Source organism: Diadema antillarum, unplaced genomic scaffold (genome assembly GCF_040938485.1).
Source record: "Diadema antillarum isolate AM-2024a unplaced genomic scaffold, OU_Dant_1.0 seq00000103_RagTag, whole genome shotgun sequence".
NCBI classification, from domain to species: Eukaryota; Metazoa; Echinodermata; class Echinoidea; order Diadematoida; family Diadematidae; genus Diadema; species Diadema antillarum.
In genome coordinates this window covers 191,189-335,367 of record NW_027271190.1, presented here as the reverse complement: position 1 = coordinate 335,367, position 144,179 = coordinate 191,189, and the positions used below count along the sequence as shown (strand labels likewise).

The 144,179-nt window shown below is 38.8% G+C and overlaps 2 protein-coding genes across 2 annotated transcripts; one reads left to right on the top strand and one right to left on the bottom strand.

The window, feature by feature from the left end:
- Positions 1 to 47,498: 47,498 nt before the first annotated feature.
- Positions 47,499 to 128,968, top strand: LOC139726891 (uncharacterized). The gene is made up of 9 exons (XM_071637885.1): positions 47,499 to 47,673; positions 116,952 to 117,031; positions 117,863 to 117,952; positions 122,689 to 122,797; positions 123,748 to 123,833; positions 124,513 to 124,712; positions 125,313 to 125,419; positions 126,324 to 126,471; positions 127,483 to 128,968. The coding sequence occupies exons 1-9, from the start codon at positions 47,499 to 47,501 to the stop codon at positions 128,966 to 128,968; spliced, it is 2,481 nt and encodes an 826-aa protein (XP_071493986.1).
- A 7,179-nt stretch (positions 128,969 to 136,147) lies between these two features.
- LOC139726868 (meiosis-specific protein MEI4-like) lies at positions 136,148 to 138,806 on the bottom strand. The gene is made up of 3 exons (XM_071637861.1): positions 138,575 to 138,806; positions 137,285 to 137,706; positions 136,148 to 136,651 (listed from the first exon to the last, which is right to left on the bottom strand). Exons 1-3 carry the CDS (start codon positions 138,804 to 138,806, stop codon positions 136,148 to 136,150), a joined length of 1,158 nt encoding a protein of 385 aa, XP_071493962.1.
- Between the last annotated feature and the right edge of the window lie 5,373 nt (positions 138,807 to 144,179).

Genomic DNA, 144,179 nt, shown 5'->3' with positions numbered 1-144,179 from the left:
AAGAAGTCAACATACAAGGGGAACTGAAACTTGGACAAATAAATTACTTTTAAAGTTCTTAAGAATAAGAGGACAAATTTCGACAGGTCTGTAAGTGTTTGTCACGGTTTGTTTGTTGGTGAAATGCTGAACAGAGGATGCTACCCGACGTATTACCTTGCCTTTACATTGCTTAATTTTATGCAGGTCTACGTTTGATTTTAGTTCTTCACATTATTCCGTAAGACCTATACATAGCTGTTGCTTTGAAAAAAAAAATAGATGAAAGAAGCAAATCATTAAGATTTTCACTGACCAAGAACAACCGTCATTGTAAGTACTTTTGTCTTTAGTTCTTCATATTATTCTGTAAGACCTAATATACATAGCTGTTGCTTAAAAAAAAAGAAATCACAACATTTTTAGATGTCAGAAAGATTGACACTTACTAAGAACAGCCATCATTATAAGTACGGTCGAGAGACTGAATGTCGGTGCATGTTGTCATGGGTTGGTTTGTCGAGCTCGGTGGTGCTCGATTTCGTAAACATTAATGATTTCGTACAAGCTATATGCATTATTCATAAATGCAGGTTATGTTTCGAGTGGACTTTTCCTTTAGAGGGTTTATTGGCAGGAGTGATTCTTTAACATATTGGTGCACATACAGTAGTAACAAGCAAACCCTAAACAGCACTAAAGATGGACGGGGCTGTACAGACTTGTCGCTTGGTTACATTTCTTATTGACATTTTGGGCAATACTTGGGCAACATTACTCGATCATCTCTACACGGGGCGCCCTCCCTTAGGAGATGGGGGTGGGGAGGAGTTTTTGACTACTTACGCGCGAACGTCGAGCGGCCATTTCATACAAATTATCGCCTCTGCCTATTAAACCATGCGTGCAGAAAATTTCTGCGTTTCCCCCATCGCGGCTTTCTCTCCCCAATCTTATTCTAGTTATTTTTTGGTGATAGCTGTTTGATTCGATTTCCCTTCGATTCACCTTCCGCCAAGAAAACACAGAGGTGTAACTTGGAAAGGGATCTCCGACGTTTGGCACAGTGGGTGAACCATTATAAACTAATTAATTTTCCCTTTTATGCCCACGCTTGATGAAAATTCTTGCCATGCGGGCACGCATGCTTTGACGTTCTAGCGGCGCGTGCCGCGGCCGGAGTTTCTTTTCAAGCGGAGCCCGGAGTTCCGACTAGGCCGACAGTGTCGGGGATAATAACCGTGCATGATCGCTGAACATGTTGGGCGAATTTAAAACGACTGGTATTGAGCGAGCACAAAGCAGGAAAATTAATTTACCCTTGTCGCACGGAAGAACCAAAAGAACAAGAATGCCAAGGAGTTGAACAAGATGGAGGAAGTGTGTAAGAATTAGTGAAAGGGTCCTAGACAATATGAACGGAATAAAATGTTTCAAAAAGATTCAAAACGCAAAGTTGAAGGCGGAAATGGGACCGTCTATCAAGTATAATTGTATTTGTTGAGACAAGACGCTTTTAACTAAGGTCATTGTACTAGCACGATCCTTTTTACTTTTTGGTGACCATAGTTGTTACGTAATAGGCCCTATTTTTTTCTTTCAAGATCATTTTTTTTTTCTTGTCATTGCATTTCTCCCAATATTTTTTGTTTAAATCTTTATCTACTTATTGACTAAAGTCTGGGCAATGCAAACTGATATAGAGTATGATTGAAACGCTTTTCCCCATTCCCCTTACGTTCTAGGTTTTATCTTTTTCTTGTTTGTAGTGTTTGAATAGCCCTCCTGAATACGAAATGTGATACAATTTCATTGAACTTGGAATCATAAGACAATGTGAAATCATCTATAGCTTGAATGGGAGGTCATTTGCTATTTTCAGTGAACTTCTATAGGAAGAAAAGAATATAAAGAAGAAAAAAATATTATATAAAATTACAGAACCAAGCTACGTTTTATCTGTTTCGTAAATGAATTGATTTTTTTTTCACACAACAATATTCTCTTGTACTGAATACTCAGTGATGGGAAACATGAAAACGTGCTAAAGAATGCCCGCTTTATGAAAGAGAGAGATGGAGAGAGAGAGAGAGAGAGAGGGAGAGAGAGAGTGAGAGAGAGAGAATATAGCATGATATTATATAGATGTGAGTTAAGACCTAATGTGATATATATGTATTGTCATTGCGCACACACACACACACACACAATGATAATAGATGTGGTTTACTTCTTCCACTTCCTTCATACATGTTTTTTCTTTTAATCCAATACTGCACAAAATGGAATGATGTGTCTTTTGAGTGAATGATTGTGAAAAAAAAAGTTCTGTCACATTTTACAAGTGATTTATTAATCCGTGCTTGGTCTTCAACATTCAGTTAGGAGCACAGGTTGATATAGGCCTATTATACCATAATTTGCATACACGTCTAGCAAGAAATGTGTGCGAAACAAGTTACTTTTGGACAATGAGCCCCAGAGAAGTCGGCAAGGGGAACGGAGCAACATGTGGCCATCGCAAGGTCCATGTACGCTGCGCTGGAATAAGACGAGGCGCCTTCTGAAACCGAGCTTTAGCCGAATTCAGTTCTATCAGGGAGGTGAGAAAATCATAGGGGCAACTGTTAAAAACTCCATACAGCCTGTTGGATGTTCATATGGCGCAGGTTCTTGATGAATAGCAGAAGAACAACTTCGACGCGTGTGTACTCTAGCGCTCTGCACAGAAGTGACCCAGAGTAGTTCAGCTCTACGTAGGTGTGCGTATGACTCCATAGCGTTAAAATGACTCCCCCCTTCCACACATATACCGTCAATTCTCTTTTCTGGTTTTACCTCATTTTCTCACCCTTCATACCTCCCATCCCCTTCTTCACCCCCATTTTTTAATCTCTCCGTCTCAGTTTGACCCTGTCGTGTGTCTGTTTCTCTTTCTCTGAATCGGGTGCTCCCAACATAAATATATGATGTGGAATCCCGCAAATATTGGATGAATATTGTTGCCAAGTTTACCGAGCATGACAAGAAACGCCTAGTGTGGGATTAAGCAAAAGGGAGTGTTTTCTGGATTTCGTATATATAGCACTAGTTTCTCTAAATATTTCTTTTCTCTCTCCTTCACTCAGGGGGAGAAGAGTACAAAAGTCACACGCTTGAAGATCGGACAAGCCCTGTATTCTTTGCCGAGTCGGAAATCGACCAAACTATAGCCAAAATTTAAGCAGTGGTATAATCGGATTATAGCAAGAAACCGGCTGCGAAAATGACAATTTTGAGAAAACTAATGGTTTACTTTCTCCACAAAGGCAATCATTCAGACCCTTGTACTTGCCGAGGCTTGGTGTTTGAGGGACGTGGCAGAAACATGAGTGTTTGGTGGTATACTTTATCACAATAAGAAAATGATGAATCAATATTGAGATTCATTGATCATTGTTAACACAGGGTGTAAAAAGGGAAATTTACAAGCTTTTCAGCGCCAAAAGATTGCTGTATTTTGCCATTAGGTCAATCGATACGTCCATCGACTGGTTGTTTTTTGGGGGTTTTTTTGGTTTTGTTTTGTTTATTTTTTTTTTTGCTGTTGGCGTTTGTTTTTGTTTTGTTTGTTCGTTTTCTTTTTCAGTTCTAACCACGTTCAAACTATATTTTCTGCTCAGGTTTGAATTGATCGTATATGTGAATATTACGATTCAAATATTGCTGCACAACGTATGCAAAATATCATCTGAATACATTCACTATAATTTATATACAATCTAAACCACACTTGGTATGAACTAACCAAGTATGAACATACCAAGGTGGTTTAAATTGTATATATTGTAAATGTATTCAGATGATATTTTGCATACGTTGTGCAGCAATATTTGAATCGTAATATTCACATATACAATCAATTCAAACCAGAGGCCGTTGTCCAAGTCAAGCGTTTTGCTTATTGATAACGGTCTCCTCCACCTGTACACTTAGAGATCTGAAATGATATCTAAATATATAATTTCACATGATCATATATTTGTAATGCGACATTTTGTTAATATTTTCATGACTTGTGAATAATATGTTCGATATTGTCACACTTATCTTCTGTTATGTACAAGTGGAGAAATAAAGCTTACTGAAACTGAAACTGAAACTATACATATTCACGTTCAATTGACCTTTTATTTCTTATCCTAAACTATCATACATTCATGTATAACGTTGAATCTTATCACTTACCAAAATAGACACTCGTTCTACGCGATAATGTCTTCAAAGAAAAAAAACAGAGAGCATATAATAATCGTGGCCTGACCCAATCATGAGAATCAAATACAATCTTTCATTCTTCATATTTTCTGCCTATGATTGGGGATATTACAATGCTGACAATCATTATATTCTTGAAGTGATGTCGACAGGCAGTGACAGGGTTAGATGAGATTTCAGTTTGCTCAATTTGATTTGCTCTTTAGGGTGTTAGTGAAAGTAGTAAATTGTGTAAATGCCTTCATGTAACACAAAACGGGAAGGGATGCTATTCAGCCTAAAATACACTCTTGTTTAATTCCAAATTTCCAAGCAGACGTGAAAAAACGGTCAATGGAATAATCCTAAGCCACAATGGTACTCATGACTCTTGGGTGTTATCAACCGTACATCATCAGCAAAAATGCAAACTTGATGTATGTGTAACGATGTACATGACCAAAATGATACACTGCCTTTCGCCAGTGCAAAAAACTTTGTTGAAGCTGAAGGTGCTCCGGATAAGAGCAGGATAAAACAGCTGTGTGGTGAAGTGTCAGACGTCAGAGATTTTGCGCGCCAAATTCATATGGCCACAACAATGTCCCGTGGTTTACGGAACAGATGGATACCCGTTTTGTTGATTTAGCTTTTCTGTGCAAGTGAGTCTTGGTGCTCATATTTCGCACACACCCCTACATGTACAAGAAATTAATGTGGCACGCGGAGAGTTAATACGCTTTTTATTAAAAAGTATATTTCATCACTCTATCTGATCGGATAAGTTCGATAGATAACATTCGAAGTTGACTTTGAAGACAGTGTGCACTGTTTCGATTCAAAATCTGGAATGCATGGTCCTATATACGTGGTACCGGAATCTTCGATTTATTATTGTGTATCAAATCAAGCTATAAAGCGTTGGGGTTGAAAATACTTCAAAAACTAAAATCTGTGATTGACGGATTATATACCATCCTTAAAGTTTTCACCAAAAATTTCCCTCTATTTCCCCTGTATAGTGTTAAATCGTTTAGTAAATGGTTAATAACCATAGTGACATTTGTTCATGGACCTCTTAAGAGTGACAGCATAATTCTCAAGAATGTTATATGCTTGAGTATTTTTGCCCCATACGCTTGAACATCGTTACGCAGCTCAGTAAGCACAGTTTGACAGTAAAATGTCATAAAATATATGAAGCAAAAAGAGGGATGTTTACTATAAATATCGCTATCATTATCATCATCATCGTCGTCGTCATCATCATCATCATCATCATCGACATCGTCATTGTCATCATCATTCATTCATCATTTTCCTTGAAGGTCACCGGTTACCTCTGAGTCTGTCTTACAGCATGATCAGACAACAGTAGCCGACTGACTGCGTTAGATGTTGAAAGGGTAATCATGGTAATGGTTGCAGTATATAATTGTGTGCGTTATACTAGCGTTTCTTATCGGAGATCAACAGTATAATATGACTATTCTGATAAAGGAAATTTTTCCTCCTGCATTTTTTAAAAGAAATGTATATTAGGTATTTCAGCTCTTCTCTGTACGAATTACAAAGTCTCATAATGTACATCAGGTTAATAAGAACTCCTCTTCTTTTTATGATGCATGTGATGTTCTAAATATCTCTTCATTAATGCTTAAAGGGATTGTACAGTTATGGTTGAGACCTAATTTCAGGTTTGTAACATTTTTTGGTGAGATAATGAGAAATCTCTTATAAAATGTGAAAGAGCATGTAATTCTATGACGAATTCAACGTTTATTTGATGAAAATTGGTTTTGAAATGGCTGAGATATCAAAAAAGAGCGATTCTAATAAAGTGTGGGACCCACACTTTATTACGATCGCTTTGTTTTACTTTGTTTTTTGATGTTTCAGTCATTCCAAACCCGATCTTCGTCAAATAAACTTTGAATTCCTCTTAAAATGGTATGTTCTGTACTATATCATAAGTGTTTTCTTGGTATCTCGCAAAAAGTTAAAAACCCAATTCTCATCTCCACCAAAACTGTACTATCCCTTTAACCTCTTCTATGCTTACTGCATTTAACTTCGATTTGATTCTCAACTTCAATTTGCTCAAAACTGTGTTTTGCTTGTGGCTTGCTTTTTTATTTCTTGTTTGTTTGCTTGTTTTTCTGCATATGATTATTTCTTGTTTATACATTTGTTTAAGACATTAGCCACGTACAAGAACTCCGACATTATGTTTTGATTCTTTTGCCCTGTGAAAGAAACAGCACATGCCGATAGCACGATGCATCAGAAATCAATACGCGCTTATTGGCTTTCCATGATTACATTAATTGTCATATGACTTCACCATGGATTGTAATGCATATCATTATAATACTGTTCATTCAAACCAGAATCTTTTTATTTGACCCGTTTAGAATTGGTGAGAGTATGTATGTGTAAATGTATAGCATCGTGTTCTGTTTACTGCTCTGGATTATTACCCCATGTCCCGGAGAAGCTTACAATAATCAAATCATCATGATATGTAGAACGAAAAAAATCATTCTTCTGATATTTTGACTGCATTCTCATCAAAATATCTTTCTCTCTGAGTCAAGCACCGTGAAAATCGTTATGAGTAAGTGATTTGATGAAGATTATACCCAAAAAGAATTTATATAAATCAGAAAATTATATCAGCGACATGGCTCTTTGACATATTACTCTTACTTATACATGAAGATCAAATGAGAGGCTAATGTTACACCTCACATTTAAAGTCAGTGCACAACCTTATATCAGTGTCGATCATTAATTTTTCTCCTTCCTTTTTCTTTCCCCAACTCGAGTGATTTCCGTACCCCATCCCATGTTGTCTAGCATCAGGCAACGATCTTAACCATTTGCGCTGTCTTCGACCTTTGTTTGTCCGACGTCAAGAAAATGATATAATCATATTAGGTGTAACCGATGGCAGGACCAAGTTCTGGCGAGTAAGTCATCATTCATCATCCGCCTGTAAGCCATGTCGCTACACATCTAGGACTTTTCCTCTCACCGTTTTGCCGCTTTCTCTTCTGTCTTTTTTTTCTCCCCCTTTCCACTTTTCCCCCTTCGCCCTCCTCTAACAACGAATTGCTTATTCGTGTTTTTACCTCGCATCAAGTTTGACTTGTATTAATAATTTCTTTCCAATTTGTAGCGACCGTCTGCCGGAGCTCGCAGCGTTCATTAACTTGAGCAAACAGTGGTCTTTCATGCGAATCTCCGTGGTTCGAGCGTAAACGCGTTCCACGGCGCTGTAAACAGTGGAGTCGCGCATGCAAATACGGTGGCGGACTGGGGAGGCGTTTGCTTCATACTACGTTGCAGCAAATCCTAGGTGTGGGACTAATGTATTTATGCTCTGAGTGCACACTGTATGTTACATTGACTTTTATAGTACCATACATTACATGGTACATACGATTTAGAAACTATTTCGACTGTAATGTTGTTTTTCTCAATTTTGTCACGTACAGGAAACCCCCAAACGAGGCGTTTTGAAAATTGTGTAGGTTGATGAACATGTTATGAGATGTCATGCCTATACCTACGAAATGCAGGAGGACCCAAGGGCAACATATCAGCCAATTCATGAAGATGACTTCTTGTTCGGTGGGAAAACTTAGTTTGGTCCACGACGTCTTTTATTTGATTCACACAAGACAATTGAAGTTTACTGGAACAATCCTCCCATGACTATAAATCCTTGGCAACAATGTAGTTGTCCATGCAGCAAGTTGTGCGGATGCATGTACAATCAATGTATATGGAAACTGTCTAAGTTTGCAAAATTAATGCACGTCAGTACATCTTTAGATCAAGATGACGAATTGGGACTCATCTCTATTTAACAATCATTTGTCCTACTGTATTGTCATTTGTTCTTTTTAACATCCTCGATTTCTCCTGCTGCCAGTGTCCTCCTTTCTTCCTCATCAAACCATTTTCGACATCCCTGCCCTCTGTCTTGCCGCGCTGTACATTTCTGCACCAATTCTTCATGTTTCTCCATCCCCCTTTGCATCAGTTTCCCATATTCTTTCGGCATATCTCCCTCTTTGTTTTTCACATTTTAAACCCACGGCTTCGTATATACCTTCGAGATGTATGTATGTATGTATGTATGTACGTATGTATGTAAGTATGTATTTGTGTGTTTGTGTATATGTATGTGTGTATACATTTTATGTATGTGTGTGGGTGTGCATGTATGTGTGTGTTTATATGTATGTATGTATGTACGTATGTATGTATGTATATATGTATGTGTATGTATGTATGTACGTATGTATGTATGTATGTATGTATGTGTATGTATGTATGTACGTATGTATGTATGTAGATGTATGTATGTATGTATGTATGTATGTATGTATGTTATTTTCCCTGCTTTGCACCTTTTCATTTCACGTGATCATCCCCAGCGACTCAGCATCCTCCTCCTTCCTGCTCATTCTCCTCACCTCCTCCTTCACCAAATCCTCCCCTTCTTCTCCTCCCCCTTGTACTCCCCCCTCTTCCTCCTTCATCTCCTCCTCCCTCCTACTCCTCCTCCTCGCCCCTCCTTAATCCTCGTCTTCTTTCTACCGTGTTTTAGTCCTCCTCATTCACCACCACATTTTCTTGCTCCTGAATTTTCCTTCCCCTCCTCCTTCGTACCCCTATAATTCCTCCTCCGTCATTTTCTCCTTCTTCTTGCCCTTCCTCCTCTTTCAACTCCTCTTCTCTCCTAGAACTCCATCCACCTTCACCTCCTCCTCCTCTTATTTCTCCTCCTCGCCCCTCCTCACCCTTCCTCAATCCTCCTTCTCCTTTTTCTACCATGTCTCTCCTATCCCTCCTCATCCACCACCACATTTTCTTGCTCCTCACTTCTGCTTCCCCTCCTTCTTCCTATCCCTAATTCCTCCCCCTTCATATTCTCCTCCTTCTTGCCCTTTCTCATCTTTCATCTCCTCCTCTTGCCTATAGAGCACCATCCTCCTTTACCTCCTCCTCTTCCTCCGTCCCTGTCTTCCCTCCATCCTCTTCGTTTCTATTCATCCTCCATCTCCCTCATCTTCTCCTCCGCATCCATCCTTACTCATCTTCCTGCTCATCTTCCTGTTCCTCCTCCTCCTTCACCTTGACCTCTTCCTTCGTCACTTCCACATCCTTCTCATTATCAACCTTTTTTCATTATCCCCTTCATTCTCCATACTCCCTCTCCCCACTCACTATCCCCCTTTCATATCCCTTTCTTTGATGCCATCCTCCACTATCCCTAAAGGCATTATTTACCATTTGAAGATGAAACAAAAACCCAGTTTTAGCGTTTCAAAATAGTTCTTAAAAGTGAATTAGGGGATAGAAACAACCAATGTAAAAAAAAAAAATGAATCAGTATAATCATTTAAGTATTGTTGGGATCGTATAGTTTTGGTTGATGCCTAACTTCAGGTTTCTAACGTTTTTGGGTGAGATAATGAGAAATCTTTTTATGAAATATGAAGGGACATGTAATTCCAAGAGGAAATCAACGTGTATTTGATGAAAAATAGTTTTGAAATGGCTGAGATACCCAAAACAGAACAATACTAATAAAATGTGGGACCAACCTTTTATTCCGACCGCTTTGTTTTACTTTGTTTTTGGATGTCTCTGCCATTCCAAAACCAATTTTCATCAAATAAACTTTGAATTCCTTTTAAAATGGTATGCTCTGTACTATTTCACAAGTGTTTTTTTTTTTGTATCTCGCAACAAGTTAAAAGCCCATTTCTCATCTCCACCAATACTATACCATCCCTTTGAATAAACAAAATGCAAGCAACAGTTATAATAAAAATGTTTCTAGACTAAACCGTCTACAGTTATAGTTTAGTGGGAAACATAGTGATATCTTTTTATATTTTAGGCTTTATTACAAAATTTTTATAAGGTAGGATGTTTTGTGATACAACTGACCTACATAATATGTATGAAAATTTGATATCTCGAATATTTTTGAAATCACTGCTCCCATTTGTAAACAGTACCTTTAACTCCTTCCACTCTTTCCCTAGTCTCTAACCTCTTCCTCTTCTTCTACCCCTTGTCTTAGCCATCATACACGAACTCATCTTTCTACATTTTCCTTACTCTGATCTCAAAGGTCCTCTGATCTTTCTTTCCCAAGCTCCGATCCTGCTTGCACGCCCTCATCTCGGGGTCATCCCACTAGACGGACAGCCACGAGTCATACAGCCCACGAGTTCGACATTGAAAACAGGTCCATGAATCATACAGCTCACGAGTCATACAGCCCACGAGTTCGACACTATATAGGCAAATAAAGCCCATGAGTTCGACACTAGGTAAAAACAGCCCACGAGTTCGACAGATACAACACGGGGCTTAATGTGTCGGTCTCGTGGGCCTTGTTAGCTTAGTGTCGAACTCATGAGCTGTATGACTCGTGAGCTGTATAACTCGTGGGCTGTATGACTTGTGAGCTGTATGACTCGTGGGCTGTATAACTCGTGGATGTCGGTCTCGTGACGTGCACTCCTCGTCTCATCTTTCGTCCATTTTTCCTCCTCTCTCTGCAGTTTTATCAATCTCCATTTCACTCCCGATCTCCCTTTTCTTCCTCTTTCTGTCTATTATAATTCATTTTTTTTTTGCATCTTCCTTCTGTGCCCTTTATTTTTGTCTTCTTCCATTTGGTCCTCCTCGTCCTCATCTTCATTTTCCTTTCATTTACTATCAATGAATTATGATCATCAGCCATTCTCTTCCGCTGCTTGTGGTCAGTGTGTTTGTCCTGGTAGTTAACATGTCATCTTTCAGGTGTGCTCCTGCTCGGTGAGATCATAAAAAAGATCAGAAGCCCTCTATCAACAAACGATGTTTATAGGTGTAAACGATTCTCACTATTTGCTTCATCACGGAACCAACTCCTCGTCAGAAAAACCCACAAGGTCCCCATGTGGGTCATATAGGTTTGTTACAGGGGAAAACAAACAAATGCGATAAATCTTTAGAGGACACATACAGACAAGAAGGTTAGCCGCAGGTGTAAGAAGAATATTATTTCTTTACATTAGTTTGTGTGTATGTATGTGTGTGTATACTAGATATGATCCTTCTTAAGAAAGCAAATACGGAGCTTCAACATTGAAATACAAGTACGGACAAATTTTATGTTGGGTTACAAGTATTTTATGTCCAAACCTGTCGCGCCTGTGCGCACTCGACTAATTTCGAAATGATCTCCGGCTTACCGTAAAAATGTCACTTCAACTATATTGTTCTCAGACATAGGGTGAATGGGTCCAAAGACTCAAGGTGTGTTGAAAATCAGTCCAGGCGCAAGCTACAATATTTTGACACCTGTAGAGATATTGAGAGACCCCTCTTTGAGCTAATTGACCCCTTTACGTAACTAATTCATTTCATATTTCATAATGCTACTGGGAAGAGAAGTAGATATTATTTGACACATTATTCGACAAAAGATTGGGTTTAACAAAGTCAGAATATCTTTGGCTTGCGGTAAGGCCAGGAGGAAGGCGTGTGTGTAATGTGACAAAATTTGTCATCTACTTTAGATCGGCTTATCGTCCAGCAGCGCAAGGTTACTGTTACAACGGTTATGGTTTCTGGACGAAAGGCTGGTTTAAAATGGCAGCGAGTGTCATTGTGACGTAACATTATGGCCATGAAGTACTTAGTAAAGTGTTGTGTCACACGTACTTGCGATGTAAGACTTCATTTCTGCCTATAAGTAACAGCATCCTTTTCAGGACTGATAGGGGGGGGGGTATTTGCTGCGTCCTTTAAATCTCAAATATCAGTCGTATTTGACTAGATTCCTCTGGATTTACACGCTTGCATAATTATTGTAGAGAGACTATGTACTTTTACATGAAACTGTAATTGGAAGTGACAGTATAGTGCGCGTATGATAATGAAAGCAATGAGCCAAAAATACCATTTTCGACTATTTTTCGCCCAAGGAAGTGGTTAGATTTCGAGTGCGTATTCCGGTGTCTGACAAGATCGTGCTACTGTATATCATCATTGGCGATCGATTGGTGTAAGTACGTTGAAAGCTCTGGTTGAAGTGACGCGATCTGATATTAGATGGGGCTTTTACAATAACGGCCTAAAACGACTGTGGGTAAGGCTGGATGCTACTGGTCTTGTGAGGATGTTACCATTATCGTCACCCCCTCCTGAGTGACGGAGTTGTTGAGGTATGGGTACGAGAAGAGGAGGCGAGAGATATGGACGACGCACCAGTGCTTGGATGACTTTTAGTGCCGCCCCGCAGTCGTCTGCAAGGATTGATGGCTTGCTCTCAACAAGCCAATGTCTTACACGTGGTAATTGCCGCATGACAAGCAATTTATAAACTCGTCGTAAAAGTGGGGGAACTTCATCTTTTTTTTCCTTTTCGCTGGCGAATCATAGCCGTACATGAGCGTCAGTGATTCAGAACTGAAGACTTTCTATCTAAAGGTATATAGACACCCAATTGTGAAGCTTGTTTTGGGAGAAAGTTATCTTTGCTACCTTCCGCGTGACGGAAGGGGAAGGGATGAGGAAGGCTGGTAGTGACTTTACGTACCGTCAACCCTCTTCGGATTGGCACTTTAGAAAACCAATGACAATCTAGAAGGCATTTCAGTTACCATTGACTATGACACCTTAAAGGGATAGTATAGTTTTGGATGAGATGGGGCTTCAGGTTTCCAACTTTTTTTGTGAGATACTGAGAAACTTCAAATTCATGAAATTCTTCCGTCGAGATGTTTTCATTGCAACTGATTGACAAATTGCCCTACATCGACGTAAATAAGCCCTGAATTGATCAGTGTTTTAGTAGTAGCCAAGATAAAAAAAGTGTAATTGCACTGCAATTTGTCAATCAGTTGCAATGAGAAACTTCTTATGAAATTAGAAGACCATATAATTCTAAGAGGAATTCAAAGCTTATTTGATGAAAATTGAATTTGAAATGGCTGAATGGCTGAGATATCCCAACACAAAGAGGTCCTAATAAAAGGGAGGACCCACCTTTATCAGGACCACTTTGTTTTATTTTGTGTTTGGATATCTCAGCCTTTTCAAAACCAATTTTCATCAAATGAAGAGCTTGCTTCCAAAAGGCGCTAAATCCATTGAAAAAATGATGGATTTAGCCCCTTTTGGAAGCAAGCTCTTCAAATAATCCCCCACCTCAGCCAGCACGTTGCATCAATGCTCTCCCTTTACCCCCTCCCCCCCCCCCCCATCGCTCCTCTCCCTCTCACCAGTCCACTACTCCCTGTCTACCAGTTTGGGGGGGGGGGGGGGGGGATATCATCTCCTTTTTAAAGAGCTTCATCACTTCCCATGCCCGATACTATACTGGTATTTCGTTCTCAGTCAAATCCTTCCCATCGTGAGATGGCGGGTGTCGGTTTCTTGACTCCGGGTCAAAGGGCGCCAGGAATGTTTATTTGGAGTGGCCAAAGTTTCAGAGGTTTTGGGATTCATAGCTGTATCATTTGAGTCTATTATGGAATCCCAGTTACTGATAACCCGAAGAGAATGCATACGACATCTTGCTAAGATTGCTGCTCCACATCTATTTTTAAATCACATGCAGTTTTAGGAGGGACAATAGTTTGACGTGTTTCATTTTCCCTTCAACTCTGATGATTAAGTTAGACCCATTATCTAGAGGAATGGATTATCGTATTCTTATCACTTCACTGTGTAGACAAGTGAATGCGTTTGATAGTTGACAAATTAAACGTAGAGTAAATCATATATTGTGAGCTAATTACTTGTACTTATTTGTATTTGCTTCATGGAAATTAAAGTGGTAATTGAGTTCATCCATTTCCTCTAAATGATAGATGTAATAAGATGAAATCAAGTTCCTCACGGAGCATTATGGATTATAAATTTAATATGAAAGAAACTTATCATTGTTGCAGTTTTTCCGTACATACGGTTTTCTGTGCTATCATCGAGTAATTACTAAACGAAGTCGCGCATCAAACTTACTAGTATATGATGACGTTAGATGACGTAGTTGAAACAAAGACCATTAATATTAATGAAGTACGTGACGTAGGCGACATCATCGACACGCCTGCAGACAGGAGCTGAAATGTTAACGTTTGATTTACTAGAAGTAGGTTTTCTACTTTTCAGATGCTCGATAACAGAGACTTATATTTGCCCCTCAATAAAAAATCATATTCATGATTTTTTTTTTGTTCACTTTTAAAGTTCAGTCCTACGGAGGTATGTCACGTGCGATATTTCAATGGAAGGTATACTTCGTATTTGCATATCATGACCTAGGTATAACGAAACTGCATCATAATGGCATTTATGAGAAATCACTGCCAAACATTTCACTACACCAATGTTAAACCATTTGAAATTGTACGATTATGAAAGCAGTAATGACAACAAAGTTATTGATGAAAATTATGATTATGCTATTATTTTATTTGTCGACAATATTTTTAAAAAAAAAAGTTTCTTCAGCTATTCATATAACCTGCCGTATAGTATGTGTTGTATGTACGACAATCAACAACACATTCATCTCATCAGATTTGGAGCACTTTGCCTGACATCCAGCAAAGAGTGACGCATGAACCCGATGAATTATTGTTCAGCAAAATTCCTTTTTTTTTTTGATTAATCAAAATGAATAGAATAAACACACGATTATCAGGGGCGGATCCAGAAATTCGGTAAGGGAAGGCACCTTTCCAAAATTAAAGGGGGCGCACTCGCCCCTCTCATTTTTTCTTTTTATTTCTTTTGTTTTAACCAAAAATAAAGAGGAGGTGCGCGCCCAGTGGCCCCCCCCCCCCCACTGGATCCGTCACTGATTATATAATAGCTGTTTGATGCTTAAGCACTCTAAAAAAGACTTGAGTATACAAGTTGGACGCTTTTGATTCAAAGTCTACTTCTGCCAGTAGTCCTTTAATAGCCAAACGATGTTATACAGTTTACATCATTTTGATCCTCTTAGAACCATTACGACAAAATGCCGATGACGCCGTACCGAGCACTGTAAGTAGTGACAGGGTTAATAATGTGTAAAGTGGAAAAGGGTAGAAGGGAACAAAAAAGTATTCTAAAACGAGATCTTGGTGGGAGATACCCATCTTACAACTTGTGCGATCAAGTCATATTCACATTATGACAGCCAGGAGTGCACATTCTCTGATGTTTATTACAGTAATATATAAGCAGAGAAGTTCGACCGGGTCACATCGAACTCCGTGTTTATTTACGCAAATCTTTAGCAGTACGACATGTGCCCATATCACAACAATCTGTGGGACAATAATGTTTTGAGAACTGATAGCCATCTCTCCCCTCACCCCGCTCTCCACTCCTCCCGGTCATCCCTCTTCACATACTCAATTCTCTAGGAGCAGTCATGATGAGATTTAAGTGATGATAATGTGCAATGATGTTGATCTCTCCTTCTCTCCCGTTCTGATTTGTTTATAAGCCGTTTCGCTGATGACACAAAGATTATGACGCCTCGCGAATGATGCTCGCATTTCAGCGCGCGGGGGCCCAGCTCGTAAATGTCGACGCTGGAGCAGAAATGATTTGTTTAGCCTAATCGTCGACCGTACATCTCAATTATCAATTGACACAGGGCGACATCGTAAAAGTCACCACCGCCGAGTACGTCACCTGCACACCGAGGAGGTGGGGGACGAGTCCCGATCGCAGTGCTGGTTGGGGAGGGGCTCGGGTGTGGTGAGGTGATGTGGGTATGGAGAAACATTTTGAAAGATGTACTAATCCCAATCATGGTGGACTTATCGTCAAGTAGGGCGTTGATTGGAGAATGCTTCCGCATAAGAATGATATCAAACATTTGGGGTGAACAATGAGACACGCTCCTTGGTATGGCGCACCTGCAATAAGAGAAAAGACCTTATACCTCTATTGCCTTTATTCCTTTTCTGGTTTCTGGTATTCAAATGTTGTATCTTTTTTTTTTAGGTCTCTCATCTCTTCGTAGGTGAAACCATGTAGTGACGAAATGAAAACCGAATCCTTTGGTTATACATTCATGAATCTTCTCTGTATTTGACAGTTTTGAAAATCATGACGTGCGTCGGTATATTCATACTATGGCACACATAAGTTACCGGTGATCGAAGGCCATGGGAGGGTTATCCCTTATTCACAACACATCGTTCTTTAGCTTGGAGTGTGCCCATTCTTTTAGTTTGAATTGACCGCAATGCCATTACGACCAGGTTATGGACTAAACGTATAGAGCGGCTTTCCAAATCTGATCAGCCATTCAGACGACTGCAAGATGCAGCATCTGATATAGATATTGAAAAAAAAAGATGCATTTAAAAGATAAAAGAGATTTTTTTTTCTGCATACAGTCACAGAGATTGTTGCTCTGAGCTGCCATTCTCGTATTAAGCTGAAAATCTTTTGCAGTTTGGTGGAAATCATTTTGGATTAAAATCAAAAGATACTGTTTCAGTGCGTGAATTCTTTCAATCTTCCGCCGCCATTTCTTTTGATTCTCTTGCAAAGTGCGAATACAAATGTGATATAATGACAAACAGAACAAAGCGTATACCTTTTCTCTCTCATGCATACATGGATCGAGAGAGAAAAAGAAGAAGAAAGAGAGAGAAATACTGTACTGCACAGACCATACCTTAATAAAGAAATACAACACTGAAACAGACGATCAACGGGGGAAAAGAGTGTAACACACATTGTGGGAGCCGAGGTAAATCTGGAATTGACGGAAAGAAGATTAACATTTCTATACGTCAAAAAGCGTCGTGCAAATCTTTGGTGTGTGTATGTGTGCGTCTGTGTACGTATGTGTTCGTCTATGTGTGTGTATGTGTAAGTGCATGTATGTATAAAGCCCTTCATAAGCTCTCAACGTTTTCTGCAGGGTTCTGTCCTGTGGGTCTGTCCGCCTTTTGCTGCCACCACGCGATTATCGAATAACGTTGTCGAATTGACTCCCCGAGAAAGGACTCCTCGGGCTAAATTCCCAAACGACCCCAATGAACGCTTAATTATAGCTGATGTTACGCGCCTGCGCCGATCTAGGGAGATAAGATCCCGTCAAAACCTCTTTACATCTTTGGTGGCGAGTCATCTCTGTCATGAATGTGGACGAATTCTCTCTGGTTATGTCCCTTTCTGCTTCTCCTCCCGTTCCTTTTCCATCTTGTCGTTGAAATACTATCGCAGAATTCAAGTTTCTAATCCTGATAATTCCTTGTAACTCCTTTCCTCAGTGACAACGGAGCCCGGGTTTGTTCTGCGGTGTCCGGTTTCCGCGTTAAATCCGCCAAATTGATTACGAAATATCGCGACAGGAGAGGTGGGGGCCCCCTGTAACTTCATCACTTTTCATTACTTCTCGCCCAATTTGCGTAATTGCTGAGAAACTCCGTGTGTCCGCGCCCGCTTACCTTTGGGTTCCTTGGAAGACCAACGCAGCTGTGCCTGTACTTGTAGCGTTTTCTTTTTGTGAGAGCAGTTTTTTTCTTCTGAATCTAGGAATCCGAATGATCAGTCATTTCAAATGTCCAGTTTTAACCATTTTATATTCTTTGAACTTATTCACCCTTTAGGGGACAGATTATTACGCTACAAAGGGGTATCGCTTGCCATTATTGCTACCATGTTAGATTAGAATTTATCCATAAGTTATTCTCTCATAACTTCTCTAACTTAAACGTGCACTTGTGAATGACCTAATCCCCGATGTCATAGGAAATGGTGTTAAGAATGATACGTTGATATTTGCAAGACTCCCGCATGCTCGATTATGGGTAGATTGGTTTTATACCTCAGATATTATAACGCCCAATATGAATATGCACAGGGAGTATGAGGGCTCCTACATCTTGTCACCATGGCAACTATAATGCCACTCAAGGCAGGTGAATTTCCTATACAAGTTGGAGTAATGTGGGAGAAGAAAGAAAAAAGAAAAGAAAAGATATGACGAGGGTTTGGGTAGAAGGCCTCATTTAATAACCAAAAAGAAAAAAGAAAAAAAGAATGACCTCAAGAAAGGTAGGTCCTGCACCTATACCTTTGTCGTTATCGTCAGTGCCACATCATTGTCTTTGCCATGAAGAAAATATCCAAATAAATGTACTTTATCTTAATGATGCTTGTTTTCGACTCCACAACAAATGCCATGTTTAGAGTTAACGCTGTGCCTTTATTACCTCCTCACGAGCATGTTCCCCTCCCCTCCCCGCCACCCCCCCCCCCACTCATCTCTTCTCAGTGGCCCTTGTGATATTTCTCCGTCGTTTTTCCGTTTCTCTTTGCAAGTTATATTTGATGCGTATCATACTTTACATACTTTGCTCTGTTTCTGTATAAAATCATATATAACCATAATATATATTTGTATCTTTCTCTCCGTCTATCCCCACCACTCCCTCCCCTCTCCCTCTCTCTCCATTCTTTAAAATGCAGTCTGCCTAAACTCTACAACTTGTTTCCGATTCTTCCGACAAGATGCCGAACACTCTTGTTCAAGAGAGAAAAAGGAAAACGCGAAGACACTTTTGAAGGGGGATAAAAACGGAAAATTTTCCGTCGGATGACGACAACATGAGTGACAAGCGACCTAGAAACCTAAACCGAACTGTAATAACTGGGGGCCCTCCGCACTCTCCGAGAATTCAGAGGAAGAAGGAGACGAAACAAGAAGTTCGAGGAGAAAGAAGACGAAGGAGATGAAAAATGGGGGGGGGGGTGGAGAGAGAGCGAGAATGGGAGAGAGGTAACTGAGAGAGAGGGGGAGAGAATGAAATATTTACAAATTCATTGCATCTTCCCAGAAGAGATTCGTCTTACCTCTGCTCGACGCATTTCAACTAAACGAAATTGTATCCCGTCATACCCTGCTCGCCAGATTAAGTCCCAACGAACAACTCTCATGACCACAATTGCACTTTTTCTGCCAACTGCGCGACATCCTACTTCATCCTCCATCATTGGTCATACTAGGATATTTGTTCGTTATCTTTTTTTGTCTATTTTTTTTCCGGGGTGGGTGGGGTGGGAGATATAAGGTGCCTCTCTCCTTAGGAGCTATCTAGAAGTCAGTACGTGCACATTCTCTGACAATGTTGAAGTTTGTTTTTGTTTGTTTGTTTGTAATAAGAAGTAAATGTTAAGAATTTAGCAAATCTTAAGAAGTAAATGTTAAGAATATCGAAGATACCATTTTAGGTTATATGTTCACTTTAAAACATGTACGTTGACGTGTATTCGCGTTTCTGTGAAACAAACACCAGTTTGAATGCTGTGGTGCGGAGCCTTCAAGATATAACGGACACACGGAAATATGAAGGTATTTCCGTGAAGTGTAAATTAAATTTCATACACACAACACTTACGCACAACACGACACACGTCTACCAATGCCCACCTTTCCTTATTGAAATGCCGACACGTCACAGTTAATTGTGCAGAATTACCACAAAAAAACAACCTTTCACCACACATTGCAATTAGTAGTACTCGCTTGCCGTAGTTTAGATAAACCGAATTGTCTCAGTACCGTGAGCCAGTCATTGAGTTTCGAGTGATTCTGATCATAACATAATGAAATGAGCTCAATGATATGAAGAGTTAAGAATGATTGTATTACAGTCATTTTTAACTCTTAATATCAAGGAGCTCAAGTGTGGCTTAAATTCTTTGCTCTGTATGATTGCGAGTTTAATTATTCTTACAAAGGGTAACATTATACCGCTGCAGCTTCACAAGCAACTATATTAAGTTTTATTTTTGTTTTCAGTATCCACGTATCTCTATGTACAATTTCATAATTATACGGTCTGTTTCGTTTGAAGCCATTTATCCGTCCATCAATCCACACCTACTACATCTAGTCCATCAGTTCACTCACCCTCCTGCCTTCCCAGGTATAGTCATCCCTGTATCTACATGAGTGTCTAGCTCTTTTTTTTTTCTCTAGTTTTGTTCATTTCCTTTTCATTCTCCTTTCCCTTTCTCGCAATCTTTGGCTCACTTACCCGTTAACGGAGTGTGGATTACCTCCCCCCCCCCCCCAAACCCACCCCCTCCCCTTTCCTCCATCACCGTACGCCCCATTTCACAGCCCATCTAGCGTCGGACTCCAGGTATATACGCCATGGAAGTCAGTGTGCACCAGCCGGTCGCAATCACAGAAATGAAAATCTTCCTTGAGGGTGAAAAGAGTGACAGGGGTGGATCCCGGCGAATGAAGACACACTACCCTCGGCAATCAACCAGCTTTCCTCCGCCCTTGCTCATTTCGTGTGCTCGTTTCATTTTCATATTTCTCTTCTATTCCCTGCCCCCCCCCCCCCATCCCACCCCACCCCACCACCCGTCCACTTTCTTTCCAGAAAGAGGGAGTGAAAGCGCTGATCAATAGCCCTAGTTCTAATAACCCACTTACATATTTATTCACGGGTGGGACTATCACCTGTCCTACTCTTCGATGCCGCTGATTTCCGCCGGGGCGATTAATATTGGTAATATTAATTCACGGACAGCAAACTAATCAATGACACACTTTTCTTGTATGTCGCTCTGCTCCTTGTCTTTCGGTCAAAAAGCCACCTCTTAAAAACCATGGGAAGTGCAGGTATTTTTTTTTTTCTCTCCAATATCTTCTTGCTTTTATGGACCGTGAAACTGAACGGACAATCGGAAATTGGAAAGTGCAGCTCACCATTATTGCCGTTAATGATCTGCTTTTCGTCCTTATTTCATTCCAATCATGACCCGACCGGTGTGAGAAATCCATATTTTAGTTCTACTCTTCATGGACGGATCTTTAATTGTCTTTCTTAAGAGAAACGAGTGCATTACATCTTAAATCTGGAGATCATTTACTTGGTTTCTATATAGTCAACATGGAGGGCATTTTTGGGTCCATAACATGCTATTCAGTAGCAGGGTATACTTTCTTTATCATAATTTTTGGTGTGTTTATTAACATTATGCAACAAATATACGTTGTTGTTTTTTTTTTGCGCAATTTCGGACTCATTTCATTTCATTTCATATCCTTTCTATTTCCTTTCACACTTAAAAGAATTCATAGAGACGAAGAAATTTTAAGCTTGCTATACCTTCTATGTTATTGTAAGTTTCAGAAAATGAGATCAGTTTCAAGTTCAGCTCACTCCTGTAGCGTTAGTCTTCTAGAAAATGAGTTCAGTTGCGTTAACAGTGGTAAAATTGTAACTGATTCCAGACATTCAAGCATACATGGCGATTAATTAATTGATTCATTCATCCATTCGTCCATTCACTCAACATTCATTTAGCCATTCGTTCATTCATTCATTCGTTCATTCATTCGTTCGTTCATTCATTCATTCATTCAATCATTCATTCATTTAATTTATCATTCATTCGTTCTTTCATTTATTTATTTTTCCATTTCATGCAGAAACATTAGCATTTTACAGAAGTTGAATGCATGAATATCATTGCAATATACAACAAAAGAAATGTACAAGTTTGCAAAATATTGAAAGTATAGGCCTACATGGAAATGCTGGAAATGTAGAGGAATGCTAAAAAGCAATGCTTGTAGGGTGCCTTCTCCCAGGGAAGAGTGTGGGCTGGGGGATGAGGAATTTGGGGCGGGGCGAACAAATCTTATGTAATGTGGAGTAAAGAAGAATAGAAATAATAGAATATAAATAAAATAAAAACGAAAGTGCACACAACCCAGAGAACTGTTCATAATGTAAGATCTGACCAAGCCCATGTCATCAAGGCAGTAGTACGATTGTAGCGATAGTGCCAGTTCTAGTGAGTGCATATATCTCTGTATCGGTAACACACTCACAAGTTCTTCTGTGCTTGGTAGAGCCGGCGAAGTTACCGGAATTATTGGGCCATTTAGTGAAGCCCTCAATTTTACCATCGTGATTATGAACTTGTGATATAATTTGTGATTTATCTGTCTTTTTCTTTCTTTCTTTCTTTCTTCTTTTATTTTATTTCATTTATTTTTTTTTTTTTTGGGGGGGGGCTTAATTTCAATTCATGAAAAGAATACTGTGTTTCGTTTATTTGTTTTTTGTTTTTTTTTTTGTTCTGCTGAATATCGTTTTGTTATGTAATTGCTTGCAGAAAGGGTTATTTTTTTCTATATTGTTATTGGAAAGGAAATAGATTCAGCAATAATATACGTATGTCTGCATGTTTCTGTCTGCCTGCCTGTCTGTCTGTCTGTCCATCTTTCTTTTTACCGCAGATGGTTAACATTATATGAGATGGTATGCTCTTTTGATAAAATCACAAATATTAAACAAATTAACTTTACTATTCTATGCTTTCAAGACAAAGAACAGAAAGAAAACGAGAGCATAAAGAATGATATAAAGCTTGATTTTAGTTTTGCGGCCCCTATCTGAAAATATCTGTCTTGCTCTTTCACATTTTTCATAACTATTATTTACAAAGTTTATTTTCTGGTTTATCTGACTATCTGCTCTTGTTCCCTTAAACAAACTAATTTATAAAGCATTCTATGTTTGCATGCTTTTCGTTGACATATCTGAGGATATAGTCACATAAAATATGTTTTCATATAGTCACGTAAAGATAACGAAGGAAGATAAGGCATTTTATGGAATATCTACATATTACGAACATACAAATAGACATCGGACAGACAAGAGGACGGACTGACTGATATATAGAAGGGAAGAGATGGTATTGGAGCCAGGGATTATGAAGAATCCTGGAGAAACGGCCAAAATTCCTGCGTGCCGTCAATCATTGTTTACATCGGGGTCAAGTCGAAAACCCGCCGTGTCTGAGTGTTTTACGAGTGTTTTATAGAGCGCGTGTCATTATCAACGTGTACCTCTCACTCGTTAAGTTCCCCCCACCCCAGTCGGAGCAGATTCTGAAACCATCGATTTACCGTCCCTCTCCCGTGCAAGAACATTGAATGTTTGAATTTGGGCCGGTCTTTACATCCATTTTTAATCCTGTTCAATCTTGATTTTCTAAGCTATTGGGAAGAAATCGCTGACGGTATCGTAGTCGTTCGCTTAGAAAAAAAAAAAAATCCAATTTCCATTTTCTTTCCCTTAAATTATTTTTCAATCTATTTCTGGTAGTTACATTGTCTCGATTCGCCATGATGTCACTTGATACATTTTTTGAGGTTGACTCGTTGCACCAATCGAAATGATTAGAAACGTTATATATTATCATCAAGACATCAATTTCAGAACTTCAGGAGTTCAAAATGCAAATTTACTTCTTTTCCCATTTGCTCTAATCCTACTATCAAATGTGTTTCATACTTGTTCTTTTTTCTATGCCGCCGCCTCCAGTTTTATTACCGATATGGAAACTGATGTCTGCTGGTGTTTGGAAAATGTTACAATTTTTCCCAGCAAAATGCTTTTGAAAGAATCATTCATGAATAATACCATCAACGGAGCAATACTACAAATTACCATCCGTTATTCAAAAAGTGCTTCTGATCACTTTTAAGACTCTTCAAGTTAACAGAAAACATGAACTTTTTTCTGCTCATATTTTCATCTCTTCTGGTTACAGGATAAAAGGGAAGAGGAACAAATCACAAAACCTAGAATCTTACACAAACATACATATTTTGTAATGGTAGCAGTAAAGGTTGGGAAAAGTAAAGTGAAAATCCTCTAAAAATGTGTCTCTTACACTTATTTGTTGTCATTGAATGTATTGATATCAGAACATAAGGGAAGCACAAAGAATCCAGCAGGTAGGACACTCTATCGGGCATGGACGCTATGTCAGGATGCGAATGGACTGGACGCTTCTACCTACCGCCGTGCCGACTTTAGAACACCGAGAAGTCTTGTTAGTTTTTCCTCGTTGGTATCTTCCCCTAATTGAAAGAAGTTTGATTGTTTACAGAAGTTCAAGCACAGGCAATTACCAATGCACAGATGTCATGCTTTTTGGTTGTCTTTTTTTTTGTTCTTTCTTTTCTATTTTTTTTTCTTGTTCTTTCTTGTCTATTTTTTTTCCTGGCATAGGGTCGTGAGGGACTTCTTAAAATCGCCATGTAAAAATTCCTTAACATCCACTTCTTTCTAGAAAAATTTTACGTTTATTGTAATAGAAATCTTCATTATAATAATTTTACTCAGAAATCTACATCAGGTTCTTCATGTGACTGGTGTAAATTTATCTATTGAAAACAGATATGCACACTTTAACATCATAAGAAGTACTTGGACTTTGTTTGAATACATGTACATATTCTACATCAGTAATCATATACTGCACATTGATTTTTTTTCTTGTGTATGTTTATACTTTTGTACAAATATCCGTATCAATATTATCATAGCAAATGTCTGCGATACATTCATCATGCACGTTTATACGACAAACATGTTTCTCCCGTGATTTTCATAATATATAACACATACGAACACCTCACGTCTGATTGGATAGAAATAATGTCTATATAAACTTAGTCTTAATCCTAGTTTATAAGTAAACAATACATTAGTTTCAATGCTCAGAATAACCAACATATTGAAATCAATTTGGCAGTCCGTTGTCTGTCACATTTCAGTCCCTTTTGACAGATGAAAAGACAAAGCGCGCGTTTTCGTAAGACATTGCAGAGGCGGTATAGCAAACATTAAACGCCTTAAAGAAATAGAAAAGAGGGTACGATAGAAAGAAAAATACAAACTGTATCCAATTACTCCTGGGTCTAACTTTAACAGCATTCAGCTTATGTCTTGATATTACAAGAGACATGTGTCATAAAGCGACTCTAGAGGCTGTTCAAACAATCACTTATAGGGCGAGCTAAAATTTGACATGATCTTTTCTGATAAACAATCCCATCATTGCGTTCAACGAAATCGATAGAATGATATAGGATGTCCGGATAGGAGTGCTCAGTTCATGTTGCATAAATCATTTCAAAAATGTTAGTATATCAATGTAATAGATAATTGATAAAATGTTTCATCACAGACATTCAGCTTAAGATCATCAATCTGTCAAAAAACTTTGATCGGTTCTTATTTATACGCTATTCTTATCTAATTCAAAGGTGCCTTAATGTGCATAGGGACAGAGCTTTTTGTTCAATACCTCTCCCACATCACTCATTATTTGATATATCCAACTTTGCCTCGTCAATATTCAAACATTACCTCGCCCCTGTCACAATGCAATCTGAGCATGATCCTAGGGCGAAGAGAAATAGATGACGACAATAAAAAAGGAAGGGAAAGAGGAAAGGAAGAGGAAATACGTCACTAAAAGATAGAACCCTACATCCCCCTCCCCCTCCCCCTCACCCTCCCCTCCCCTCCCATGCCCCATTTTCAATCCATGATACCAACCCCCATCATGACATCGCCCCGCCAGAAAACTAGAATCGCAAATCTCGTGACCCAAATTTCGTCAGGATCTAAAAAAGCGCATAAATCTACATTCCGATGATTCATGGCTCTTTCCGGTAGTTTTTAGGGGGTCAGAGATGCGCGCTGGGTCGGGGTCACGACGCATGCGTAAAGACATCCAATCCGCTGATAGTGAGTTTGTGAGAAAATTTTGTGGTCCTTTTACGTATAATCTTTACTGACTATTGCACAAGTAATTGCACTTATAGCATAATTTTTCGTTAACATCATGAAATTAAAAAGGAAAATAATAATTTTCAGGTGTTCAATGTCATTTCTGAACAGCAGGAAAGTCCCTTCTCGATATAGGTGTTGTTGAAATGCTTTTAACGGAATTGATGAGCTGTGCTCGATCGACCACTTCGCAAAATATGCTTCAAAGTGTATTCTTCTTTATCCCCGCTCATGATAACTCAGAACATGTTTTGACCCCTGGATGAAATTGATGTAATAATAATAATAATAATAATAATAATAATGATAATAATAATAATGATAATAATAATAATATTGATAATAATAATAATAATGATAATGATAATACATTTATTAGGCGGATGTTTCTAAGCTCACAGTTTACCGGAAAATTAATTCAATCCAAAATGATACAAAAATACAAAAACGCTAAAGCATGTTATTAAAACAATAGATATACTAGCATAGTTATTATACTCCCTCACGAGCATCCAGACGTGAGACTTGTGATGGTGATCAACGCATTTCTATAAGGCCAGAGCAAGTCATCAAAAACTATTTTTTGGAAGTAGTTAACTTTTTGTGGTGTAGTGAATATCTGCAATATATATGAAACATTAAAGAAAAATCGCCACAATACTTGTGTCTTCGCTATAAGCACCACCTCCCAACCGGCTCACACACTTACATACACACACAAATTCTCTCTCTCTCTCTCTCTCTCTCTCTCTCACACACACACACACACACACACACGCACACAACCAACACACACCGTCTGGATACATAGTCCATAATGTTATGATTGTGTACAATGTAGTTTTACTGTATGTATTTCTTTTTATGATTATTTCTCTCGTTTTGCTAATATGTTTATCAATTATCGACAATATTGTTTGCTTGTAATTACCGTTACTTCCAGTTGAATAGAAAAAACACTTTTTTTCTTCTCTGTATTAAGCAGCAAGCTGTTTTGCGTATTCTGCAATTACCATGATATAACATTTTAAGCCTGAAAGAGATGATGCTCATGCAACATGGAAGGTAAATTTTAATCATAGTGCCCGAGACAAATAAATTGAAACCAACTCTCCATGGACATAATTTGTCTAATAGATGATATTTGATAAATTTATAAATAAATCAACCCATCAAATCCGAGGAGAATTTTACTGCAGAATTAAACCATCACCTTAACATCATTAATTTAGCATCTCTGAATTCCAGACTGTTAGGTTAGATGGAACTGGCTATAGATTCATGAAATTTGCACAAGCTCAAAAAGAAATATGCCAAGATATGCGTACTTGAAAAAGATAACCAGGAACTTCGTTGATTGAATGTGCACTCAAATAAAAGAAAGAAAAAAAAAACTTTTAAGTTTACCAATCGAGATGTCTTTTAAAGTCCCGGAACTGAAATAAACAAATTTGCTTGAACGCAAAGGGGGCTCAATTATCAAATAGAGAATACTGTTACCTCTGATTTTATAAATGATACAAACCAGGAAAGAAAGATGTAGCACAAAATCACAGAAATACGGCAATTGACTTGGAAGACTCTCTGTTTCCGAATAAATGTCCACCGATAGCAAACTTTTCACTTAATCTTTGCTTTGCAGAAGTATTGAGTGATGGGAAGGTTTTCAAGCATCAAATGGAATCCTTGATTTTTTTTTAACTCCATGTTTTTGGAGATCATTGTAATGATGTTGTTGCATTCACCATTTCATCGAAATCGACATCGAAAAGTGTGGGTTTAACTTCTTCTATTACTAAATCGGTAGAAACATCAATCACATGTGATTAAAAACAAAGAAATCAAGAAAGTGACCAGGACATATTTGATGACCCTACAGTGACGGAAGAGATGCGAGCGTGCATCCTAATCATCGGTTAAAGCTCTCTGCCCTTATCTAACTCTCTCTGAGCTGCCTAGTCAGTCGGTGAAACTCCCTTTATTGAAATAAGATGAAATGGGTGAAAAACAAGAGAGTAAAAGCTCGAAATACAAAAGTTCATAGAAAGAGAAAGAGAGAAAGGGTAAAGAGAGGGAAGGAGGTGGAGAGGAAGGGAGAGAAATCGAGATTAAAGCCAGTATGAAACTAACTTTTGATGCGTGGGGCCCTAACGGATGGACGCACCCTGCCAGCGCTGGCAGCCCTACGTGCCCAGGCATACGGGGGACGGAGTAAGGAACAAGGACGTACCGGCGTAGCGGCTGATACCTGTCAGTGTTAACTTCGTCGTCGTCTGTTAGGAAAGAAAGTTCAATATTGCCGGGATGGCTGCGGGGAATGGGGTGTCGGGATCGCTGGCTTTGTATTCAGGATATAGATTATTAAAGATTTGAGAAGGTGATGTGAGGGGGGGGGGGGGCTGAGTGGGGGTATTGGTAGACATGACGGGAAAGAGAAATGAACGTCAGCATGTTATTGACGATGACTACCAGCTAGTAGTGTCCTCCTGTTTATTAGGATCTGGATGATGCGCCACTGAAGTCTAACCTGCGCGCTGTCGGGGAAAAAAAAGGATCCCTTGTATTATTAGTACCGGGTATGCGTCACAGAATTATATTTCCGAGTAGTAAACTCTTTCAGGGCCGTACAGGTTCATTGTACCATTGGGAATGGTTTGTTGTAAAGCTGACGATGACTATAACAAAATCACACTTCTTCAGCTACCATCATCGGTAGATCAGTTTGACCAATCGTCTCTTTGAGAACGCGAGTGTGCGCGCTCATCCTTTCTGAATGGTGGACGGGGAGGGGGGGGGGGGGGTATATTGACCTGTCCTTTAAAGCTTTATGCATACTTTGTAGTCACTGTGATATCATGCACACTGATATTTGTGGCGAGTGATTCATCCTTACATCTTCAGCATTTAACAAGCGAACTATATGAATACAAATATGAATACATTTGTTATTTCACCAACTTGAATATTCTGGGGATGGGGAGGAGTAAATAACATTTATTGCTTCGGAGGTGTATATCAAAGGGATCGTATAGTTTTGGTTGAGACCTAATTTCAGCTTTCTAACATTTTTGGGTAAGATAATGAGAAACCTCTTATGAAATATGAAAGAGCATGTAATTCCATGAGGAATTCAACGTTTATTTGATGAAAATTGGTTTTTAAATGGCTGAGATATCCAAAACAGAGCAATTCTAATAAGTGTGGGACCCACACTTTATTACGATCGCTTTGTTTTACTTTGTTTTGGACATTTCAGTCATTCCAAACCCGATTTTCATCAAATAAACTTTGAATTCCTCTGAAAATGGTATGCTCTGTACTATTTCATAAGTGTTTTCTTGGTATCTCGCAAAAAGTTAAATGCCCAATTCTCATCTCCACCATCCATTCCTTTAACGTCCATTTCTCGTAGGAAATGTTCTGTGCGCAAACCACAATAAAAAACAAAAACAAAAACATGGTGCATGCAGAACTTAGCTTCAAGTCCTGTGTAAGGTCTGAATTAGTTTGCAGAGAAAGAAAATTAAACCAAACAATGTGGAATATCGCCAAAAAATTAATTTCTTCTGTTGTTCATCCAATCCTATGGAAAATCAGCGGGATTTAAATTTGGTTTCAGTTGCTTTTATAGTGACTATGATTTACGTTGATAACTTTTTACCCATTTTAAAAATGAGTCAGGAATTTCTACTGTGTTTTCAAAGAAAGTAACATAATATGATATGATATGATATAACAATATGACCCCAACGCTATGTGACTATATCTTTGTCAGAGGAGTAGTATCAGTGATCGAAATTTGATTTAAAGTCATTCTAAAGAAAACAAAATCCCAATATTTTTGAATTCCTTAAAATGGCGAGCGATGCAAGTCAATGCTAATCGATTTAATTTGCGTCTTTCCTCCCTCCCTCTCTCTCTCTCCCCCCCCCCCCCCCCCCCCGTTGAAATGTTGCTTGTAAAATACAGGCGATTCTCTCTTCGCACATGTTTAGGGACAGAGAGAACGGGAAAAAAAAATAGTACGATTTGCGCAAAATGAAGTGCCGTCATTAATCATAAACCAAAATGCTGATCGTGCAGGTTGTTCATCAAAAAAATATTAATAAAAAAAGATCAGCAACTGCAATTCAAACAACGCTGACAAAACCCTGCTTGCTTGTCTGAACTCCAGATGTCAAAAAACAAACTGGAATTTGAGAAAAATTAAACAACAAAACATGAACACGTGCGTCTGCAAGAGAATAAAAATGAATTCCAGCTTGCTCTAAAATGGTAGTCATCTTCTTGACTAATTTCCATTGTTCAAGAAAGACGATTTCATGTATTACAGACATGCAGTGCGCAGAAAGAGAGAGAGAGAAAAAAAATAGCGTAGGTCTTTATGAGTAGAATTGACCGTAGATTACGCGTAGTGGAACATGCACCCACTAGATTATGACTTGGTAATGCCAGTTAATACCACGTTATTATGAAATCCGTAGCAAGGAAACATATTCCAGCGACACATCTGACCAGTCATTCGCTGGCAGGATCGCTGGGGGAGTGAGCGGACATGATAGATGGACCCGGCTAGCTCTAAAACAAAAGCCCTGGCTGGCTGTGATGGATGATGAGCGAGGCGAGATGGGGTGAAGGGTGGTCCAAATTGGCGCCGCGAACTGAAAATCACGTTTTTACATTTTTCTTCTTCTCTCTGTCTGCCCCCCCCCCCCCTCTCTCTCTCTCTCAAACGCTATTTCACTCTGTCTCTTACGGTGGTATATGATGGCGGGTGAAGTAGATGCTCTCTTCAAAGATGACATTAGGTTGAATGTTTTATGAAATGCACGAGAAGGTACCCGGAAGTACAGTGGGTAGGACAGAGAAAAAGATGAGGAGTCACAAGAGATCAGTGTGTGGTATATAAGAAAAGAGAGATAAGAACATATTATAATGTGGTATGTATTAAATACATATCTTAAGAAAGAGAGAGAAATACATATATAATACAACATAATCTACTTATACCAAAATATTATATATCCAGAATATATGAATATAAAGCATTCTATCAAATATATGTTAAATATAAATGTATATGTATAACTATATATACATATAGAATTATATGTGTGTGTGTGTATAACTGCATCAGAAAATGATTAGTTTAATAGCAATAAGCAATGTAGCATCTTGGTCCGTGAAGAATGTGATACTTAACCTGTTTTGAGTGTTTTTGTTTTTGTTTTTGTTTTTTGTATTAAATATGTGTGTGTGTGTGTGTGTGTGTGTACAGAGAGTAACAGAGAGAGAGAGAGAGAGAGAGAGAGAGAGAGAGAGAGAGAGAGAGATGATTTTCTATATCTTATCCACAATAGAAGATGTCACTGGAGACTATAATTATCAAGTTAACCTAAGACAGGTAAAGGTGGTTTGAATCGTTGTACTTGATTATGAAAACCATTTTTGTGAGATAATGAGCAACCTCTTATGAAATATGAAAGAGCGTGTAATTCTAAGAGGAATTCGAAGTTTCTTTGATGGAAATTGGCTGAGATATTGAATAAAAATGGATTCTAATGAAAGGAGAGACCCACCTTTTATTAGAATCGGTTTGTTTTACTTCGATATATCTACATGGATTTTTCTTTTTGTTTTGTTTTTAAAGTTCATGCTGTGGCCAAGAATTGGAACAAAGAGATACCTTCCCTAGTATGAAGCAGACCGTGGGTAGGGCTGTCTATTCTATTAAAGAAATGATAGGTCTTGATATTGACTTACAGAATACCACCCGTCTTGTATTTGACTTATATCCGCAAACATATGTACTTTGCACGTGTGGGCTATTTCTTTGTATTCCAGATAATGTCCACGCTTTCTTAGTCCTCCGGTTGGCAATGCATTATAAAGATTGTCTTGAAGCACCAGACCGCCACCTCTGTACGTGAGTGCTAAAACCGCATAGATTGTGATGCATTTTTCCACATATCATTGGAAAACACGAGAGGAGACCCTACAAGTAGGCCTAATTACTATAGATAATATGGGAGTAATATTCGCAATGGACATATTATGCAACATGAACAGAATCGAATGACTTTTCTTCTCATTCCCCTCAAACAATTGCGATGAAGCACATCCGCCACACACACAAAAAGAGAAAGTCAATAGTACATCCATCATAAATGGACGCCTTTGCGCGAATGATTTTCATACATTCGGACGTGCTGCCAGTTGCCTTAACAAATAATTGAGACAATAAGGACGGGCGTCTGGACAGGAGAATATCACATAAACGGGCGCCACAATGCCGACGTCATAATTCCGTGATTGACAGCTTGAGAAGAGGGAGAGAAAGAGACAGCAGTGTGCTTCTTATACCATATTTATTTGCTTTAACAGCCCATCGTAAAATGACGAGCTGAGGAATTTCGAAGGTAGCTTATATTCTCAGACCCAACCATATTTACCGATGGAAAGTATGATCTGTTGAAGCTCCAACTGTCACCTTTGTTTGTGTTAACAAAGATGAATCCGTCATGCACAAATATTCATGCAACGTGTTGTCCACTTCGAAAAAAATAAGAGTAAAATGACAATGTTACGCCCCATGTTCGATGTTCTTCTCTCCTAAATCAATGTCTCCAGAAGGCGCCGATGAATTACATATTTTTCCACGAGACTAGTCTTCATGTTCACGTGTCTGAAGTCACATAGCCGCAAGATGGCGATATTCACCGGGTCATGACCCCTGAGTGTGACCCCGTGACCCCCCGGGAGAGCCGGTCGCGGTAGCTTCAAAGCCGAGCATGTTGTCACGGTGACGAGCGGGGAGCCGTGTGTCGTAACTTCAGAAGAGCGAGGCGCCCCGAGCTGCATTTAAATATGAATCAGATTTATTTTTACTCCGAGATACCCATATCACTCACATTGTGGATGAAGAAGTTCGTGAACCTACTCGCTCTGGAACAAAAAAAAAAAAAAAGAAAAAAGAAAAAAAAGGGGGGTAGGTGAGAAAAAAAGTTTTACAAAAGGTTGAATCTGTCTTAAAGGCATTGTTTACCATGTGCAGATGAAACAAAAACCCCAGCTTTAGTTCTTCAAAATAAGCCAGTTTACAGTTAGCACTAGTCTACAATGACCTATCCAACCACAGACTTTGCAAAACATGGAAGAGTCTTCAAGAAGAGCAGTTCAAGCAGCCATGCAGCAAGTGGTAATATACATGCCAGTGCTGCATTAAAAGCTTTTATTAATGATGCTGAAAAAAAAATGCACTTTCACCTGTAAATACCAATCTGCACCTGGTTCATTTATAACGCAGTTGTCATGAAGCCCTATCTAGGTTTTGAATGCCTCAGTTGCAAATCCATTTCAAGAGAAGGTCTGCAATGACTTTTATCTGCACATACTAAGATTGGAACTGTGAACTGGCTTATAGTTTTAAAATGTGAGCTAGGGATAGAAGCAACCAGTGTAAAAAAGTTAATCAGTAAAATCAACGTCAAGTATTGTTAGATATACAGAATGTGAACAATAGTTATAATAAAATTGCTTCTAAACTAAACCGTCTACAGTTATGGTTTATTGAGAAAATGGTGATATCTCCTTATATTTTTACCCTTATTAAATTATTTTATGCTTTATTGCCAGATTTCTATATAGTATCAACACGATGTTTTGTGATGCAACTGACCTACACATATGCATCAAATGTGAAAGCTCGAACATTTTTTTTAAATCACTGCTCCCAATGGTAAACAGTACCTTTAAAGGGATACAGTATGCTGGTTACATTTTATTGTATCATCATCTCTTAGCAGTAAGCTTAATCATAATCATAATGAGATGTGTTTTTATCCATTTTTTTCCATTTTGTATCGAAAGAAAATATAATGACAAAATACCAGGTAAAATGTTACGAAAAGTTCATAATAGGAGTGCCCAACTATGCTCAAACAAGTCTAGTTTCTCAATTAACACTTAATGCATCTATATGCAAGTACTTCACTGTTGAGAAACACACACAGATAATCAGCTTACAAAACAATATGCTCTCATGAAAACATCACTAAATGTTTGTTCTGGCAATTAACACTTCGAAAATGACACACGAAAAGTGTACTTGGCTTATAGTCAAAATAAACAATGCACGCATTACAATTAGCGCTTGAAATGAGAGAGAAGGGAACTTTTTATGCAATAATGTCTCCACAAGATTACCGTATAACAGTGTTATGATTTTAAGCAAGTACTAAAATCATCAATGGGAACATAAAGAGCGTAAAAGGAAAACAAAAGAAAGCTTTTTTTTGTTATTTCGTCATCACTGTATCACTTCAGAGAGTACAAAGAGCATAAAAAAGAAAGAAAAAAAAAAAGACTGAACCAACGGCAACATAAACCCCAAGGAGTTTTTTGTTTTCACATCGCTGCGTACAAACCGCGCCCTTACGCTTCAGCTCACTTGTGGGTCGATATGATCCCCACACCTTGGCAATTTCACAGAACAAGCAATTTATGGTGGCATAAGTCGCCCTTTTTACGCCTTTTTAGCTTCGCCTCATACTCGAATGGTGGATGATACCTTCTTCCCCTTGACAGCCCATAGTGGCATGATACATCCTTTAGTGTTAGGCGTTATTTCGCTTGGATTAGCCTTATGTGTTAATTGTTCGTGCCGTCTTGCGCCGCTGAGGCGAAGGATATTGACGATGAAGACTCGATGACAGCTACACGCTCGTAATCTGGGGAGTATAGCAAGCTATCTTTTTCCACTTCCCTGCGCGGGGGTATCATACTCTTGCGAGTCAGTGCGCGCGGTGATCGCTGCTCACACGTATTCTATCAAGATCCAATGAATCGTTGGAAAATAGAAATGTGTCAAAATGGTAGCGACTCCGGTGGGTAAATTGAATATAGTTATCGTTTTGACCCAATTTGGAAGCTTTCCGGCCATATGCTTGCTGGAAATTGTAATTTCGCCGTTGATCAGCAAGCAAACATTCAGATAAGGCACCGGGATCAGTATGTTGTACTGCAAGACGTAATAATAACTATTCAGTTAGAATTATTCTCCATTTAATGCTATTTAGTGGTGGATGCTGTGCAGCTGTAAAATATTCACAATTTTCCAGCTATGTTCAATGAATTAGCAATCCCAAATTGATATTAGTAATATTTAGGAATTTTGTGTAATCCGAGATTATTTACCATAAATGCCTCTTATGTCAATCACAACGTAACCCTTTCTGTAAAAAGAAAATGACCTAAAATTTGTTTATAATCCATCGTTTTTGTGTATTTTTACAAGAAAAAAAATGCTAAGCTATGTCAACTATCCAAAATAATTACAAGTAAGCATTATCAACTCTTCATCTCGAACTCAACGATACAAAAAGATGTTGTAATCCGTGTGTGTATGACTATTTCAATCTGCGCACACAGTAACATATTTCTTTGTGAAAGTCTGTCGAATATTGATGAGCCCCTCATCCATTTCATTAAAGTAATTTCCTGGTACCACAACTTTGAAATACTTTTCGTTATTTTTGTATTATTTCCTTCAGATGTGTTTCCATTGGTAAAGCTATCTCGTACCGTTAACATGTATACTTGAAGTTGCGTTTTTGTTTGGCTTTTGCATGTTTTACTATGTTTTATTCTCTCCATGCACGTTTCTTTTATAATCTTTTATGTTAATTGTCGGTAACTTTTATCATTTGATATTTCATTGTATAAATTTGCAATACGTATATAATGGTTCATTTCTATCGACTTAAGGGTGCATTCTATCCCAACAAGCTTCTGTTTATTTTTACCGAATTGTACCTATTACACTTGGTAAACACTTTATACTGTACTTCCGAACGATTTTATTACTGAATAAATACTTGCATTGAGTTGAATTGAAAATCAAGACTTTAATTTCTACACCAATTGGCATACGTCAGCACTGGAAGATTTGTATAACAAGTCTTGATAGAGTAGATTCTTATTTCAAATCCTTTTAAGCCTTTCTCTCTAATGACATTTTCAAAAGAATCAAGCATCCATCTTATCATTCCTTGCTCTGATTAGACTTGTCATGTAGCACGCCTTTAAACAACATTGTATAGAGTGACTAAAAGTGATGATCTTATTAAGAACCGATACCCACTCCCATGTTGATTTCAGTTTGTTGTACAGTTAGTGCACCCTCGTTATAACGAACACGATTATAACGAAATTCGGATTACAACGAGGTAAAAATTCAGGCCGAACATTATCCACCCTATGAGTTTTTATTGTTTATTTATTCGGTTAAAACGAAATTTCGATACACCGAAATAAAACTGCCGATCCCGAGGACTGCGTTATAACGGGAGTATACTGTATAGCTTTTCACGAATGAGCAGTTGATATAAGCCAGTATGTCGTTGACACGTGATGGGAGTGAACTTGAGTAACCACACACTTATACAAATATTCCTAGTTATCATCTTTAAATTGCAATAACTCGTATCATAAACGTATGGTTAAGGTACACAAGAATCCATTCAAATACATTTGATGAGAGTTTTATATCTATCTGCCCATGCCCATATAATTTTCATGTCGCTCTGAGCAGTTTCCTGTGACATCATTATCTGCTGTAAAAGAGTATTAGAACAATCTTGGTATCTTTTGTTTTTATTCTCAATAAGACATTAACAGACAGAAGAGGATATTTGAACTCTTGATTGAGGGATACCTTTTTTTTTAATCTGACAGCGACGTGAAGCGTAGTGTGTTCTTTCCCTAATCTTAGAATTATCATTTGTGAGACTTGTTGTATTCATATATCTGTTTATCTGTTTATTTTGGTCTGACAAATACGCTGCCATTGTTATTTCATGCACAAAACAAAATTCTCTTTACGTGGGATGCTTAAAATTGATGCATGTGACACGTTCTCAATGGTTGTTGTATGAATATTTGCGGCGTGATATGTAAGTGCAAGACAAGTCATGCCAGAACTGTGTGTGTGATTTGATTACAGGTGTTATTTGTTAGGCTTTCATTTGCGTGGATGGTTTTTAAGCGTGGATTGATTTGAATGTAAATGTATTGGCAACTCATCCCTTGTCATTTTGTACGATCTATAGTACAAACTTTTTATAAGTTATGGCAACTCATCTGTGAGACAGTGATACCCTTGAATAAACCCGAGGGCAAATAAAGCATTTAGAATGATAAAAAGGGGGACAGCAATCATGATAAATGTCTGAGTTAAAGGCTACAGTGCGAAATTGATGTGAACTTTCTGTCAAAAAAGCACATCCCAATTCCTCCGCGAAAGAAATGAACAACAGCAACGACAACAACAACAAAGGTTAATGAATATACAGGTGTGTTTTGTCCTTATTTCTTTCCGTTTTGTTTTAACTAAAAATAAATAAAATGGAGACGAAAAATCATCATCTTCATCGATATGAAATGGCTTACTTGGAATTTGACCATATCTTTGTTTTTTTGGTCACCTTCAGCTTCCAGTGTATTTATAGAATAAACGTTTCCTTTTGCTTTCATAGCTTCATTCGATAGTGCCAAATGTAGATTGAAAAGTCAAATCCTCGCCTTAACGTTCAGTGTCAGCAGAGCCTGAACGAATTTAACTCTTACGTAACAAAGATCGGCATAAAGACTCTTCAATTAACACATATTAATGAACATGGCGCACCGCCAACGGTCTGCGGCGTGCACACGTCGCTTTCGTCAACACAAGCAGTCGATAACGCACTCTCCGCATTGTACGTTCACCGCTGTTTGCTCCGCCCACTTGCGCGCGCGTCAACCACTGACACGTGTCCCTCTCATTAATTTGCGTATGACTGACAGCTTATTATGCACACATAATTTCACAAGTTGAATACTATTGGTTTACTTTGAAAATGAGAGTTAACTTTTATCCTTGTATCATCTTTCTCTTTCCCTCTCTTTCTTCCTTTTCTTATGTTCCCTCTTTCTTCACTCACCTCATAAATTATGTATTATAACTCTATGAATTTTATTCTACCCTGTGCTATTAGGCTTAATGCAGGATGGTTGGTGTAAACGGGGAAAAAAAGCTGAAATATGTAATATCGCCTAATTTTTCAGCGCTGAACTCGAGATGCGCGGCTAAAAGGAAAAAGAAACCCACGGTGTTTTTGCCGGAAAATGGCCATTTAGGATGCTCTCTTGAACAGCAAGCCTGATTTGTTAGCCGTAAAACTCCCTGTAAGGAATTCGTGCCTGTGCATAGGATTTCCTAAAGGTATCTGAGCTTGCGGTATTCACTCTCTCTCCCGACCAGCCGAAATGATGTTTGCTATGCCTCTATTTTGGGTCGGCCATCCCCCAGCCAGTGTGTGACGCGAAAACCCCCGGCCACTATGTCGTCTGCGCCGAGTCAACACACCTCCGTGTGTAGCGTCGAGACATGAGTTGTGACGAACGGGGTAGGCGCGACAGAATCGTGACGAATCCGCGCTTTTGGGGACTTGGCAAGCCAAGGGATTGCACACGTTTAAACTACGTGCGGTTTCAATGCTGGAACGGGCCACTCCAAGTTGAGCAGCCGAGGAAATCCTCACGTTCCAATTGCTACCAACTCGCGGACTCCCCAAACTAGGTTTCTCGCGGGAAGACACACGCACGACCAAGCCACCTTGACTGTGCTGCGCATTATTTATTGTTTATTTTTGTGCCTGATTAGGTGTAGAGCAGAAGGAAAAGACTATCCCGAAACACGTCGGAGCTGGGAATCAGTAAAAAAGGGAGGGGAGTGTGTGTGAGAGGAAAAAAGTAAAGGTAAGTCATTTGATCAATTCATGAAGGTGGACTACGGTACGACTTTCTCTCCTACTTCCCATTTTTCAGAAACCGTTTAGATTTCACGTCCGTTTCCTTTCTAACTCATCTGGGACAGGACCAGTGCGAGTCTGAAAACACACGTCTCTAAAAACAATCCCTTGCACTTCACAACGGCTCGCAGTCATAGTTTGCTACCACCGTGATCATCGACCTCGGCTGAAGACTGTCGACACTGCACGATGTGGACAACGTATCACTGGTTTAACCACGAGCTCGTCATTCGAGTACCGTATGGATTCACGATGATGTCGGACGTACAATTTGCTTCATTATCATTGTTGCGTAATCATCCGCCATGAAAAGGTGGACCTGGTTCGTTGGCGTAAAGTATTGTGATAACTCTGTATTCCTGACTACCTGTGAATGGTTCCTATCTGGGACAATGTGGTGCTAAAACTCAGCTAGAAAACCTGCAAGATGGCCAGAGTTCTCGTTTGAAACAAAAAGGTCAAAGGTCCGAGATTGTAAAAAGTTAACCTTCGTGTAATATTCACTTTGTATTCTGATAAATAATGTGTATGGCTTTTTATTGTCAATCATTTTAGCAGAAGCTGAATGAGACATGCAGATAGGACATTGATCGTTCAACCATAATCTTTCTGCTGAACTGAAGAAGAATTCGAAATGTGAAGTCTTGGACGAAGAAAAAACTACGTGGAATCGGGGAATAGAGAGCCCACATAGCCCCCAGGTGCTAGGCAGTGATAGTCTCGCCCAGACATCTGCGGTAGACTCACAGGCGGGACCGCTGTCTGTTTTGCTGCTCCCCGAGTGGTCACCGATACGTGGAATATTGTTTTCATTTCTCATTCTCTCTTTTTTTTTCAGTGCTTTACCCCTTTGAAAGTTGGGTCCTTTTTCTTTCCATTCTGTTTTCTTCTCCTCCTCCTTCGTCTTCCACGTTGGAATCTCCTGCCCGGAACATTGAGAAGACATCGGGCCCGCGGGCGCCCGATGGTCCGCACGTGTTGGTCCGTCTCTTGCCGAAAGTAAAATTACTCGTCGGGCCAAGGCCGAATAGGAACGTACATTCAGCTGTAATCAACCTCATTGTCGACCTGGTTAAAAGTGGCAGGAAAAAATGATAAAATAATGGGATATGAGGAGGAAAATCAAAAGGTGGAGAGGAGTGGGGAGGGTAACGGGAGAGAATAAAAAAGGACTCCGGGTTAAAGATCAAAATTTGGCACACGTCATGTGCATGCAAATGACTTTAAAGTGATCCTATTTCATGATAAGGAGGGAATTAAGTTTTGACGAAAACTTGCAGTGATAACGGTTGACAAAAATGAGTACATGGTACATCTGCCATGTGGATATGTTGAAGGTTAATTCGACCGATTTACCAAATATGTTCATTACCAGCTCTTTGATGGAAGTCCAAATTTTACTTTCATTTGCATTCTATCACAGCAAAGTTTAGAAAATTACTGTCATCTCAGACTTTATTTCCAGCAACATATTCTCCCTCTTTGTGAATCATTAGTTTCAACGAAATATGGATCACAATTAACGTTATCACAGCGTTGCGTACTCCTACTAATCAACATTTTGTCTGTGTAGATAATGCCTGTAGAACTCAATTCATTTTTTTTTCATCTTAGCTAAAGGTGATAACGGTCATAAAGTGAGATCCCTGGAGTTCAGGTGGAAAAAAAAGTATATCAGTAATATAAACACCTTTACCTCTGGAAGCCTAGGTGGGCAAAAGATATCAACACGTTGCCTGACCTCTACGTAGATTTATCACCGTAAATGTCTACCTGGCGTAGTACGGTATGCCAGGTAGACGTGGGTGGAATGGCGAGAGCGGCCGCTAAGTCCTTGCTAATAAAAGAGGCCCTTAGAAGACAAAGACAGAGTGATAATAAGACAGGGTATGAGGTGTCGAGGACCAGGGGGGACCGTAAGAGTTTATTGATGATCTGGTGTGAGTGGAAAGTGTTGGTATCAAAGGCGTGGGATTTTTTTCTTCTTCTTCTTTTGAGAGATTTAGTCGTCCGCGCGACGGGACGAGACATACGAGCCATGGTTCTTGGCACTGGGGTGCGATGAATGCCAAAGAGGCGAGAATTAATTTGTCGGCCGGCGAAAAGACGACCGTAAGTGATCACAGATAGCTTCACTGAGCTGGTCGCTACAACTTGGGGTACACTGATGCGGACTTGGTGTGGGCAGCTACCCAGTAGACTGCCATCGGCGAGGCTATGAGTGAGGAGAAATTGGTCATTTTTGAGGAGTGGAATATTGCTCCGAATATAGAGAGATTATACGATCACGGTTTTGACGAGCTTCGGGTGTACTCGGGAAGCCGGTGTAGCAGCGAGCGCCGAGTGCAGCGAAGGGGGCGGCTCAGTAAACGGCTCGACGCCCGTGCGTGGCGGACGCTTAACCCCCCGAGGGAACGACACGGCTGGCTGCTAGCTTCGTGCTTCGCGCGAAACAGATATCGTCGCACCATTTTCTATTAAACACCCCTCTACAATTTTTTTCCCCTACCTCCTTACGTCCCCTGGCAGAAGTACATATCAGCGAAGCAAAAGACCACGATACAGTGAGGAGAAACAAAATATATTCATAACTTGGGCGTCCACATTTTTTGACGTGTTCGAACCATTCAGAAGAGGCCAAACCTGCGTTATTCAGGCTAAATGTTCGAGTAGGGGTCATATTTAATTTTGCTTTTGTTCGCTATTTTCTTGTTGGCATCGAGGGAGCAAACTGAACTTCAAAGACCGTTGCATTTTTTTTTTTTCCGGGGCTTGGTTGGAAACTGAATAGCGACAAATTTGTCGTCCCGCTCCCCGTTTCCTTGTTGTCCCCGACAGATATTTGGAATTTTAGGAAACCAAGCACAGCCCGGCCAGGGCCACTGTGTTAACCTGCCGGAACTAGCTCGAATTTGCCTTTCTCACGAGGGCTCACTGTTCGTACATAGCCCGGCGACGTTGAATTCAGCATGGATTTATGACATACATAATATATGTGTGAAGCAACATATTGACTGTGTTAAGTATAATTAGACAAGACATCGTTACGTCTGTTTCTGTGAATCCACCGAGTGTAAACGGTAAGTCCCTTTGTGCGGCAGTTAACATTCACTTTTCATTCTTATTGTCGACAGATAATCAGGGCCAAAAAGCTATGGATGTCTCGGTTTGGTTTTCGTCGGGGTCCATATAAGGTAGCCAGTTGCAATAATTGTCATGATTTTTTTTTTGTCTGCCATTTACACATAAGCGTTGACTTGTGACTTTGCTTCACGCACATATGATGACGAAGATTTTGTATTTGATTTGTAGTGGGGGAAAACAGCGCAAAAGTATTACCGAAACAAACCAAATGAGTCAGCAGATTAAATCATTCAAAACAATGTTCCATCAACATGAATAATCGTCTTGTATTAAAACACTCACTTTGGAATTTTTTCCCCCTTTGTAGGAGTGCATTGATAAAAGTTGGTGATTTCTTTTTCTTTGATTCGTTACTTGTGCACTACTTGTCATTATATTGTTTGCTTGTCATTATATTGTTTGAATCAGGAGTTTAAAAAAGTCCTGCCTCTTTTTATCTTTTCAAGTACTTTTTCCTGTAAATTGTTTCCCCTATAATGCAATTTTCCTACTGTAGATATATCCGATTTTGACATTCGTGTAACTGACACGTTTAAGTTTTTGTATGCCGCGTGAAGATGTTATGATTTCATCAGACACGGTGTGTTGTCAAAATACCACAAGAATTAACCAGTGGCTTGTTTCGTGTTGAAATATGTAATTCGAAACTGTTGCGCTTTATTTGAGACCAGACTATACGTACGGCAAATGAGTCGCTGAGACAATCCTACACCCTCCAAGTTGGCAGCGGCTGTCAAAATAAGCTTCACTTTCTCGTGGTATCCCATATCCTCTCTATCTGTAGAGATAATAATTATCAATATCAATCTCATTACAATAATAACCAATTCAACAAGTCATATATTCGTATATTCTTGGTTGGTTGTGAGTCTGTATAATGCATATTCGGTAATCATTACGTTTTCATGTGAATGAAATTGTCTTACTCTTACTGTTGTATAAACATCAAAATTCCTGAGTCAAGATTATAAACATGATAGCTATAAATGAAAAAAAGAATAAATTTATTGATGGACAAAGTTTTCCTCTTTTTCTTATGTGGATAGGGATATAGCATGGAACACACCAGTTCAGTGCTTTTGCTGTCATTATATTTATGTCATATTTTATCCGCTTATTATACCTCATACTCAAATGATTGTTTACAAACTTCCCTTTTATTACCATGTGATTATCGATAAGTGCCACGGATTTTCCACATTTTGCGCTTTCAAATGTCAAAATCACGTAAACTACTTTGTATTCTCTTAAAAAACATTATTGACAATTATCATTCTTGACGAATTAATAGACTGATCGTGTTTCTCATAATTTTGGGACACGAATTGCTTGACAAAGTACTTTAGAATATTTTTGTCCCATAAAGAGTATTGTTGATGAAATTCAAGTTGAATGAACTAGACCGTTTGAAATTATTGACATAAAAAGAAAAAATCCAAACTCAACAACAATAATCATGTGAAGGAAAAAACAACAACAATTAGACATTAGAATTGCTTTATTTTTGAAAGAGGGAACATAAATGTGTCGAAATGGAATCGCCAGATATCTAGTCCATTATTGCTCTACTACATGCCGACTAGAAATGAGGATGGTTGTGGCTTCAAGTTGATTCTCTTATTTGCGTCCTACAATGTTTATACTTTTGTTTTCCAAAACATAACTTTTTATTTGGAACAATGAATGAAGAATAACACTACGTTCATATTACTTTTCAAATTTGGAATCACCCAGAAAGCTTGTGGAAAGCTATGAGCTAGATTGCAGTTCCCTCGCGTTATACGTTCATGACCTTTCTGTTTGTCAAAGTGATTTTCTACAACCATGTAAACTCTTAAAATTGTCGATGAAGTTCTTTTATGTAAAAATCGAATTTGTATCAAGTTGAATAATTTGCGTTGTGTGCAACAGTTTCGAATGACGTCAGAATATGTCATTACAGCCAGTCGAGTAAGATTAATATTTGCTCACGTACCAGTAAACTCTTTCTTTTGTTACTTTTGATGAATTAAATCATCGTTTGACAAAGAGGGGGAAAAAAATCAATTCAAGTGATCTTGACTTGAATACCACGAGAGGAGTATATAGGAAGCAACAGTTTTTTTACACGATGGGGGAAGCGTGGCTCGCTATTATGTTCCAAGGCCACTCTAGCGTGAGTGTGTACGGGGAGAGTCGGGCTGCTGCAGAGACGAGCAAGCCGCTAAGGGCCGTGACCTCGGTGTACAGCAGAAACGGTTCTAACAACATAATTGTTATCACCGCTTTTTTGTAGGTATACTGTTGCATAAACAGCCCGTTCCCTTTTAATTAGGACTTAATTCTATTAATATATTTGCAGTTGATGAAATAATGATGTCAATAGTCATGACTACGATCATGTTTAAATCTAGACGAATTACCTCCGGTATTGGACAGTTCACACACACACACACACAAAAAGTGATTGCTGTTTTGCTGGGGTTTTGATATTGTTGTTGTTGTTGTTGTTTCGTATAATATGTATATAATTATACAGTATTTTTAAATTGTGTCTACAGAGATATGTAACGGTAATGTTAGTGCAACACAAACGTCTGACGGCACTTAACTTCATTTCCAGCCTACAATATTTTGTGTTGTATGATAATAAACACTGAATATGAAAGGCAATGTATGAGTTGTGAATATCAATCCATTTATATCCCCTCTGATCAAGAGAAACGAACGTCAGTAAATGCTGCCACAAAAAAGAAATGATTTTACTATGCAGCTAGTTTGACCTATTGGAGAACAATTTCCTCTTTAATGTAACTATGTATAGTGATAGTCCTATACTGACGTTTCCCTTGCAGGGTATGTTCGGGTTCTAGGCTTGCAAGGCATTAGTTTTCCCGGTAATATCTCTTATTATTCCTCATGCTCTTTTCTATGTTCTACGAATCGCATTTAGTCTTTCTCAATGGGTTGTTTTCTTCAAAATCGATTATGACATATTTCTTGCCATTCAGAGGGAATTAAATCGGACGAGAAACGAATTCAAAACTCTCTCTTTGGTGGTGTAGGGATAGAAGCAACAACTGAATACAGAAGTGAAGTTTTTGTTCAAGTTTGTGTCGAGGATGCTCTTGCTTGAAGTAACATATTTTGATACATATTTGTTATTGCTTACTCTTTCAATGAACATGATTTCAGTGACAATTGATATTCCCACTGCCAATGTATGAACGCAACTCATGTATGCTCAGCAAGTTTCTTTTGATATCGGCAATCTGCTACTCTCTCCCCCTCTCTCAATCTCTCCGTTCTCTCTCTCTCTCTCTCTCTCTCTCTCTCTCTCTCTCTCTCTCCTCCCTCTCTCTCTCTATCAAAAAGAAATAAAAAAAAAATCAGTTATCTGTTTCCTGTATCATTGTATGCGAGATGGTATAAAGAGTCCAATGACGAAACCCTTTTCAAGTCCGTCTTTTGACGAGGTAGAAAACGCATTGAAAGAAAACAAAAAGGTACAAGTTCCAGCCACCGTGACAGAAGTAAGTCAGTTTTGATTGATCGAGACCATTGGCGACATCTGTTGAGGGGTCGGCAACACATAATGATACCGTTGTCTTCTTCTTGTTTCTGTGCCTTTTATGTGTCTGTTGTGTTGGCCGTCTCCTTTGGACTTGGGCACAATGCAATCTGTACACGATCTTTACTATGTGGGACTAGTAACAGATTGTGACTTTTGTGCGACTTATACTCGGTGAATCTTTATCTGATACCCAATGTGATCAAAGAAATGAACAGTTGAGTAGCGAGTGCGACAAGGTGCCAGCAGATTATATAAATTATGTTCTGAGCCGTTGCTCGTGTATACCGTTCAACAATATTTGATAAACTGAGAAACTCAAATGTCAGTGCATATCTACACTTATTGTAACATTAAAATGTGACAAAGTATATAATATATGTATCTAAAAAGCTATGCAGTAGCTTATTTGACCATCACTTGATGTTAGGACATCTCATCCAAAAATATACCCTTATAGAAAAACTGATCTCTCTTTGTTGTTGTTGTTGTTGTTGTTAGGTGTCATTGTTTAAAGACTCGATTGTTCATCTTGCACAAAAGTAATGATTTACTGTATAAAAAAACCAAGTATACTTATTATTCCTTTAGACTTGAAAAAGCTAAGGTAAAAAACATTTTCTCTGTGGTGATAAATGGTTATATGAATGATATTCCAATGATGCAGTGCTTTAAATAGTGTGATGCACAAATTAGTTCAACAAAATAAAGTATACTTACTGACGTGATTACATTTTGATATTGTTGATGTACTTCCAAAAAGAAAATACCCTAGTTTAAGGTATAATTATTTCTTCAAAACGTGTAACCATAAGTATTTTCTATTTCTGCAACATAATGAAAAAAAAAAAACCAATATCGTATGTATGCCAAACTTAAGTCACTCCCTGTCTATGAAGACAACTCAGTCAAGTAAGGTAAACAATGAAAAAAAAATGACGAAATTCACAGCAAAGTTGTTTTACAAACAAAATAGTCATAATGTATTGTAGAATTAACCAGTCATGTAGCACAATGAAAATTCTTCACATCGTAAGATGAATGTCTAATTTCCAGACAATGAAAATAAAAAAACAACGAAAAAAAAAAGAATATTGATTTTTTTTTTAAAAACCGTTCAACGCCCGAATTCTTTCGTTTTCCCCAAGAAGAACAGGTGTTTGTAATTATCACCCTTGGAATTCCCTTTGGGAAAAAAAGTGCAATCATATTTTGTACGCGTATTCCAGACGTGGTGTTGCTTTGCAAATTTGTGTCGGTGGCCAAAAGGACATTCCTCCATATTTATTATCACGTTTAATGTCTGTACGGCTGTTTTTATATTACTCATGCTTTTTTAAAATGGAATTTGATGTTGCGACGTTGTACCAGTCTAAAGCAGCGCTTAAGCTTTTGGTTCGGATGGTGAGGATCATTTTCGGGATGAAGCAGTAACCTCTTCTGTTTTTCTGCATTTTGTTTTTGGCATTATAGAGGATGATGTGCATGTATTTTCTGACATTACACATATTTAGTTTTATCAAACATGTTATGGCATTGTAATGACAATATAATATTACACAAAATTTTTGTTGCTTCAATGCCGGTCCTGTCCAGATGAAATGTTTGCCTTCAGAACACATTGGTGAAATGACAAGGGCAGTTGTAAATCCTAATTCTAAGTATATATTCACATAATCTTGATAACACAACACGCGGGGAATGTTGACTTGCATATACACATTTCCTTAGTCATAGAACTGTGTCCAAATGTCTTTTGTTACGATAGCATTCCCTGCTTTTTTCTCTATGCCTCTTTTGTATAAGTCATCATCATTGTCGCAATGTAATATAAGATTGTAGAAGAGCAAAGAAGTATCGTTGTGTGTTACATATAGATTATGTACTACTTTGCGTTGTATTGTACACACTATTTTATGTGTGCAAAGAGTCATATCAATAAGCTGCTTATCACAAATAATATACTTGAAGTTAACACACATGATAATATCATATAGAAACAAGAGAAATTAATTGACATCAGTCTTGTATTTCTCTGGTCGCCCGACCACGTCCACCAGGTGAGCGGTCGCCATGAAGGAGAAGTCGAAGAACGCCGCTCGTACTCGACGCGAGAAAGAGAACGCTGAGTTCTTCGAGCTCGCCAAGCTCCTGCCTCTGCCGTCGGCGATCACCACGCAGCTCGACAAGGCCTCCATCATCCGTCTCACCACTAGCTACCTCAAGATGCGAGCTCTTTTCCCGGACGGTGAGTCAGCTCCGAATTTCGCTTATTTTTTCAGAATTTCCCGCGCTGTGTTATCAACATCTATAATATGTTACATTCTGACCTTACCAATGAATTCCAATGAATGATAAAACAAGTTAGATAGAAATAGTAGCCAGCAGTCGATGCACTGTATAATAAAGTAATGACATTCCGTTTTGTTTTAATCGTAAATATTCTTGGCATTGGGTTTCGATTTGCAACACGTGGGGAAGAAAACCACCGACGCTCAGCAGAAGAATAGCGAATGGTCAATTATGAGTGGCCGTTTCCTTGGTATCACTGCCTATACGGTAGTAATAAATTCGTGATGGTCCACAAGTGTTTCACTTGCACTGGTTAGATGGTATGTGTATCGTGGCGGAATTTGTCGTGTCTCGATGGTTACAAACTCCGTTTTCCATGAGCCACACTATACTCAATTTTAAGGAATCGTTGTAGTGCTTGCAGTAGCACAGTTTCCCAAGTTTGTCGCCAATATTTTTCGTACAGCCCAACACACATACAAAGAAAAGAATTGTTTTAGAATAAGTATTTAGCATCACTTTTAGATTTTGCTCAGTTGGTTACCATGAGTCAGCGAATTTTGTGGCGAGACATTCTTCTGCTGTCATGATAGTGACACTTTTGTGACCTGCTTATCACATTCTTCTTTTTTTTTCATCGAACAAAGTACTAGATAATAATGAATAAACAAAAGCAAAAAAATAATGGAAGCCTACGAATACAGATATAAGCCTGTGGACTTGTAATTGTGTGTGATGCATGCAAGATTTCACCATCAATTTCGAATATTCTCTGGGAATACATGTACCACAAACATAACAATAAGCCCTATATTCACATGACTCGTTGCACTTGATGCAACTTACAAAGTAAACTGATGAAAACAAAATTTTAATAATGATGATGAAGATAATTCTGCTGATAATACTGTTATTGATACTACCAATTGTAATTATAACAACGTGATGAAAAGGCTTATGGCAGTAATAATGACCAGAAGAAGAAAATTAGCAGGAAGAAGCAAAAACAATTACACCTATATCTATGTTTTTGGTTATTAATTCACAAGTGGAAATTAAGCGAATCATTATCAAACATGAGTACTGTTTATAATTTCATATCTGCAATGCGCACGGGCACTATTAAGATATAAAGAAAAAAATCAGTAGAAGAAAATTGTCACTTTGTTGCATTATGACAATGATAATATTCTCCATGTGGGGATGGTCTATTATCGTTGTTCCTGTTCTTGAGAGCGTGACCCCGATAAGGTTATATCGTATTTTGGCAGTGTCATGTGACCAAACTGTCAAGTGATTCTTCTTCTTGGATTGACTTCGGTTTATTTACGCCCAAACCATGGCGCGACAGTAAGTTGTAGCTAACCCCCGAGGCAGAGCAAATAATAACACAAACATGAAATCAATATTGTATCAGCATACAATGCGTGTAGGGAAGAATGAATGTTGCATATTTTGAAACCCTCTCTACTGTATGTATATACTGTATTTTGAAGTGGTGTTTGAAGAGTACAAGATACACCTGTTATCAGCATGAGATATGTACTCAAAGAAACACAATGTGGGTTTGTCTCTTTATATGGCAAACATATTTCTTTCCTCCATCCCTTCCTCTCTTTTTCTCGTTTTTTCTCACCTTTATCCTTTGCAAGTTATGTTTGTTAAAGTTCTGACAAAATGAGACTGATGCAAATGAAATGGGGGCCCTGTCAGACACATCATCTTATTCGTTATGCGTGAAGGATTATGTTTTGATTCCGTAAACTCAATTTAGTGTATATGATTAAAAACAAATCTTGCCATATGACCATCCATAAGTTTGTTAAAGCCTACAAGATGTTTTATTTCAGGTCAAACAAGATACAAAATACTTCACTAAAGCAAAATCACTAGTCATACGTCATGTCTCTTTGATGATAAATGAATAATAAAAAGAAAAAACGAGCTAAAAATAAATGGTACTTTGTGGACTGAAGAAGACAATTTATGTCAAACTTATTCTATTACAGACAGCTAACCATTATAAGTAGATGATAACAGATTCAAAAGGCAGCATTTTCCTGAAGTTCAAAATTGCTCAAGTTCTCAAATTCTAATCCAGAGAACAACTTAGCATTCTACATGGGTTTAAGGAACGCAAGGCGCAATTTAAATTCAGCATATTAGACCTTCGCCTGGTTGGTGTCCTATTGCACCGACTTTTGCATGCAACTGGTTCCGAACACCCTTTGCCTTTCGCATGGCTAATATTTGTTGTGAGTTGACATCGAGGGAAGATTATAATCTCGTTTTTTACTCGAGCGTCGTTTCGTCAAGGCAGAACTGTGAGTACAGTAACCATGAGACCCATCGAGATGTTACAGATAGATCCAAGCCCTTAACAGGCATTGCGGGATAACAGATTGTATCTTATATCACACAAATATAGAGTTCATATTTGATGTAATATGCGCCCGAATCCAAACGCAATAACTCTTCAACTGCGCTGATCGTAGATAGTTTTGTTGGGTTATGGAGGTATATGGAATTGTGCATGTTAGGGAAAAAACAGAGAAAAAAATAAGTGATGAACGGCTCAATGAAGTGAGGAGAAATCACGGGATACGTACTTGGAATTGCGAAAAAAAACCCCAAAAATAAAACAAACAAAACCAACAAAGCAGCCATGTGCTGTATAAAGATGGCAACCTCATTGCAAGATTATACAAGATTGCAACCTCATGTGGAAACATGATTTTTATGATCTATGTCAACCTATGGACTGAGCTACAATCCACCATGTATATTGCAAACACATCAATTTCGCTTATTGTACATTGTAATGTAATTTTAACACTCAATTTCTGTAGAAATTTATATGTTTCTGTTGGAAATGGATATATATGTATATATATATATATATATATATATATATATATATATATATATATGAATGTATAATTATGTGAGCAATGTATCATAACATATAAACAAGAAAATTTTCAGTATGTAGTTAACCTATTCGTTTCGGATGAATGTCCTATTTGTGTTTCAATCAATTGTCCAAAGTTTAAATTGTCATTACTGGATATGATTATGTCATTTATAACCAATATTTGTTATTACTTTAACCATTCACTTACTTACACGAGTAAAACACATATGAATAGTGACCCACTTTTCACAAGGTAAAGATGCTCCTTCTCTTATTCAATATTCACATCGCTCCACGTTTGCTGCGGTACACATGGAAACGCCTAGTGCTAGCTATACGCATAACACTGCTCTCAGTTGCAAGGTACAAGTTTTCTATCAGATAAGCAGCCATCGGGAATACGTTGCATCTGTCTCGCGTTTCGCCATTGTCGTCGTCGCCGTTCGTACTCAATTATCGACATTAATTTCCGAGAGCTTTCCTCTTCTTCCTTATTTCCGTCTGTTAACTCTGGGACAGCGAGATCTGTCAATTTTGCAATCCGAGCGATTTTTGCAAATAAGATCTGTGGTTTGATTTGTTCGGTCTATTACGCGCCATGCCGTAATGTAATAAGAGAGTTATCGTGAAGCGTACGGTATTGTACAAACTGAACGCGCGTAGAGAAGCGGACGTGAAACGGTACATTGGTTTGTTGCCATCCTGCTATATGTTGTGTCTTACATGGCGTACGATTTTTCCCGCTTTTTTAAGGTTAAAATGATTGCTGACATAACGTTCGGAGAGCTCTTTAGAATGGAGACAAGCTGCTATGAATCATTTGAGTAAATAAGACAGAGACAGTGTATGCAGGACAATTAGTTGAGCACAGGTGTTACAATTGAGGTTCTACTTTTATATAACAAATAATGTAGACTCTATCTTCATAGAAATATCTCAGAAAGTCTGCACTTAAGGGAAGAAGCTTTTGCAAAAGTGAAACTTTCATGAATAAAATGATATGTATTCTCTGGTAACATTTCTATAGGAATTTTGAATGCGAATTTGCTTTTCATCTTATTTTGTGTTTTTTTCCTTTTGTTAGAACTTGTAGTGTTTAAGTTAACGTTTATACAAACATAATTTTCAAACAAATTTACATCGAAATCATCGGGAATTGCCTCTGTGCGAAAGGAAAATAGAACTACATAATTATGTTGGATCTTGCATGTCGTGTGCAATAACATTTCATTTTAGAGGCTATAGAATGAAATTTGAATGTTAAGCAATTTAATGACTAAGTTGGGTAAACAAACTACTACTTCTCATTAAAAAATAGAGAAGACGCTAACAGTTCTGACTGTGACCTGAAGAAAAATAGATTCAAAAATATCAAACCAAGATGATAGCTTTAATCCAAGCAAACCTATGATGATAAATAACTTGTTATGTCTCTATATCGTCATCTATACAATCAACTGTAGCAGCATTTTAGGAATGCAATGATACTTCTCACTATAATCTGCCAATATTATAGCATTCGCTCTATAGCGACCAATTCAAATCGCTGAAAACGTATCTCCTTCTATTAATCATAGTTGATACTCTCAATCCACAAGCATTCTTCCGTGTAATCGCTGTGGTTAAGCGGCAACTTCATTGACGGTAGAGCGTCTATTTAAGCAAAATGATAATAATGATGGTAAAAATAGTAATAACAATATTCCACTATACAAGAGACTAAATGATGAAAATGACAATAACGACGATGATGATGATATTAACAATTAAACTGATAATGGTAATTATAACAATGCACCAAGTTTTTAGTGAAACAAAAAGCTTGCTGAGATCACTATAAAGGGGGTATGAGCCTGATTGAAATGTTTTCCATGGGGCCATTGATGAAAGTGGTCATGAGGTGTTTTGCACGTATACAGCACTATATACCTTGCGTACATATCTACACTGTGACTCGGAGTGTGAGCATCTTATCATAAGTGCGTCGATCAATGTGCCAGATTCATAATGCATTCAGGTTGCAAGCGGCATCTTAAATCCAATATTCAAAGGTTTTCTGAGACTTTCCAGACCCCCCCCCCCCATAAAGAAAAACAATATCTGTATTTTCTTTTTGAACGTGAAAAGTAGATTCAGCAAGTTTTAAGTTTGTGGTGTTTTTTTTTTTTTTTGGGGGGGGGGGTAAGACATTTCCACAGAAAGCATGACGAACAGAAACGCAAGGCGTTGATTGTAACATGAATTGATTTTATAGATTTAATTCATACATGCAATAGCCCATATGAATGTATGCAGGGCCTATATACATGCTAGCGTTCACAAAAGATACATGTAGCCCATTGCCATACCAGTGCTGTTTGTATAATTCTTGTTATGCCTGCTGTGCTGTATAATAATGCGTAAAACCTGAATTCGGTGACTTGCATCGTGTGTGATCTTTGTTTGTAATTATACTCTATTCCCCAATGTATGTTGTAATCTGCTTGAATTGCTCTGACTGCATGTTTTGGCGCCTACGCATGCTTGCGTCAGATATCCGTTAATAGCTACCAGATTAAGTTCTGTACAAATAGATGTAATCAGAATAACTTTAAATGTGTGTCATCGAGGAAAAATACAATCACATTCGTGCTTCGTTCTTTCCCTATCCCACAGCGCAGCGAAAGTGTCAGGCAAATATTTTCGCAGGGTGTTTTGTCAAAGATTTTTTGTTTGTTGTAGCGACGGGCAAGAAAAATATTTTCGGAGGTGCAGCCAAAACATGATTATATTGAGAAGATAGATAGATGTCGAAATGACGTTAATGCCGCAGGTGTCATGAGGTTCTTGTGCCAGTCGATTTCAGGTGCAGCTACGATCTCGATGATCTTGTTTATGGCCAACATATACGATAGGCCAGGGATTATGTGAGAGATTAAAACATTTGAGATGTGGGTAATCTTCAAGGTAGAAGCTTAATCGATGCACGTCTACAAGGGCATCATGGACATCTTGCGAGAGAGATTAACTCGATTAAGTTTGAACTTTTCTCTAGCACAAAGGACAAGCATGACTTAGATAAAGTTTCCAAGCATGATCATTTTAATGAGACTTGATGGCGTTTTTGTAAGAATATTGTTTATCTTTCGTGAGAGAACAATGCCATTTTATTAACTGATCTTCAGTTCAGCCAGTGTTCTGCGAATGTTGATCGCGAAAAAAAAAAACCACTAGGAAACATTCACGATGCTGTGCAGCGATTTATACGCACTATTTTTTTTTTATTTCTCTCGTGACGAAAAATGGAAACGGATACAATATTGATATATAATATAAAAATACCAAGATGGGCACAGCTGTGTAAATTAATGTACTTGGGCATTTCCACAGTATTAAGGGTACGTTTCAGGGATGTCGCTTTGTTTTTGTTTTTGTTTTTGTTTTTGTTTCCAATGTGCATTACCCCCAATACAATATCTTCTAGAACACGAAAATGAGGGATGACCTTGCCCTCAAATTGCTTCAAACAAGCAATCTATTGAAATTTATGCCAAAACGAAAAAAAAGTGTGGAAATTCTGTGGAAATGTCCACATCATTATGTGTGCGAGTGAAAGAGGGGTAGAAAGAGTGCTATAGATATAGAGAGACTAGAAAACAAGAAGGTGAGGGAGATAAGCTTACTGCGTAGACTCTCCTAGTCTCAACATGCGATTATACAGAAAAACATTGACCCCATAATGGAGGAGGAGGCGGAGAGGCGGTTTATCGATTTCACTAGGAGAAAAGTCAAACGCCTAACCATCGAAGACTCGCATAATGACCAGAACACTCCTCTACCCCCCTCCCCCCACACCATCCCAATCCCAAACCATCTCCTTCCCTTCTTCCCTTTGCTCCGCTAACGCCTTGTCTGTCTGCTCATTGTACTCTATTTTCTAATACCTCTCCTAAGTATGCGAATAAAATCAATATCATTTATCGCCGTTTTGCAAAAAGAAAAAAAAATGTCCCAGGGGATTCGCAGAGAGCTAGATAGACCAAGCAGCAGGGAATCGGGGGAACAGAAAGAAAACAAAGAAGAAAGAGAACCCTAGAATACTAAAAAAGGGCATCAATGTTATAATCTAAAAAGATGAGTATTAACATAAGATTATTGCTAAATAACGTTAGACACAAGGCTATAATGTTAGGTTTCATGCCATCATATATGCATCTTCAAGTATATCTAAAATCTGAGATGGGTTACTGGAAGCGGTAAATAAGTCGCAATATCGGCGATGATCTTAGCTTTGAAATCAAATGTATATCAAAGACCTGTGGTTTTAACATCTTATTAATACTTTGTTAGAATGTAATGATTCTTTATACTGTGCTCCATGGAGTATTACACATGATTTCATTTCATATAACCTCTAAACCATGGCATTCCGACGTGGACACATGTAATGATTATTTGAATGTTTAATCTATTTGTGAGTTTATACTGTTCATTTCCTTGAAGCGATGCTATATGTTATCAAGCAGTTGTGGCGTTCAAGTTCATGGACTTACAGTATAGTTGTTTACGTGTATTTGGCAAATGAATTCGCTCGTTTCCGGCAACATATAGTATGATAGGTGAACTGAATGTATAATAGCAAACACCAAGACATCCATCCCTCGTTCCCTGTATAATCATTATCTTTAGTCCATATTCATCGTCCTCCGGAATTGAAACTATATGGGTCTTTTTAGAATAAGAGCGCAGTAAATAGTTATTTGTATGATAATTATTTTGAAATGTGGATGCGATGTAATGTCGGAATAAGCAGTCATTATTTTGTTAGTATTATGTCATAGTGGCTTGAAGAATCTTCTCCGCCTTATCAAAAAAAAAAAGAAAGATAAATAAAAGAAGATAGCACAACAAAGGGAAAATTTCTTGGAGTATGATATCATTATCGATTAATGTTGTTTCAACCATTCTCCTCCTTTGGAGTGTTGTACATGCATTGGGGTCCCCCCCCCCCTCTTTATGCCATGGGTCATCATTACAATAAACAACATCCCGTTGCCATGGGAACCAGCGATCGTTCTTCGCAAGTTGTGCCATAACGAGGTATCACATTATGCTCGTAACATTTTATGGCGCGAACTTAAGAAGCAATTCGTCTTCATTTCGTAGCCACGAGCTCTATATGGAGATGACAGAAGCCAATATTTAGGGAAATGAAAGTATTTGAGACGTTATCTGATCCGCCTTCCGTATATACCTGAATATTATATACATATACATTTGATTTTACGTCACAATAATCCTCGACATTTTAGTACTTAGACTAACCTCATTGAAATCACCTGTAACTTGGTTTGCATTGCAAAATTACTAGTAAAGCAGTTGGTATAATACGTTATCTTTAATATTAACGATTTTATCAATTTCATATTTCCCCACACATGTACACACAGTGATATTGTTGGTTTGTTTGCCTGCTTGCATTCTGGGATTGCGTTGGTATTAGACAGGCTCTGTTTAAAGTTTACCCTTTAGTGTACATTTGCATAGCGTCATCTTTAATACATATTGAGTATATACTGGCAGTAAAAAAAATAATTGCACTTTCATTCACTGTGTTCATTTTTCTATCTTTGTTTTTGACCATCATTTCGGTAATTTTTTGTTGTTGCCATAGAGCGTGAATAGTGGTACTTTAAGCATTTGGGAGGGAAAAGCGCGGGTAAATTTACCGGTCGTCTGCACAGCACTCAAGTGTCCTCACAGACAGTAATTATAAGCAGTCTCGTCAAAGCTAACACATCCACCAGATAGTGTGTGTCACCAGGCGGAAAGTACCTGTGAGATTACAATCAGGATATCCATCGACAACACCGACAGAACATTATTTTGAAACCAAGAAGGCAGTCCAGTGACTGCTGTTCTGGTCTGAATGTTTTGTAATTTCTTTATTGCGCAAATCAATGCTCACTCTGTATGATGCATCATTACCGAAGAAATTGGCACATAGCATCGAAGAGTACTGTTTTAAAACCAGTAGTCTACAATTTCTCTACTGTGAGAACAATCGCAGTTTAATTTGTATTGTATGTAACATGGTAGTTGTTAGCTCGCTGTTACCATGGAAACTGCAAGTAGTATGCGTACAACGTTGTATGTTATGAAACAAGACCCAACTTAGATCTAGTACATCACTTGCGGGGGGGGGGGGTGCTGACTGCGGCTTTGCTTAAAAAGAAAAATTCAAACATCACCCCCCCCCCAAAAAAAAAAAAAATAATAATAATAATAATTATTATAATAATAATTAATAAATTAAATAAATAAATGAAAAATAAATAAATAAATGAATAAATAAAATGAATAAATAAATAGATAAATAAATAAATAAAAGCAAACTAACCAGCAATGGCAAAGCACAAAATGAAATATCACAATTTTATGATGAGAAGACATCCCGTTGTGAAAGCTATACTGTGTGGTGTAGACTTCAGTAAACTACCCCAATATTTACCATAAGTAGTAACATCGATTGATGCACGCTGGTTATAAACTTAAAACTCAAAACTCTTTTTTTGAATGAGTCCAAACGGCAGCAAACCCAAGGATACCACCGAAGACAGGGTAGTCAAAATTCATACTTAACAACTTGTTACGTGACAATAGGGACATCATACTACACGTCTCAACTGCAGAAGCTCTTTTGGGCGAGGACCCCTTGTTTACCGTCTACTTATGCACACTCGTGTGTGAAATTCTTTCTCCCTAGGTGTACAAGATAAAACACACTTCGGAGAGAAGAGCAACCAAAGTCCAGGGCTTATTGGCTGACTAGGGTTTGGGATTCATTTGTTCTGTTGTTCGAAGTGGCTTTCTCCCTCTTTCAAGAATACAAATATAAGTGTGAGTCTGAAGTATCACAAGATCCCAGCTTTATGACAACTTCAAACATAATCTTTCTGTTCTCGTCGAAATAACATTTCAAAGCGGACCAGCTATAGTGTGCCGTGAAGACATGGATAACGCGTATAAAAGGAATTTTACATCAAACAACTTTGTGGTTGTCACTGTTTGAAAGTTATCATAGCATCTTAGGAATTAGATATTGATCTAGGATCTTAGGAATAGATATTGATAATTTGATATTCAGTTAATAATCTCTACATCTCTTCTCTCTCTTTCTCTCTCTCTCTTTCTCTCTTTTTTTTTTTCTCTCTCTCTGTCCCTCTCTTTCTCCCCAGCCCGGCTCAAGTAAAATAACCCATAATCGCTGCAAAGAAAAATGACTAAAAGGATTTGGAAAGTCTTTTCAGTACTTTCCTTTTTAATAGAACAGTTCGGATGATGATAATAGAGATACTGCTTCTACTACTTCTACTACTAATAACAGTAATGGTTATGATAATAATCGTACTAATGATGTTACTAATAGTAATAATAATGATGATAATGATAATAATAATAATAATAATAATAATAATAATAGTAATAATGATAATAACAATAATGATGATAGTAATAATAATAATTATAACAATAATAATAATAATAATAATACTAATAATAATAATAATAATGAGAAGAAGAAGAAGAAGAAGAAGAAGAAGAAGAAGAATGAAAATACTGTAATGACCATTATCTTCGCCATGATTATCAGTATATCAATACATATAAGTATATATTTTTAGATATTATATGTAATCATTAAATAGGATCTTGATATTATGACACTTCTCTATAATTTGGTTCCTCCATATTTGCCTTCTCTCCTCTCGGGAAAAAAAATCACTTGAAAAAAGTCATATGCCATTTGCAATTTGTTCTGATTGAGAAAAACACATGTTATATAAGGGAGAAGGAAGTGGATAGTCCGCACCTTGCATTTACATCAAGGCTTACAAAGTGTGAATAGAACTTAATTCACATCAAGGTTTAATGTATCACGATGTACACAGAGCTCGTCTGCATTCACTGACCAGTGTCCTTGCACCTGGAGAAAGTGGTGGACCGGGAAACCTACGGGCAGCATAATACCGGACCCGCCCTGAATGGGTCTTAACACAGCTGACCACAAAGGGAAACTTCTCTCTTTTTTCCCCCTCCGGCTGGACATTGAATACAGAATCGTATTGACCAATTGACCGCCCCTTTGAATGGTTGACCACTTGAGACGGAAGATGGGGTATCGCCGTCCATTGTGTGTGCTCCTCTTATTGTCACCTTTCTGCCAGTGTTTGGCTCCTTGTCTTTTAATCAGGGCAGAAGGCATTTTAAGGCCAGAGGTGTCCAAATATGTTGCAACCGAACCATTTAATTACTGGTTATACTCCTACTCCTTTCGTACCAACGTCTCCGACGCGTGGAAAATGACCACTCAATTATAACCTCTCTAATTCGTATTCCTCTAATTGAATTAGTTCCACCGGCTCCATAAGCCGACTTCAAATCGCATTTTAAGGTCGCCATGGTATGCCATCGGCGTAAAGATTTCAATGCGAGACATTCTATGAGCGCGTATGGTAATAAACAAAATAAGTTAATGTGTTGCATTAAAAAAAAGACCACACACACAAATAATAATGTGTCTATAAGATGAAATATCAATTTATGTATTCGTTTACAAGGATATCATAAACATACGACAATACGATTAATACGTGTGAGTGTTCTTTTATCATCTTGTAGATATTCTGTCGTTTAAATCGTCCCGTAATAGAGTCACTTCTTATGTAGGAAAATAATTCTATTGTGAATGCTATTATTATGACGATGACACGCGTCACTGAAACCTACTTTGTAAAGGGAAACCAATGCTTAACATTGGTCCACAAAAGAAAAGTGATTACTGTGTAAAATTCTCCAGAAACACTAGAAAAATTAGTATTTTTCATGTTACTGTAAGGACAGACTTTCGATATAAATCAGTTAACTGTAATAGTCTAAATCGAAATTAAACGGTGAATTTAACACATCTTAGCAAGACAAACGTGCTTAATGATTATTGGTTGTGTATCGTCACCCTTTTCCTTTGTTTTAATTGTGAGTCATATACCCCGTGTTTTTTTGGGAATGAAATATCTATTTCTAGAGCGCTTGATCCGAGATGAATCTCTCGGAAAACAACAACAAAACTGACAAATCAACAATAAAATTCGATTGAATTACACACACTGTTATATGGGGGACCTACCCTTGAGATGCAAAAGAGCAAAGCTGTATACAATAAATCTAACAACAGAGGAATATCAATGATTCAGACAAATTGAAAAAAAAAACACAAAAAAAATAGAAAGACATACTTCAGGCCTGTAGAAACGTTATTTTCTTAAACAGAGCCTAATAAAGCACAACAAAAAGCATTAATCAAAACAAAAGCAGGTGTCGGAGGCTGTTACACACACTATCCAAAGTCCCTAGTACAGAAAGGATGATGTTCCCACACGCACACACAATCCAGTTTTTTGCCCACAACAAAACTGCACTCATCATCACACGTTACTATTTCGGGAGCAGAGTGTCTGAGGAGGCTGTCTAGCTATACAACACATCAATACGTCACTACATCCATTGTCCTTTCTTCTTCCGTCACTATCCATTATTTTTTCCCCTACTTCTTTCGGATTAGATTCTCACCGTCCAATTGATGGCCGTATCACCCTATTAAAAGCTAACGCCTGCTAACAATAGCTGAGATGCTATATCTTTTCATGCCGTGGGTGTCCGCCCTCACCTGCGTGCCACGGGTCGATTCCCGACGAGACTCCGTGGATTGGGTGGTTTCAAGGAAAGTGTTCTTCGTGACACAGCATAACAATTATTGTAAGACCAACCGCTATGCGTAGTGCGGGGTTTATACCTCCACAAAACCAGTCAACAACACAGCAGGAACTTACCGTACCTGATCCAAGCATGGCGAATAGAACAACATCACGTTATCATAACAATAATTATGTATTCATATCTACTCGTATCATGTAGACCATAATAGCCATTGGAGAAGGAATCTTACGACAACACTTCTTTCAAAAATAGAACAGACATTCTCTATACAGATCTTTGCTATCTATTAATTCAGGAAAAAAAAGTGATTGCAAGTAAAGAGCTTATAGGCCGAGTGCGTGCGTGTGTGAGGGTGCGCGTCCGTAGAGTGGTATTATCATGATAATAATTATTATCATTTGACGTGGACATGCAGCAAAAACGTTGCATTTTAAATTGATGAGATTTGTAACAAATATTCCTTTATCTATATTCGCAAGATCTTAGCTTGATGGAGTGGTGCAGTTTAAGCAGGTTCCAAAGGTCTTTTACGTTCCAGTGTGACTCATGACGATAAATTTGACATGCAGGTTATTAAATTCCTTTTCAGTTTCGTTGTTAAAACTTCGCGCTTGAAATACAAGAGGAGATAAAGAAAGGGAGAGAGGGTAAGACAGAATTTTGAGAGTATCCTGTTGGGAATACAACTTAATTTCAATCTGCCCACCAATAAGAGAGAGAGAGAGAGAATTAAAACAATGGTAGAAATATTTAAAGAACAAGGTGTATCGTGCATTCCTTTGCAACTGATTATATCACGCAACAAACATCCTAGTTTTGCGGATTTTGCTATTTCATCATTGTGTGTTTGCGTTGTGTGTGTGTATGTGTGTGTTTGTGCATTAGTGTGTTCGTTCGGCGGGCAATCCTTTCTTCAAGTTCTGAAATTGTGTTCTTTTTTTTTTCTTCTTCATTTATTTCAGTCTCGTCCCTTTGTTGTCTTTCGCTAGAGGTTGTGTATCATTGAAGTGTTTTTGTGTTTTGCTATTCGCCGGTTAAGCGTAGCTCGCGGCCACTCACCTGCGTTGAGTGGTAAGTCTCCCCGGCCGTCACGGACGAAGTAAACTCCGATGGACCGATGAAGTATGCCAATAGTATATTATACAGAATAAATTAAAGCGCTCTCCTTATTACTGGTATAAACTATAATTTATACGTACACATGTACATGGCACATGTATGTGTATATAACTCGTACAGATTTGAACAGAAAAGAAGAAGAAGCAAACGACATAGCCTACTTGATGTGGTTATCTATTTCAGACATGAACGAGACTAAGATATTTTGATGTAACCATTCTCCTCTTTTTCTTCTTCTTCAAAAAGCTAGCAACACGCATTCCTGAATGACTTAATAATGCAATATTCCAACACAAGCCAAGTAATCTTTAAGTGTAGCCTTTAGTATGAAAAACTTTATAGCGACACGCTAGAAAAAAAAATGCTCGAAAGAAGTATAGTTCAAGGTGTGTTGTAACAAAAATATAATCTATAGTCTTAATATGTAATATGATATAAAAATATGATTTTAATATTATTTGAAGCGTATTATATAAACTTCAGATAACAATAAAAATGTTATCGTTTCGAAGGAAAATCTCATGTCGTAAACTGTTAAATTTCCGTGTGTATTTGCTTTTTCCACGCAGGAGTAGATAACAATGACAGGTAAAGTCGACATGCTCGTCTTAAATGATGCTTTACTCTTTATAAAGGTTTTCAGAAAATTTTGTGAGATTTGACCATTTTTCCTCCCTGGTACCTAACATCACGACTGTAAACGTTTTTAAGTATTTGCTCAAGCGTCTGAAAAAATACACAATAGGTACTCGCACAAATACAACACTCCTTTAAACTTTGACGAATAATGGGCGCGGAGGCGCAGATTAACCAGACTTCGAATAACTCTGCGCCGTCCAAATAGTGCGCTTGGTTTCGCGCGGACTAATATCAATATTTGAGGGAGAAAAAGGAATGAAAATATATATATCGCGCGCGACTGTACGGACGCTGCCTTGTTCATGTTCAGCCTAATTTACAGCTTGAGATCACTTGCTTGCAGGGCTGGGTAGTCTACTTTTTAGCTGCAATAAGATAGTGCGCCCGCCATAGACAAAACACAGTGTCAGATTTCAGTCTCCGGTTGAAATCGAGGGTGGTTTAAAACCTCACTATTTTATGTACTGTAAACAACACGTCAATTAGAAAATAGTCTTAAACTTTTGGTTGTGTGGAGGAATTTTATGTAACGTTGACAATGGTCTTTTCCGCAGGGGGGGGGGGGGGGGCTCATTCTCAGTTCTTTTTTTTTCTTCTTCTTCTTCTTTCGCTTGGACCACACTCCTTGAAGCCAAAGTATATTTTTCTATTCCCATTTTTTTCTTTGGCAGAAGGAAATTATTGCAATGCATCTACGATTCCCGAAAGTTTTACTAGAATCTATTTTTTTTTTTAAATACACGGAAATTTCGTCACACGATGTGTTGCTATGAGTTTATATACATACCTCGAAAGAAATTTGCTAAAGCAATGCATTTTCACGTTTTCTCTATTAAGACTGGATAATATTCCATCATCTACTCCATACAGACAAGATGACTCCTCCCAAAACAAGCTGTAAAAAAGACAATTCTCGTAGTAACGACATGATAAAAAATATACAATGATATAGAGGAAAGTTAGTTTTTTTTTGTATCAGCAATAATCAGAGTCGGTAAATTTTCTAGATAACAAAAGCTATACAAACGACGGTATTTCTCGTCTAATTTTTCCTCTCTTTTCTTTTTTTTTTTTGGGGGGGGGGGGAGGGAGGCTGTCTTTAGTATGTAGACAGTAATTTTTCTCCCGATACATAAGAGCGGCGGCAGAGAAGATACATTTTCCATTATCGTCACCGTCCCGTCTACCCCTAATTGAAGTCGACTATAACAAATGGACTGATGAGGATTCACCTGAAGACTTGGTAGGAGGTACTTATACCACCCCACTGAGTCTTGCCTGCCCCCCCTCCTTCTTCCCCTGATTACCTTTTTGACAAGAACCACGCCACGCGGTTAAAATAGATGTCGACACCCTCTTCCCCCTTCTCGTCTCCTATGTTCAGCATCTTTAACGTCTCATGGAATTCTATCGGTTTGATCCAGCACAAGCTTCCGAATCTGACTCCTAATGTTATGATTTGATTGTTCGTTTGGATTGTTTTAAACCCATGACCTTTGTTACGAACTCGGTTTCCGTTTTTTAATTCCATTTTCCTTAATTTTATAGCTAAAATGGAAAAAATATACTGTGATTGACTCTAATGCCTATAATCTCATGCATGTCATCGCTTTTATAATCAGCAGTTCAATTTCATGATATGATTCAATAAAACATACAATTATGAAAAAAAAGTTAGACCTATATAAATATCATGTGATAACACAACAAAATAACAATGGAACCGCATGTAAGCGAACTTGTGTAGTTGCATAAGAGCCACAAAATAAGAGATAATTCATTACAACAAGTTATCATTATCCTCATTATTCTCATAATCGCAATATCATTTTTTATTGTGCCTTATTTTCAATAGCGCATCCCTAGTTTTGTTCTTTATTTCCTTTGTTTTTATCTTATTCATCACTTTCACATCTCTCCTTTCATGTCAGTTTGGCAACACGACGTCATGATGCTTCAGATAATTATGTAGCAGAAACAAAAACGCTTGAATAGAGTATCAACTAGTGTTTCACTGATTGGGTATACTCGATGGACTTTCACTCGAAGTAGAAGTGGTGGTTGAACCTTCGTTTGGTACAATATTATTACAAGTTTCAATCAGCGAGAAGAGAAACTTCAAACACTGAGTTAGCCCCTATGCAAGCGCTCTCACTTTCTCTCTGCATGCATTCCCTCGACAAAGTTCAAAACATCCTACTACGATTAGGATAGCTTTAATTGTGATAATGAGAATTGAAACACTATATGCTTGCATTGGGTACAAACCTATTACAAATTATGTTTTACGTCACATTGAAAATAAAAATGGTCGGATGACCTTAAATACTGTGTGAAAATTCTTCAATTTCTTCAAAGAGAATGGAAAAAAAAAAGTATTGTTCTGAATAATGATAGGCACACATTTTTCAATTTACGTTGTTTCGGATTAGCATTAAAGTAGCTCATCTTACACGTGGTATGACAATTATCAATACGGCTATCGGGACAATCAACGTACGATGTAAAACAGTGTGAGCTTCATGTGTTTCAGCCACCTCAGTCTCTCCCCGCATTCGTTGATGAATCGCATCGATCAAAAACAAAATGGCGCTGGCGCTGTTTCTCGGACTTCATCTGCAGGCCAGCATACGGAGCGCGTTGGCTGCTCTTAATACATGTATCAATTTCTCGTTGCGCACCTCAATCAAGTCGATACGAAGGCAAATATTAGCTCGCGAAGCAGCCTCTAAGTTGAGCTGCTGACAAGATCTATCTATATATCCGCCGTGGCTCGCCGAGGAGGCATAAGAGAGAAAGCGATGAACAGGCAGGGGGAAATTCGATACCGAAATCTCTAAAAAGGCGGCCTATACTCCAAAGGCGAATTTAGGGGAAAATTGTCTCGGATACGTACTTCCTCCATTTTTTTTTTCTTTCGACGGGAATTCGTTTGACCGTATTAAGTTTTGATGGAGTTTTATGCAGTAAGGGGTGCGGCAACCTATCTAGAAAAAAGACCCCCCCCCCCAAAAAAAAAGGGAAAAAAAAGAGAGAGATATAATGATCGTGGCAATTTTGCTCACCTGTGTGAGGTGCCAAGTCGTCATCGATGGCGTCGACGAGAAGGAGAATCTTATTTATTTTAAACTAGTCTTGGTCAGCAACGATTGGTGATATGCAAAAATAGGTGGCAGAATTAAGATATCCAATGGCAGTCGTTCAAAATGTTCGTTGCCGTGACAATGGTCGATGTGAAATAGTATTTGTGCACAAATGCGAATCAAGAGATAACTTTACGCATGTTAGGCCCCTGTTCAAAATTTAATTTAACGGTTGCTCCTTGTTACTCGAATGTTTGTCCAAGCCTTATGTGTAAACTGAATTTCGAAGTGTCGAAATGTTTCAGTTTGGAAGAGATAAAGATATAGAGATAAAACTATAGAGGAAGTCCATGATGTATTTTGATTTACGGATGATTCTCTCAGGATGCCTCGTACCTGTTTGAGCATCTTGTATCGAAACCGAGTCTGAACCAATCTGAATTTATGAGTTGTTTCTATGTATAACGAAAGAAAACTGCCGATCCCGAGGACTTCGTTATATATCGAGAGTCTACTGTATAGCCATGTTGGGGTCTGACAAGCTTTTTTTTGTCGTCAAGGGTATTCTGAGCTTGTGTACAAGATAATTTTGCAAACATTATTTTTCAAATTTTCAATATTTGAAATTTTAATTTCAGTTTATTCTTATATTTCTCGATGAAAAATACATCAGGTGTAACAAAATAAAATAATACAATATGATATCCAGCTGGGAAGCATATTGCAAACATAAAACCCTTATAATAATTTCCACAATAGGCCGGTCTAATAGTGTACTCACTTTTATGGATGTTTTTACTTGTAAGAACATACGGAATAATAACAAACTATGCTCCATCCGCCTTCGCATACGCGATTCATTTCAATTCTTGGAATCCACTTGACAAGCATTTTTTGTTGAAATGTCGGGCAAACATCCACCATGGTTCCTAGTTGTCGTGGCCAACCTCTGTTAGAAAGGTCAGCATTACATTTTGACTGTTATCTTATTTTATATTGGGTCTGTTGGTAAGGCTGGTCAGACTCCATCTTAAAGTCAGTTTGAGGAAACGAAAAGTTAACTGCGCTGCCACCGCAATTCAGATGAGAATGTTACACTGAAATAATATAATCTTGATGTGAAAGCGCCTACAGTGTACAACCAGAACACAAAACTGATGGTCAGAGAAAAATAATTGTTTAAGAACATGTCGTTGATTCCTTGAGGGAAATGAAAAAGAAAGTGCGATACCTGATGCGTGCTTCCCCTGACACTAGAAACACTCACAATTTTGTTTGACCACGTAAATATAAAATCTGGTCATATAGCAATTATCCTAAAAAGCAAAAATGAGAAATGATTACCTTTAACACGTGCGGAATATATGTGGCCGTAATGTATCCAAAGGTAAGGAGGGATGCGCGCCAAAAAGTTTGTCTTCACCAATCGACACGATTTTTAACGAGTCAAACCCTTTCTAATTCGCACGCCTTTATATACCAGCAAATCTCCCCTATCCTTTTCTTTCCATTATTGGTCTCACTTCTTTGATTTAATTGGAGGCATGGAAAGCTCACCGATTAATGAGCACGAATTCTTTTTTTAAAGTCATTATATGAAGCGAAGTGAAAACAAAGAGAAAGAATAGGGCAGAAAGCGAAAGTACATATTTATTGGTGAAATGTCCCACCGCGTCGAGGGTCAGAACGTGAAAACTGGGCAAAAAGCGAGATTGGGGAATCTGGCCGAAACGTGGACATTGGCGGAGGAGAGTGGAGTGGGCATGGGGAGAGGACATGCTTGTGGTGTGCTCCGGCCACTGGACGCGGCACGTTTCCATCGGTCATCTCCATCAGTGTCCGGTGGTGAGATGGCCTGAGCTAATTCCCGATAAAGCCAACCCGACTACCTTTACTCTCCTCTAAATCATACAAAATTTGGTCCTAACTCAGTTTCATGAGTTGCCCAAATACGACTGAAAGTCCACGCCTCTCCCATCTCAAAGGCACCAAGACAAACTTTCAAAAACAATTACACTTGATTTTTGTATCCTTCCATAAAATGCTGGCGATTACCTTGGTCTGTAAAATCGTGAGTCAGAATCCGAACGCTAGGACAAAGATTATCAGAAAGGTAAATTAGCCCAACGCTCTGCCCATCACGTCTAAAGTAATGTGGACAGGACGGGACTCGGTGGGGGCCCAGCCATGGCTGAACAGTATGGGGTGCCGATGGGGTCATTACGCCCGATATTCAGCTATAATTATTCGTTCCGGAAGCTGACCTTGCAATCGGGTATAGCATGAGCACGGCGCTCGTGCGAGATTTTTCTTTTGATACTTAAGAAGCGTCTTAGGAAATTTATTTAAAGTCATTATTCAAAGTCATGTTACTCCCTGCCACACACATAATATACACATGCCCACATACACTGACACAGACACGGACCCACACTATCCATTCATTTATTAATTTAGTAATTCTAAACTTAATTTAGTAATTCTAAACATTAACATGATATACGTATAGAAACATTACTATCATTTATAAGAATGACACAATTGCATGAGCATGAATTGCAGGAAAGACTTCATTGGAAGATATTTTTGTAGTTTAAACGAGTATTGGAGATTGCGTGCGCATAAGATTATATCGAGATTTGATGACTTTTCACCTCATCTCAAACTGCATTTTAATTTGATTGTGATTTTACTTTTTCAATGTAAGCTACAGTAAAATAGGTAAGTTATAACTCTGTTACTTTTTCACTCGAAAAGGTTAAAGTTAGGGTTGATTAATGGAGTAATGAAGACTTGCAGTGTGTGTGTATACACAGCTTATTAAGCCTTTTCGTGGCGTCATTTTATTTAATGGCCCTGGCCTTAAGGAAGCGGATCAGTAATTATTGGCGGGTTATCCGCAAATTAATTCGTACAGAGCACAGATTTTCTACCCCTCCCCCCCCCCCTCTCTCTCTCTCTCTCCCTTTTTCAAAGCAGCGTGTGACGATTGTACAGGAAGCTGAGATAAATAGCAACACGAGTTAGCCGGGGTCATGGTCAGTATTACAGAACTGGACTCACAATCGAGCCGTTGAGACAAAACAAAGAAGTCATAGCCAAGGAACATAACACTCTTTTCTTCCTATTAAAATTTTACTCACTTTCCCTGATTTCTAAGGGTGAAAGACTTTAACTACAGCGCATTCGCATCTCGAGTTAAAGTGCTCATAATCATGATTGGCTTTCACCTTCGTCGTACATGACAAAGTAAGCAATCATCCACCAACATGATAAATTAATATTCCAGCATGCAGTGTGGGTGGTATTCATTAGGTACGTTTTCACACGAACAAAGGCATACAAACACACAATGAATCATTATTATATGATATGTATACATAATGTATATCACATTATCTTACTTTGCCTGTTCTACATGACTGGCATTAGAACATATCATTTCTGTTTCTGTTTGAAGTGTTATTTGGAAACGCGACCTGTAATGGAAGGAGAACATAAAAGAGAAAACAAATCCAACAATTAGTGTCTGAAATGTCGAAGAAACGGAGGGAGAGAGAGAGGAAAAAGAAGAAGAAGAGATGATTAATGCAAAGAGCTCGCTCGCGTGAACAAACCGTTGAGAGTGAAGGAAAAAAAAAAAGACGGCAAGGAGCGAACGCGGGAGCGAGTTTTCGGAAGCACTCCACCCGATGTTTGTTAGACACCTTTGAATAAGTTCTGACAAATATTGGGACAAAAATCTGCTTAAATATGATCGCACGCAAAGGCGACGGTAGAAATGGAACGGCGGAGTTGGACGTAGCGGGGAGAGACGGAATAGGAAGGGGGAGATTTGGTGAAAAAAGAGGAAATATTAGAAAGAAATGGAGAAACAGAAAGAGAAAGACAGAAAGAGATGGAGAGACAGAGGGAGAGAGAGAGAGAGAGAATGGAATTTAGAGAAAGCAGAAGGGAATGCTCACTAAACATGCTGGTAATTATATAGAAAAGACACAGAACGTCTGTGAATATATGACAGAAGTTAAAAGAAAATTTAACAGATAATCACTACTTGTGTTACACAACAGACTAAACCCATAAACTAATGTTGACATATATACTATGGATTACTAAGAGATAATAACATACACCTCTCTGTCTGTCTGTCTGTCTGTCTGTCTGTCTGTCTGTCTGTCTCTCTCTCTCTCTCTCTCTATCTATCTATCTATCTATATATATATATATATATATATATATATATATATATATATATATAAATGTATATACATATATAAACATTTTTTGTTGTTACATCACTTTGGTGGTGTAATGTGAAAATATTTATTGAGTATTTAATATCTCACCTCAGGACTGGTGTCAAGCTTCAAGATGACTTTTAAACGGGATTAGGTGTTTCCAATGCGAGGAATAACAACACATGTTGCATAATGATATTCATTAGAAACATATACAACTTATAGATGGTGAAAACTTAATGGGACAGAGCCTCATTGTGATAAAATGAATGCTCACCAAATAATCATACATGTCAGTCAGTGGATGTATATTCACGCCTGAAGTATGTAAGGTTAAAACCATGTTATACATATTACGCTTTGTGTCAATACAGTAGCAGTGTTGCACGTCATGTAGTGTATAGCTGATAATGCTCAAGCTGAGAGAAGCAGGGAGAAGGAGAGAGAGAGAGAAAAAAAAAGGGAGAGTGTGAGAAGAATGGAGGAAGGATCGACAGAAAGAGATATGTTAAGGTGAATGTCAATATATTCACTCCATATTTCCCGAGTGTTTGCCGAGGAAAGATAGACATAAGTGTGAGAAAGAAAGGTATTCGTGTGAGAGAGGGAGTGCTGGAGAAACACTGTGGATATGACTAACCCCCTAGGGAGGCATATACGTTTGGTGTTTTCTCTTATTTAGTTTAATATCTCAGATTAACATACGGGGACGCAAGCTATTCATCGAATGGAAATATTTGTTTAATCCCTCCCTTTAACTGGCGGGACAGCTATGAGATGCAAACACAGAAATACATAGGACCTTTGACCTCACATTTTTGCGGACAAAGGCGAGATCGAAAAACCGTCAAAACGCTCCTTTCTTGATCTGCTTTCTTTGGCCAAATTTGTCCATTTTGTTTTTCTCGACTTTTTGCTTTCTTTTTCTGATGAACATCTGAACTACTTTACGATCGTGATATTCAGTAACCTTAATGTCCATTCTTAAGTCGTCTATGATGAGTTTTCCCCCTATTTTTTTCTTGTATTAACTTGATTTGCAAGATTTCTACTGATTGAAGTGTTCATGTTTTCCCCACGTGATGGACAACCGTCTTACAAATGTACATGGGCAAGAGGAAGTGAAAGAAGTTTACCTCATAAAATGACCAAACTCAAGCTCTCGTTTACATTAGAAACCGCGCAATGTTTCGATACGCTATATTAGCTATCTCTCTGTCAGATGACTGCTTCTGTTGAAACATGGCATTCATGCAGATCATGCCAAGTCCAATCAAAAAGCATTGATATTAGGTCAGATTTGGCTAATATATAGCTTAGCTCCTTGTGTCAGACTACGGTAGAAAAGATCTGAGAATTTTTTGTCTGGTTGGTGTCTTTACTCTTTCATCAACCTACGTTAAAAAAAAAAGCAGATGTAATCATGAAATGTTAGTTTCAGTTATAATTGGCAGGAAATCATATGGAGGTTAACACCCTAAAGGGGATGTATGCAATAATATCAACACGTGTGTAAGTATGTATGTGTTTTCAATGTATGTACATAAATACATAGAAGAATGGGAATGACAGTTGCAGGAATTATACAACTTTATGTTTAAGTTTCTTTCACTCTTTTTCCTCTGTTCTTCCAATGACAATATGACTATCGATCAAAATGTTGTCACCATCACTTTTGAAACGATTTAGTGCGAAATGTTCCTTCCTTTGCTTTACTTGAAGATAACAAATATGAGGTAGAAAAAAAATGGTAATCAGATGAATAATCATTTTTCTAGGAGTAGAAATACTTATAAGCAGTGAGTGCAATGATTATGAAACATGATAAAGTTTTCTGAATTAAGGGTAACAGTTTTTGCAACAACAGCAGTGACAATAGAAGTATCGCAGGAAAAGCATGCACGTAATACCTTTATCAAGAGTGGCAATAGTAAATGAAGGATATTAAAAGTGACGAGTAATGACAAAAAAATAACATGTTTAATTTGTTATATGTATACCCCATGTAAATATCCCTTTATAAGAATAGATTGTACATTATCGTGGTTATGACAATGTTATTATATTGCGTATGTATTAAATCATTTAGCTTATTATTGCATCATTATACGGGGGATTTACCACCTGCCCATTGAACTCATTATGACTAGGTCTTCTCCTACTGTCAGAAAGACCCAAGGAGGCATCTGATTACCTCCATCCAATAAAAAAAGAAAGATGGACGTTTCTGTTTGCCCTGCTACGCTGTCGATAAGGCATGATGGGTGATTGGCAGGCTGGTATAAGCTTAACTACGAGTGGTTTTCTCGCCTTCGAACAATGGAGTTTTCTAGGAGCGACATTTTAAGGCGAAACCTATCCCAGGATGGGAACAAAAGGGTGTTGGTCCCCGTGTTACCCCTCCAGAGAAGGGGGGTGGGAACGAGGGAAGATGGTATAGGGGTGCACGCTCCTCCTTTGCCTTCCTCTTATCATCAAAACATACTCCCCAAATTTAACATTAGGGGGGAAACAGCAATAGCAGGGGTTAAACGAAAGCTTAGCAAATGGATTGATTCCAATGTTTCGGTCACGTTCGGACAACAAAGTTCTTCTGTACCCGCGGTTTGACTGTCGATGGACTGAAAACGGGGGGAAAAGGCGACGGTACGAATAGGGACAAACTCGACCGGGAAAACAAAGAGAAACATAAAAGGAAAGAGGGACAAAGTTGGGGTTGGGTCTCGGATGTGGGAGCAAAGTTGATTCAAGGGGACAAACGATGGGGGTGGATTAGTAGTTGGATAGAATGACACAAAAATAACACAGACGCCCTATAGTCAGGCGCTTCGCAGAGCTCCCAGTTGTCTCGCGTCTATTCCGCTGTGGGGGGCTCAGTGGTATGGCGTATAATGATCTTGACTTGTAAGTCTTGCGTTCGAACCCTCACATAAATGGGCTTTTCGGTCCTTGGACAAGATGCTGTGTACCTGACAATTCTCGTCCAGTGGTAATGATAACAGAAGCAGCGTCCATTGAGAATGACAACAATGAAAAAAGAGATTTCCTTGGGTTAATAAAACCATGTTATTATTATGTTGTTGTAAATCATTGTAGCGGGATTGTTTTGCCGATTATGCATTATGATATCAGCAAATTATTCTGTTTTTGTATTTGTACAAGCGCTACCCAATGTATTCAGGGGAGAAAATACATGTACGTTTATTTTTTTCGCGTATGAATGTTTGTTTTTATAGTAATTTATAGCTTCATTTGATCAAAAAAAAAAAGGATTATAAGATCTGTGCAATTTCCTTGTTTAGTAAGCTTGAGCGCCAGATTTTGTGAAGTAAATCTTTTCAGATGGTTTATGTGTTTCAATGGGGAATGGTGAGAATTGAAATGACACTTATGCCAACAGCAGTTTTTGTCATCTCACTGTCATCTTCAAGTGCAAGTGAAATATACAACTATTTTCATTTTCATTTTTGTATACATGGACAAAGGGCCAAATACAGTTATAACTGTCATCAATCTTAACTGGAGTACGTTGGGGAAAAAGATATGTAAGTAACTTGTGACACACAAAACATAGATACTTCTACTCAATGCGACATGTTTATTGGCACCAAAATTGTATTATCAAAAAGCGTAAACGATATCTAGTAGGTTTACTGTGACAAAGAACTACTGTTTATCGTGTACCCCATTTCCTATATCTCCATTTTGTAAGATGTGCAATGAAAGAGACACATTTTGTCTTCCCTCGACAAAAAACAAAACATGAGAAAACAAAACAAAACAAAACAACCTATATCGTTAATGCGAATTCGACGCAGATAATGCAGGTACTATAAAGTTATGGAGATAATATTGAGGTAATCAGAGAAAGGAAGACTGGAGAGATGGTGCAAAAGGAGAAGAAAGTGAAAAAAAGATATTGAGAATTATTCCACAAGATGAAGAGATTTTAAAGGGTAATTCCACACCAATTAAAAGATAATCAGAGAAAAAAAAGTGAAATTGTACAAACACAATAACAGTGACAATTTGAACAAAATGAGATAAAGACTAGGGAAGTTATGAATTATGAAGTTTTGCTAGATTTGCTAAATTTTTCGAACAATCGATCATGATTTTCCATTGATCATGTATAAAAAGGTGATGAAAATTCCTTTCTAATGCTATAAAAAAAAAAATCCACATTGTTATACCTCGCGGAATAAATTCAAAATAATGATCAGTTTTATTAGGATTTGAGACGGAGCCATAATTGTATTTCAACAATAAAACTGGACATTCATTTTCAAGATTGAATGTACAAACAATATTATATATGGCAAGTTGTGAGGCGATGACATATTTATATTGACTAATTAAGATGCTTTGTTGAAAGTAGCTTAACTTCACAATTTCATAACTTCCAAGATTTGCATTTGGTTATGATCAAATTTACATTGTTTGGCTTCTAATATTTGCTCTTTCTTTTCAGATTAACTTTAACCTGGTCTAGAATTCCCCTTTAAAGGGATGGTACAGTTTCGGTTGAGATGGAGCCTCAGGTTTACAACGTTTCTTGATGGTAATTTTTTTAGATAATGAGAAATCTCTTATGCAATATGAAAGAGAAAATAATCTTAACAGGAATCCTAAGTTTATTTGATGAAAACTGGTGTTGAAATGGCTGAGATATCCAAAACAATGCGATCCTAATAAAAGGTGAGACCCACCTTTTATTAGGATCAGTTTGTTTTACTTTGTTTTGGATACTAGTATCTCAGCCATTCCAATACCGATTTTCATCAGATAAACTTAAATTCCAGTTAAGTTGTATATGCTCTTTAGCATTTCATAAAGTGGTTTCTAAGTATCTTGCAAAAAGTTAGAATAATCCTCACCTCAACCAATACTGTACTATCCTTAAGCTTAGCAGGTGGGTTCTCGATAACAGCATTTTTCTGTTGTGCTTATGTTTAATTGTTAATTCCTGAGACAGTACCAAAGTTTGTATATTATGCTCCTTTCCAAATTTGTTGTCACTTCTTATATTGTATCAAAATCAGTCAAAGACGTATTGTTACAGTGTCTCCATGTTTTTTAGTGAGAGTGCGTTTTATTTACCCCGACCACAAATTCCTGTATTTTGACAGAAGGAATTACACGCAGAAAACAGTGCCGGGAACCCCTCGTACTACATCGCCTGGGCGTGCCACTGAATACCAGGCGAGGATTTAGGCGGAGGAATCCCACACTTCATCGATTAGGCTCATTCACCATTCGCAGAATTATTAAACAAATTTTAGTCTCTTCGGAGTCGACTTGTTTCTCTCACCGTCTTAATTCGATCCCGTAGTTCATTTTGACGCAAATGCGCGGTGATTCTCGCTTAAACTAATCGCTTTTAGTTATACGATCGTCCTCCGTACAGACGTTTGATGGGAAGCAGCTACGTACGGCTCGCCACCCGTCAACGGAGGCTCAAGATTTCATGCAGCGACCTGCGACGGCTGGTCGGTCGCGCTGCGCCGTAGTCGACGCATTATGGGCGGATGGCTTGATTTCAGAATGAATTACGAATTGCAATTGTTTGGATGAAGCAGAAAGTATCCAGGAGGATAACTGGTTGATTGAGGTGATTCATCGTAAGATAATGTGATCCTTCAAACAAAATTGCATTACGGAGTTACAATCAAACGACCCTGGAACAAAGTCAGTCCATTTTATTTTTTCTTACAATCTGAATAGCATTGCGGATTACATACTGACGACAAAGTAGTTTGTTTGAAAACACTTCTTTTATTTCTTTGAGTTTTTTCTTCAAACAAATGCTCGTCTCTTTCTTTTGTGATACAATCAACTTATAATGCATCAATGAATAAAAGTCAAACAGAGGGAAAGCAATAATCGTAATCTTGTTGTAAAGTGAAATCCAAAGCATTATGTGATGTACACAGTGGTCATAACAGAAAATATAAGGTCTCGTAATGTTTCAACATTTTCAAAGAGGAAACTGTTACATCTACACATGGAGACTTGGTCGCTAGGCAAAGTTTGTCGTACACGTCTCCTGTACAAAAGACGCAGTGCGTCTTTCTACCACCGCTTTCATCTGTTGACTTTAAACAACCTCGCTCCCGGGTAGACTCTCGAAGGGCACCGCGGGCCTCCTGGCCGCCCTAGCTGCTGGGCATTTGGCCCCCTTCCTGCACCTGTTTTGATCTCACCAGCTCTGTATATTTCCAGGGCCGCTGCTATGAATTCCGCCGGGTTGTTGTCAATTACGCGAAAGTCACGATCATCTGATTAGCGTGTGGATGGGTTTTTCTTTCTTCCTGCCTAAACTTGCACTTTTTTCCACCGGCATGACAGAATCCTCGTCTCTTTCTCTCTTCATGTTGAGTAAGGAGAACGACCCCTCTCTCTCTCTCTTTATTTGTGTGTATTCGATGTTTTTATTGGCAGTGTAACACACTGTTTGTTTGTTTGTAAAATCTTCCAAAAGATTGTTTTCGTATTTTCGTCGGTGCGTGACGAAACGGCGCCCTTCGCACGGGGAGTCTTCGCTCGATGCCCGCCCGTGCATTCATCATGACTGGGCCTGGCTAGCATTAGTCCTAATGTCACAGGGAGCATTCCTCTCATGAACTGACAATTGTCTCGTCCTCCTACTCGTTGTCAACCGCACTCTTTCAGCAATTAGGCACGCAGACCAACAAAGAATACAAACTCTTCCTGGCCTTAAGCTGACAAAGTAACTGTTGCACTCCGTTCCCCCACTAAAAGCTGGGGAAAAGAAACAGACGCAGTTATACCGTCATCCATAATCGTTAATATCAGCTCGTCGTTAAAATTGCCAATTAGATGAGTGTGAACGTGGGTATAAGAAATAAATGCTTTCTGTAGTTCAAAACCTTTACTATGAAGCCTTTTGTGAGGTCAGACAAATGTGTCTACATGGTCTAGTATACGAGAGATGGCAGACGAAAGCACGTTTGTATGTGATCGAGTATTTCTTGTTAAATGTGACATCCAGATTGTTGTTGAAGCGTATTTTTTCGAAGTTCTCTATTGCGCTGCTTGTGACTGCTGACACAAGCCGGTGATTGAATAATTGATAGTGATGAGCTGAACGTAGATAAAAAAAGAATAATGATCATTATAGATGATAATAGGAATAGAAACATGAATGACGCCGAAAATTGCATGCAAAGGGGAGGGGAGAGAGAGAGAGAGAGAGTAGAAAGAGAGAGAAAAAGGAAGATGACATACCCTCTGCGCAAAACTCCTATTATGCTGAAAATCGTCAACAGCCAAAGTTGAAACGTTCTTGAATAGTCTGCATCAGTATGTTTTGTTTTTTTCTGATTTGATTACCGAACAGATACATTTTTTTTTTCAAAATGTCGCTCTGGCAACTATCTTGGAAGCTCTGGCCGACTCACGGTTTGATGAAAAGAATTCTTTGATCAACGTAACACAGTGAGATTTTGGAATGATTGGCGTCAATTCGAGTATCGATTTTACAATCACAAATAATTTAGACGGATATTTTGGTATTGTCCAATGTCACAGCCCGAAAATGCAAACAATAGCCCTTGAGTAGATTTCTCTGAAGTGACGGTCGTTTTTTGTTTTTTTTTGTAGTACTCATGATACGAGTTTTTATCATGATTATGACGTAATGATACCTAATCCATTTGATGATGAGTTAGAATATATGTGACAGTTCGTTTAAGACTAGTAAGAAAAGTCTTTATACATTCTTTTAACGTTTTGTCCAAAATATGCCTAAAAGTTCACTGACTGGTTTTTGTGTTTAAAAAAAAAATGAATATGTCAAAGGAATGTCACACCTGTGCATGTCGAAATTAATTTAATCGCTCTTATTACACTGAAGAATATGGATTACGAAATATTATGCCCGATCAATGGTGGAGAGTCTATAGCTGCCTGACTCACTTGAATACAAAACACAGTCAGTCAAAGCATAAGCTCACTCCTCCTTTCCTACCCCCCCCCCCACACTCCCCCTGTCTCTTTCTTTGTTTTCATCTCTTTCACTCACATACACACACTCTCTCTCTTGTAACAAAACGTATAACATTGTTGAGTACGTTGACTTATAATCCATTACACTTGTCACTGTCTTGTATCAACATCGAGGTCGCATGGAAAGAACAGACAGAGATACAGAGAGAGAGAGAAGGGGGAGAGAAAGAAGGAGAAAGGAAAAGAGGGAGAAGAAACAAATATACGTTTGGGTTTTGGCGCACAAGGGTCATTGGAGGTGTGTAAGCATTGCTTTTATGCGTTTTGATGTGGACGATGGATATCACCTCGAACCCTTTCCGCGCCGTTTGTTGGCGTCGGGTAGCACAAAAGGAGAGTTCAAACCGAAGTTCTGTGAGTATACACCAGCCCCAACTGGATTTCGATATGTATAAATATGACGTGTCTTCTGTGGTCGGCAAATTCCGAGAAAAGGTTTACTTTTGAGAGTCATGTCAGAATGAAAATTATTAAAGCTTTCACTCATGCAGATATTTGCACAGGAGGTCAGCTCGTTCACTGAATATGACGTGATCCAAGCTGCGGTGCCGGTGGGCGAATGGCTCACAGTTTAAGATATGATTCCTCGCGAAAATATGCTGTTGACTTTTGGTATTTAACCTTCTCATTTTTATCTTTTTTTTTATTTGGTTGATCACAATCTACGCGAAATTTTCTGATTTAATTAGTTAACAAATCAATGTGGCCCATTTAGCTGATGTAGTACCATCGTCTAGCAACATGCAGCAGTGAACAGAGCGCCATTTTGCAGCTTAATTACCACAGACATAATGCAGTGTTTGACAATAAACCTTTATAACTCTGTAGTCTGTTGAACATTTGTTATGTCATAACCTCTTCCTATTGTTGCAGTCCAGACTTACGAAAAACAAGAAAAGCGTCTGAAGTACATTGATTGATTGATTTTATTTCCGCATAATAAAATATGTACATCACTTCTTATTGAATGATATAAAGAAATTATCACAAAGTACATGAAACTGCGGCTGGATGGCCCTAGTCAGCTCCGCCCTCATGATGGAGCTGTTCTACCGACATCATGAGAATAATCTATTGACATCATAATATTACAAGTGTTGTGTGATACGTCCACATACATACATACATACATACATACATACATACACATATACATACATACATAGAAGATGTATTTTTGACATAGATTTTCCTCTTGTTCCGTAGATTAACCTTTTCTAAATGTATAATCAATAGGCATGTAGGAAGGTCACTTTTTGTGACAGCCCATTGACATACCAACATAATGTTATTATCTTACCATAACATCTGTTATGGTAAGATTTTCTTGTATGTCTTTTAATTCATCATTGTATAATTCGTTTACGTATTACACTTATACACTTACGTTATGTAATTTTGCTTGTTATGATTACTGTATTTTCTGTCCATTTTCGTATCATGATAAATGTACAGAAGTAATTGAACTAAACTGAAATGAACATAATAAATTTTGAATGTATGTTTGTAATGTAAATACATCAAAATAAAGTTTTTTTTTATAGATGGACTGGGAGAACATATGATGAAAATCATGTCTTTTTAAAAATAGATTTAAATAGAATGCAGTGCTGCAAACAGATTCATATGAGCAACATAATTATGAGTGCAACCATTTAGAAACATTTTTGGGAGAACAGCAGTTTGTAACACATCAATTGCCATTCTCCCTCTCTCCCTCTCTCTCTCTCTGTTACCACTCTCCATAATATATTCTGCGCATTTTATCTTTTTTGTAACACTTTTCCCCCCTTCCTCCTCCCGCCCGTTTTATTTGCTAGTGAATCTACCACGAGCTCGCTCAGCCCGATAGATGACTTAATTCCTCACTGTTTGAACAAACTGATGAAGCACTCCCATGTGGGATGGAGGGAGAAGAGGAGACACCGGGTTTGGATGTCTGGAAGAGAGGACCAAAGGGGATGGGAGGAGGAGAAGGGGAGGGGGAGGAGGAGGAGGAGGAGGAGGAGGAGGAAGGAGTAGATGGATGGAGGGCCACAATAGAGAGAGGAGTAATTTTATTGTATTTTGTACAATGCAAAATATATATTGCCTTTTTAAAATTTCATGAGGTGTGATTTCCAGAAAGAATAACTATCATTCACGTTAGTTTTTCAGAGCTCTGTCAGCGTTTTGGTGTATGATTAAGACATGACGCTAATAAGTCCTTAGAAAGAGGAATGCATATTTGGCAACTGCATGCATATTTAAAGTCCAGTTGCATATAAAGTGAACGGACGTCTATTTCGGTGTAAAATACCGTCATCAGGTGCATAGGCATGAATGTCTCTTTGGATGATAACTGTTGCTTCAAACAGGTCGAAGGATAGAAATACAACGTTCAAACCAGCACAACCAACTCCTTTGTCTATTCATGTCAAAGCACTGTATTAATTGTGATCTCCGTACTGTATACCAACGGATACCAGTCACATGACGGTCATACAACTGTTCCGATTGTCTAAACTCGAGTAAACACAGCTTCTACACTGCAAAAAGTCCGGTGTTAAATAGTGAACACCGAGCTGGTGTTAAATTTTCGGTGCTCATTTATGGTGTTAAATTAACACCTGCGGGTGTCATTTCCAAATTTTAAACTGTTTTTTGAAGAGTTTCTTAGTAACTGCACTTCTTGTTGATTTTTTTATTTAAACAAGACGATCAAGAATTTTACATTAAAATACTAGATTTTTGAAAAAATGTGAAAATAGATTTACACCGAAGTAACACCAGCTGATGTGGTCTCTTATTGAAGCTGGACGGGTGTTAAACCATTGATATTAACACCAACAAATATCAAATCAACACCATGTGGTGTCATTTTTGAATTAACACCAGTACAGTGTCAAAACAACACCAGGTACAGTGTCAAATTAACACCACGAAGTGTCAGGTGAACACTTTTCAACACCATCACAGTGCATTTTTAACACCTGTGGGTGTGGTCCTTTATTGAAGTTTGATCGGTGTTAGATTTAACACCCATGGTGTCAAATCTAACACCGATGTTTTTACAGTGTACTGTTATTACAAGAAAAGTCACTAATGTACTCTGTAAAGAATGGATCACATGAAGCGATATGCAAAGTCGTGGTTATACAGTATGTGGGTATGACATTGTTGTCCTCATCATCACCAATATCATCACTATAATATGACTGCCTCGTCAATTTTCTGTCGTAACAGCAGGGAAATAATAGTTTCGTTAATATCCCAACGCGCATAACATCGAGATCAGCTCAACAAGCTTTCATCTTCCATGTGCGATGCGATCTTGAGACTGGCATACGTTCTCTCCAGCATTAGATGAGCCTCATTTCAACCAAAGAAACTACAAAATCGCGTGGGGGGGGGAATCGTTTGTGCAAAATAGGGTAGGAAGCGAAAAAAGGGAAAAGAGACGGAGAAAGAGAAAGAGAAGGGGCGAGAGAGAGAGAGAGAGAGAGAGAGAGAATATCATCCTGCGATTGCTTGTGACACTCAGACCAAAAAAGAAAAAAAAAGGAAAAGATGGAGATGAAGAGAGGTAGGATGGGAGGGGAGAAAGAGAAGGAAGAGGATGACAAGAGATGGATGATGCCGTCTGAGGATTACTAACCCTCCCATGGTTAAACATCATTATGCGAATGAATCGTGTGCCCGTCACTAAGAAAGGGATAGAGATGTCAGGCTGGTGAAATTGGCAACGCAATGTACTCTACATGGACTTTACCGACAACTTCAGTCACCACCGAGCCCGGGTGTGTGCCTATTTTTAACTCTTCTTCTCTTTCTCTCCGTGATGGGTGAATATGCGGAAGGGGGTATCGCAGGCCCTTGCATTAAGTTGTCAGCCGCCATTAATTGGCGGCAACGTCTTTGTCCCGGTCTCTGTCCAAATTATCGTCATTAGATGTCAAACTATTCCGTGTAATTCGTGAATCATTGATAGCTGGCAGCAAGAGTGCATACAAGGCACACATTCACACACACACACACACACACACACACACACACACACACACACGTGCGCGCAGACACACACATTCACGCACACACAGCACAACACACAGACAATCACACACACACACACCCACACACACACCCACGCACCAGGGGCGGATCAGGGAATTCCGTAAAGGCGCCTTTACAAAATTAAAGCGGGGCGCACGCACCCCTTCCCATTTTTTCTTTTTATTTCTTTTGTTTTAACGCCCCCCCCCCCCGCTCTGGATCCGCCACTGCACACACACACACTCCTCCCTTGGTTATCACACATTGAAGAAGGACTGGGATGTATGTGGGGTGTACGAGGTGGAACGGCATGGAAGGAGGATTTCAAGACGGATCGGAGACTGTCTTGGTATGGAAGAAAATGATCTATATCTTGGACCCCTTGCGTCATTGCATGCTTTATTTTTAAACTGATATAATTATATAATCGAAAATAACATGCATAGAAATTCACACCATGTGTTCTATCAAAATGTATTAGCAGTATTCTCAAACGACAATATTTACAGGCTCATCAGGACGAAGGCCAATAACGTTTTAATCAAGACGGTACAATAATCTTTTTAGTTTTCCTTTACATTTGTGTTTCTTTTTGTCTTGTCAAGTTTACTGAAATGTCTAATGCGAGATTCTGGCTAAATTGGCGATTGTGGTGATTTAAGTTACTCTCATCAAACAAAGCAAAGTACGTCTTGTACAATGCAGACACACACATACACCCACATGCATTAACTCAAAGAAAAAAAAATGTTACCAATATAAGATGTTTCTTGAACTATTTATCAAGCAAATACAAGCGTGTAATTGAGTTAAGGGTATTATAATTGAAATACACAAGGTACATTATTTTCGCGGGCAAGCGCGCACGCAAATACGCACCCCATCCGATCCTATAACCACCTGCAGTTTGCAGCGTAATCAGAAGTATGGTTGTCTGGAACACATCGCAGTAGGCAATCCCCACTCTATACGGGGCTGTCTCGATCGCCTGGGTTTGTGATTGATTTCCCCCGTATTAGGTCAGGAGGGGTTTGAGGGGCATCGGCGGTGGCGGGACAATTGTGGAGATTGCACGTCTACGAGAGCGCGCCCTTGACATTAAAGGAATACTTCATGAACGAAGACTAATAGGCTTAATCGTCATTCCGATGACGCTGCGGTTCATTGGTAATTAGTCTGTCTTTTTTATAATCTGGTAAACTTCTCCCCACCATGCTGCTGGTTGATTTCTTTAATGAGTTCTCGGACTTGGAAATGAGATGACGCTCGACTCTCGAAAAGCAAAAATGGAGATTGCACAAGTAATAAGGATGAATGTCATTAAACATGCAATTAGGCAAAAACGTGAGGTTTGTGTTCATGCTAGTCATAATGAAGGATCTAACGGGAGGAAACTTAAGACCAGATGAAAGAAAGAAAGAAAGAAAGAAAGAAAGAAAGAAAGAAAGAAAGAAAGAAAGAAAGAAGGAAAGAAAGTTTGATCCTTTTCAATCCCATAGGCTATCAAATTAACTGGTGTAGAACAGCCGTACAATACATGACATGAATGAAATTATACAGATAATTTGTGTGATACGTTGCATTTATTCATTATCATCATGATTGACTGCTGGTGCCGGGTTTTTTTTCCCCCATAATGAAAGTAAACTTTCACGGAGTATACAGGTGTTTAATCTCGGAATTAGGCGCCGGTACATGAAGCTTAAGTAACTATCATGGATTGGATTCTGTCACAAACGATAAATACGTCATAATGTCTAAGACATACATTCATTCTTTTTTATTTATGTCACTAAAAGACGTCACAGTATTGCTACAAAGAGCAAGCGACGATAGCTACACGTTGGCATCACTTGACTTCCAGTCTTTCGACTCTTTAACCTCACGTTGCGAAGATCTATCATTCTTGTATATTGGCTATTGTTTCCAGTTCCATGTACACTGTTTCATACACGTATACAAACACACGCAGGCACACACAAACAAACACTGCCACGCTAGTAAGACAAAGAAAAAGAAACACACTCTCTTCTATGTTGAATCTACTGAATGTCCTTTGGGAGCATATTGAAAGAATTATTTCTATACTCGATTCTTCTCAAACTCTCCCCCTGTCGCTCTCCCCTTTTCATTCTCTCCCTCTCTATCTATCTAACTCCTTCTCCTGCCATTTATCTCTCTCCCTCTCTCTCTCTCTCTCTCTCCCTCTTTCTTTTGCTCGTTTTTTTGTCCAATTCTACCTTTTACGTCAGTAGTTCTCTTTTGCCCTTAAAACAGAATCGGTAATTGCTTATAAACAACGGTTGTAAATACAAAATAATGTGAAGACGTAACTCAGTGATTAGTGTATATCTTGTGCGTTGTCATACTGGGCAGATTATATGTTTCATCAAACTGGAGCAAACCTTAGACATAAGAATTTTCATTTCTTCTGTTGCAGTATTCTGTGATTTGTGTGTTAACATTTCCATTCGTTGTCATTCTTACTGTGTCGTTACTCTACAGCGCGCTCTATTTGAATGAGCAAATGAAATACTGTGATAAATGTATTATTCAATCACCCTCAAATTCACTTTCAAATTTGGGCAAGTTTATATGACAGCTCGAGATTGGACAGCACGCGTAATCGAATAACAAATCGTAATGATACATCAACCTGAATTGTAAAGCCACGATCTGGTAATAGACTGCATTATCAACCCACCCCCCCCCCTCCCTAAATCATTATTTCATTCATTGCTGACATTATTGCGAGGGTTTTTTTTTTGTGTGTGTGCGGTTATTTTTCCCGCTGGAGTCGTATCTTGATCGTGTAATTGTGGAGCGCTACTCTGAAGTGTGCACTCCTCTCCAATTCAAGGGTTCCGTTTCCGAAGCGAAGAGCTCAAACACAACCCGCGCCGCCGCCTCGGCTTGACAGCACTGTAAACGTCCGGTCAGATTGACTGACTCCATGCACCACGTGGGTAGCTACTCTGATAGCAAACGGCCCCGGCCTAGCTTGCCGCGACAGTTGAAGATGGGGATTCGCATACAAACAGCAGCGGCGTTTGCCCGCTTGCCAACCGGTTTGATGGTCGCAGAATGTACGGCATTTGGATGGACGATAGACTGATATTCATCGTAGTTTTCTTCTCGCAATGAAATGAGAATGAAGTGACTTTCCTAATGATCTGCAGCATCATTCGTCCAGAAAAAATGACAAGAAAAATTAAAAGGAACTTGAATCTTTCATTTCAGAAACAATAATCTCTGTCAGACAGGCCACATATAGCAGTCTCTCTGTTTGTAAACATCAATCCTCTCGTATGGCACAAACTACCTTGTCGATACTATTTGCCGACTATTTCTATTCACCTGGGGCGAACCGCGAGGGGTCGGGATCATTCGCCTGTTTTTCTTGCGTGGGTATGTTAATGAATTCAAATCATTGATTGATAGTGCTTTCTCTGCAGACTGTATAATTTTAGGATAATTTGTTACAGAAAAGAAATGCACCTCAGATGTAACAACGGAATGAGATCACTACTTTGATTTATATTTTACAATGAAGGAATTGGTAGTTTCTAAAATTGCTTAGTACATTTCGTTGTGTATCTGTCGATGACATGATACAATATAAGTATTAGGCCTATATGTGTGTTTTGAAAAAGAAAAAAAAAGAAACCCAGATTCTGAACTTGTTTATTGTAAATTGGTTTGCAAATTTACCCGTTGAGGACGGTTTAATTTTGCTACAACACGCATTTTCCATAGACGCTTGCCCGAGTATACTTGGGACTCGTCTTCAACGGGTAATCAGGAAGGATATGGTGACCTGCACAAAATGTTTCTCTCGACTGGATTTGGTCATGCTGTTATGATAGTTCGAGTTCAAAGCATGTATAGAAAGAAAGCATGCACAGAAAGGTATAGCGTTTAAGTATGGCTATCTTCCTCTTGAGTAGCATTAACCTCTTTACGTCGTATTATTATTGCCTTGAAGCCACCTTAGACATTCCAAAACGCGTGATGCACATTGCATTGTGACGAAACAACGAGGGAGCTATCGTTATTCCTTTAAGCCATGTCCACACGGGTAGCGTTTAATGCTTACATTATTATGCAGACAGAACCTTTATCGTCTCTCGTTCTCTCTTTCTCTTGTCGAAGCCTACATTAACTGTATTCATACGAGACACAAGGAGGAAAAAAAAATCAATGACATCTACATGCGGTGAAATCTAAGAATCGCCACACACATTAGGGATTTTCGAGCCGGTCCCCGTTTGGGCTCGTCTTGTCTGTTTTCTGACCATGATATGTTTATACTTTACGATGCGCGGAGAACGGGTTTGGAGAAACGCTGGAAAATTATGATTTTTTTTTTTTAAAATCAGAATGCGAAAATAGGATATCGATTAGGCAATCAAATATAATATGCAGGGCAGCGGGATTCAAGACGGTGACAGGTATGGGATAAAAGCAGGGATAGAAAGGAAGAAATATGTAAGGTGGGGGGGGGGGGATAACGGAGAAGAGACCGCCCTCTCTGTTTGCCGTAGTAGGAATTCTGAATTTGATAAGCTTCGCCGAAGTGTCGCGCAGAAACGCGATTCTTGTTGACGGAGACTGAGGTTTCATTAGGTAATTCTCTCCAAAATTTCAGTTTCGGTGATGACGTATTATAAAATGAAGAGCTGAGTCCCTTGCATTGATTATGGCAAAATGAATAATGCTTCATCTGTTCAACAAAATAATGTAGATGTTAGGCAATAATGCCTTATTTCTCGCAGCGAAATGAAAACTTAAGCTATGTGAAGTTTTCAAATGCAGTACCCAAGTATTCTGATCGTATACTCTTCATCGTCGAAGTATCCTACAAATTTATTTGACGAATTTGTCGATAATATTGCCACTATCTATAGGGTTTCTACAAGATTAGTACAAAGTAACTTTCCTTTTCATGGAAGAGAAATGAGGGTGTGTATGACAGACGTACTATCATTATTGACGCAGAGTTAAATCTTGCTTTTAATGTCGCAATGTCATCTCAGCTGTGTCATAACGAAAAGGAGCACAGAGGGGAAATTAGAAGCACTTTAAAGGGATTGTACAGTTTCGGTTGAGACCTAACTTCAGATTTCTAACATTCTTTTGGTGAGGTAATGAAAAACCTCTTATGAAATATGAAAGAGCATGTAATTTTTAGAGGAATTCAACGTTTATTTGATGAAAATTGGTTTTGAAATAGCTGAGATATCCAAAAAGAGCGATTCTAATAAAGTATGGCACCCACACTTTCACACGATCGCTTTGTTTTATCTTGTTTTTGGATGTTTTCGTCATTCCAAACCCGATTTCCATCAAGTAAACTTTGAATTCCTCTTAAAATGGTATGCTCTGTACTATTTCATAAGTGTTTTCTTGGTATCTCGCAAAAAGTTAAAAGCCCAATTCTCACCTCCACCAATATTGTACTATCCCTTTAAGCCAACAAACAAACAAACAAACAAGAAAATGTTTGCTTTGTCATCACATCGTAAGAAGATAAAGAAGCAGCAACAACACGACAACGATCGATAATAATTATGTGATGTAAGAAACGTTATAGTATTTCATAATCATTTTTTCAACGACTCGTCATTTAGAATGCACCGAATCCCTCATTAATAATATTGAGGAGTTTTCTTACTCATTTCCTTTCCGTTCGTCTTCTTCCTTTTCTTCAGTGATAATGTTCAGTTAACTATTTTCTCACTTTTGTCCAAAAGATACCACTGTGGGGGCTTTAAAGAGTATACCTCTGTCATTTTGTTGGTTCTTTTTTGTGTGTGTGTTAATAAGGTTCATTCTGTGTATTTTCTGCGATTGGATTGACACCTTTTGCTCTTCTTTTCCGTTGTCTAATCGAGGCAGAAAATGGATTATGACAAGATTTATGATCTGAAATGTGTTAGACACCATCTCCTTTTACCATCATTATATTTTGTTTTTCTTTAGGACTGGGATGTGAAATTAGGAAAGAATCGATCTATTGCCGAAAGCGGATACGGGCTATTTATTGCCAGATAAGCTCTTGCGCCCTCACAGCATGTTTTCTACATCGACTTTTGCTGCACGCAAAGATCTCCGTCAAACGTAGAGGTCGCATGTATCCCAGGGGCATATTCCTTTCAAAAAAAAAAAAAAAAAAAAAAGGACAGATATTTACCATCATCGTAGATCATTGGTGAGCACAGACGGGTACTGCAAGAATATGAAAGGACTGGCTAATTATTAATGACCACGATACATATGGGGCAATATAACTTTTTTTCCCGGGGTTTTGTTGCATTCTGTCATCTATTTTTGTATGGAATGACACTATCTCAGGGGCGACACACTGATCATGATATAGGCCCACATAGTATTGCGATCATTCATTGTATGTGACAAATGTCAGTGAACAGGAGTCTGCAGATTTTTATTGAGTCATGCGTTGTAAATAACTTCAAATGAAATGTATATTATTATGATAATTATTGTTATGGGTTGTGGAAATGAATTAAGCGAATTACGTGTATCTCTGCTCTAAGAAGTTGATCTATTAGGCCCTTCTAGTATTTCAAGTCACTATTGTTAGGGACAAAAACTGCAAGTAGTTGATGCATTAAAAAAGCATCAGATTTCACATGTCTAGGGCAAGAACGTGTATGCTTACTGTCTCATTAAATGTTATATTTCGGTGACTTTCATGGAAAGAAAAGTGTATTATATTCATAAAGAAAATGAAAATGGTCCCTTTTTAGATGTTATCCCTAGAAAAAATACCATTTACCGTCATGAGCAGAAATAATACAGCATGCATGTTTGTATGTGCGTGAGTGTATGTATGACTATGCAAGTTTATGTAATATATGCGGGTGAATGTGTGATTATATAGGATGTATGTTAGCGTCTATGTGATTGCTTGTATTATGTATCGTACAGTTATAATAGTTTTAGGGAAGGTGCGCGTACGTACTTTCATCGTGTTCGAGATAATTTGTATCATTGTCCACCAAAGTGCGTCAGTTTGCTATCTGGAAATAGGGTCAACAGTACATGTCACTTTTCGTGGTTTTTTTTTCGGTCTTTATTCATTTAGTAACGTTTATTTCACTTACAGAAGGAAAAAAAAAACAATGAAAATGATTCTGTTTTAATCAGTGCATATGAATGTAACGCATATATACTGGGAATATGAGATAGAAAATTAGAATTAAAACAGATCTGTGCAATTATGCGCACTAGTGTGCTAAATGTTGAGACATGAACAGAAAAGAGAGAAAGAGAGAGAGAGAGGGAGAGAGAGGGAGAGAGAGAGAGAGAATGGTAAACGAGTTCATGATGTATTGGTCTATCAAAGGGAATCGTCATGGCAGAAAATCGATAAGATGATTAAAATTGCTTCAGAGAGTGTTTGCCCTCGGAGTTGAAAAGGTGACCCCCACGAACTGACGGTTGTAAATAGCCTTCTTATTGAACCCTTGAACTTCGATACAATATTATCAAATGATCACGTTGTAATTGAATTAATAGCACATACATTGATGCGCGAATCTTCTCGTTGTATCCATCATGAAAATCCATGTATGCATCTGTCTGCTTTCCGTGAATACGTCATACGCATCACCGCATAAATGACATTTCATTGACATTATCTGTTAATATCTTAAATATCACTCCTTTTAATTTTTGTTCTATATTGTTTCGTTTCGCGTTTTTTTTTCTGTACCGTACTCTGCACCCGCTATCTGATATTCATTCGAATTGCTAATAAGAACTTGACTTTAACAGTACCTTGCAGTCTTTTGTAAGATCCAAGTTGTAGAAGCGTTTTCAACGCAAAGTAATCGCGTATAAGGCCTGTCCTCTATACGTATGAATAAGACTTCAGTAAGGTTGATACGGTACGTAAGGAAAAACCAAAGCGCCCTTCACTATTGCCAAAAGCAGACTCGTATGGCGATGTGCGTGTGAAACGCGATCAATTGCGTCTTACACCCATCTGTGCAAATAACCCTCTCACACGCAATCCCAATCGTACCCTGATGGGAAATGAATTGGAATTAATATCCTGCATAATTGCATTATTTAAAGGGAACAAAACTCTTCGCGAATAGACGACTGTATATCATATGCACTTGCTAGGGGAAAGGAGGTAAAAAAAAAGTGGGAACGCAAAGGAGGGGATAATTTGAAATGTATATTAGAAGTGTTCAAACCCAGCGCCCGAAGCGCGGGGGAACGCCGCTTTACAGCACCCCGGCGTAGCCGCGGGGAAAGTTATATCTATCGTGGCTTGTGTGCAGTGGTGGAAACCTACACCGATGTAAAGTTGTACGGTTTCCGCCGCGCCTCGGACTCTCTCGCGCTCGAGACGAGCTGACGATCGATAGCTGTGCCGCAGCTCTTGCTCACTCGCCTTACAAGCGGCCCGTTGTCTCCAGCGCCCGAGAACCTAGCCCCCGATCGCACTGACGACACTGGTATACGTTTTCCAGAAGGCAGCGCGCCTCGTTCCTTCAGTGATTTATTTATCCCGACTTATACAGTCAAATTTACAATGCGATCGATGGCCGCGCTTTTCTCTTCTTTATTCGTCTGAGTTGAGGAGAGGTGCAAGAAGAAGCAGAGATAGTATGAGAGAGGCAAGGAACGAGGGAACATGATCGTTTTCTGCAGCGAGGTGCCTGTGATTTTCAGCCCGCCGGAAACCGCGACCATTAAGAAGGAGTTAATGCCTTGTCAGAGGGGTAAACTGAGGCGGGTTTTAGGTGCGCTTAAGACGAAACATCTTCCGCTTTTCGCTCCATTTCAATTTGATGGTATTCGATTTTTCCTGCTCATTCGAATTTTCGTCTCTTTTTTCCCCCCTCTCCGTTTTCCCAATCTCTTTTCTTTCCCCCTTCGCGTACCGCTCGTGTAGACTTCTTCAGGACGGGTTAGAGTTCGGAAAGGAAGATCTGAGACCAAAAAAGGGAGAAAGAGAGTGGCTGCCAATTGAAGAAAACAAAACGATAGCAGTGAGCCCAGTTTGGGGCTCGCGGGCGCCTGTGTTATTCAATCGACACCCATCGATGCTGCATTAATGGCTTCAATCATTCTCAGAATACTTCAGTGTTTAACGATTTCCAGATCAAATGTTTTCGTTTAGCTTTTATGACGACAGTGAAACCCGGCAATTTGGCAGCCCCCTTATACATGAGGTATATAGTCTAAACTGTCCCGCGCTACTCAAGCTTGGCATAAGACGTTTTGTTTGTGCCAAAGTGCCATCTTTCCCTTTTTAGAAAGCAAATGAACAAAAACAAGACAAGACAAAACAGATAAAACAACGAAACAAACAATATTCTATTGTAAAATCTTGCAGTGCCTATTCCTGAAACCACACGCATGTCTGTGTAATTACAAGACACACAACCCTAGATTCTATTTTCTTCAGCCGCTTTTTCCTTTTTGTTTTTTGGTCTTTTCTAATCAAAGTATCGATTAGCTACTGTCGCTGGTTTCGCTGTTTTCTGATCATCTGTTTGAAAAAGGTGGCAAACTTAGTTTGTGATGGGGACGGTGCGGGAATTCATTGCAGAGCTTTAAATCTGTTGTCTTTATTTTCTTAACATAAGATGAAATTCCGATCTCTGTTGTTGTTTTTTTTTGTGTGTGTGTTATTGTATAAAAGGCCATGTCTCTTTTTGCAATAAAATCGTGACGCCATGAAGTCCAGAATTCTAAACTGAAGAAAAAAAAATGACGTACGCTTAATCGATAACGGACAACATTCAAATCAAGTGGTTCGAGAAAATGGAATCACGTAAGCATATATTCTGATGTTAATCATTTTTACAACCGCAAACACCAGCACCTGTCGAAGTCAGAAATCTCTTTCTTTTTTTTCTTTTTTTTCTTTTTTTTTTTTTTGGGGGGGGGAGGAGGGAAATACTGTCACTGTCAGTAAAGGGAGAATATCAAAGTGCACCTACATATACCTGCCTGTTGTAAGTATATCGTCTATTTCAGTATCCTCGATAGCATATCATTATACCTTGTGACAATTAAAGACCTTCTGGTATTTATTCTACGTTTGCTCAGCAGATATCAGTCTGTTTCCAGCATATAACTTATTTTCTTCTTCTTCTTTTTCTTCTCATTGTACATTCCTTGGTATCTCTTTGTCTCTCTGCAAACAGTCAGTGTTTTTCTACCCACCCACACATAATACGCACACAGATCTCTCTGACACACATAACACATAATATACATGAATACGGCAAATATAAACAGGCGTAAGAAAAAAAATGCAAATTCATGTTCGAATATATACTTTGATGAATAGAGTGACATGAAATGAGAAGATTGTACAGGTAGGCATTTCTAAAAATTGGACACAAAATTGAAGAGATTATAGAGTTTTAAAGATTCATCATAGGCCTACATAAATAAAAAAAACACAATTGTCACGAACCACGTCATTTGGAAAGTAAAAGAGTTAATGATTCATCAATTCACATTTATCTCTTTAGTTTGAAAAAAAGAAACACCCAACAACAACCCACACTTGTCTTTAATAGTTATAGAAAGTTTTGTTGAGAGATTAAGCAACTTTACCAATTACCCCCCCCCCACCCCAGTCAAGAATTTAAATATCTTATTTTTGTTATGTATCTTATTCAAGGTTTTCCTTCAGGTTTGATCCCGCTCATTTTTTATATTGAGGTAGAAATTATCATGGGCTGATAGTTCACCTTCAATACATAAACATAATATACACACGCTATGATAACACATTGTAGCTGTCACAAACCTGATGAAACGACTGTTTCCACATCTACTCAAGTCAGTCCATTACGTTATCTTGTCCGTGTTTAGTATTCCATTCTATACACAACCAATCAATCCTCGTATCTCTCATGTGTGCGTCATTGTGCAGAAAAGAAAAAAAAATGTGTGCGCGGGTGTTTTGCATGATGATGATGTTGATGTGTGTGTATGTGTGAATGTGTGTATCTATATATCAGATAAAGGAAAGATAATTTGCTTAGTATCGATACGGAGAAAAGAGGTATTTTTAAAGAGAAAAAAAAATCAAGGATTTTTGACTATCATGATTGAAGACTGTAATGGTTAAGAATGCATTCTTTCCGGCCTGTTGGCGACTTGCCCACAAGTCGTTCAAGGACCAGTTTCATCTACGTGAATATCTAAGTCATAATACAAGCTGAGTACAGGACATTACACTGGGAGACGTGTTTATACAGAATATCCTGCTATCTGATATAGAACATAAGTCGCATCGTATAAATCTTGTCTTATGAACATACTTTCTCTCGATACCACAAATCTATATGGTATAATATAAATATACTAATCTTATGTCGTATGGATAGATAGACAAATAGATAGATAGATAGATAGATAGATAGATAGATAGATAGAGATAGATAGATAGATAGATATAGATAGATAGATAGATAGATAGATAGATAGATAGATAGATAGATAGATAGGTAGATAGAGATATAATTACCTATGTGTCCATGTATGTTTAATGTGTACACGCGCGTGTGTCAATCTTAAGAGTCACTTTATTTGACCCTAACCTGGCCATGTCCACTAGCGATCCCCACTACCAACCCCTCGCACTGACGAAAAATTCCCTATACGTGTTTGAATGACACTAGTTGTACGTCCCTCAACGCGGTGTGTTTGGACAACATGCATAGACAGCGGCTTGTTGTATTAGGATGAGTGTCAACATGACCGCTGGATGCCCTCAGATAGGGTAAAGGAATAAATAGAAACCATGATTCTATACTGACACACCCTTCTTTTGGGCCGTTTCGATGACTACGGTACACAGGTATAGCTGGTTAATTTACATATTCCAGACTACGTCTTTATGTAATGTGTACTTAAATTTGTCTTGACACGAAAATAAAAAGAATGGAAAAGGAAAAAAAAATATTTTCAATAATTCTCAGGAATATAATTATGTTCTAGTTGGTTTTACGCGACGCATGTCAGTGTTCGGGTAGAGAAGAATAATCTATTCTACGTCATCGAAGAGATAAAGCCGAACACTAAACTTTTACCGTGACGTACATAGATAAACGCACGTAGCACCTACACACGCGATGCAAACACCTTAATTGATTTAGTACCGCGCACTTGTCAGTTGTACCTATTCCCTCTTTCCTTCAACCTCTCCCCTTTTCCCCTATACAAAAAAAAAACAACAACAACAAGTGCTTGAAGTAGCCGACGACGCTCCAGCTAGATTTGTGTGGGCTCGGCCAGCCGCAGGATATTGGCGGCTCGCCCGGATCTAAACGTTGATGGTATGTTTATTATTTCGGTTGGGTTTGGGCAAATGTAGGAACGAAATGCCATCCGCGATTAGCGAAAGCTACCCTTGTCCTCGTTAATTTCCAAATATTGTGACAGCAATGGGGGTCTTCTTGCCGTGGCTTAATTGCAGACGCGTGTAGAGTGTTGAAATTATTACGCCGGCGAATATGATACCACTTGAGTCTGGTGGTCGTCACAGACGCCTCACCGCGCCCGCTAAGAGGAGAGGGAGTATGGGGTACCTAGCCCGAGTCCTAAAAGGATCTACCGTTTAATTTCAATTTGTATACTTTACCGGCGAGCGTGTAAGAGCAAGATACGTCTCCGTTAACGGATGCCTCATCCATTCTTCTGGCACTGTCGACACTTTGAATGATTTTCTAATTTCAGCGACACGAGTGCTATGAGAAACGAAAATAGATTTTGATTTAGAATTGTGCAAGAGACAGATTAGGTAACGTACTCTCTCGGACTCCTTTGGCTGTATAAACTTATGGTGTGCAAAGCGCACAGGATAAATAAATGAAACACAATATCAGGGAATATAAATGGTGCGACGGCGTGAAATAAATAAAGAAACAGGATACGCATAAAGAGGGGAATGGAAGGAAATAAAGAAATGTACTGGATAAGTAGTCATATTCATGCTCAAGGTGATTATTAACATAAAGAAGGCTAAGGGAGGTTGTCCTGCACAAAATCAATGACAGCGTTTTTATTCAGGTTAATCATTCATATCTTCATTGTTACCATATTATCATTACCATTGTTTTCATTGTTAATACTGTGAATACATTTTTGATCAACTCGTTGCTAAGATAAAAGGCTAAACACATCCCTAGGAGCTATGATGCCTCCGACATTGCTCTCGAACTGAGAGCACGACCCGCTCCGATTTCTTCCCCACAGACAAGGGCGCGAAACCTGGTATTCGACCCTTCTGAGTGCTGAAAAACGGTCACGGCAGTTATCCATGCAGTCATACGTATATGTCTGAGAGTGAATAACTGATGGCCAAATCGAATCTGAAATGCATTCAGTGTAAATGCCCTGCCTGTACAAACCACATTTGACGGGAATGGGAATGGGAGTGTGACAGTTTTGTGTATGGATAAGAGAAGTGGCTAATACATTGCGAGGAACCAATATTTAAAAATGTTTAATGATGAAAGTTTTATGGATGCGTAAATACACTAAGAAGACAGTGACATTGCGCTTCAACAACAAAGAGAGGGGAATCCGTATTTTTAGATTTGACTTAGTTGATAGTCCATGCATTTGAACATGTCTGATTTTTTCTATAAAACATATTAAGGTCCATTGTCGTATAACCAAGCAGAAGGGTATAGGTTATACAAATTGGTCTGTATGCGCATAGCTTTTGCGCAAGGGTACGTTTCACATAATTTTATAAACAGACAGGAATGTAGAGGTATGCGAACAGGTTTTGTTCGGCGTCAATGACATCGATGTGCTCTAATCAACCAGATGATAATATAAACCCATCACATGAAGACGAAGTATTATGAGAAAGAACTATATAAAGATTCAGGGAACCCTTGAAGTTTGCGCACCAGTCGAAACGCCACTAGTCATGTTTGAAGCTTGCCGGTGGGGATGGCACAAACAGGTCACGTGGTATAGTATTTCCAGGGTAAGGTTAGTAAGCCCACGTAGTGCGGGGGGGGGGGGGGGGGCGCTTCACCTTCGCTTTTTTTACACATCAGACACACAAAAAGGTACAAAACAATATAAGCATAACAGGTTTGACATTATCACTGCACTGCACTATAGTAAACATGTCTTTCCCACCTTATTTTATTTCTTTTTTTCTGAACAGTTATATCATTCCATGGTGTTTCCTATTCTTGTCTATAGAGGTACATAAGACTATGATTTCAAATTTTTCTAGTTTAGAAATACCCCGTGAAGGTGGTTCTATGATGGAATTTGTACAATCTATAATCTCAAATATAATTATATGCTTTTAAAGCAAGTTTGTACCTCTTGCGACACACGAATACTCAGCGGGCCTTCGTAGACAACGTATGTGTTATAACCACGACGATTTTATCTCAAAATCTAATGGCGGAGTCACTTCTATACATGTAGGTTATCCCTTTATAACTCAACAGACTCAAGTTGGTGGTTTTTTTTTTTGTTTTTTTTTTACATATCACCGACGTATTCAGATTTCATCCACAATACAGGACGCATTTCAGGATTTTAGGAAATCAGTTCTTTGGCAACGATAACAACAAAATATTTATGTACATCAATGTATGATATTGGTAGTGTGGTGTTCAAGACTTTCACTTATTATATCCCATGTATGCGGGATTATCATAAAAATTGCGCTCGTTTTCGATCCGTTCCGTCATTCATTGTTCTTGGTGTAAGGACGAGGAGGGGGTATAAAGTCACAATTTAGTTCTTATGCTGGAATATGAGTCCATGAAGGACGGACAGAAAGATGAATAGCGAAAAAGATAAAGGAGAAGTAAGAAGATAGACAGATATGACGATAGAGATAGACAGAAGGTATAGGGAAAGAGCGAAAGGATAAAGGGATCGCTCCAAACAGGGTGATAGGGTCTCAAGTGACCCGATAGTGCGTTGTGGGGTGAAATAGCCAGTGGTCACTTTCACAGCATGAACGCGTCGCCTAGCCTTGACTTCATGTATGTGGATGTGGGGGTATATAGTTATACCTTACAGCTACATGGTTATTCGTTGCCGTCTTTCTTGCTGACCACTATCTGTGACTGACCATATTCTCCGTCTGGATACCGCAGCAAGTTTGAAACTAACGTGTGGTTCCAATTATAAGCAAGGAAGACAGAGAGGTCACTTCACTTTGCATAATGTTATCAGAAAACAACAGCAAGAACGACACATAATAATAAAAAACCCCGACATGGATGCGTTCTAAAGTATGTTTCATCATCATTGTTATCAATAACTTATGAAACAAGTCTCTACTGTCCTATCTATTTTACTGCAATGGACAATGTGACAGATGAGATTTGGAAGATGAAATTGTTTATGTTGAGCGTAATTGAAATTTTGGCCCAATTCTCTTCATGCAGTAATTACTCGAACAAGACGATGTAGAGGTGGAAATAATCATTTTGATAATAGTAAGACCGTTGGAGGAGCACCAATAATCAACGCAGGTGGAATTAGAGCATGAATCTTTTGATACACCTCTTTTCCTCTTGACCCTTTGTATAGCGTTTCAGTATACTAGTACTACGCATTTACCTGAGTTTCAGCACAAAGCAACCGACTTCATCAGGTCCTTTGTCATTTTTGATACGCATTTCGCTTTCCTTTCCTTTATCGATTTCATTTCTTGTGCTTTCCAGAGTGTACATTAAAACTCACACACACATACACACACGTACGCACACACACAAAAGAATGCACAGGGCGCAAGAAACGGCCAATGCTATTTGTGTCGTATTGGAAAGTCACAAAAGCAAAACAAAAAAAGACAAAGAAAAAGAATGATGAAAAAGGGGAAGGTTTCTCTTCCTTGCTTTTTTTCCCCTGTCAGGATGAGATATGGTGATGAGCGCATAAAGGATGCACGAGTCTAGACAATCGCGCGTCTGTCGTAGTCATGGAAACGGTAATATGGAGTTGTTTGATGATGATAGTCAAGTGAATTTCATCTTTTCACCGACGTTCGCTGTCATTTCATTCTTTGAATGCCGTTTAATTATTCACGAAACGAGATAAGAAACCTCATCTGTCGAACACTTCGCCGATAATGAACAACAACGATGAAATATAGAAGCTTTTTTCCCCTCGGATGCCGACACAATAGCTTTTTAGAGTACATGTTACTTGCGATTGAAAAGATGAGTTTTTGTTTTGCAGCATCTACGTTTAGCTGTTGTGTGTGTGTTATTTCTACAAGGAGTAATTGTCTATTCCTTGTCTTATAGTCTCAAACTCTATGATGCTTTCCCATTATTGCGCGTGTTCTCTTATGTTTTGTATTCAGACTTAACGTGTGTATAATGTCAGAAACAGAAAAGATATTACTTATATGTTGCTGGCTGCTTTTTTTTTTCAATTAAATTTTCTCGTCCGTAAATAACTGGATTCCTTGATGCAATGGGGTCCGAGAAGAGTAATGCGTCTTCATTCAAACCCAAGGTTTACATTCGCCTAACAGATCGCTCTATTGTGAAAGAAAGTTATCACATCAATGGAAAATTGATTCAGCTGTTACCCAAGCTATTGCATCATAAAAGTTTTGTGAGCCATAAACATGGTGATTATGACCGACAGGACACTATATATATATATATATATATATATATATATATATATATATATATATATATATATATATATATATTGCCCTAAACAAGCAGATATATTATTACAATCATATCAGATAATTAAGTCGTGAATTGTCGCCGTTTCTTCTGGTGTTGCTCTAAGGTGATGCACTTTCCGTCCTGTACTGAGGAATGTTAGACTAACAAGCACAGATGACTTGACGATTCGAAGTACTGAAAGGAATATCGTTCTTCATCGTAATTTCATGGACTTCATTGTCAGTTTTCAGCCCCTTTTGATCAAAATCATCCTGAAATTCACTTGAAAATAATCGTTTCCTCTCATTCAACCGTAATGGCTTTGTTCATGAAAGCAGAGGTCAGGGTTGATGTGCTTATAATAGCATAAGAAAATAAATAAAATTGATTTAAATATAAAGAAACGAAGAGTTAACGTCCCATCTTACCATTACGGGATGAAGGTCATTATTTACATACTGGTAAATCAAAGCAGGTTTGTGTTGCGGATGAATTGTTAGCGTTTCACCAGGGTATACAAACCCAGATATGTGATAGGACCGTGAAACAGTTCACTGGCGTCGAGCAGCGTGTTTCATAATGCTGGTATTTCCAGTCATAAGTTCAAGATCAAAGCCCCAAAGATATAAAATCTTTTGGGAAGATCATCCCGTTACCAAGGATTCCTTGATATGGCCTACCACTGCTCTGACGTACATTCACATTCGGAACCCCATGCAGGTACACATTTTCTTGCCCATTAGAAGGTTGAAATGTGGACGAAATGAGACTCGACGTCCGAAGAGTCGAGCGTCAAAACCACAGGGTCTTGGGGTTATGCGTGACTGGTCATCGAAAACTTTCGGTCTATTAACAACCGTGTCCCGATCAGAAGGTAGATATAATATGTATTATGCCATGTTTGCTATCCTGGACTCTGCGCGTACTAGTATTCAAGTGTAAGAGCCTGTCATTTTCAACTAGTGCGCCATCTTTGCTTGGATAAGGAACAGTGTCAAAAAAAAAAAAAAAAAAAGATAGAGAGAGAGAAAAAAAAAAGTTTGTAATGTTTTGATCTTTAGCGCGTTCTTTGATGATTTGATTACAAGCGAAATACTTGCGGAAAAGAAGACCAAAAAAAAAAAAAAAATGATATCAAAGGAAAACAATCCCCATCGCTTATATCCTTTTAGAGATAATCAGCCCGTCGGATCATTTGCTTCGCCCGCGGTATTTCCTGAAGCCATCTTTAATATTACTACAATTCAATTAGACCTGCGGCAGACAACGACGCACAAAGTCATATCGCTTAATTGTGCAGTCTGCGAACGGGCGTAATAGTTCATCTTGTGCCGTCTTCACTCTCGCGATAAAGAAGGAAAAGTCACGCTCCTTCAATAATACATCTTCATCGGGAACACAAAACCCCATACTCTTCCTGTTATGAAGTCATACATATTGATAACTTCACATGAAGTTCGGCGGTGGGTTTTTTCCCCCTCCACGCTCTTATAGGGATTAATGCTCCGTACATTGCCTCGCCTCCGTTCGACATGTTCGATAACTATGGCGAAGCAAAAAGGTTGTTCGTTGTGTTTGGAGCCTGTTTCTCCTTCGGCATGCGATTTGGTGTATTTTCTCTTTTCTTTGTCCAGGAACATCGAGTGTGTTTACATGGTCGTGCAAAAAAAAAAAAACAAACAAAACAAAACAAAACAAAACAAGCAAAACAAAACATGAAACAAAACAAAAGAAAACAAAACAATATTTGTACACGATCACAAATGACCTGACATTTAGACATATCGCATCATTATTTTGCCAAATATACACAGTCACTCTGGAGAAAATACATTGTAAGATTACAAAAGAGGATGAAGCTGTCCCTTCGGGGTTACGACAGAAAGGTGAACTTTAGTTTGCTACTAGACAGAGATTAGCATTGTTAAGAGCAATGACATTAATACGAGGACCAAAGAGAACATCATGTTTCATATAATGAAATATAGGGCGGTGGGGTTGGCTCAGTCGGTAGCGCGTCTGCCTCACGATCCTAAGGACCCGGGTTCGAACCGGACTGAGCAATGTTGTGTGTAATCATACCGTCCCCTCTAGCAAGAGGCAAAACACTCTGTCCCTCGGATAGGACTTAAAATGGAGGTCCCGTGTGTGAAAGAGTCACAAGTCATGCACGTAAAAGATCCCGCTTCATTCATTCATCGCAAAGAGCAGGGTGTTTAACTCGGTGAAGTGGACCCACCTCACATCCAACTGGACCCCATGGAAGACCAGCTTAGTGTAGCTTGGCTTAGCGTAGGTGAATATGGGCTATCCAGCCATATTCTCAGATGGAAAATAACAAACAAACAAACAAGCCAAGGTTAAAAATAATGTGCTCATATTGCTACGGTCTAGGAAAAAGATTGTACGCAAAGCATGTCAGTGACAATTTAAAGAGTTCGACAAGAGAACTTCATCTGCGTGCAATAAGTACGCAATTCGCGCTAGCTAAGGTTTAGCAAAAGAAAAAAGAAGCAAAAAAAAATGTTGAATTAGCTGAAAAGCTCATCTTTTTAAGTAGCGCCGAAGCTTTTATCAGCATGAGTCTTATAATGCCTAATTGTATATGTAATCATCTGAATGGAAATTTCATCGAATAAACAAGTCAATATATGTTAAAGGGATCGTATAGTTTTGGTTGAGACCTAATTTCAGGTTTCTAAATTTTTTTTTTTGTGAGATAATGAGAAACCTCTTATGAAAATCACTATGAAAGAGCATGTGATTCTATATGAGGAATTCAACGTTTATTTGATGAAAATTGGTTTTGAAATGGCTGAGATATCAAAAGAAATATCGATTCTAATAAAGTGTGGGACCCACACTTTATTATGATCGCTTTGTTATACTTTGTTTTTTTATGTTTCAGTCATTCCATACCCGATTTTGATCAAATAAGCCTTGAATTCCTCTTAAAATGGTATGCTCTGTACTATATCATAAGTGTTTTCTTGGTATCTCGCAAAAAGTTAAAAGCCCAATTCTCATCTCCACCAATACTGTACCATCCCTTTAATAACTTTTTTTATGCCTCTTACACGCAATTGAGGTTTTATCGTACGTGTATTAAGTCAAGTTGATACCCTAGCTTTTACTTGCTTAGGCAAGTTTCTAGCAACTCTTTAGAGTTGCCTTTGATAGTCTGTTTTTTTACGGAAATATAAATGATATTTTAATGAATTATGAAAGTGGTCTATGGATCTGTACAACTTCTTTGTTACCACAAACAAAACAACGACAAAAGCAACAACAAAGACACAATTAGTTGATAGACTACATTTGCACAAAACAAGAGATGAATTTTTTTTTTTTTCGCACAGGTTCGCTTTCCCGAGCTTGCAGCTAGTCAGTCACGATTGGTTGAATTAGAATACGATTCGACGCGACGCGACGCGACGCAACGCAAGTGACTGATGAGAAGCGAAGTCGCCCTGAGCTACGCATGCCTGATTGACGAAAATATGATTTCATGTGATGTGTTATGGTGAAGTATTTCCCCTTGGTAGTCTTAAAACCCAGGTGTTCTCTGCTTGATGTCGAGGTGGATGCTGAGAAGGAAGGGGGCCTCAGGACAGAATTAGGATGTTCTTTTCCTCCTCCCTATCCTCCCTTCTCTCTTTCTTCGTCTTGTCCTGATGGTTCTTCTTTTTGTTATTCTTCCTTCATAGCTTCCACGTCAAATGAAATTCCACGAAATGAAATACCAATGCCTCGATCTTTGCGGCTTTTTTAGTGGAGCGACGATTTAACCAAACTTCATTATCAGAATGAAAAAGGCACAAACACGCACAGAAATCATTTCAAAAATAAAAGTGAATAAAAATGTGATGAGGTCTATGGCTGTCTGTCTTAACTACGGCAAAGATGGGCGCGAATGTTAGATCAGAACAATAATTGATTGTCCTTTGGGTGTATTTTTGGTGTATCGTCGTGATCAGATGCAATTATCAAAGCTGCATGTACAGATGACAAGTCAAGCAATTTAATCACGTAGGTGTACTTCATTGGACTAGCGGAAATGTTCGTTTTTACCAGCAAGCTTTACCGGGGAAGCCCAGGCGATTTTCATGCTTTCATATCATGTCTAGTACATACATCGACAGCTCCATGTTTAGATTTGTGGGATTACTTGTGGACCTTGATCAGAGAAACAAATACTATAAAACCCCAAACAAATTACACTGAACAAGGTAGCAGCTTCACTGTAAGAATGCTGAGTTATAGGAGGCTCACACATTTCAGAAATGTAGCAATGTAATTTCATGACAATACCACTTGCTCAGTGAGGTCACCTATGTGTAAGAATTTACCCATGCTTTCTTCTTTTGTTCTACTACCTTGAGCCTCCACTCGCGCATTCTTATGGAGAAGCTGCACTGTCATCTTCCTTGTTCATTGTGATTTGTTATAGATTTTGAAAACATTCTTATTCCTTATCCCAATCACAATAAGATTCGAAACTCTGTACCCAGCATAATCATTTTAAAGTTGTTCAAATGTAAAAGTCTGAAAATCAACCAGACTTCTCCTTTAAACTTATATCGAAGAGAGGTAGAATTGAACGATATCAAGGTTTTAAGAATGTAGGTCTATACTCTTTATATCATATCGTTGTGCAGGGTTTTTGGTATTGGTGCGCATTCTTTAAATCAGTGATTTTGATAATAAACAAGAGACGGTCAAAATAATTTTCGTCTCTTACCAGTATTCTTACAAGGAAAAAAGGAAGAGCAAAAGAAGGAGAGAGGGGAAGAACAGAAGAAAAGAAAGAAAGAAAGGAGGAGAGGAGACGAAAGTGAACACTAGAGCGCAAACACACAAAAAAGGGGCATAATTACATCCATACACGCGTCCATGTAAATGTAATTTTTACCCACAAACAAATCTCGCTGACTGTTAAACTTCTGTGAATGAAAGTCATTGCAACTCAATTCGCTTGAAAAAGAAAACAGAACGACCGGTACAAGGAACACTTTCACCTCCCTTTCCACCTCGAGAAAAAACAAGAAACCAATGGGGATATCTAGATACTACTTTAAAAAACTAATTTAACTCGTCATCGTATTTCTTCCTTTTCTTTTTCTTTGTTCACGGGAAACGCAAGTCCCCAAAGAAGTATTAAATCTTGTCGACGACGCTACAGCCCCGAAGCCGGAAATCTCACTCTTTTTATCCTACGGATTGCATTTTTTGTTTCAGCGTGGCACCACCACAGATCAGTACAACGTTACATCTTATTAAGACCGCATCGGGAGGAGAGAACTGAAATACAGTGGGAGTGGGTACATAATATACCAACAGGCTTGTTATACTCCGTAATATTACGAGTAATTCTTCTCCAGATTGTACGAGGACTTTTGTACGTGTCCGCGCATAATCCGCAAAACAAATTCGTTCGCACGTTTTATTTTGAAACGAAATACGGGACAGCTAAGCCTAGATAATTCCGCCTTTTTCCCCGTCTTCTATTTTGGTCATGTTATTCGCGTCGCAGAGTAGCGTTACCCCCAATTTAAGAGAATACTTCGTTACAGGCAGGAAAGACGACGAAGGGGGGAAAAGTTATCGTCGGAATTCGATGCAGAATTACTATCCCTAATGACATTCGACAAACTGTGTGACTCCGCGCCGTTATGATTGTGTTGACCCCTCCAGCGAGTCTGGAGCACTGTCACGTGACTCGAGAGTTCAACCCTCCGATAATCTTTGCTTAACAACATGACCTACACTGGAGTCTGCTGGGGACGGGGGGAACCCATGGCTTTCTCGTCGACCAATGACACTGTGGACATTGAACACCACCTTCCGGAACTCCAGAGGAGGTATCTATCTCGTTCTATCACCATCAAGGGCCGCTTCCCTCTTGAGGTAGAGGGGGAACTACTTAAAGATTCGTCACTGAAATTTCAGGGAAAGGAAAAGGAAAGTCCATGATAAAGTGATGACTTGCAGATTTATGTTTTTCCGCTACTACTAACTATTTGTAACTGTCACTGTAACTGTATTATTCACGTGATGACGTGTTTGTTTACCAGCTGACATACTTATTGTGAGATGAAGAAGGGATATTTCGTCTTTATCATTATAAGCCTTGATCTTTGACCTGCAAGCATATTCCGGCTTTGATGTGGTCATTTCGTTTATAGCCATTTTTTCAATGAGTGCAACGAATGATAATTCCACCACACATTAATTAAAGCCAAATGTACTTTTTTTTTTTTGGGGGGGGGGGGGGTTGAAATTTTCCCGCTTCAATATTGAATATCTGAATATTCGTTCAGATAGTGTGCCTTGTGTCGTTGTTGCGGTAGATGTGTGTGATTCTGCACATGTCATGCATTATGGGAAGAAAAGAGGAGAAGTATAAGGAGAGATAAAGGAAATGACGCCTTGATACGAGCAGAAAGCGAAGTCAAATAACAACGAAATATTTACTCTTTGGTTTGATTTAAAGGGAAACGAGCTGGCGTGTTATGTCAACCTTCATCCCCAAGGGTACAAATCTGTCACTTTGGTGCGTATTCAAACCACGAACTGTCACTTTAAGTTAGTATTTAGGGTTGAATAACAGCGGTTGACACTAAAATGACAATGCGTTGGACGTTATTAGCGTGTGTGTGTGTGTGTGTGTGTGTGTGTGTGTTCAAGTCTTTGCCTTTTTTAAAGAGAGTTTAATGAGGCATATTTTCGCGGAAAGCTTTCAAAGTTCCCGAGGGTGACGAAAATACCATGAAATATTTGACGGGCCAGGAACCAAACCAAACAAACGATTACTAAATACACTCTTTGTGACCACATCATTTTGCCCTCATACTGGGCATTTAAGAAAAATAATAAGGAGAATTCCGAAATGGCGATGATGAAGTTCCGGTATTTTACCGATTGCATGACCTATGACCCCACCCCCCCCTTCCTGTCTCCCTCTATTCTATCTTTCTTATCTTTATTTCTCTCTCTCTCTCTCTCTCTCTCTCTCTCTCTCTCCGTCTCTTTTCAGCTTCATTTAATATTTCAGTGCCTCACCATTCATTCCATTTCATTTTATATAACCCGTTTTGTCACACTTTTAATAATTTACAGAAGAGGAAGTCCGCAGTCTTGTTCTAAATTAATCATAAAAAAGAATTATTCTTGAACACGAATCACGTTCGTTGCTGGTAAATCGTGGAGTATAGCAATAACGTTTAGATGAGAAGGTTTTGTTCCTATATTGGTTCGTTTCTTGGTGTCCTCCCATAGTCATTATCATTTCGATAAGGGTGACAAATAAGCACAGTCGTTATATTGAATTTTCAATTATGAAATGATTATGTTATTGCCAACAATCTTCGATGAGAAGATGATATGATATTCCTTACTCTATCATTCGTTCAAGTTAAGTTCATCATTTGTCATGTATAGTTTCGTATTCATATTGGTTGTGAGATATATTGAAGAATATATATCATACATATGTATACATTTACTATTTAACGTGGTAATGGGAAGTTGTGTTGCTTTGAGATTGAAATTGCGTGAGATGTGATGACATTTTTGATGTACATTACAATACGCTCATGTTTTAGGGAAAACGCAGTCTCAAGGTGGAAACCTTACGGGATGCTTCACAAGAGCGATACCAGAGCTCAACTGGAGGTGCAATAGAGAATATTCCCGTTATTCCTTCGTATAAGTCATAAATTCTTTCACGTTCGAACATCTCAGTTTTACTATACATGGATGGTGATCGCTCTATATAGCAGCGGTGAGGAGGTTTAACCCAGAGCACAGCCCCCCAATATACCATGGAACCCGTTGCTTTGTGTGCGCACCTGGGCAAGGGTGGCACGCCGCAGCGCCGGCCTAGCACATCCACGCGATTCGTTGTTCAAACATTCACGGCTTTTCTTCTCTCGTCTTCCCTCCTTTTTATTTCTGTCATTTTCCTTATATTACTCCCACACTCTCTCCCTCTCTCTCTCTTCCTCTCTATGTATGTCTATCTCCCTCCCTCTCTCTTTCTATTCCCCATCTCTTTCTGTTTCTCTTCGTTTTCCCTTGACATTTCATTGACATACTCACTGGCGACAGCATGCACCTCCCAACTCCTCACTCCTTCTTTCCAAACCCTCTCTCTCTTCTCTTCTCTTCTCTTCTCTTCTCTTCTTTTCTCTTCTCTTCTGCCCCCCCCCCCCCCTCTCTCACTCTCACTCTCTGCTCTTATACCTAAAACTAATTGTCCGGGCTCAAATTCCATGTTGCACTCCATTTACTTGGCAAACAAGCCACATGTATTCTGCAAGTTAAAATGCATATAGCTAAATCTCTGCAGCTCGCCCACTAACGTGTTACAGTGTTATGTTTTGTGAGATGCGTTGAATCGAGCAAAGAGGTGTATGAACACAAGGACGTAACTACATTTCCTTCACTTGTGTGTGTGTGTGTCTGTGTGTCTGTGTGTGCATGTGTGAGTGTTTGTGTGTATGTGTATGTGTGTGTGTGTTCTGAGAGTCATGAAGAATTTTATGTCATTTTTTTCTTATACATGGTATACGATTTGCAAGAAAAAAACACAAAATATATTGTACTGTATATAATGAAGAAAAAATGATTTAACAGCACAAGAGAGAAGAATACAGCTGCTTACTTTTGTTCATAATTTCCTACATTAATTTCTTTGTTAATATCGATCTGATGTCGAATGAGATTTGAATAAAGAATATCATAAAACAAAAGCGTGTGTGTCTGTGTGTGTGTGTGTGTGTGTGTGTCAGATGGTGATAAAGCCTCTGCGCTGAATAAGCAATCGAATGGCAATCACAATACTGTATGCATGTAGGATATGTGGAATCGCAATCACTCTTTCTAAAGTCAGATTGAGCTTTTGGACGCCTTTAGAGATTGTTTCTAATTCTATTAATATTTATTTGGGTGGTTTTTTTTGCCGGGGGGGGGGGGGGAGTTATCAACAATGGATCATGATTATTGTTTCAAACTCAAGAGATTTAAGTGATCTGCTATAGGTGAAATTTCTAACCTTTCACGTGGACATTGGATGCGTGCATGGGATGAATTTTCAGCCAAAATATTAAGGGAAAGCTTTTAGTCCTTATTACTAATAACAATGTTGTTTGTTCTAAGTTATATCATAAGTTTATCTGAAGGTCCTATATGCGTGTACTCTAACACCTCTCTGTGATCCGTCTCCTTTCCCTGGGAAGGTATATGCATTTATAGGAGGGTAGTATAATACAAACGTATGGATGCATGAGAAATTCGTTTTTTAACTGCTTGTTTGCTTGTTTGTTTGTTTGTTTTTTAAGTGTGTATGTGGATGTTTTGTGTGTAGACATATTTTTGTATTGATACCAATCAACTTATGCAATTGCGAACATTTTGTACATTTTTTTTTGTCAGTTTCAGTATTATAATCATATGTAACATACATCTTTTATTTTTGTTCTGCCATTGGAGGGCGAATTTCTGTATTCATAGTCACTTATGAACAGACAATAAGGTACCTATAGTATCCTTGTATGCCATTCCATGTGTCCATTTGAGCCTTCATTCTTTACTGCAAAGTAAAAGCAGTATATTGTTACTATTCCAAGGAAGCTTTTACTCAGTCTTTAAAGACATTGACATGAATTTGAAAATGAAACACATTTCTTGTTGATCTGATGAGTTCTCCTGACTGATTTGATTTTATGCGAACCCGTCAAAGAACCAGAGCGAAAATTGACGTTTTGAAGGGAATTCCTTCAGTAAAGCATTTAGCACAATGGGAGCATATTAGGGCCTAGGCACTTAACAACCTATATATATACAGATGAGCGAGTTCTGTTGTTCCATTTATTGTATCATCAGTGAAAATCGTCCCAACGTTAACGTCCTCTCAGTCACATCGATTGGCCTTTTTAACGTCCCGTTCCCTATAAACGTACTTACTATTCACCGGAGACACTTTTGTGGATGTTCGTCCGATTATATGGGCCTCCTGGAAAGTTGACCAAATTTCTAGCTCAAGTGTTTGGCAAATCGCGAGCGTCGTAAATGCACTTTATCGGGTTTATTATTTCCACTTGTGGGTATTCTGAAGAAAAAGTTTCATAGCTCTAGAGAGGCACACTTCGCTTTTCTTTTTACATAACTCTCTTTCCATTTCGTATAGTTTCTGTATTCATTCTCTCTATTTTGTCAATCGCTATGCCTTTATGTGAGTGCTGGGAGGGGGTGGGGTGGGATCACTACTAGTGCTCTTCAATCCACCGTCTTGCCACTCAACACGTCACACTTGAGTGAAAATGTGGAGGGCTGACAGAGTATCATCAAAGACGAATCCGAGAAAGAGTGAAAATGCTTCCAGAGAAAAAAAAAGAAAAGGATTTCTTTTTTATTCACCCCAGTACACCTGTACTCTCGGAAAACACGCCAAAATTTTAGCGACGATTCTCGGGGTCTGTTAACACACCTGACGTTGGCACACACTTGGAGGTTTTGTCCCCCCGAAATAGGTATAAAAACATCTCCTTTGGGACTCGGCTCCCCAACTTCTTTTTTACCCCTCTCGCCCGTCTCTGGAGTGTATTTGCGCTAACATTCGATCTCTTGTGGATGTGCCGAGAATATGGCTTCGGATCGTATTTCGGTATATTCCGAGGAATTCGTTCCTTTTTTTGGTGGAACGGTCAGAAAACACCTCCGGTATAAGACGCCAAGATATAAAATTGAGATAAGAAGATGACGAAGAAGACAGCGAGAATGCTTATGATCTACTTTGGGAGTATTGCAGATTATAAACGAAGGGTAATAAAGAACACCCCTGGAAAACGCTGGGGAAATCGAGGGATGGCTATAAGAGAAAGAATAGCAGAGATGAAAAACGCATAATCTCTGTCATATCAATAACTCGCTCTTTATCTCATTGCGTTGTGTATTACGAAGATCTGTATCTTTATAATTCAAGTAAACTATGGTTGAAATTCCGACGTATCAGAGTACATCAACCAGTTCAACAGACAAAGGCAAGTACATGCATGTACACAATACAATGAGCTATGAAGGACTAACCGCTTCTTCAAAATGCAGACAGTTTTATGCCGGTGTGAAGTGCCTTCGCACTGAATACATTCTCGATGGTTTAACGATTTCAATGTTTCCTGCGGTAGTAGTAGTAGAGGCGATTGACATTATTCATGGGCTAAGCAGTTCAAAGGGATGTGGGCATCAATTAAAAACATATTGATGAGACAGGATGCGAATTGATTAACAAGAAGTGCGAAGAAAACGAGGTTTTTACTATGTACCGTAAAATAGCTAATAATGAGTGAACTTAAAACGTGCAAATAGAGTTTGAGGAGAAGCATAAAATGAGGAGCACAAGAATACTAAAACCCACCTACATCTATACATTAGATATTTCTGTGTTAAAATTGTGCTTCCTTGAAACACTGAATAAAGTCACTCGAGAAACGAAAAGAAAGTCGACAAACAGGAGGAATTATCTCTCGTGCTGTCTGGAGGAGGGGGAGGGGGTGGGACGGGGTGGGTTGGGGCTGGGTGAAAGTGGTGAAGGTGGTAGCTACCAACAGATGATGTCATGGATGCGGAGAATTGGCGACGACACCTTGACGAGATGGCGGACTCTTATATCGAGGGATTACGTGATCGGCACAGCAATACTTGCTGGAGAACAGGAACAAGGCCGTAGATGTAGAAGTTCAATTTTCAAAAACCATGCCGGACACGCCATCAATATATTATATTCTTCAGTAGCAGGATAAATCAAAGTCTGATAAACCAGTTCGAAGTGCCACCTTGCGCATGAGCAGAAGAAAGGTCATTTGTACTTACGGGCATGTTCATGTAATCTTTGTAAAAGGCGTTTGACAGCAGATCTACCTGACAGCAACAAAGTGTTTATTAAAGCCCGGTAATTGCGAACATTAAGAGAAAAAAAGTTTGTTAATGCATTCATTGCAAAAGAATGAAATTATTGTATGCTTTCGTATAAAGATTTTTTTTTTACGGAACATTCTCATGATTCTACAGAGTCTAGACTTCTTCCACTGCTTGAAAAATGAATTCCATAAAACATTATTGTTACATCGGGAAGCTTACAATGCATTATGTCGCTTTGGAAACGAGTAAAATGCCAAACCATTGGAGAAAACGAAAAGATCATTGTCCAAATTAATGTGCTCACAATTGTGAAGTCCTCACAATATCTGTGTCTTCCCATCGCTCCATTATATTTCTTGTTCCTTCTGTGATGCCTTTTTAACGACACTTCACAAAAAAATAATGTCTATCCAAGCCTTGGTCAATGTTAAGGTTGAAATCCGTTATCTCCCCTGTACTTGCCATTTCCCTTCCCTCTAGTTCGTATGGCGTCTCTGGTATCTGCCTCATCCTCCTTAAGCGTAAGCCTCTTTTTTCTTTTCCCCATCTGCGTTTATATAGCTTTCCCCTCCCATTTGATGCGGTGATTTTTTCCCCTCTATTAATGCCTTATTCACTCATAAGATCCGTCTGCTTTTCAACTATTGAAAGGATATGTCTAAACACGTTATAATTATGGCTGTGCATGTTCTCATTGCATCTTCTGTAGGTTCATTTCTTCGAACATAATTATCCTCATTCCTCGTCATCCAGTTTTGATGTGTTACTAACTGCACGAATCCACTAAGCTATCTCGGATTGGGGAACGGAATGTACCTGCTTTTTGTTGTTTTCATTGTTTTTCTTTATTCAAGCATCTTGTAAACACGAAATTAACACAGCATACAAAATGTATATCTTTGATCTATTTTGATCAGAGCTCAATGAGAGCGAATGATTTGACTCACAGCTTTCCAGTTGAACTTTACTACTACTTTGTGCCAGCTGTGTCTAGCAGTGACATTTTTATGCTCGCTTGGATATGTCTAGTATACAAATGGAGACGGCAAAAAGAGCCCTTACCGAGAGTAATCATTTATGAGCACTTTCGTGAGGCAGGATTTCATTTCGCAATACTGGGTGGAAAATGGTTGTAAAGTTGTTGAGTCCCGTTCTAGTGTGTCAAGTCCTCTTCTTTACTAGAAGTGGATTGTTGGCCTGCGATTATAAGAGCTAAAGGCAAGCCACATACAGAGTGTGGATGAAAGCAATATCTGTCACCCATGCGCAAAAATTGCATTTATTCTGATGTGTACCTTTTCGGACGCCGCCAGAGTCTCAATTATCACATGCTTCTCTGTAATTTATTCAAATATTTTCTTCTCTTCTCGGCTGTAGATGCAATCTTTCCTTGTCTTTATGTCCTCATCAGACACTTCGTTACACTATAATAGGACTAACATCTCCCTAAACTCACAGTGATGTATTTTGATGTGAAGTCTAGTTCACGTGTATCTGCGACCCTCGAATGTGTAGTTTAATCCCTGAGACTTGTTGACCGGCAACGAAGCGCATTGAATGGAGGAGATGGTTAACAGCCAATCTGGGATCTCTATACAGGGAAATATAAGCAAAGACTTCTCCCCCCCCCCCCCCCCCCCCCCCCCTTTCTCTCTCCCTCCCTCATCTTTTTCACTCCTTCTTGCGTCTTTTTGCGATCAGTGTCCCACTTGACCTCTCCGCTCCTCTGAAACTTTATTCAAACGTCACTTGTGGATGAGAGAAAGGCGAGAGGGTTGTAGGGGGCCGGGGGATCAGCCATCAACCGCTCCTTTTGGCGAGGTGTGACCAGGGAGGTGGGAGGATGACTACCTCTTAATACGCACCATGGTTAATGTACGTCTTTAGTGTTGGCTTTTTACCACGCAGTGTTTGTTTATCACTGGGTAAACGAGCTTAGAAGCCACGAGTAACCCACGATAAATGTTCTCAACTTGTTTCTTGTTCCATTACGAGCATTTGCGTGTGTTTAAATGATGCATGGTTTGATGCTTATCATGTACACACAGGAACAGGATCACTGACAAGTTGAACTACAAATTTATTCTTTTTCTATAAGACTCACTTTTGAAAAGCATAGTGTGGGTATTTCGTTCGTTAATGTACGTGAGATGATTGGGTGTAATAATGCAACCTGACCATTGTCATGTGATGACATATGCCTGATAAAGAAAAAAATGGGCCCATCTCCTCTCCAAATATATACACCCACACAGAGGAACGCCTAATATGAACAATTGTCAAGCAGATGTCCTCGTAATTCTCTTTGGAATGAAAATCTTTTAAGAAAATGAAGTGGAATATCATTAGATATTTGCGTTAACAAATTAAGCAGCAGTTCAGAATGAATACATCGTAATTAATACGCTTCTTGTAGAACGCGACGTTTACGCTCTAGAGTATGAAAATATCGATTTTAAAACTGAAGAAGTCGTAGGCCACCACAGCTGGCGCTGTGCAACGTGTAAATTTCAAGTTGAAAATACTTGGTCATGTTGGTAGGGCAGCTCAGAATGGATAATTTGGAGAAACGAAATGTTTAAGCAGGGCCGGCGGAACCGGGGGCCGGGGGGGGGGGGGGGGGGGGCTCGCCCCCTTTTTTGCACCATACAAAGGAATATATAAGGTGTCACCACTTTGGCCCCCCCCCCCCCCTCCCCACTTTTTTTTTTTCCCCGGAAGTGCGTAAGTGGCACTAAAAAAAAAAAATAGCTGGAAACCTTGAAGTGCTTTGTGAGCGCGGTAAGGCCTTTGTTTTTGCGCTGGAGACCTTTTTGCTTGTCAGCTGAAGAAATCCGGAAGTGGCACCCAACAGAACACAGAAGACTCCCTCCCCCCCCCCCCCTTTTTTTTTTGGGGGGGGGGATTGTTTTGTTTTTTTCTTGTTTTTTGCTTGTTAGCTAATGAAACCCAGAAGTGGCACCAGAAGTCTGTAGTAGGCCCCCTCACTTTTGAAAACGTGGCGCCGCCCATGTTAAGGGCTCTAATCACAGTGAACCTGCAATTTCAACCAATAAGCAACATGTCGTCATCAAATTGCGAGCAGTATGAAGCAGCTGCTATATACACTACTGGTAGTTCTAATATTTAATTGTGTGAGTGTATTAGTATGTGGGTGCATGTATGTGAGTGTGAGAACAGACTTTTTTAACGACCTTATAGTTTTCGAGATTTTGACAGTCACTACGCACATGTAAGTCAATTAATATAGTCATTACTCGTTTCGTTCTCCCTACCTGTCTATCTACCTGTAACTGTCTATCTATCTATCTATCTATCAAAAATCTATCAATCCATCCTCTATCTATCTATCTATCTATCTATCTATCTATCTATCTATCTATCTATCTATCTATCTATTTACCTATCTATATAACATATATATATATATATATACTTTATAGATAGATAGATTGATCGATTGATATAGATAGAATCATACTGATGTGGTGTGTGTGTGTGTGTCTGTTTGTCTGTCTCTCTGTGTCTTCATTGTGTGTACAGCCATCACAATGGTTATGAAAACGGATGGAGAATATTGAACCGTACAGAATGACAGACAAAGATGTAACGAAGGAGTCGATGAAACGAAAAGGTTATTTTGTTTCTGCGCTATGAGAAAATAAAATAAAACATCGTAATAACAGACCATAGCTCACACATTTTCATCAGAAAGTAGTTTCTGTCAAGGAATTAGGACAATACTTGTCAGCACTGACGAATTATATGTCATTAGAAAAATAAATGTGCGAAATGTCAAATTTGACATGGAAAGACATGCATTTTTGCAAAAGTAAAAAAGGTTGATGGTGATGACAAAATCTAAAGGGGACTTTTCATAAAGGTAAATCACAGCGATTCTCGGCCTGTCATATATTTTATTCTTCTGATCATATAAGTCCGCAATGTAAACAGAAATTTCGTCCTGTGTTTCCCCCTCCCTTTCTCTCCTTTTCTTATCATCTTTTCCCCGGACTCTTTGCCAATCTCGATTTTATATCACTGTCGCATACCGTTTGTTTAAGTTTGCTCACCAAGTAGGAGGCTAGGGAGCCATTGTGTGTGCCTATGGTCTGCATTCATTAAGTTTAATAAGTTATGATCCACTTTTGGCGGGAAAAGAGAGAGAAAGAGAGAGAGAGGGGGAAAATGGATGCATTGACGGTGGAAATATAGTCATTTGCGATGAATCAACACACACAGCCGGACTCGATTCATAAACCGTACAGAGACGAGATATTGCTCGCCCTCAATCTCTTCATTGCTTATATCGGGGACTCCGCGAAGGAGATTTTGTTTGAGAAAATTTCGGTGGCAGTGTGGCTTCCTGACGTCCACGGTATTGTTCTGAGCTAATATTTGCTTCTAAAAGGAAACACACAAGCAACCCCCCCCCCCCATTCTCCTTCCCCCTTCTTTTTAAGGGAACGTCTTTGCACCCGTCAAATCTCTGGAAATTCTGCTAAATTAAAGAGCACGGAGTGAAAAGGAAAAAAAAAAGAAGCAAGCACGAAAATGCTATCAATAACCAAGGGTGAGGTTCCGACAAATATCACCGGGCAAACTTTACTTGTCTTTCCCATCGCGTACCTCTGGTTTTAAAGACACAACTTCCGTTGCTTTCGACAGGCTCACTGCCCATGCATTGTTAAATACCCCCAATAAAGAATTCCCGGTGTTGGATCCCGCGAAATTGGTAGCGTAATGTTCGCACGTCAGAAAAAAAGAGAGACTCAAAACCTGAACAAAAATGCGTGGAGAATTTCATTACCCGCGCACTATATATATCATGAGTCGGTGTTTGGGTATCGTGTCCTTCTCTTTCCTTTACTCCACACCGGTCCCGCTAACAATGCCTTTACTTTCCCGTCAAAATTTGCACAGAAATGAATAGTTTGCGTCCCTTTACGAAGTTCCAGTTTACCGATGTCTGGATTGTAAGGGGCTCTGAGTACGCGGTTCTTCCGCCGATGCCTTCCCGGCCAGTATAAAATCAATAGCCGTCCGAATAATGCGGTGCATGGGCTCGGGTAAACTTCGTAGCAGCGTCGTTTGTTTCCCCTGTGCTATATGTCCTCAAACGGGGAGGGGGTGGTGGTGGTGGGGGGGGGGGGGGGGGGGGGACTCCTGCTCTTGGTTTTACTTTCTCGTCATTTTTTTTTCTTTTATACCTTCATCTATTCAAATAATGGTGATGAATGGATTTTAAGGACTAGCTGTCATTTTCTTGTTTTATTGTGGATCGGAATGAAATTCAAATATGGATCCTTCTCTATTCCTCGCTCCTTCTCTTTTTCCCCTCCTCTTTCTTATAACATAGAAAGAAAGAAATAGAACGGCTAGATCGGATATTGCGAGAGACACATTCCCGATGCGATTTCATTAACATCGCGTTGTTAGGTGCCCGGGTTTATTGTAATGCGATCCCCGAGTGTTGGTAAAGAGTAGAATTTATGAATGGCCAATCTGGGTAAACGTTTTCGTTCGCAAGCTTGTTTAACTTCCGAAGCCCGGGGGGAATACGACCGTTTCTTGCATTCGAATCGATTTTTCTTTCTTTTTTTTTTCTTTTTTTGCCCGCTCTTGCTCTTCCATTTTGACTGACAAGATTTATATACATTATATTCTTTCATTTTCATTTTCCCTCGCATTAGTATTTTTGAGTAATATCTCATCAACTGCTGAAACTTTATGGCATCTTTCCTCATTGTTATGGTGTTTATCCTGGTAGTTTTAGGACAGATTTAGAAAAAAAAAAAGTGGTTGTAATTGATCTTCTTACAGAAAGTAAAGCTTCAAGAGAAGGTGCTGTACTTCAGCAGACAAAAACTATAAGTACATACGTGCTTGAAACATAAAGACAGAGCTAGGCAACATAATTCAAGATTAATTCGTGAGACATTTTGGTGCATAAGCGCCTTTTTCGTCACTACACGAGAACAATTGAAACATTGTTGTCATCTCTGAATCATGTTTTCGTTTTCTTCTTTGATGGAAATAAATAAAATACTGAATTATTGAATTGAATTGAAAAAGCCACCCGTAATTTTGACGTAATACTAAGAACAAAGTCGGTTCGTTGTCATATTTTAGATGTTTTTAAATAATATGGAAGAATTAAATCTCGCGATCAGCCCTGCTATCCAAAACGAGTCCAAGAGACGATAAATTGCACGTACACTCGTCTTTCGTCTCTAACGTGTTCATGGTGTTAGTGTTATATACCCGTTATAGTTTACACCTTGTCATAGCTTACACCGTGTTCACTTGTTTTTGTTACGACGGCAAAATGCGCTTATTTGTCGCTACAATATCACTCGTACATAATCATGTATCATATTCAATGATTTGTCCTCCCAAATTGTTAAAATTGGTAAATGTATCACCTTGTATTATGCATTTCTTTTTATTGATGGAAATAAAGAAGAATCTAATTGAATTGAATTGAACTGAACTGAGATGCGTCATACCTACAACTACAGGATCCCCCTATTTATTGCTATTTACACCGTCTGTTACGATTCATACCTTTATCATTCGATATCACATCTTGTATACCTTTACGCCTCTAATATATTATACTGGTACTCATTTACAAATTTATAAAAGTTCACATGACCTGATAAACTTACTGGTTGACTTCTAGAGCAGCTTTCCCAAATTCATATTTCTTTCCCTCCCAAAACAAAAGAGGAAAGAATGATATTGCGTGCCTCATGGAGAATGTTTTAATGAATACAGTATAATTTATACCTGTTCTCGTTTTTGTCTGTTTTCTGCAGGTCTCGGTGACTCGTGGGGTAGCAGGAATATCTCTGCTTTGGATGCTATGACTAAAGAACTCGGAGCGCATCTTTTACAGGTGAGAAGGCGAGATGTAGTCTCTATGACCCGAATTCACGAAGGTGGTACAAAATAATGAAACCATGGTTTAAACCATGGACAAAAATCATGGAGCGCCAAGTGTCGCATGGAATATTTCGTTACGAATTCAGTCATTTCGTCGATGACACGATTATTTTGTAACGAAATGACAACAGTTTGTAACTAAATGAACATTTTCGTCTACGACATGATAATTTCGTCAACAAAACGGTCATTTTGTCGACGGAAAGACCAATTTTGTAATGAATGTAACAGATTCTTTTCTAAAATCATCAGCATTATTTTCAGAAGATACAGACGTATGATTGTTTTATCAACACGGACTGCAGGCATGCACAAGAGCGCTTGAGACTGGGTTTAAACGTGCTGAACAATGTTGTTTCAACGTAAATACATACACACCTGCCTCTTGGGTATATAGTTGCATGATATACAGGGTTCTATCAGGGAAAAGAGAATATATTATAGAAAAAAAGATAATGTAATTATAATGAAGTTTCCTTCCCCATCTATAAATCATGCGCACGGAGTCCCAGCAGTGCGACTTTGTGTGTGTGTGTGTGTGTGTGTGTGTGTGTGTGTGTGTGTGTGTGTGCTTTTCTCTTTGCGTGCTTGTTTGTTGCTGTTTTTAATCGTTTGATTTTGTGTATTTGTTTGATTGTTTGTTTGCTTGTTTGTTGCTGTTTTATTTTGTTTGTTTTGTTGGTTTGCTTGTTTGTTTTATGCTATACTCGCCTTCATGCGATGCGTTATCTGTATGTAAAGACATTATTTGTCAACCGATAAATATCATTTCACTTGTCGACAGACACTGGACGGTTTTATTTTCGTTGTTGCCCCGGATGGAAAGATCATCTACATTTCTGAGACGGCGTCTGTTCACCTTGGTCTATCCCAGGTAGGGGGAGCTCTCTTGCTATACGTTTTGTTTTTGAGCGACGTGGTAGATTATTGCTGGCTTGATTGATCGACTGATTAACTCCCTGTGTGTGCCGATATTGGCGCAGATAACCCCCATAGCATTATGCACATTGCCCACTTTCCCTGACACAGAAAGAGTTAGCGGATCATTCTTGGTCTGATCGATTTGATTATTGGTGGAGTGATTAGCTGATTTATTTCAAGTCTATATTGCACATCAGAGTGGAACACAATAGATACGAAAGTGCACCTATGCAAAATATTGGGGGTCAAAAAAAAATGCCGTTTTACGGCAACATTGCCCTGCAACGTTATACCGTTATGATGGCGCTATTCCACAGAGAGTTGCGGATTATCTTAACGGATATCAAATAACGCCGCAGGAATAGTTTGTCACGCATACACACACGCTTTCTTAAGACAGTTACGCTGCTTTAAGAAGACTTATCTTTAGATCCTAGTGAATAGTCTTTTTTTGGGTCTAATCTTTATAGAGATTCACTTTAAAATCCATGACTTCACGATCAGATTGTACGTCACTTCCGGAAAGAAATGTGCAAACAGTGGGTAGGCTTTGTTGCCATTTCAAGGAATTATTTTAGAATCGAACCACGACCGCAGTATTTGCAGTGTTCTGCAGAATGGTATGGTATACTGCGAGATTTCATGAGGGTCAAGGGCACCACCAACAACCCTTCCCCGCCCCCTCCTTTGTGGCATCTTACTGTGATATTATGATTACAAATATAACATTATGATTAGCGTATCATTGTGTTCACCACCACATTACGTCGATTCGTGGACTCATATTGTATTTAAATGCCGAGTAATTCTATAAACCTATATGCTATCAGTTTGTAAGAATGTTTTAGTTTTAGCTAACCGATATTACTTTCCCTATTGGCGGACAATGAATGGCTTTATTTTTGTTGTTGCCCGATAACGAGATTGCATTACGACTTGTCATTCTTTAAAGTTATAAGGTACCAGTAATTCTAAACCTGCTGGTAAATAGAAGTCACTCACAACAGTGAAGGTTTGTTGTCTTACTTTGTTTTGAGACTACATATTTGAGCCAGCATTGTTGAAAACTTGACAGTGCTGTATTAAAATAAATGATGCTTCTTTGAAGATTTTCTTCTTGTTGGCGATTTCTCCCTGTGATTAATAAACATTCCCATAAAATCTGCTAAATTAATGTTTCAGTTGTTAAGTTAATATGCTTAACATCCTATCCATTATAAGAGTATCTACATCAGCACCACACTATTTTGTTAAACGGGGAGTTTTTAGACCTAGGAGTCGAATAGTCCCCCCCCCCCCCCAAAAAAAAAAAAAAAAAGAAAGAAAGAAGAAAGAAGAATGCATACTGAACAGGTAATCTTCTGACGACGAGACTACAATTTGGGTCATGTGTACTTTTTTCGCGGGCCAGAAAAGATGTCAGGCGAAGAAAAGTACAGTGGCGAAAAGGACGTATCACAAACATAAACCACGCGAATGCTAGCTAGCCGTGTCGCTCCAACATCGAGAGAGAAAAAAAAAAACAGAAAAGAAAAAAAGCTGGAAAAAAATCTTAACCAGTCTCAGCGCCTGGAGCGCTGGCTAAAAAACGTTCCCCCAAAAGTACAACTCTTGGCGGAGATATTTTCCACCTTGAGATTTTTCCCCCACGTCAGCGTAGACATCCAACAAGTTACATGATAATGGATTGGAAGCCTTTGTTGGGTAATTGTTCCCCCCTCGTCCAGATCTCCTCAGAGGTTGGAAAGGGGGACAAGAAAAACGACACTCCATCATACCGGCGTGAAAAGAAACAAAGCGCGGGAAAGTCAAAGTTCGCGAAAAGTACAATCATATTGTAGATAAAAGGGATCAGTTTTTTTGTTAACTTTGGTCTTGTACTTTTGAGCTTTTAACCTTTTGTACTTGAACTGTTCTTTGTACTCGGGGCAAACACGTTACAGTAGCGACTCGGCCTTGCCACTATCCCGGCCGGCCAGGGGTAGGAATTGAATGAAAACATTCTCTGAAAGTTCCGAGAACCGGTGTGCCAAAAGACGGCGAATTTGTCATTCGAACCAGTCACTGCGCTGTTCCAACTATACCTAGAGTTCTGAATGTACTTTGCACTTTATCGCCTTCAACTGCAGCGGCCGTATTCTCATGCCAGCATACCTCAGCCACCTTGACCGCTGGACTCTTAGTTTCATATCAACGCTATAATTTGTAATATTCACAATTATGACATCATTTTTTTTTAACACAGTACTTTTGTACTGATGACCTGATACCTATAAGTGTTTGATATAATACCCTTTCACACTGAAGGATTTTGATAAGTTGTGCAATAAACACTCATTTGCTAGTTATTCAAACTTTTGTATTTGCATTAAAGGTACTGTTTACCATTGGGAGCAGTGATTAAAAAAAATCGAAATATCACATTTTATGCCAATGTGTAGGTCAGGTGTGTCACAAAACATCCTACAGTATAAAAATTTCGCAATTAAGCCTAAAATATAAGGGAATATCATTAATTTTCTCACTAAGCCATAACTGTTGACGGTTTAGTCTGGAAACATTTTTATCATAACCATCGTTCACATTTTGTGTATTTAACAATACTTAACATTGATTACACTGATTCAAATTTTTGCATAGGCTATTTCTATCCCTGACTCACATTTTAGAACTATTTTGAAGCACTAAAACTGGGGCTTTGTTTCATCTGCAAATGGTAAATTATGCCTTTAAATGTCTGCGGTAAGCACGTATCGTCCTCAGCTTTTTAGCATGTCATCAATTTTTGGTTAACACGTCATCTTTTTTTTTTTTTTTTTTGAAAAGAGAGTTACAAATCATGCTCCACTGTATTATTCAATGATTTCCTAAACTTGCACCCAGGCTATTATTCTAATGAGTACCAATATGGTCAAGATCATTCCATCGTTATCACACACGAATGATTTCATGGTATGAAACAAGCACGTTCATCAAACATCATCGGCTCATAGCGCTGCACTGTCATTAATACTTCAATCACATGAGGATGAATTCACACGGACAGAAGACACACACTTAATAGTCCCACGTGGTGGCTTATGTCTGTGTGTTGAAATGCTACCTGTGGAGCACTTACGACCAACCGTAGATGCAGAAGCTAATATGTTCCAGTGGTTGTTGAAACGAAGAGTTTGGTTTGATTAAAGAGATTCTGCACTCTATAGATTTTTTTTTTTTTTTTTTTTTTTGGGGGGGGGGGGGGGGGTTTAATATCCTGATGATCGTCCACGCTGGTGCCAGCAGTAAAGTCAGCTTCTTTAAAGGAGACCTCCGGATGATTTTCAAATTTTTACATTTGAACATATTTAGATTAGTTATACTGGGTACAGAGTTTCAGGATTTATAATGATTGGGATGAAAAATAAGAATGTTTTCGAAGTTTATAACAAATTGCAATGAACAAGGATGATGACATGGCAGCCTCACCATAAGAATGCGTGAGATGTGGCTCAAGGAAGCAGCACAAAAGAAGAAGGCATGCATAGATTACACACATGTGAGCTTGCAAACATGCGGTATTGTAATGGAATGACTCCTGCTACATTTCTGAGATATGTGAGACTCCTATGTCATCATCTTTGTTCAGTGTAATTTGTTTAAGGTTTTTGAAAGTACTGTTTCTCTGCTCAAGAACCACAATAAATTCTGCAAATCTATACATGAAGCTGTTGATTTATGTACTACATGATGTGAAATTATGAAAATCGTCCGGAATGCCCCTTTAACATGACTGAGGGCAACAGGATCTCATTTTATAGAAACCTCCTATAAGAGATCAGTAGAGTGCAACGGGTCTAGCGCCCTCATGCGAATAGATGGACGTCATCACGACAGTGGAATAAGAACAAGAAAGAAAGGAAGAAAGAAAAAGCCGGGAAAGGAGGTCGGAGAAGGAAACATCAATCGTGTTTAAGTTTATAAGTCTATAGATATAAACTTGAACACTTGAAAATGCATCATATAGGAATAGCATTGTTATGCAAATTAATGTACGTCGCGGTGTATTTCACAACTCTATAACATGACTCATAATAATGTATAAGCTTAATTATGATAATGATAAAGTACATTTATAATGCGCCATATCTAATATTACTAATACTCTCGGCGCATGAGAGCCTGTAAGATTCAATACATGCTGTGCACACATAAACAGCTAATAGTACAGACCTCCAAATCCAATCCAATTGTCAACAAAAGGTTTGATGTCATGAAAGACGGCTCATAAAACCAAAAAGAGGATAAGAAGGAATACGGATAAACAATGAAAGGAGAAACTGAGTCAAAGTGTGATCCAAATTATTCCGTTATTTTATTAAGAAAAGAGAAAGGACCCCCACCCCCACCCCCCCCCCCCCCCCCCTCGGAAGACGGCATTCATCCAAAAGCCGAAGTTTGGGCGCTGTGGCATAGTGGATAAGACTCCCGACTCCCAGTCGGAGGACCCGAGTTCGATTCCCACCCAGTGCGTACGTCCTTGGACAAGATGTTTTTACCCACTATATCCCTCTCGACCCAGGTGTATAAATGGGACATGGCAACGCTGGGGTAATAATAAAGGCAGGGCCCACTAGTAGAGTAGTGGTTACCCTGGATAAATAAGACCTTATCAAATCCCCAACCAGTACCTCTGTTTTACCTTTTTAGGTGGAGCTGACTGGGAATAGCATCTACGAGTACATCCATCCAGCTGATCATGACGAGATGACGGCACTACTGACGGCTCACCAGCCCTACCACACCCATCTACTGACAGGTAGGCATCGTTACACTGACCATGGGCCTACTTTGTAGGGGGTGTACGCCACGAGTTCGACACCCACGAATCATACAGCCAACGAGTCATACAGCTCTCGAGTCATACAGTCCACGAATTATACAGCCCACGAGTCATACAGCCCATGAGTTCGACACTAGGCAAATAAGGCCCATGAGTTCGACACTAAGTAAACAAAGCCCTCGAGACCGACATATTTGATCCCATGATGTAATGTATGCAATAGACTTCTATCGAAATTCTAGAGCTTTACATCTGAAGATGATTTCTATGAGAGAAGACAGGTATTTGGGATTATAGTCGGCCGTCAAAAATTAAAGAGAAGTTTTTTTTTGGGGGGGGGTACAGAAAGGCAAATATGCGACCAAAGGTTCGAGTCATCCTCTTTGTTGCTATTGCTCCACTGGGAGGAAGATTCACACGTGCCTCAGAGTTGTGATGGAGAAACTGGTGTTATTTCTGATGCCTCGTATCCGCTCCTCTCAGAGACCCTCGCCGCGGATCGCAAACTATCGACTGACTCTTTCTAATCATGCAACCTAGATCTCCATGATGGTGCCAATTAAGGTATAGCAAAGTTCGCATCATGACTACCCTAGAAAATGGTGAGGAATTTACGAGACAAAGGCGCTCCATTTTAAATGCAGCCATTTTTTTCTCCTTCTTGGAGCCCATATGTGGCTCCCGGGGAAATGACATACAGAATTTGGCGGGACCGGACCGTAAATCATTATCTGTATCAATTTCACTCGCCTTTTCATTGCTTTGTCAACATTTAAATGTGTTTAATATCCCTGCTAGTGATCGCCAAACATCCATTTTCTGGCCCTTCACAAAGGAGGAAAAATCTGTATGTATCCATTTTTGGAGCTGTCATAATTCTTTATTTCTACATTTTCTCCTAAATCCGACTCGCATCTTTACTACAGATTACGAACTGGAGCGGCAGTTCTTCTTGCGAATGAAATGCGTGCTCGCCAAACGGAACGCCGGATTAACGTCGGGCGGTTACAAGGTAAAAGGGAGTGCAGCTATAGGGATTGCTTCAAATGGGAGGAACCACGTGCTCGTAAATGATAGCTCTTCCGACCTCCCGATCCCTTTCTCTCTTCTCTCTCCGTATTTCTCTTTCTCACACTCTCTTTCTATCACAAAACACACCTACACCCACCCCACACACTCAGTGAGATAAGAGTAGTTGCGCTGTTCCTATTGTGCCATAGACATTAGACAATGCGAGGTCTATAGAACAAAGAGGTTCAGGATTTCACTCAGTATTTTTTTTAACTCGATCGGCATTGATAAGATTAATTTTGAAGTGCTAGATCTGAATCAAAGGCATGCGTTGTCATGTTCAGTGCTACCATCTAATATGTAGCAGCCGGTACTAAATAAGTTGGCATATCGAAAGTATTTTACCACTTTGTTAATCAATTATCACTTTATTATCAAATAATATGAAAATAATTATGATAGCATCAAAACAAATTATCAATGTATAAATTGGATATCTTTTCCACCAATGCAATTATACCGTAGATGATTCGAATAAGAAATATCCTGTGTATAGCCGTATCCACCACACCACAGCGCTCTCACATGCTACCTGATTGCAATACAATGATTGATATGCGATTTACCAATATTCTAAAGCCATACTATTGCCCCCCCCCCCCCCCCCCCCCCCCTAACAGGTGATCCACTGTCACGGCTACTTGAAGATCAAACAGTACACCATGGACATCGCCCCCTACGACGGCTGCTACCAGAACGTGGGCCTCGTAGCCATCGGCCATTCGCTGCCTCCCAGTTCCCTCACCGAGGTCAAGCTCTATAACAACATGTTTATGTTTCGGGCCAGTCTGGATATGAAGCTCATATTCCTGGATGGAAAGTAAGTCAGATTTTCTAATAAGAAAAGAAATATTCATATATTTTGTAGCCTTTTTATGTGCTTTGAAACATTTCATAATCATACATTACAGTGGATAATGAGCCACTTTCATTTTTCTATTTTCATATCTGAAATTACGAGGTGAACATGGAATGGGTAACTAAAACACTAGATAAACAACAGAAGAAGACGAAGATTAAGATGAAGGAGGAGGAGGAGGAGGAGGAACGAAGGAAGAACAAAGGCTATCTACCCACAGACAAACCATGAAAAATTGTGGAAGTTTAAGCACAGCGTAGTATTGAAAGTCAGTTGTTTGACAGCAAGTTCGTTAATAACAACGTTGAAAATGAATGGGCTGGAGTAAGAACTAACAGACCAAATTGAACTGACTGACCTAATTCATATTCACAAAGATTTTGCTTGAAGATTGACAGATGGATAGATCGGAATCAAATCGTAAACATTATTACTGATGTCTTAATGTATGTGAACAACAGTTCTTCAAGCTCTTGCCTAGCAATGCACGCTAAACTCATGTCAGCGCAAAACTTACAGACTGTGATTCTATGTTTGTTCTACCTCGTCTGCCACTGACAGGGTTGCCACCTTGACGGGCTACGAGCCGCAAGACTTGATTGAGAAAACGCTCTACCACTTCGTCCATCCCATGGACATCATTCATATACGATACGCCCACCATACTCGTGAGTGTTAACAATATCTTGAATATTCATCCGCATGTCTTCATGAGCGGGGTGGTGTGTTGTATAAGATTCCGTGGATGTGCCATGTCACTTTGACGAGAACTTCTGCTGTGTATTTATTCACCTGCTGAGCAGCATGATTGAAGATCCTATAGCTAAATCGATGGTATTGGTCAATATAGAGCACTTCAATCCACTCTCAACGAAGTTTGCTATGAGTACAAGGAGTTATTCAACAAGATACATTTTTGTTATATTTCTTCAAATTCCTGTCACAAAATACAGTGGAATATTGCATAAATCTCTGACTTTGGAATCCAAAGGTGCTACTATTGCGCTAGCTCCATGGTCCTACTGTATGTTCAGATCCTGACCGGTGGGGTCTTCCTCGGACAAAATCATTTTGAGAGCCTCAATTAGGTATTTGGGTGCCTGGCGCTGCTAAAACAATCTTGCCCCACCTCCCCCAAAGAAAGGAGATAATAATACAAATAATAGGAGGACCCAATTGGAGGAGGAGTGTTAACAGTGAGGAGGCTACCCTTGCTTAACAGTACCATAATTTTGAAGAGTTGAAATGCAAAGTCTGATCCACTTTTAGCAATTTCAGATATTTGAGATTTAGGATGCTAGAAATGAAGAAAATAATTAAGATATTATAATTATGACAATTTAGATAATATCTTCAAATGCATTTCTTGTCATGTATTAGTTCAGTATCATTTAACAAATTTTATTTTTTTTTCTATTTGATGATAACCTTACTTTAACAACTTTGAAAATGGCGTTTATCAGTTTTTGCATTCAAGCTCGAGAGTCATTATTCTAATAATTATCCTTATTATTATGTCTATTACCATTATCATTTGAACTAAAATTGTGCTCTCCTTGTTTGCTATGGCAGTCTTATTGAAGGGCCAGGCGACCACCCGATACTATCGATTCCTGGCCAAACATGGAGGCTGGGTGTGGATGCAGAGTGCTGCTACTATCGTCCACAACAGTCGATCATCCCGACCGCACTGTATCGTCAGCGTGAACACAGTCCTCAGGTAAGATTCATATTCCACTGCCGTAGAGGGCTCCTAGCCTTTTTATTTCAGTGTCATCTTTTGCGGGAGCTGCAAGTCCATTTTTAAAGATTTTGAAGTACGGTCTCTGTCATAAAGTACAAGATAATACCTTTTAAATGATATATAGGCTACTACATATAAAGGTACATTTTTGAAGTTATGGTCAAAAGAAGCAAAAATTTTCTTATTATTTTCTTTATTTTTCTTGACCTTTAATCGCAAATATCTCCATTTGGCAAATATGGACTTATCAGTTTTTGCGAACAAACACTTCAGTTGTACCTGCGAAAGAAGACACTCAACACAAAAAGAAGCATCAGTTTAAATGGTGACTCAAAGAGATTACCAGCTTTCACAGAACCAACGCGAATTTTTTTTTTTCGAAAGTGTCACAGTCTCTCAGAGTAATCATTGAAAAGATGACATGGAGCTTGCACATGCAACTTGGGTCAAGGATAGAAGTTACAAATGCCTTAGTGCTTGCTTAGATGTTTATTTTGCGAAAAATGTTTTACATCCTCCATTTCCCCTTCGTAAAAATAGTTGTTTTAAACGCACATGCATCACATTTGGCAGTATTTTTCAGTTTATCACTGATTACATTATCGTTTCATTCCAGCGCCAATATTAATGGGACACATTTAAACATTTGCCTGTGTTTGTGTACTTTGAGTGCCCATTGGCGATGAATATCCCATAACGTTGTAAACATCGGTCGAAGTCGCCGGCACAGAATGGGTTAAAGAAAAAAACAGTCAAATCTGTGCAGTATTAAACAGAGATCCAACAATTTGGTAGCTAGCCACTTGATATTTTTCTTGACGCTTTTAATGACGCTTTTAGTGAGCGCTTTTCGAAATACCTTTGCGGACGAATAATGCAACCTGTACATGTCTGATCAATTTGAATGGCAGATTGAGTAGGATGAAATAAAAAATATATATACTTATATCATTGTTTCATTCTTTTCATTGTACCATTATATTGCAGTCAAATGGAAGAGAAGGAATTGGTTCTCCAGTTTGACCAGCTTCAAGCCAAGACGGAGTCGAACTTTTCTGCTACGGAGGAAAAGCGACCAGTGAAGAGCAAGAAATCGAAAAGCAAGTCATCGAAGTACCACCCTTATCAGCAGGTGCAGACACCTACTCAGAGCCTGCTGTATCCTGATACTATGGCTACTGCAGCCACGGATTACAGCCAGGCTAGAACTTACACTCAGTACGCGGCCGCGGCGTGCGAGGTCCCCGTGGCGACACCTCAGCTGACCGCCGCGTACCAGGAAGGACTGGACAGGTACAATGCAATGTACTCGGCGAGCTACGCCGCGGGTTATCAGCACAACGTCTATGCTGCAGACGGCGCGTATGGCGCTTACGGGAACTCCTTCGCCTATCCAACCACGGCGGAGGCATACGCGCACTGCATGAACGATCGCTTTTCGACGTATCGTGGGCATTATGGCGACGAGAGGTACTACGGGTCGGCAGCTGATGCAAGGAGCTACTTCACTTGGACTGCAGCGGCTACGCACGGCTACGGCTCTGACGCGACGTCGTATGCAGACGTGAGGAAAAGTTCGCACACGTATTCCGCAACGGATCACTTGCGAGGCGCACCGAGCACGTCAACGTGCTGCAATGACGTAACGGACTCGCGCCACTTAGAAACTCTATCGCAATCGTGCTCGTCGATGACGTCACCCAATCACGGCGTCACGCCGGAACACTCAAATAACGTGACGTCACCAGTACAAACGGGTAGTCCTTCTGCAGTCGCCACGGTTTCTCCGCGAGCGTACAGCCACGAGAAATCTCGGCAGAGACGAGACACTGATACTGCAAGCAATACTGGGACGAGAAAATTTGAAAGCCTCGTTCATGCCACCGAGCGACTGGTGAAGGAGGAGCGACATAAACTGAACAGCAGCCGGCTGAATGGCGTCACCACCTCGCAAAGTGATATGGTAGCCACTCAACATACTGTCAATTCTGACGCGAGACGAAGTGCGGGCTCAGCGGAAAACTCGTCCATGAGGAAGAATTCCTCGGCTGCTACAGACACCCGCGACACACGCGATCTGCACGATTTGTCGTATGCGACGCGTCCGTCGAATGTGACGAGGCAGCCTGCCACCTACGACGGCTCGAGAAGCATAAGCCCGACGCGCCGCAACAACCTGTCAACGCTCAGAAATGGGCACACCTCTCCGCCGTCAATAAACGGAACGTCCCGCATCGCGGACTATTACACGACAAAGGACGCGTCAATGTGTTATTCAGGGAACACGGCACTGGCACGGACGTCTGCTTACGCGGCATACGGGGCGACAGAGGCAGCCATAGCGGAACAGTGCCGAGACCCCAAGGAGTACCCGTACTTTCACAACACGAGTACAATGTGCGACCGAACCGGTCTGGGTTGGTACGCAAACGGAGCGCATCTGAAAGACCTACACAATGCATATGCGTACTAGCAACTTCAAACCCGTGCTCGAGTCTATCTCAGTCTTTTAAACATATACGTCAGCAACCCCGGACAAGCTTTTGTTGATGATCTTAATGAGTAATAGGTATAATGGTTCAAATGAACCCTGATGTTGCCGATGTGTCATAACTGACTAAAATCAATTAATTTTTTATAGTATGGATGGCGAGAAAATCCGTTTACTTTGGAGCGTAGTATCGCCAGCTCTAAGATAATCACAAGAAAATACTCAATGGTCTCTAAACATTAGAGATAGTGTTCTGGTGTTGTTGAATGGATAGGGTAACAGCACATTACTTCTTGCAGATGGTTATGTCGCCATGGCTACTTTCATCAGTAGCACTCCATAACGGAATGGCCAAACCAATTCCAACAATTCTTTAGAATCCTCTAGAAATAGAAGCACTGACTTGTCGAGGGGGCATTGTGTAGAAACGAAAGAGATTCATGGCAAGTCATTAGGGAGCTTTATATTTGCAACGCGGACGTTTCAGATGACGATTGCGTTGGACGTTCTCCTCTCTCCCTGCGTCGTGTTGAAAAGTAGCTTTAGATTACGCGAGGATGCAACCTATAAAAGATAGAATGGCGCCCCATTTATGATTGGTGCATCAGGTAGCTCTCTGAGTCGTGAATTGAGCGGAAGTAAAAGTAGCCCAGAACAGGTTTTTTTTTTCCCTCTGAACGTCCGCGTCACGAAAATCTAAAGCTCCTTATTGGTGAATGACGCGTTTTGAATACGTTCTCTAGGCACTCCGAGTGAAGTGATAGGCACAGCTTCAATTAAGTTGTTGCCAAGTCGAGACGTAAGATTCAGCACACAGTCCATGTCGTACCTCCGTTATTCATCTGATCAAAGTTATCGGCTATTATGACGTAATCTACCTTTAGCATGTCAGATTTGCTGAGACTATCACCCCCCCCCCCAAGAATTATCCAAAGTAAGTTATTCGATAGACAAATGAAGATAAGGATAAAAGTTGTATGTCTCCACTCAGTAAAGTCACATGGTTACGCTGTGTAACGAAGTCCAATCAACGAAAGATTCATGATTATAAGAGTGGTACAAGGTCATATCCTTCGTGTAAACGCCGGTCGCATAGTGATTCTTTTGTGCTCGGAGTAAACGGGTGAATAATTCGATCATTTTTACAGGTGTAAATAAGTCATCGCTGATTGTTAGAACTACATTTTTTTTTTCTCTCGAGGACTCTTTTTAAATCAAAGGGCATGAACAGGAATGAAGCCTAATTGCATCGTGTTCCTTGATCATGAAGCGAGAACAAATCAAATCAATAAAACAAGGATTACTAATGAATGGTTGACGTCGATTAATAAGTACATTGATGGCAAGAAAAAAAAAGTCTTTCTTGTGGAAAAAAAAAATCATTTGAAACCACAAACTGCCTCCAGCAAATTTCTAATCTATTTCAACATGGCATATCAACGGAAATATGTGACATTGGTATGTATAATGAGTTTATCACACGCGAAGCAAGTTAATACTATAGGTATCTAATGAGTTTACAAAGATTAATGAATGCATATTCTTATGTGAAGAGAGCTTATACCTAAATTGGCAACATAACGCATTTCGATGCTTCATATTTGTATGCTGTATAACATCACCATATTACGGGATAAAATAATAAACTGAAATAAGTGTGTGTACATTGTTCAGATTGTTTTAAAGAGATGTCCTGGTTTAGACTGTTCTCTGATGTATTTTACAGTGTTTTCTTTACTTCATGATTGTATGTTACATTTTTGAAAGAACCAGTTGCAATTCTATGTACAGTTTTAATGTATTTTTGAGATATCGATGCGTATTATTAGATTTCGATGAATGAAAGTGTTTTGTTTGTAAAAATTATCATGGTGATAATCACGTAAATTGAAAGATTGATGAATAGAATGCGTTGATCAAACAACGAATTGGTGTCGAGTCTCTTTTGAGGTTGATATGAGTGTAGCGGTGCTTATCCCATTAGGCCACGAATGAGTTTCCTTAATCTTTTTAAGTTAATGACAAGTCTAACTCATTTTATTTTTTAAGTTTACTTCAACCCGGTTGGCATTTTATGTGAATACATTCTGGAACATTTTCTGTTCTTGTTGAAAAATAAGTACTACAATGATTACTGGATAAAAACGCATCTGATCAACAGAGCAGGACAAATGTAAAACAGCTTGGTGGGTAATTTAGAGAAGATATACAGAAGTTAGAAATAAGCATCAGCAATAGGCCTATTTCAAATCCTCTAAATAAGATTATTACCACAGTGTGTTAGTCCTGATAAGTTGGTTAAAAAAATCCTCTCAAAGTGGCAAGTTAGCGAAAATTTGACCAAATACGAGCAAATCTGATACTCGGCAGTTAAACAATCACTTTGACAATTCTATCTTTACGCTTCCCAAATTGAGTTCAGATATTCGTTCTGTTACACTATTGCTGTATCATAACCTTAATACATAGGTCTTGTAGTCTTCTCTTCCTTACTCTGATTAAAAAAAATGAACAGATAAATCAGTTAATATATAGGTCATGAATGAACTCGTACAATATTCCTTCCAATCGATTCTTACAGTGGAACGAATCGCTCTAGAATTTTGAGAATATCCGTGACGAAATCTTTGTCCCTTTTTTCTTTTTGTAAAATATAAAGGAAAATTAATCGATTAGTATACTGAATAAACAAGCGCAATACCAAAAAGAAAAAGAAATAGAAAGAGTTCCATTTCTTACCTCTCTATAGTTCTTATATCTTTGGAATATCTTTATATCGAACGGTTTCTTGATGAAAACCTGATAATTTCTATTACGTCATAAAGAACGTCATCATTGTTATGTCTTTCAGGATAAAAAATAAATAAATCAGACATTGTCGGCATAGCTACCACAGCTAACGATGGCGAACACGATACCATTATATCACAGCTACCTGAGTATTAACAAGTCAAATGCTGCCTTTAACATTGTTAGAAACGTAAGCTGCATCTGTCGGCATATCCGCACTCCATCTAGAGTTTCATGACATTATTATTGTGTCCTGTAACGGCGCTTCTAATCCCTGGTCAGTAATAATGACATCTCATCGTTGTCCGGATTGTTGGTGAGTGTGTGATGCTTACTGACAAGGGCTTGTGCTTGATGTACACGTCAGCTCATGCAGCTGATTCTAGAATTTGGGAAAAATGTGTTCACCAAAGTCACTAGCAGCCTCTAAATGACAGAAAAGCCACCAAAGTTTCTGGACCGATTAGATATAATACTTCCATAAAAGCTGTAAATCTTAGGATGAAAGTAAGGTGAAGGTCTGATGACAGATGTCTGCATCAGAAGTTGTTTTTTTTCCTTTAAATTAAAGGAGTCTTATTGAGGTACACACCTTTCAGGGTGAACGTCATGATGTCCTTAAGTCACCGTGGTGTGTCGTCTGTAGTTAAACAGAAGAGAAAAAAAAAAAAAGAAAACCAATGCGAGACATTCGCATCAGATGCAACCAAATATCCCTTTTAGAATGATACGCATTTCATTGCTTTAATTGATAAGGTAGTGTAAATAAATGCACCACTCTGAAATTTCATGTGTTACTATACTTTGATCGATCCAGAAGAAATGCTGCAGTTTGCATAGAACACTAGAGTCGTCCTTTTAAAATGACTTACTAGAGAGCCGATCATTACTTCTTCTTTTTTTTTTCAAAAGTACAGGGTAAACAAATGACAGTAATCACAACCGCTTGAATGATCAGGCCTGCTTTGAGTTCTCACGATTAATCGTCTTCTGTGTTCTGTGTTCAAGTTTTTCAACGAAGTTCTGAATGAGTGAATTGTGATGTTTTTCTAACAATAGTATCTCTGTTGTAGTCTTCTTCCCTATTTCATTGACGATCTCTTCGTGTTTGAAAGAGAACATAACCGGGCATTAAACGCACAGAAAGCCAAGTCTAGAGTGGAGGAAGAAATATTATGAAGCACAGTGAGCTAGTTAAAATCAAAGAACTTCATCATCTGCAGAGAGACAATAATGGCATTTCTGATAGAAAATCTTTGCAAAATGGACAGAAATATGTCCTAGTGTTGTTTTCAAAGCAGAGATGGCACACGTGTACTGTCAAACCTCAAACTAAAGAGGTATAATACTTACCTTTATACTATGGGAAGGGCCTGGCATATAGCTAACTCTTCTGAGACAAAACATTTTGACGACCCGCGCGCACATGAGGGCGCGCTAGCAATTGTGACTGAACTTGCCATTGCATTCGGTTTGAGAAAACAAGAACTCGCTTTGTCAACGGTGGCTTTAAGTCTGTACGAGTGTTTTTGAGCAGGATTTTCCTCTGCGTATTTCGAAAAGGAACATATTTGTAACACATGGAATTGTATTGTTCTTCAGATTTTTGATTATTAAAGACCTAATCATGAAATACATTCCGGCCGATGTTACAGCGTTTCATTTCAATATTGTTGATAACAAAGAGAAAAATGATTCACTTTTCATCAATACGACATGGCTATTGACAGGAACTTGAAGTTTACTAGTTGGAGTAGAATAAGAAAGAGCAACAGTTTGTGTCCATCGCATATGTGTGTATATACGATAACAACTTTATAATGGTCTCCTATCATATCAGGAATGTTGCAACTTTGGTTAATGGACATTGTGTGCATGACATGGTGCATATTAGCGACTTTGGCAAGCTTAGAGTTACTCCGTAAGCTTTCCTTTCTTGAGACAACAAAATCATAACTAAATCAGCACTGACACCCTTATAGGCCGTACACGTATAACGTACATTATTGTGTGTGTTTGTGTGTGTGTGTTTATTTGTGTGTGTGTGTGTGTGTGAGAGAGAGAGAGAGAAACCACGAATGTTTGAATGCAGAAGGAAAATACAGATTTTTCAGGTCGTGTAAATAAACATGTGGCTATCCTATCATCTCCTTTCTCATTTTCCACTCTATTCTAGTATTCTTGCTTTTACTCATCAACACTAATCCTTCCCCATCAGTTATGTCGTCACAATTGATATCTTTGGGTTGCGAAGTCTGTGCTTGCAGAACAAAACCCAAGGTATACATGCACCATGTCATGGCATCTCTCTCCCTCCATAGCCCCCCTTCTATCCCCCCTCCCTCCCTCTCTCTCTCTCTCTCTCTCCCTTTCTATCCCTCCCTCCCTCTCTCTCTGTGTCCCTCCCTCTCTGGGTTCATGTAAAATAAAATGAACAAGAAGGGGCGAATTTCTGAAGTCTGACATAACTTTGACATTCTTTCATAAACTCTTTAATAATTGCAGCTTACTATGATTGCAATTATCAGTACATAGTATTGTAGAACCAACTGGTTGACAGATCATCAAAATATGATTAAAAATGGCCATTGGTATTTATTTAGCTGCAGTTGGTAATCAATGCTTACTTCTTATGGAGTGGAAATGAATTTCCATAAATAAAATATGACAAAAACAAGAGGAAAATACAGATACATGTTTTATAATCAGAGAAGCTCATTGCAGGAAAAAAAAAATGTCTTTATTGCATCTACCATTCTTTACAAACTTATTTTATTTTCTTCTACCTCATTTTTCTTACATTAATTACAATTGATGCTCACGTAATTCAAGACCATTGATATCAGAATTAGGCCCACATTTACGGTAATCAACATGTTCGGCACTTGTGCTCAGCAATACCACTAGTAGAGGCATTAACTATTTTGATACCTTCCTTCTCACTGCATGGTCACTTGAGGGCAGTATAGTGTACAATAATGACATGTTTCACTCTTGTGTGTGTGTGTGTGTGTATGTTACATAATACATAAGATAATTAATGCACATATAATAACTGAACAGAATCAGTGCTCCATAACACTTCCTCGTCCTTGAACATGTAAATAATGCACTTAAAAACACCTGTTATTTAGCACCATAATGCAATGATAATAATACTACTGATAATAATGATAATGATAATAACAATAATAATATCATCATCATTGTTATTATCATATTATTATTATTATTATTATTATTATTATTATTATTATTATTACTATCATTATCATTGTTATTATTATTATCATTATTATTATTATTACTACTACTACTACTATTACGATTATTATCATTATCATTAGTATTATCATTATTATCATTATCTTCATTATTATCTATTCTTATTATTATTATTTTCATTATCATTATTTTATTATTTTATTATTATTTTGCACTGATTTGCCAAAATTTAGTTGTTTCCAGAAGTATGCTAATCTTGAAGACTGAACATAATATTCATGGCTGAAAACCATCAAATTTACAGCTCTTTTCTGGCACTCATGTAGAAAATTGGAGCATGAAAGAATGGAACAAAAAAGTCACTTTTGAATCATCTTTTTGAGGGCCTTGATACTTGGAAATATTCAAAATATCAATAGTTGTCTTGGAATTCTTCGTCATCTCATCTACTACTGCCATCATCATTTTTTTTTTTCTATGAGAAATTTAGCATTGCTAGTCTATGCAATTTAGGCAGTGAATCTTTGGATAACTGATACATTGTATCAACAATTTCAAAAACAAATCAGACATTATTGTTGAAATGCCACATATACTGTTATTTCAACAACTATTTCAGCAAAAATGGCTCTATCATAACGGGTAAGTAGACAAACAGAAAAGATAAAATGCAGGTGAATTCCTGAAAATATATTTTCATCCTGTACGTAACCAGACACAGGGATTAACGCCCAAGTAGTACTATCAGCATTCCATGGGTTAATCACCAATCTGCAACAAAAACAGGCTAGGAGGTGTTGTGTCCTTTCACAAAATGAGACTGCAATGAGTCCAAGAACCTTGAACTTTTCAAAAGATGCCAAGTCCCTTAAGCCAGATGTGTCATTTTTTTTTTTCAAAGGGGGGAGGGGTGTCCCAAGAGGAAGAAACCTTTCATTCATCCAGGGAGGTGTCCTCCCATCTCTCTGATTCATCTTCTTTCAACCACCTCCACCACAAGCATGGTACATGGTTTCTCAGAACAGCTGTCAAATTACAAATCTATGAAAGCAGCATGTAAAAAAAATAAAAATAGAAATGATAAGAGTTGGAGTAAACTCTTTTATGTCAGCCCTTGTTTTGTTAACTGCTCAATATCAGATGTCACTAATCACTCATCATTTCAATGATGCCGGTGAGTCTCCAGACGTACTGAGCATACAGAGGGAAATCATGTGACAGATGCAGGAGACTATCTTCCAGCCTCTGTAGGATGTTAGTCCTAAAGTCTTGAGACAAGGCAAGCGCTCTCTTGAAAGATCTGCTCCTTCTACGATTGCACAGGCTGGCTGATGTGTCTTCTTCGTCATCTGAAAAAGAAGTCACCTGTCTAGTTTTTCCTATGTGGCTTATTCTTTGAAACAACTGTGACGAGGAGGAGGGTGATGGCGCTAGCTGTGAGATGAGAATGTCCTCCAGTGTGGAGAAGAGGAAGTATGAGTTCTCCAAAAGGTCTACGTCGAGATGGTGCCCGCGGCGGTGACTGATGTCTCGGAGAGATGCGGACACTCTTTCAATCTTTTGTAAAACAGACAGGATGATGATGGGACACAGGTGGTGGGATTTCGAGAGATTGGAAACAAGGTTGCTGGATTCTTGAAGTGAGTGAACCTGTGTATGAGTGGACAAAGATTAGGAGCATATTAATTGGAATCTAGCAGAAAATAAGCAAATGTAAAGAGGAAATGACTGAATGCACAGGCAAATAGATACAAATATGGATGAGTAATAGAGAAGATGTGATTGAGAAAGAGCAATAGGACAAGCAAAAATCACTGTCATGTACTTTGTGCTTTCATGTTGTAAACGTCTATATGTTTTGGTGATACAACATATAAAAAATAACTGACAAGGGAGGTTTAAAGAAATGCAGAATATTTTTCCTTTTTTCACAGCTGTTGCTCTCAAGTGGTAATACGGATATGATTGCCAAATTTAGGATCACAGTGCTCCTTAATGTTGGCAATTATAGACACAGCTGTATTTAAAGTGTTTCCCCATTTCGTCGATGGTGTATTTCATTTGATGAAGAAACTAAAGTCTAGTCCATGCTGTATTTTCATCACTCCAGCACAAGAAAATTGTCAAGTTCCTACATTGTACATGCAGATATATAATGTCATTAGCTTCGAAGCAGGAGGATAGTAATTACCGTAGACCTTGTATTGTATCGACGTCCTCCTGATCCTCAATTGGCAGTGTGTGTTGACAACATTGAGAAAGTGTAAATTATTCTGCACTTACGTTGCACTTGTTGGAGTTTCTCAACATCTCGCCGAGTATCCCCTCCACGAGCTTTGTTGTCACGGCGACAAGCTCCATTCTGCATCCATCGGCAGCAGGTGAATCAACAGCCTTAGCTAGGGACTCCACCGCCTGCCGGGCAAGCCTCGATGATGTGGCACTGGTAGACGACCCTCCCCGCTGTACCTCCAAGATGAAGTCCGTGGCTGAGCGCACACTCTCAACGATGACGTCCGGAGAAGCGAGTACCGATCTTGCCTCTGGATCGCTCGCCACGGACAGGCAGGACAAGCTGTGGAGGAATTTGGTGTTGACAGACAGCGCCCCCTCTAGGTCAGAACTGTGACAGTTTTCAGATGAAGATGGTGGAGTGGGGAATGCATCCTCACTTGTCCTGCTCCCACTGCTGTTGTTAGAGATTTCTTTTCTCCTGCTGTCTGCAAATGATGCATAAAGATCAAGTAAAGCAGAGTAGATGTAAGTTAACTCTCTGTTACTGCAGCGAACTGCAGGGATACTGCTATTGAATGGATGTACAACATGATCTTCTTTTTTATCAGTCAATAAAAATTACCTTGGAAATCATCTCAGTGTTTAACAAATAGCACATATAGAATACCAATTCATTCTCCCATACAATGTGCTGAGGGAAACGCAAACATTTATGAGAAAAAATAACAAAGATAACAATCTCATTATGTGCTATAATTGTTATCTATTATTTGATATTTCTAGTTTCAATAACAATGCTGTAACATCATCACAAGTATTCAATTCACATAATGCAACTATATTCTTACATTGATTTCATGCATGCATTGCCTCTGATATGTCAAATTCATTTAGGTTTTGTGTGTGAGTGCATGTGTGTTTTATTGAAGTGTTAGAAGCTTAGTGGCATACCTTGACCAACCTACACGCATGATATCACATAATCGTGCCAATGTCCGTAATAGCTGACTTTTGTCCTTTAACATTTTCACGATTCAATAATCGCAAGATATGCACACTTTTTCCCAATATCATTAATTTTCTCAAAGACAATGTACGAAAAATCGAAATTTGGGTTAGTCAATACCGTACTGATGAATACACTGTAATCTTACAGCATGCAAAATAATTACAGAATTTTCATCTCATTCCTATTCTATAATTTGTCAAATAATAATTCCAAATTTCATAAACTGAAAAATAAAGAAAATACTTAGAGGTGAATGCAATGAATGAGAAAAAGAGAAAAAAGATGGCACTTGTAGCAAAGGATAGTAATAAACCTGAATTGTACAATACCTTTTGAGATATTTCTGTCTGGCAAGTTAGCCTTTACCAACAGGAGTTCCTGCCTTGTTTTTAACAGTTCCCTCTCAAGCTGTTTGGCCTTGGCCTTCCAGGAGTTTTCTCTATCCTGCAGTTTCTTTGCCAGGAGCTGTGCATATTCCTTGCCAGTCATTGACACAGGCTTCTGTTTAATGATGGCTGCTGCTGCAGCCACCTTCAGCCTGTCGACAAAGGCTGTATCCATGATGTCATCTGAAGTATGCATACCTGGCAATGTCCCAGATCAGATTCATCTGATGTCTCCATGTTTTGCTGTACAATATAACAAAGATGACAAAAGTTGCTTCATTAGTATAAACATAATGCAGAAGACTCTTCAAGCTGGAAGAATACTAGATTGGAGACATTTTGATATCAACTTCTGAAGTCTCTCTCATCTAGTTGTAGGCATAACACAAACCCATTCAATTTTCATACTGCAAAACCAGGAATGTTTGCATGCATTCTAATTTTGTGAATTTTACGAGCCTAGATTTGTAAAATTAAAATGCATGCAAAAGTTTTTGTCTACACTATATGCAGTGAATGCCTGTGAAAATACGTGAAAATTCATGCTGCAAAAAAAAAAAAAAAGAAAAGGCCATTGGTTGCAATTTGTGAAAATTTCTTGCCATGAAAATATTTTGTTTATAGTAAGTGATGTGCTCATTGCTCTGAGAATGGAAAACTGGAAATTCAGTCAAAAAGAAGTGATTGTTTGTTGCTGTTGTTGCATAATCATTTTTTTAAGTATATCAGTTTATGCATGATCTCTGTACACCAATTCTGTTTGAACGAATTCTTCCCAAATTTTAGCACACTTTCAACAACTGTGATCAGCTGTTATCGTAAAAAAAAAAACCACCCAACAACAACCAAACAATCATAATGGAAACCAGCTCAGCTGGTAGCTACCAAGGAAATCTACGTTCAATGGTAAAATGTACAATACAAAATTGCTTGCCATACTGAGGGTGAATCCCATTAATGATCTAGACCAGTAGATGGTAGTTGAAAGCCTATTTGCAGGGAAATGCACAAATACTCACACCAAAAACAAAGCAGAAAGGTTTGTTATATTAATAACATCTTGCACAACAATTAACCATTTAACAATCAATTCATAAACTCTGTAACCTTAGGAATGCAACAAAAAGGACTGGTCGTCTCTATACTTTCTATACTCTCTATACTATAACATTCACTCAGTTTTTGAGGCACTTGGGAACCTGCGACAATGTACTACCGCTACTCAGTACTGTGTCTGTGAGTTTTTTAATGGCCAATCCAATGCATTCTGAATACTAAATAGGGGGTAATAATCATTCTAGACTTACATTATTTCACAATAACATGTCATAATTAATTGGGAACATTATTAAATCTTTTCATAGCCCTGTGTGAAGCAGCACTGGGGGTATCAAGTGAAAACTCTAACGTTGCACATCAACAAAATGCTTCAGTTTCATGTCACATGCACGTAGCGTTGTTCTGTCAAGGTACACTAAATCAAATACGTGGGACCGCATGGCTGCAAACGTACGGTCTTGAAACGAAGTGTTGTTATGGAAATATAGCCGTGGGAATGGTGAGTGTCGTAGTAACTTAAACTGATTAAACATACCATATATGCTGCCGCCCCGTTGACGTACAATACACTAAAATGTTCTTTTCAAAGATTTTTGGTCCTGCTCGATTCACGTCCGGTACACGTAAAGACAAACTCTAACTTCGAATAAAATCAAACACGGCATGTCATTGGCAGAAAGTTTAGATGAAGAGCGCCCTCTTTGTTTCGTCTTGGATACCAGAGTAAGCATTCCCGTTTATTTTTGTATGCAATGTCATTTAAGTGCTATGTTAATTTTTCATATTTAATGGCAGGTCGTTTGGTATTTTTTTTTTTTTTTAATGAATGCGCCAATTTGATTGATTTTTCCTTCAAGCATGTATGTATGATAAAACATAAATTATTTGCCTAAAATCTTTAGCCGAAGACGAAATTTAGGTTGTTGTTGTTGTTGTTGTTGTTGTTTTCTCGAGAGACTGAACATTACGCAGGATTCTTTGATTACGTTCCAAAGGTTGCCAAAAGAAAATAAAACGAAGATTGTGTTTCTTCTTTCATATAACATCATATAATTATCATTATCATCTGTCCATACATAATCAATAAAACATGGCTACATTGTTTCTTCTCAGGTTGCACTCACTTGTTGCATATCAGATAAAATCCCATATCTATTATATTACCCTCTGTACATGCTTCGAGAAAAGAGTATCATAGTAACTTCCAATGCCAGTGGTTTGCAGTCCCATTAATTTGTCACGTGTAAAATAGTTGCTTTACGTACGACTGTACTGTCCTGTCCTGGTTAATCGTCGCTGAGGCTTTGACCATTGTTGATTTAGGCTTTAATCTGGGCTTTTGTCTTATGAAACAACCTGCTCACGTATTAATTTCTTTTCCTCTTTTCCTTTCTCCTTCGTTTTACACTTTTATTTTTCTCTTTTCAATTTCATTTTCATATTTCTCAACGAAAAATACTTCAAATATAGCACAAATGAATTAATGATGCATGACATCCAGCTAGAAGGCATAATAGCATAATTATTATTGAAAATATAATATAGGTCATAAATTTGAGCTCTTCTCCCTCTTTTTCTCTTCCACACTGATTGTAGCTGCAAGCTCGTTCACATTTTTTGAAGTGCGCCCTCCCGTGTTTTTTTGTAGAACTTTAAGTATGTGTGTTTCTCTGAATAAAAAACATTAGCAAAGTACAAAATCAATTTTGTTTTTCATATATTTCAAATTTAATTGAACAAAAAAAAAGAGTGACTTTGACATGGGTTCAGTATGAATGCATGCAATGGTTGCATCTGCAAGTTGCAATTTGTTACTAAGCGCTGTGATGACGTCATCAAGGCAAGAGCGAAATAAAATTTCCGACAGGTAACTGAGCAAGTAATTGTCCCGCTGCTTTGTCACTGACTTTGTCACTGACTCATGCTTGTGGCACGCCATAGTTTGTTGCTTCATGACAGAATGATCCAAGCAAGGACTCGCAAATCATACAATTACAAGGGCGCGGTGAGCAAGGACCGTTTTCGCTTGTCATAGTAGTTGTAACAAAAGCTCGATGAAAGCATACGCCGCCGTCGTAATGAAAGTTCACGTTACAAATTGCCAATCTGAAATACTTGTCCATGGAGCGAAGGACCGAGTGAAGGAAAGGCACTGTCTAATTATTCAATGTATACTTACTGCGGCTGCAGTAATGAGATAATGTAAATGAACTATCCGTGGGGAAATGTCATCAGTGACGGTGATAAATCAACGTGTAAATAAGCTTAGTCACTGAAGGTTATTGCAGGGACCTTGTTTGCTGTGATTTTATTTTTCAGCAGTTAGTCCTGGACGGGACAGACTGGCCCAAATCATTCCTTACATTTCCTTATGAAACTATTAGAATACCCCCCATGTTCCTGCAGCGGGGTCTGGCATCCAATATAAATGCACGTGAGTTCCTGATGGGGCAGACCCGAGAGCATAACGTCTACGGGTCAGAGGCAGGTACGCCATCTACGGTAAGTAACGGAATAGTAGTTTTTTTTTTTTTTTTTTTTTTATGGCAATAATTGAAAACTGATGCAGTTGTGGACCTGTGTGCTTAATGAAATATGGCTAGGCTTTATCCCGGAGGTTTTGTGCAGTTGTCCGTTAGTTCCAGATAAAATGGGCGCAGTCTCACCTAGCTAACTGGTTAATCGTAGAACAGTATCAGACGATAAAGTAACACGCAATAGATTTTACGTTGATTCTTCATACTAGTAGCACACACAAGAAACAGAAAAATCGTTCTTTTGACGTTGCTAAAAAGTAACAAAGTTCACAAGTTCACAAAGTTCAAAACGACTGAAATGTGGGTGAAGTATGGTGGGAATCACGAGTGATTAGAGGATTATTTTCTATGGAGCAATGTTTAGTATTTTCTGAAAATGTTGGTTGCAATATGAGGGCAGACCTGCCTGAGGTATAAAAACATAAACGTGTTAAAGCCTGTGTGAGAACTACTACTAGGCCTAGTATTCAAATTGCGAATGAAGGTGTAAGAAATCATAGAATCATAGAAGCCACAGACAACTTGTACTCGAGCGCGAGCGCAATAAATGTGCTACTTTATACTTGTCATGACAAACTTCAAAATTTTCACTCCATTATGACGTTGTGATATTGTGCCAGACTTGACGTCACAAGGACTATTGTTTCACGCTGTGAGTACGCGCGCAATCTCCCATGGAAATGTTGTATCTGATTGATGCATGTAGTGCTAGCATTGTTTCAAAACGCCATTGGTGTACAGATAGCATCAGCCCAAACCATTGTTCGTGTTACTCGTTACGAGTCACACCCCATATTCGGAATAATATCACAGATAGGCGTCCGTTACGTTTGTAACTTGGCCTCCCGGAGGCGATAGGTGAGTAGTTTGATAATACCTTCAGACAAGACACGTGTAACACGTAACATGCTCAAGTCAGGAACATAAGTATGAGAAAATAGCATTGTTTGTGTAGACACATTTCTAATGCCTATGAGCGATATCATAATTATCATAGGCACAATTTATATTTACAAAAAGCTTTCGTGTGTGACCCTCTACAACCCTATATTATTTTTTATTTGACCATTTGGCATTTTGAGACTATTATGTCTCAAATGCTAGCGTATTATTATTATTTGTTTTTCTTTGAAAACGTTATCTGTCTATCCATCTATCTGTTTATCTATCTATCTATCCATCTATCTATACACCTATAGATCTCTACACTTTCTTATATCTTTCCCTTAGATATTTCTACTAAGTCATTGATTTCTGACAATCTCTCTATCCATTTAACTTGCTCCTATTGTTCTCTCACTCGGTCTTCTTTCCTTACTCATCCATCGGTCTGCTCTTCACAGTTCCATTCGTCTCCTTTCCTCCACCCCCCCCCTCTCTTTCTTTCCTTCTTTTTTGTTTTCTTGGGAACATGTTTTTAACTGTGCCATCACACCCAATTTATGAAGAAAAAAAAAAGATGCAGGCGGGGTGTAGAGAAGTTAGTGTTTACGAAGGATCTCCGAATCAACAACAATCTGTCTGCCCACTGCAGACACTCACACTCTAGCCGCCAAGAGACGGCTTTATATGACACAAATATTGTATACACCTGTTGCCAATTTGATGCAGGAAATTGGACGAAGGATGAAGGCACGCTATTACCCCTGCAAACAGTGACCTTTTCACTTGATATTTTGTCAATTAATTCTTGGTGCTCGTCTTCCTGCATGTTGTGGTGCAGTCATTATCTTTTTTTTTCTCTGTTTTGGCTTTGTAATACATATTTTTTCTTTTCTTTTGATAACAATATCCTGTTTTCAATTTATGAACAAAAAGTAATAATCCAGGGTGTATCGAACATTAAATTTCCCTTTCTTTCACTTTGTATAAAAAGTATCTACCTACAGAGTAGCACATAATCAATAGCTATAGTTTACATGGTGGAATAAAAAAACAAAATGCAATGGAGT

Bases quoted from the DNA above. Each gene is read 5' to 3' on its own strand.
- LOC139726891 (XM_071637885.1), top strand. From the start codon at position 47,499: ATGAAGGAGAAGTCGAAGAACGCCGCTCGTACTCGACGCGAGAAAGAG. The intron at 47,674-116,951 runs GTGAGTCAGCTC...TGTTTTCTGCAG, and splicing joins GCGAGCTCTTTTCCCGGACG to GTCTCGGTGACTCGTGGGGT. The intron at 126,472-127,482 runs GTAAGATTCATA...ATTATATTGCAG, and splicing joins AGCGTGAACACAGTCCTCAG to TCAAATGGAAGAGAAGGAAT.
- LOC139726868 (XM_071637861.1), bottom strand. From the start codon at position 138,806: ATGGATACAGCCTTTGTCGACAGGCTGAAGGTGGCTGCAGCAGCAGCC. The intron at 137,707-138,574 runs GTATTGTACAAT...GCAGGAGAAAAG, and splicing joins AGACAGAAATATCTCAAAAG to AAATCTCTAACAACAGCAGT. The intron at 136,652-137,284 runs GTAAGTGCAGAA...ACTCATACACAG, and splicing joins GAAACTCCAACAAGTGCAAC to GTTCACTCACTTCAAGAATC.